Source organism: Mytilus trossulus, chromosome 11 (genome assembly GCF_036588685.1).
Source record: "Mytilus trossulus isolate FHL-02 chromosome 11, PNRI_Mtr1.1.1.hap1, whole genome shotgun sequence".
NCBI classification, from domain to species: Eukaryota; Metazoa; Mollusca; class Bivalvia; order Mytilida; family Mytilidae; genus Mytilus; species Mytilus trossulus.
In genome coordinates, this window is record NC_086383.1 from 1,463,633 (window position 1) to 1,603,444 (window position 139,812).

Sequence of the window (139,812 nt, forward strand, 5' to 3'; positions counted from 1 at the left end):
GACGGTTTCGTGCACCGACCAACTGTTCACAAATCAAAGACAAAAGAACGAAAGCATATCGTAAAACGCCGCAATATTTGTTTAATTGTCTTAGTACTCAGTTAAATTGGTCAATAACTGCAACTTTAAACATGCCATGCATGAATGGCGTATGCTATAACAATCGGTAAAACAAGTACGCATGTCAAAAGTGAAACATACATGAATCAAGTGCATTTACTTACAAAGACGGAGAACACGATTAAAAATGTCATTTTACCAAAACTTTCCAATCAATAAAATTCAAAAATTGTAAATGATACACAGCTACTTTAGCATAGGTACTATTAATGTACCAAAAATCTTTAGTACTGGAAAACTACTTTTAACATTCAGTACTATTTTGTTACTCTAAAATTATTGTAATATTTAGGTAGACGATTAAAAATGTCATTTTACCAAAACTTTCCAATCCGTAAATTCAAACATTGTAAATGATAAGAGAGAAAATTGGACGACGTCACACAATAATTTCACAAATCACAAAGGAAAATCCCAGCGTATTATCGAAAACAAAAGTTGCACCCGTTTGATCAAATCGTATTGAGGCAAATTTAATTTCTGATTAAGAAGCCATTCGCCTATTCATTACAGAAGATCTGGCTATAAACCTTGTTCATAAAGTCCGCAAAACATCACACAAATAGCATGCTTTTGTGACACAGGTAATAATACACGACATCCAGGTAAATACACGTTACTGGGGAAGAACAAATATACCGTTTAATAAACTTGGCGTACCGACGATATATGTTCAGCTACACCATAATGTGTGACAATTAAACTTGAGAATACAATACATGTATTTGCTAACCAATATATTTTTCATTCAATCACCGACGAAAACATATTCGAAATTTTCGTTTTAATAGCAGATTCCTTTTGGTAATTTGTTGAATACCAACTCGCGGAGAAGGACTCACAACAGTACTTAACATGTTTTTTTTCTCATAAACCACTGCATTCGACATTGCATCATTCTTGAACCTAGAATCAATGGGAATCAGCCCTGAAGAACTACATCAAGGGAATGAAGACTAATTGACGATATTTCCGGGCTTGCATGTCCTATCATGATTTCCTTGATATGAGAAAGCTTTAAAAGCAAGAGTTCCAAACGGGGAAGATGAGATCATCCCTTCGTAAAATTCACGTACCCCAACACGAGTTGGTTGACCGTTATGGAATAACCGTTTCACAGATGATATCATATATGTTCCTTATATCGTTACTACAATCCCTTTCCATTTTCAAGAATGTGAACTACTATTTCCGGGGTTTGTAATATAATGAACACCACGACGGGCGACACGTGTGGTGCAGTATCTGCTTATCTTTCCGGAGCACATGATATCTTCCCCAGTGTTTGGTGGTGTTCTTGTTGCTCAGTCTTTATATTAATCAGCTGTCTATGATGTGTCTTGTGTACTATAATTTGTCTGTTTGTCTTTCTCTTTTTTAGCCACGGTGGTGTCTGTTTATTTTCGATCCATGAGTTTAACTGTTTCTCTGGCATCTTTCGTCCCTCCCCCGAGGACGTACCAGAACACATTGAATTTCAAGGCGGTCAATATATTGCTTAGTTACCATGGAAACAAAAACACGATCAAACTCTGACAAAACGAAAAACCAATTCTATAAGTAGAAGGCTGAACAGGGAACCAGGTATCACAAAGAACCAATAACATAACGGATGTATTGCAAGACTTATGTGTAGGCATATAATGATAAGACAATACATTATATGCAGCACCATCCTTTTTTCTCAGCGAAACTTTACTCAAACATATACAGACTATTGCATATTGTCATGAATTGAAGTAATGAAGTACACAACACCGAATTATTAGGAATTAATGCGTTTGAATTTACACAATGATTAGAAATATTTCGCAAAATATGAATTTCTCAGAACATGCAGAACAGCCGAAAAAACAGAAATCGCTTAAAGAGACATTTGATAGTACTCTTCTTATATATAGATAACGCGTTATGCCTCTTTGTGTTCAATCATAATCACTTTTTCTCCAGAATTTGTGGCGCAAAAACTACGAATGGGATTATATATAACCAGCAAAGTTACGCGACACATTGATTGAAATCATAGAAAACATTCAACAGTGTACTGAAATTCCAAGACGATATTCTACCGGTACCCAAAATGATACCAATCTATATACTATACAAGAATTTTTTGATGCCAGTCTGAAAGCTTACGACTCTGTCCTTTTTTTTGCCACAAAAATGAACCAAAATTCATTAAAGCGTAGATCAAAGTAGTTCCTTTTTAACGTTTAACGTTGTTGCACTTCGAATTAACGGTGGCTGTAATAGAAACGATACTTTCAAATCATATTCTATCGACTTTTACCATCATTAGCAATTTAGAATTATAGTGGGACAAATAGTATTCAATGGGCTCGTGTCGAAAATAAAATAAAAAAAGTTATTGCAAACAGAGTAGCAGAAACAAGTAAATTAACAAGACATAGCCCAGCAGACATACTTACAAGCGGAATAACGGCAACAAAGAATACAAAAACTTTGTCATGAAGTCATGGCCTGTCACGTATAGACAATACCAGAAACGTCTGGTACGGATACTTGAGGATACCTTGTTCATGTTGTTATTGTCTACACAGACCAATAACCTTGTTATCCATCAATAATCACTTAAGTATTCAATGGCCGGAATTCTTGACTTAGTAAAATTAGGCTGATTGTCAAGAAAATATTACAAACGACAGCATATGTTTATTGCTTTATTAAAATTTTAGATTGTAAAAGAAAACGTTTTGGTCAATGTAGTGTGAAAGAAATACAGAATTCCACACTTTACTGCTGGTGACCCAAGACCACAATTAATGACCCCGCTTTTCGTTGTTCACGAATATAGTTCCCTTTATTTATAGTGTATTTTTTCTTTATTTTTTTTCTTTCCCTTTCTCATTCATTTCTTAGCTTTTCTTGGGTGGAAATGAAAGAAAAGAGCTGAAATAAACTTTTGGAAGTTTTATTTTTACTGATTTTAATAAGGAAAGAGTGATTAGGCCAGGTGCTAAAAGGTTATATTTACACTTTTCGGAACATCTCTTGACTTGCCTATGGGGGTATGGATGTGTATTGGCCAAATTTGTATGATGTAATGAAGCAATTTTTCTGAAAATTGCATATATTTTTTTATTTGTACTGTACATTACACACACAAAAAATTAGACAAAAAGAATAGGCAAAATTTTGTTAATGGAAAAAAACGTTATAAAGAAATTATAGAGGAATTAAGTGTGGTCTCGGGCCTGGTGGACTATCAGTCCCCGAGGGTATAGCTGAACTTGGCTGAAGGACGCCTCCGGGTGCGGGAATTTCTCGTTACATTGAAAACCTGTTGGTGACCTTCTGCTTTTGTTTTTTCTATGGTCGGGTTGTTGTCTCTTTGATACATTCCCCATTTCCATTCTCAATTTTATGTTTTTTTTCTTTTTACATCACCGGTTCGATACCTCTGCTTGTGGACTATCAGTCCCCGAGGGTATCATCAGCCCAGTAGCCAACACTTCGGTACTGACATGATTTCACAAACCTTTCTAAAATTGTCCGTTTATAAATTTTGAAATTATTAGCAAACTAAGGTTTCAACTCCCTCAGACAAATTTACTTTAGATGAATTTGGCTATCAATTTTAGTTTTTTTTTGTCATATAGCTCTTCAACGGTTTCGGTTCTTACACTCGGATTTCAAATGTTTGGCTTTGATCGTTCCTGATGAAGGTAAATAAAGAAAAGCGCTTCGAACGCGTTGTTTTTTTTTTGTTTTTTTTTTAACTAATTGGCCATGCCAAGTTTGATACTATCTTGAGGAATACGACATGGATATACACGAATATTCTTTATTTAAATGCAACAAATATTTCTTATAAATTTGATTGCAGGCGTCTTAGATTTTCTCTATATGAGGATATCGATGAGGGCCCTTTATTTCTGCATTTTTATTTTTTTATGTAAATTTTCTCGTTTTTATATGTTTTCGGAAATTATGCCCTATTTTTTATATTCTTAAGTACCCCAATATTCCCTTTTCTTTTTAAATTTTCCATTGTTGTTCTCTTTCAGTTATTTTTGTTCCTTTTCTGCACTTATTCTCTATTCTTTAAGACCCTGTTAAACCTCCTTTATTTATATTCTGTGAAATGTTATAAATATTATGCTGTCACATAATCATTTGTGAATACACAAAAAAACCAAATAAATATGATTTTTAGCAACATTTTTTTTACAATTGAACTGTGTAGAATAGATCGTCAGTGTTGTATCGTGAGATCCACATCACTCGAAAACCAGTATATAGAAATGTTTTGTAATGTATAATGTACTATAAGCATTGTCATTATTATCAGTTTTTGCTAAGAACGTTTTTCGATTTTCAACTAGATTTTGCAGTGCATTTTAGAAATGTTTTCCGTGATATTGTATAGTTTGCAGACTATAATTTGTTTACCAAAATATGTAAAATGTATATAAATTGATAGGGGACTGACACATGCAGTATTTGCTATGTCGATGTATAAAATACATTGATTCATTTTTCTACATTACAACCGACAATAAATCAGCTTCACTTAAACCAAAAATGAAGAACTGGATCTTCCATCACTGTATTGGATACCTAAACTACATAAGTGTCCTTACAAACAGCGGTATATTGCTGGGTCTTCCAAGTGCTCCACAAAACCTCTTTCTAAATTATTAACATCTATTTTATCAGCAATCAAAGACGGGCTTCAAAGTTATTGTGAAACTGCCTATTCTAGAGGTGGCGTGAATCAGATGTGGATACTTAAAAATTCCAAAGATCTTTTAGAGTACATACAATCTAACTCTCTTTCATCTTGTAACAGTATTAAAACATTTGACTTCTCTACTCTTTACACAAGTATTCCACATTCCAAACTTAAAGACAAATTAAAAGAGTTGGTATTACTTTGCTTCATAAAAAAGAATGGCCAACGTAGATACAAGTATCTTGTCTTAGGGAGGGATAAATCCTACTTTGTAAAGAATCACTCTGATTCAAACAAAAAATTCTCTGAAACCGATATTATCAAGATGATTGATTTCTTGATTGACAACATATTTGTAACGTTAGGAGGACGTGTTTTTCAACAGACTGTCGGCATCCCAATGGGAACAAACTGTGCCCCTCTACTTGCTGACTTGTTTCTTTATTATTATGAGGCTGACTTCATGCAGGAACTTCTTAGGAAGAAAGATAAGAAGTTAGCAATATCCTTTAACTCTACTTTCCGCTATATAGATGACGTTCTTTCACTAAACAATTCAAAATTTGGTGACTATGTGGAACGCATCTATCCCATCGAATTGGAGATAAAGGATACTACAGATACAGTTAAGTCAGCTTCATATCTTGACTTACATCTATAAATTGACAATGAGGGTCGGTTGAAGACAAAACTTTACGACAAAAGAGATGATTTCAGCTTTCCAATTGTGAACTTTCCATTTCTAAGTAGCAACATTCCAGCAGCACCTGCATACGGGGTATATATCTCTCAATTGATACGATATTCCCGTGCTTGCATTTCCTATCATGATTTTCTTGATAGAGGGTTACTGCTCACAAGGAAGCTATTAAATCAAGAGTTCCAAATGGTGAAGTTGAAATCATCCCTTCGTAAATTTTACGGACGCCATCACGAGTTGGTTGACCGTTATGGAATAACCATTTCACAAATGATATCGGATATGTTCCTTACGTCGTAACTACAATCACCTTCCCTTTCATGAATTTGACCTACCGAATTAGACTATTTACCGGATTTGTAATCACATAAGCAACACGACGGGTGCCGCATGTGGAGCAGGATCTGATTACCCTTTCGGAGCACCTGAGATCACCCCTAGTTTTTGGTGGGGTTCGTGTTGTTTATTCTTTAGTTTTCTATGTTGTGTCATGTGTACTATTGTTTTTCTGTTTGTCTTTTTCATTTTTAGCCATGGCGTTGTCAGTTTGTTTTAGATTTATGAGTTTGACTGTCCCTTTGGTATCTTTCGTCCCTCTTTTAAGTTAGATTTATCTACTCCTTTTGTATATTAATATCCGTAGTCAAGGGGTTGATCACACTATTAAAACCAAATAATGTATACGAGACTTTTAAATTTTGTTTTGCATTAACACGATATAGTTGAAAATAACTGCTTGAAAATTATAAACCTTTCTGCAAGTTATTCAGCACAACAGACATGCACGTGCAGAATATATACATTCAACAAGTTGTGCACATGAATGTGTTTGTATCATGAAAATGCTGCATATGCATAATAGAATTGACAGTTAAAAGCAACAAACAACAAGCAACCTCTCATCAATATTCATAAAGGTCAACATTGAATGAGTTCGAGAAAATAAATGAAATAATGTTTATATTTTTATTAAAAAAATCTGTTACTTTATATTTTTCTGATCATCATAACCGGTTTTGAAATGGTACCACCCCAGTAAGGTTTGTATTTTGTACGAGAGAGGTCACAATAGAGACATTTATTATACCACCAGCTTCCGGCGGTTAGGACAGCACAGTTTCTCTGATCTATGTCGTTGTCCTGGTCTACTGTGCTAAATTTCATACCATTATGATGTCTAAATTCATCGCCTAAAACGAGATTATACATATGTCAACAAGAACACTTGAAACAATTTATAGTTTTTTCAATGAGAACTATGTTCGTTAATGGACAATAATGAATGAAAACTTAAAAAAAACTTACTTTCTTAATATGTATCAGAAGTGCTCGAAAAACATATTTATTACGGATAAATTAAAGACGAAGTTTAAGTGAATTGATAATACTTAAATACGTACAAACTATGAGTTCATTATGCAGAATTTCTGTGAAATAGAAAAGTAGATCTTAAAATTTCCTTGAAAGTGCTATGACAACTTAAGTATTAAAAACAGTTTTGTGACTAAAAAAAAAAATCATGAAAACCTATTAAGAGATTATGTGCATAATTGATATTGCATTTGTAAATATGTGATGTAAGTAATTGACAGATTACTATTTTAAATTAGAATGAATATTTCAGCTGTGAAATTTTATTTTGTTGTTCACATTGTAGAAAACGTGACAAAGACATTTTACTATATATTATTTGTAACTGTAGTTACATTTCTTTTTTTTTACTAACCCATGTTATGAACTCATCAACGATACCAGGCTGATAATTTTACAATACAACTCGTTTAAACATGAATTCAATAACAATCAGCAATAATCGGGTTAATCCTCTACTCTACTTCTATATGAATATAGGGAATCGGACGAGTTGTAATGAATGATACAATAACAATAAAAGAAAAACTATGTCACCTGCAGTTCCAGAATAATCACCAACAGTAAGATTGTATTTCGAAGCAGCATTTCCTATAACAAATGTTTTATACACAGCATATTTTGTGTTGTTTCTAGAGTCAAACATGTCCACTCGTAATTCGTACTTCCCACTGGAGGTCAACATGTGTGTGTATTTGTTGCCTAAACAAGAAGAAATAATAATAACAAAATAAGTTTTTGGTAAAAATTGATAATATGTTGTTTTAATATAAGGAACTCCTTATTAACCCCTGTATTTTTCTCACTATCCTTAATAAGTCTTTCCTTTACGGGTAGACTTTTTATATACATAAATTAATTGGTACAAGAAAAGCAAAATGAGTATGTTAAATTTGATGTATGCCTTTTTGTGATTCTTCGTTACATTTGTTGTTTTATATTGATATTAAGATGATAACACAATATTGACTGCTGTACCCCTATTTTTGACATTTTTACTCTTTGAGTATGTTTGTTTTGTTCATACATCGTTGACAATGTAATGGAATTTGATGCGACTGTCATACAAGTGAGAGGTTTAGCTAGCTATAAAATCAGGTTCAATCCACCATTTTCTACATTAGAAAATGCCTGTACCAAGTCAGGAATATGACAGTTGTTATCCATTCGTTTGATGTGTTTGGACTTTTGATTTTACCTTTTGATTTTGGATTTTCCTTTTTGAATTTTCCTCGGAGTTCGGTATTTTTGTGTTTTTACTTTTTTCCTAATTACAGAAATCTTTCAGACTAAGAATACAACTCACCAAACCAGTATTCGCCATTAATATCACCAAATCCATTTTCGCATTCAACCCATGTACGTTTAAAACTAACAGATCCTCCGAACCGTTTTAACATAACCTAGAAAAAAGACAATATGATAGATAGACAATAATTAAACAATGGCTTTTACAATATCTCATCTGTATCATAGACATCAATGTACTGTAAACCAAAAAAAACCAACAATATTTCGAGGTCTTATGATTGCGAATAATTCGACTGGTTGAGTATCGCAATACTATGATATATAATACAAATATCAATATGCATTCATACTTTCTGGAAAAGGCAATACTTGAGCTAGCATGTTTGTCAATTCTTAAAAATTGCAATAAGAAATGCACGTATTTTTTTTGTATACACTTTATTATGTAATTTTTGTAGATGCTCAGATGGCACGACGTAATACTGATAAGGGGTTGGATAAAACCTTGCAACTGTGACTGATATCGATGACTTCAAACCGACAGGGAGTTTGATTAAGACTTTATATTCTGCCTGATAACGATATCATCATGGATGACTGATGCACCACAATTGAATTGTATTGTATTTCATATACAATTAGAATTGATAATGAAAATGGGGAACGTGTCAAAGAGACAGCAACCCGAAAAAATAACAGATTAACTTGCTTTTATTACAAAGTCTAACTATAACTGATAATATTACGGATTGACATTTGTGTAAGACAGTTTTAATGTATTGTTTCCTTTGTAGATATTGTTCATGTTGTTAGATGGTATTTTTTTTCTCTGTAAATAACTATGTTCACATTGAAGGAAATTACGCAAGATACTGTCATTAATTGAAGTAGTAATAGAATTGAGAAGCGGAAGGTCACCAACAGGTTTCAATGTTACGAAAATGTCAGAAGATGTAACCAAAGAAAATAAACAAAATGACAATTATACATAAATAACAACATACTCCTAGCAGTTAACTGACATGCCACCTCCAGACTTCAATTAAAATGATTGAAAGATAATGATTTAATCATATGAATATCAGGCACTATCCTTCCCGTTAGGGATTTAGTATCATACCATCATAACATATATGAGAAGAATATGGAACGCCGGAACTGTCTTATAGTGTTAATATTTAATGTGTTTTGTCGCTTTGCCTTTACGTCCTGTCATTTCTTCTTTATGTTATGTGCAGATGCCTTTACGTCCTGTCATTTCTTCTTTATGTTATGTGCAGATGCCTTTATATCCTGACACGGCATCTCTGTGTTATGTCAAATTAGTAATTCGTTTGGTCAAACAATTGTATGATATGTCATTGCTAAACTTTGTTGTGTAAAATATGCATAACATTATGCTGTAACTACTATATATTCTGTGAATACTTCGGAACTTTATGATCAACCACCTTTACATTCTCTCATATTTTATCTATGTTGTGTCTATTCTTCTTTTACGCAAGTCAGTTAATAATTGCGTCCTGTCTCAAGTGTTATTGTTATGTCAAATGGTCTAAACGTTTTGTTTTTATTCACCTTTGTTCTATGTAAATCTCATGATATTATAGTCTTTGGACGTTTTGTTGTGTTTATACATATGTATCTCCAGTGAAAAACATAATACATCATGGTATAATTCATATGCGTTTTGCAGTACAGTTGATACTCTCTGTGAGCATTCATTACGTCATGTGCAAATGCCTTTTACATTTTGTGCAAACAACTTATACGTTTTGGACAAACCTCGTTTACCTTATCTGCAAACCTCGTTCACCCTATGTGCAAACATCGTTTTCTTATGTGCAAGCACCTATAACGTTATGTGCAAATACCTATTAAGTTATGTATAAAAGCTACATCGTTATGTGCAAACACTATTACGTTATGCGCAAATACCGTTTACAATATGTGCAAACACCGATTACTCTATGTGCAAATGCCTATTACATTATGTCCAAAAATCAATTACGTTAGGTGCAAACACCTATTACGTTATGGCCAAACCAACCACCAATTACGTTATGTGCAAACACCTATTACGTTATGGTAAACGCTTTTTTGACACAGATTAAAACAAAACGCATCAGTGATATACACTTTGAAAATTAAGAAAACTGTAAGTTTTAGCTTTCTAAAAAGCTCTGAACTAATTCGCTGTATTCTGTTTCAAGCTAATATCCATTGGATGCTGAAAGTGAACTGAAGGTAATATGTGAGCATTGGGTTGTTGATTTAGTATTGGAAATGTATTATTTTTATATATTGATTGATATAAAAATGTTTTATAAATATTTAGATTTTTGTTCTACTTAAAGAGTGTGCGTTATACATCCATTCTTTTTATATTTTGTTCACTTTACTTGTTGAAAATTCAAATATTTACAAATATATACACACGATTCTCGAGATGTGTCTCTCTGGAGGTGTGCCTAAATTGACGTAATGGCGTCTTATTCTGTTACGCCATGCAAATCTGCACAGTTTCATAGTGTCCCATCTCCATTTTCGAAACTACTTTAACGAAAACAGTTAAAAAATACGGACAAATGATGTCATCAGGTGAGAAAATGGTATAGCTAGTTTAATGCTATTTTTTTGTAATTAATTAATTTCAAAGGCAAAATCGATCAAACACAAAAACAAAAAAGATCCTACATTTTTTAATTTGGTGAATATAATGTCACGCGTTATTTTTTACAAAAACGTTGCGTCCAGTCGAAATAAACGAAAACGATGACTAGTTTTTCACTTTATAGTCGACAATCAAAGTCTTATATAGACATGTTATTTTTCTTATATTTTCAAAATATCTATATTTATCTCCATTGCATTCGTACTCTCCGAGAAAACAATGTTTGAAAATTGGTGACTAGATGTCGCACGCATCAAATTTCTTACGGAGGCAACCTGACGTCGTTTTGAAAAGCCAAAGCAGCAAAAAACGCAGTGCCATAAAAACACACAGACCAAGCGCACAACTTAGTCGATTGTCGGTGCATATATTGTTCTACATATATAGAGAGATACTTTTTAAACTACGATTTGATTTATCTATATGTTACTGATTTTTCTGATTATTTGTTTATCATTCTATGATATTGATAAGTGTTGCCCTCAACCCGGAACAGATTGAATGTTTTATTTTTACTCGCAAATTTTAAATTAAGTGCAGCACTTGCAAGTTTAAATGAGTAAAACTTGGGTGCGTAATTGAACGAGCATTTTTGTTTTGCGTTTCTATCTTACAGCACTAAAGAGTCTTCTTTAAAATTAACGGACGAAGAATGTTTCAGATGATGCTCTCAATGTTTCTTTGAAACGATACGAATATATTACTGTAAAAACTAAGAAAAAACTTACACTTGTCAGAAAATACACTAAACCGGGTAACATGTTAAAGTACTTTAGAGAACTTTAAGAAAAATTCGCTGGACATCAGACGGAGTAGAACGTTTGCCGGATACTTCATGTATTATCACTTAATATTATCGGTTCAGTATAAGTCACGAAATTGTTTTTGAATGTTACTAAACCGACATTAGTTTCCGACACGAATATGAAATTTTTATTCGAAATTATTCTTCGAAACTTCGTGAAAAGGACATTAGGACGCAGCCGGGGGCTTTTTCAAGTAGACATTCATTTTTTTCGCGGGAACGAAATAATACAATCTGCGGTAGATTTTTTTAAATATTGCGGAAAACATTTGAACGACACTAAGGCCGTGTTCACACCAAACGCCGTGTACAGTAAACATGTTTACATTTGGTTTAATGAACTGTACACTAGTTTCACATAAGATTTGTCCACATCGATACACCTTGTTTAGTTACCTACATACATAAGATTTGTTCACACTTGTAAACTATATGTCATTTAAATGTTCATTACGTAGAAACCGAATTCAAACTTTCAAACAACTTTTCTAGCAGTAAGGGAACGACCATTTGACTATTTGACTTAAAAAAAAAGGGGGATGGATTTTTCCACAATTTGATTAAAAAAAAATTGGGTCATACAGTGATTAGAATGAAAAAATATTCTGAATCCAAAATTTCCCCATACATTATAGTGTTAAATATTGAATTGCTATCATCGAAATAAATATTAACTTTCGTGCGAGAAAAAATTCGGACTCAAACCCCCCCCCCCCCTCTTTGTTTTTAAAGTAAAGTGGTTGCTCCTTTAAGAAAGTAATTCTGGATGATTTGCAGTAGTTTAAAGATGTCTCGACTACGCATTAAAAAAAAGGCTGCATCAGCTTGCTTATAGACAGAGAAAAAGAATTGCGATTTAAAGGATCAGTACATGTCTATCTTTTCTGTTTGTTTCAAATGATATTTTTTCTACAAGGTTTTCTTTGGCAAAAGAAGAGGGTGATATTTTTTTTTTTATTTCTAATTGTATTTTAACGGATCAGAGATTCTACACAAACAAACAAGTAACCTCACCCTTTTTCAGTATTGCATTAATGAGTGAATCGTTGTTTGAAAAAATACCAGTGGCAAATATTTCTGTCAAGTGTGTACGTCCAGTCGATATGGGAAGCACAGGCACTTGTTTCTGTCAATATATGGTTTACTATCCATACCAGTACAAAAAAAAACATTTTGTACTGGTATGGATAGTAAACCATATATTGACAGAAACAAGTGCCTGTGATGGGAAGACCTTTTCTAATAAATTATGTGTTCGGCAAAGATGATGGATGAGTCTTGATAAGGGGCTAATAAGGCTACGTAAAGTGTTTTATAACAAATAAATATATCAAGTTTAGACAAATATTTCTGTAAAGAACTTTATTAATAAGTGTTATAAGTATCATTTTTTTCTTTTTTTACGTATAAATGGAAAATTTACAGTTCGGAATGCCTAGTTTTGTGTACACTGAACCTACACAAGGTCTACATCGACTATCGACTGCATGTAGGCAAAACATGATTTAAACTACATGTAAACATTGAGTTTTATCAATGGGAACGTAATTATGTTTAGTTTATGTGTGAGTTGCACTAACATATTAAACACCGAGTTTAGGTCAATGTGAACACGGCCTAAGTTACTGTATTGTAAGCGCCGAATTGGGAGTATAGATCGTGACACAATATCTTTTAAATCGTTCCTAATATTTAAAGTCTCTATCAAGTTTTTTCTTCTTCTTTGAATGATGCTTATTTGACAGTTACGTATCTGTTATGTTATTCTTGTGAAAACTATTTGGTTGTTACTTACAAAGACTGCATAAATAATTCCATTTGAAGTATAAAGCCCCCATACCGACAATTATCGAGAACAACTGAAGCCGTAATTGGGGGTCCCGCAGAAGATGTGGTATGATTGCCAATGAGACAATTAACTCTCCACAAGAGACCAAAATAACACAGACATTAACAATTATAGGTCACCGTGCGGACTTCAACAATGAGTAAAGCCCATGCTGCATAGTCAGCTATAAAAGGACCCGCAATGACAATGTAAAACAATTCAAACGGGAAAACTAAGAGCCGTATTTTATTTAAAATGAACGAAATACAAATATGTAACACATAAACAACCGACAACAACTGAATTACGGGCTCCTGACTACATGGACTAGGGACAGGCACATACATCCATAGTGTGGCGGGGTTAAACATGTTAGCGGGATCCCAACCCTCCCCTAACTAGACAGGTACATTAACTTTACTTTTCTAGAAGTATTTTTGTAGCGTCTAAACCATGAAAAACGTCAGATTTTAGCGAAAACGTATGTTACGCTTATAGGCACGAGCATCGCTCGTAACGTCTATATATTGCAGATTAGAAATGCAAGTAAAAACGTATTAATGATTGATATTATATTTTTTTTTATTTCAGTGGGTATTTTTTTGCATAATAAAACGACCATGAATTAATAACATTTGATCTGAAATGTAATACACACAGTTAATTTTCCGGCATTTGATGTCCTCAGAAGAGAACAGTCTGTAAATATTTATCTCATTTAAGCCAATAGTTGTTGCTGAATTTCAGCCACATCATGAAGCAACCAAACATAATTTATAAGTGAAAAGTAATTATTTCAAGATGGCGTGTATATCGACTGAAACTAAAAGCTCTACCCTGTTATTCGAAGCAAAAAAAGCTACTTGTAAAAAACAAAATACAACCTCATTTCTTTACGGAAAATGTGAACGGAAAATAAGTTGATATAAAAAAAGAAGACGTGGTTTGACTGCCAATGAGACTACTTTCCACAAGAGACCAAAATGACACAGGAATTTACAATTTTAGGTCACCGTACGGCCTTCAACATTGAGCAAAGCCCATACCACATAGTCAACAATAAAAGGCCCCGAAAAGAATATGTAAAACAATTCAAACGAGAGCACTAACGACTTTATTTATGTAATGTTCTTTTTCATCTGCACAAAGCGGGTCATTTCATAGGTCGCCATATCTTGCATATGTTCCGGACCATATGAGTATTTGGACCATACGCGTATGGTCATGACCATATGCGTATACTCATATGGTCCGACCATACGCGTATGGTCCGACCGTACGCGTATGGTCGGACCATATGAGTATTATACTCGTTTGGTTATTAACGGGCCGGACCATATGAGTATTTGGACCATATAGGTATTTTTTCAAATGTACAATAGAAATAATTTTACATTTCAAAAGCTACGTAAACATTAAATATTGATGCCACAGTTGATCTTAGTTGTCGATCATCGGTAATTGTATTTGTGTATGCTTTTGTATACTTAGAATGACATTCACATCGTACAATACATTTAGCCTTTCTGCGATTGCTTGTTTTGGCTGTGTGCAGTGATATCGACTCGGACAATTCCGATGTGTCTACGGTGTTTTTAAGAAACTCTAGATCGTATAGATCTCCAATATCGTAAAATGAGTATCACAGATCAAATTAAATAAAGGCAGAAGCTTTTTCATGGCTCTTAAATGCTATTTTACGGGTCTTATAATTAAGATTAAAATAGGAAGTATAGAAATAAAGAATAGAAAAAAATAAAGAAACATACACTTTTAATATTTTACTTATTTAAAATGTCTTAAAAAAATATCATGATCTTTAAAAAATATCACGATCCTTGCCGGTGATGTCACCTACTTTAAACAATAAAATTCCTTTTACAATATGTTCATTTGATTTTGACATCCTCTTATAATTGTACTTACAAATAGTAAGTAATATTAACTGAGTGTGTGAAACTGGTTATTTTTATAAGTTTTTTTTAATATAATAACAAAATGACATTTTAGTGACGTAACAACCAAAAGGGTCACACCTAATGAAGAGTTTCAAAGTATACTTGTTGATTACCCCGACCATACGCGTACGGTCCGACCATACGCGTATGGTCGGACCATATGAGTATATACCCATATGGTCATGACCATACGCGTATGGTCCAGATACTCATATGGTCCGGCACACATACATAATTATAACGTTTGGGTTTGGAAGGCGCCAAATTACATTTATGAATTAAAGACTTTTGACAACGTCAACGCATTATATATGCGTCTATTTAGATTATATTGACTGAGGACGAAGATATTTTCTCGCCACCTCCTATCTTGTATTTTTTTTAATTAGCAGGGAGTTTTGGCTAAACTGAGTGCCGAGCCTCCTCTTAATCAGACTGCTTATAGAACCAACTAACTCAGCTCCATCATTTTCAAAAATTCTGGTTCCGCCACTGGTTATTGATTGAGAAATCAAAAAGAGAAAAAAAATAGGGTTTTTTTTAACATAAATTAATGATATGAAATTTTCGTTTAACTCGTTAAAAACACACATTTGTAAATAAAGTAAAAACATCTTTAATATTTATACACACGTACAGAAAAGTGCGTTACCGCATGCGGAGGAATATCTCAAGAACGTTTGCGATATCCCATGCAGAGTTATCTGTCTTTTCTCCCCCTCTCTGCGTGGGACATTGAATGTTTTGCTGGAAAATATGAATGCCCACTCAAATTCAATCTATTAGAAAAATGGAAATATTACAGAAGAGTGTCCATCATGCACTTGCACAGCACTATAATTAATATAGTGCAATAGAATGATACACAAATGGATGAAAATTATATATACATGTAACTGTAATTTACAAATATTGTATAACAAAAAAACAGAGTTTACTAATTTGTATCACTTCTACGATGAGGGAGAATTTATCATCCACGCACAGAAAAAATAAATGTCTGTACTTTAACGTCACTTTCAGGTAACGAGATGTGATTTTGTTTTCTGGGACAAGTGCTTGTGACCGTTCACAAGAACTTGCGGTCATCCGATTTTCAGTATTTCAGTACTTTGATTCATATTTTTAACATAAAGATGTTCTCAAATGGTAATAAAACATAACAAGGGTTTTATATTTTTTACAAATGTCTTATTGTCCTTATATTATCTTGATTCATTTTTAGAACTCAAATCTTATCAATGACATACTGCACATTTTTGATTTTGAAGCTGGGAGTTAGCTGGCAATTGTTTCATGGTGCTTTAAACGGATGAACAAGAGGGTTCCGAAATTCCAATAATACAAAACATGACAAGTGAACTTTCTTAATTTATAATCAGTAGCATGACAAAAACAGAAGAATTTTAGCCTTCCTTTTCGTGTTAAAGTCTGTCACAGTTTTCTTTTCGTTAAATTGGTGATTTTTGTTTAAAGAATACTAAATATGTTACGTCGATTTCAAGGCAAACAAGATTGCAGCAATTCAAGATTGTTTCCGCACTTTGAGGATAATTTGGATTGAATCATATGAACTTCATGCCTCGCTAGCTATTTATAAAAAAAAAAAAAACGTCTCGCTTTAACAGTAGCCGAGAAAAGGGGGACCAATATATTTAAAAATTCGTAAGGGTTCAGCGGAACCCAGTGTCTCGACTACTTTTACTGTTAATAGCAGGCTCAACAAAAATGAGGAAAAAAGTCTATAAAAATACTCCTTTTGATACGATCTTTGATTGTAAGAATCTCTGTCCACGTTTGGTAAAAATACAGGCTAGTTTATGAATCTAATAAATGTTTAAAAAAAATGAACTTCAGACTGGAATTCCATTCATAAGTAAAACACAGATACAAAATCTGAACAAAATTTTCTTCTAGATACTAGCTTTTGATCACAAACCAGCTTCTATCCAAGTTTGGTACAAATCCAAAAGAGTATAAGAAAGTTATTAAAATTCTAAAATTATTACATTATAACCACAGAGTGAATATGTTGTTTCACAGAGTGAATGTAATATTTTCTGGCAGAAAATCTTAGTTCATTTATAATAAGTAAAATACGGAAAAAGGGAATTTTATTTTTTACAAATTTTAATTCTGGATAGTACATGTAGCTTATGATCATAAACAAGCTTCTGTCCAAGTTTGGTAGAAATCCAGTATAGTTTAAGAAAGTTATTACAATTTCAAAAACTGTAACCACAGAGTGAATATTTGTGGACGCCGCCCCGACGACGATGACGACACCGACGACGACGGAATGTAGGATCGCTATGTCTCGCTTTTTCGACTAAAGTGGAAGGCTCGACAAAAATGGCAATATTTAACGGAAACTGTCAAAACATAGATTGATAACATTTAGATCCAATAGAATGTATTTGTATGAAATTTTATATTTTTTAAAATAAGATTTGTCAGAATAATGATGTGCAGGCTAGCAAAGTCCTTTTATGAACATTTGGCTTAATTGTGTATTTTGCTATATTTATCGAACCATTAGCGTTCATAACTAAATGCATCGAAGCTTACCGTTTATACCGTATATCCAGTAATACTATTCATTCCGTTCGGAAAATAAGTTTATGTTTCTAATTTATACGACGATATTCGTTGAAATATTGAACAAAAAAATATATTCATCTCAAGAAGTGTGGAATAATGTATTGATTTTAAATGTACTTTGTCGGTAAACGTAAAATTTATTTGTACGAGCTTTATAAACAGGACGAAAGGCGAGGCTTGCCGAATTTTCTCCATTTTTCGCAGCGAGAACTAATACATTTTTTATTTATGACAATGTATATATATTGTTTACAGTTTACACCTGGTATTTGAGAATAGGTTGTTAAATCTTAACCATTGTCTCTGATTTTTTACAACTATTTTACAACTATTGAAACGCGGATTCGAAGAAAACTCCAAAATAATACGGATAAATGAAAGTCATTATCTGGAGTTTCAAGTTGCGGGATTTAATTTCGAGTATGACCAGAAAGAAATCCATATTACCGATTGATCAACATGCAAGCGGGTAGCAGGAACATTTATTGTATTTGTACAAACAAAGCAAAAAAATGTTGTTTACCTGTTATTTGTATACAATAACTATGGGTTTTTGTTAAAGGCCATAAGGGGATCTATTGTTATTGATTTCTTTGTCAGTTTGATCTTTTGTGGAGAATTTTCTCATTGGCATGCATACCACATCTTTTTTATAGATAGTCAGTATTTTCTGAAATTCAAAGGGAAATTATGTTATGATGACCATTTTAGCAACGAAATTATTTATTCATTCTTATAGACAACAAATGAAACTATATACACATCACTTATAAAACAAAGAATAGAAGAAAACAATAACAATTTACTAGATAATGTTTTGTTTTTTTGTATCGTTCTTGATGACACGATTCGAAAAGTTACTGGACCAAATACGGATATGTGAAAGTCATTATCTGGAGTTTCAAGTTGCGGGATTTAATTTCGAGTATGGCCAGTGAAGGTGAAAAAAGGCTGATAACCCTTTCATCCTGAATAATATGTGTAAGCGTATTTTTTTTGGATTACTGGATAAGGTAGTTTTTAATATGAAAAAAATAGGGGTTATTTTTTAGAGAAAATGCAGCTTTTTGTTACACCCGTCTACCTGCCTGATCCAAAATCGGATCAAATTTTTCCAACATCCCTGTGAGTTTAAAAAAAAATTGTCAGATAAAGGGGCGGGTCACCTGACCACCCCTTTTCAGGACATCCACCTTTTCAACACGCCTTGTCAGGGACGGAGGAAATAATAAGTCTTAGGAAGGTTATTCAGAATAATATTCACAACTGTTAAAGGAAATGAACGAAAATAAAATCTTAAACATTTTGTAGGATTCCTTAGTTGCTACGTGAATCGTGGGAGACGTCATTACATTTGTAGCATTAATCTAGTACATATGAAAACCATACTGGAAGGGTAGTAAAAAATCATCCTGGTCTCTTGTGTAGAGTTGTCACATTGTCATTCGTACCACTTCTTCTATTTTATATCGTTTTGTTCCTTTCAGTTGCCCCTCTTGGAAACTTAGAGTCGTGTCTGTATATTTGTTAGAATTTTCCACAAGTAAAGTGAACACATTTTCAAATAAAATTAAGTATGGAAATGGGGAATGTGTCAACGAGACAACAACCCGACCATAGAAAAAACAACAGCATGGATGCATAATGCACACTTTTAAAGTGGAGCAAAATAATTTCCCATTAAACTAGATACATTGTATGTATATAGCAGTTTTACATCAATCAATATAATTATAAAAATCGACAGTTTGTAAGAAAGATAAAAAAAATAATTTTCTTCATTTTCAAAATGCATATCACTGAACCGGTTATCACTGATGCGTTTTGTTTTTAAATCTGTGTCAAAAAAGCGTTTACCATAACGTAATAGGTGTTTGCACATAACGTAATAGGTATTCGGACATAACGTAATAGGTGTTTGCACATAACGTAATAGATGTTTGGTTTGGACATAATGTAATGGGCATTTGCACATAACTTCCATGGTGTTTGCACATAATGTAAGCGGTATTTGCACATAATGTAAGCGCTATTTGCACATAAAGTAATAGTGTTTGCACATAATGATGTAGTTTTTATACATAACTTAATAGGTATTTGCACATAACGTAATAGGTGTTTGCACATAAGGTAAACGATGTTTGCACATAGGGTGAACGATGTATGCACATAAGGTAAACGAGGTTTGCACAAAACGTATTAGTTGTTTACACATAATGTAAAAGGCATTTGCACATGACGTAATGAATGCTCACAGAGAGTATCAACTGTACGGCAAAACGCATATGAATTATACCATGATGTTTTATGTTTTTCACTGGATATACATATGTATAAACGCAATATAACGCCAAAAGACTATAATATCATGAGATTTACATAGAACAAAGGTGAATCAAACAAAACGTCTAGAACATTTGACATAGCAATAACATTTGATACAGGACGAAATTATTAACTGACTCACGTAAAAGAAGAAAAGACACACCATAGATAAAATATGAGAGAATGTAAAGGTGGTTGATCATAAAGTTCCGAAGTATTCACAGAATATATAGTAGTTACAGCATAATGTAATGTATATTTTACACAACAAAGTTTAGCAATGACATATCATATAATTGTTTGACCAAACGAATTACTAATATGACATAACACAGAGATGCCGTGTCAGGATATAAAGGCATCTGCACATAACATAAAAAAGAAATGACAGGACGTAACGGCAAAGCGACAAAACACATTAAATATTTACACTATAAGACAGTTCCGGCGTTCCATAGAAGAACATAACCCGAGTCATCAGGTTTTGATATTAAGCAATACATATCTACAAGAGCATTCGATTTTTAACTATGTTGTTGCATCACTAGTTAAAAAAGAAATTTTTCAAGATTCTTTAAAGCTGCGGGATTAAAATAGAATTTAATTCAAAGTTGATAAAGTAAGTCATACCGTCCATCCACCCCCGTCTGTTGTCATATCACAGTACGCCTGGATTGGATTATCTCCCCCTGGATAAATATTGTAAATACCATCATTCAGTTTTTTGTCTGTTTTCTTCTTTAACTCTGTACAGTCTTTGTACTTTGCAATTGGTGGTGAAGATACGCCTATAAATATAACATTTGCCAGTATCATTGTTTTAAAAACATCTCTAAGTTTATTAAAAGTAAGGATGCGCGCTTCTAGCACTTCACAAGTTATTGGTATTGTTATAGTTAAAATTTCCTTAGATTTTTACTAGACATGCTTGACATTTCTAATTTTGATCTGAAACTGGGATTTTTTTTAATATTTCAAACAAAAATACCAATTTATGTTTCAAATTGCTCTTAACGTCCTTATGACATATATGGTTTCAATTTCCATGTAAATTGTTATCAAAGGTACCAGGATTATATTTGTTTAAGACTACGAGGAATCAATATGAAAGTAATTTCTTCCAGCTTTTGAAATAAGTGAAATATCATTGTACCTAACAAACCTTTAGACATAGAAACTTAATATATTTTGATATGAGATATCTTGGTTATCAGTCACTACTTGTATATAACATATAAGGCGGAATTGACACTTTTCAAGTCGGAAGAAGCAAATTATCTCTCTCCTTTCAAGCAGAAGTGCAAAGAATTCATACATTTTCCCGTTTGAATGGTTTTACACTAGTAATTTATGGGCCCTTTATAGCTTGTTGTTCGGTGTGAGCCAAGGCTCCGTGTTGAAGGCCGTACTTTAACCTATAATGGTTTACTTTTTAAATTGTTTTTTTGGATGGAGAGTTGTCTCATTGGCACTCACACCACATCTTCTTATATCTATATATGACACCGGAAATTATTTTTTTTTACGATTTGTAAACATTATGAAAATATGTGCATTTAGGGATAAAAAGACATTTAATAATACTCATAAATATTGTGTTAAACAGCGACGTTATGCTTTTCTGAGTATGCCAATAGGTTTAGACTCGGAGCTCGTCAGCAAAAATTGGAAACCGGTCTTCAGATGTGTCCAATGAAATACGATACTCAACTTTAATTGTTAACCCCATTGAACATCGCTGTTTATGGTTCCTGCTTACCGTTTGCCTAGAATGTCTGTCTATACCTTAATATTTATGGTGTGTACTGACAAACCTGTGAATCTTGGATATTTTTTTGGCACAACATGACCAAGAGAAAAAGACCCATGCAAATACAGCATATTCATTTTAGAAAAATTAAGAACAACAAAGTCCTATTAATGTTTTAACATTCTGAAAACAAAGTATGTAAATTCTTTTTATCTATGGTATGCTATGCAATTAAACTATTTAAAATGCACATGTGTGTACTTCTATTACATTTGTGGCTGACAGCAATTATAGCAAAACGGTTCACATGAACATGAGAACATTTAATTGTCAATACTTGTTCAATCTGATCATATTTTGAAACATCACAGTTAACAATGGTTAACAACAATTGTTTATTAATCATATTCAATGAGGCAGTCTATTAATATAAGATAGTATAACTGTAACACTAAGGGTATTAGGAAATAGAAGCAACTGTAAATTACCGTTTTCTAATTGCATTTTATTATCAAAGCTGCCCATGAAAGCGCTATTGTTGTTTCTTATTAAATCAAATAAAAAAAAAGTAATTACCTTCTAGTTCTTGCTCTTTCAACACGTCATTTATTTCTTGCAGGGTTAAATTCCGAATAAAGTTTATGGTCGTGTTTTCCTCCAATAAAGACTTAAAAATACCTTGCATTTCTTTTTCCATAGAATTTTGAATAATATTCCTCATTAGTGTTTGTATGTAACTTTTAATTTTCCTGTTAATAGTTTTAGTGTCTAGCATGGCTACCAGGGGAGCTCCGTCGTCGCTTATCAACGGAATAGATAATGGATCTGGATTTTCTTTTTCTCCGGTATCATGGGTATCTGAACTTAATGCTGCTACATATCCATGTAATTCACCATGTAAGAATAAACAATAAACAACTAACGTAAATATTGTGTTCAATTGCCAACAGTGCGTCATCTTTACAAACCAAATTTCAAATGTATTACTATGTAAATGTTATTGTTTAAAGGCTGGCCTGAGTATTGTGTTCATTGCATAATACTGATAACTCTTATGGCTCAAAGATTAAGAAACCTGTTCGATATAACAAAAAAGTTAAAAGTAATTGGCTTGCGTTAATCACATGATACAAATAGGAGACATTTGGAGACATTTCGATTTAATTTTTTAGTAATTGAATTATGATAAACAAACGATAACGATTCCTCTGTCAGACACGATATTTTCTAATCATATTTATATTGTAGTCTTTCTATCGTTATGTAAATTATCAGCATGATAGACGTAGAACTTCAATTATACAGACATTAACAAATTGTAATACTAACCAAAGTAAATGATCACCTGTAGTTTGTTAAACATTCGAAAAATTTGTCATGCATATTAAAGATATCCTTTTTTTTAAATCCTTTGGTTGAATAAAATGTCGACCAGATCAAGAGACGGAATAGAAATCATAGAATGATTTTATTTACAGAGCCATAATTTGTATAAAAGAGGAACGAAAGATACCAAAGGGACAGTCAAACTCATAAATCTAAAACAAACTGACAACGCCATGGCTAAAAATGAAAAAAGACAAACAGAAAAACAATAGTACACATGACACAACATAGAAAACTAAAGAATAAACAACACGAACCCCACCAAAAACTAGGGGTGATCTCAGGTGCTCCGGAAGGGTAAGTACTTACTGGTCTTCAACGGTATAAACCACAAATTCTTTCGATACTGGAATGATTCAATGAGCAGGTGATTTATTTATGTTTAATACTTTTGTCTGTTTAAGAAGTGAAAAAAAAAATCTGTTTTGCTATGCAAAATTATATCACGTGCATTCCTGATATAAATCCGATGCATCGTGGAGGGTAAATTTCTCGGCCTTTACAAAAGAAACAATGAAAAAAAATATAATGTCAACACAGACAAAGTAGTCATCAAAAATTTGTTATATATCTATAAATAAAGGTCACAGTAGTATACCGCTGTTCAAAACTCGTAAATTCATGGACAAAAAACAGGATTGGGGTATCAAATAAAACTTATGGAAAAGCATTATAAATAAAAGGAGAACAACGACACAACATAAAATGAAATACACACTAACGGACTAAGCATTAGACAAAATCCGATGACAATAACAAATATAACATCAAAACCGAATACATGAATTCGGGATAGAAAAGAACCCTGACATGTCTTAAAGTAATGTGCATTTTCACTCAAATATAAGAGAAAATAAACGACACAACTTAAACACAACGTTAAAATGTTGTACACACAGAAACAAACTATAATATATAAATGGCCATATTCCTAACTTGGTACAATACATATAAAAAAGATAAATGTTGGGTTAAACCTGGTTTTGTGGCATGCCAAACCTCGCACTTTAATTGCAATGTTAAATATAACATTAAAATGACAATATAATATTACAGGACTTCAATACAAATATATAGGAGAAATTCAATACGCCAGAAACGCGCCTCGTCAACAAAAGACTTATCAGTGACGCCCAGATATATAAGTTCGAAAGTCAAAACGAGTACAAAGTTGTACAGCACTGATGATCAAAAGTTCAGAAAGGTTGTGTCAAATACGGCTTTTCTGCTCGGGATCAGAACATCCTTATTATTTAGAACCATTTATGCTGTTGCAAACAGTAAATTTATCAAATTAATATAAATGATATACTTGATAAAACTGAAGTATTAACTAATTACTGAAGAAAACAAAACCCGGATACATTACATAAATCAACACAAACATAGACACACCCGACTAAGTCAAGTACTCAAAAAGTGAAAAAAGTGACGTCACATACGAAGTGGTGAAAAGGCACAAAAGTTACGTCACATTTGAAATTTTGAAACATTTTAATAAGATAATATTACATATTACATTTAATAACAATGCACATTGCAATATTTATTAATGGAAAACTGATGTAATTAACTATATTATATAGCTATGTCCGTTTTGTTTTGAATCCAACTTCAAACGCAAAACATTGTACAGATTACGTTGAACAAAATCAAATCTAATAAATGATTAATTTTCTTTACCATAACACATGCATATAATAGCAAAGACGACAACACATTTGACAAAATCCGATGAGAATTACAAATATAACATCAAACTTAATACATGAATTGGGGATAGAGAAGTACCGTAACACGTCTTATATTAATGCGAATTCACACTGAGAAAAACAGTCACAATCGGGAATCAGTCACGTTCGGTAATTAAGAGATAAGACGACGTAATGATAAACCACAATCTACTATGTGACATCAAAACATCAACACCAAATACATGAATTTGAGATAGAAAGGTACCGTGACGCGTCTTATAGAAAATAAATGTGAATTCACACTCAAATATAAGAGAAAACAAACGACATAACGTTAAAATGTAACACACACAGAAACGAACTATAGCATAACAATGGCCATATTCCTGACTTGGTACAGGACATTTTTAAAGAAAAAAATGGTGGGTTGAGTCTGGTTTTGTGGTATACCTCGCAAAACAGTCACAATCTGGGATCAGTCACGTTCAGTTATTAAAAGATTAGACGATGTAATGACAAACCACAATCTAATATGTGGTAAAAATGTTCTTAGCTAGTTTTGTCAACGACACATCGTATGGATCCACCAGTTCATGATGGTGTCCATAAAATTTACGGAGTGTCCTCCTCATAAGTTTGTTGGAGCAGTTCGTAAGGAGCACACTCCAGTATATGAAGTCCGTATAGTGTTAACAAGCACAAGAATAACGTTCCAATTGTTATATGTATACACCATACGAAGGGGCAGAGGGTCTGTTACTGCTAAAAAATGGGAAATAAATCTTTCTACTTATCTTGTTAAATTATCATAAAACTAGTACAGTTAAATGATAAAAATACCGACTCCAAGTAAAACGCATACTACTGGGCTTAGAAAATTATAATTTACACTATAACATTATAATATATGGTTTCAAGAGCGCCATTATTTGTTTACATTTTAGCGTCATTTTTTTTACTTAATGGTACTCAAAATAGAATCCGGCTTCTGATTGGATGATATAGGAATGGAATTACTTTAAATCGAAAGCTTATTGAATAAAATTTAGAAAATGCAGAAAATAATATTGACATTTAAAATGTTTAGAAAATATCTTCCATTTCTGCACGTCAGAGCCATTTAATATGTCTTTTTCATAAAGGTTAAGAAAAAAGACGATATGTTCAACTGAATTAAGGCAATTTTCTCCGAATGACCATATATATATATATATTGCGACATGTGCAACACTGGAATTGCTAGTAACAGAAACTGCTACCCGTTTCCCCTTAGTTCGTGTAGCCTTCAAGGAAAAAAATAAGGAACATCAGTTGTATTAAGCACATGGAAAATGCATTACGAATAATTGCGCTCTTGCAACTGTATTGTTAATGCAAATAATAGATTTCAATATAAAGTTAGGAGGTAGTGTTTTACTTATTCAACCTTTCATTTTGAAGCATCATAAATTAAAGCTATTACTTGTTTTCATGGTATCTTAGTAATGATAGAGGAATATTGAAAATGAATACAAGGATATGAAATGAAGATAAGATTATGCAGCTGCTAATATATCATCTTTTCTGCTACCATGGTAAACATTTCTGTGAACTTGGTCAATATCTTATTTCCAAAATTATGCAAAAGTAATTCATCAAATTTACAATATATTTTTTTTTAATCAATACAGACGACGCATATCATGGTAACAAACAAATACTTAGGAGATCGGGAAATAGGAGGAGTTATGTGCTATGCATGCACCACTCTCCGACTGAATTCATATTCAAATTCCTGGAAAAGTCCACAATCAACACTACTACAATTGAGACAATTTTTCTGGTCTTTAAAGATCAGAGATGGTAAACCAAATCGCTAATTAGTTGCGACACATATGTACTGTATCGGTCTTTTGTTCGTTATTAAATAGTGACTGCAAAATTTTGTAGTGACGAGAACATACAGTATCCCCCACAGGGTTTCCCATGGGTCAATTATTTTTTCGCCTCCTCTTTCGCCAAAACAATATATTTTTCGCCAAGAAACATAAATATATTTTTATAAAATTAACCTTTTTTTCTTCCTCCCCCTACCTTAAATAAGATGATTTTGCCCCATTGTGTCTATGATTAATTTTCTCGAACTTATTTTAGAGTCTACATTTTAATGTAAAGGGAAAAATATTCATTGTATTTTAAACATCTTTTTTAAATGAGGGTGCCACTATACTTTTAATAATAAAGAAGATATAAGTCCTGAAATATAACACAGTTAATGGACATGTTTTGATCATATAATACCATTATAGTTCGTAGTACGGAACGTTTCTGTAAAACAAAAATACTGATGTGCCCTTTTTGTACCTAAAGAAGTGGTTTTTACAACAAAACTAAAGCTTTTATCACATGAAATTGATCCCTCATTTTATGTGTAGTCATTACATTGAAGGGTTACTCTCATTCGAGGGGTTGTTCCCAACCTTTTGGATAAACTTCTTCATAACGACAGTTTTCGTTTCTTGACCATCGTAAATGAAAAGGTTGAGACGTAAAACTATGCACGTGTGTCACTCAAACGACTTTAATGTAGTCTCCCTAATCAATAACCTATATTAAGTCAAACGATAATTGCTGTTTTAAATCGTACTTTTTTTTTGCTTTTGAAAATCTTTCGTCACAACAACAGCTTAATTTTATAAACTATCTTTAAAGGCAGATGAGACGTCAACAGTTTGCTTCCAACACGTGCGTCGCAAAGTGGTAAATAAATTATGTATGTGAAAATAAGCGGAAGCCATTTAACCATATCATTTTGTCAAACAATTCAATCAACACCTTTATCAATAAGTCCTTTGTTGTCGGTAGGTATAAAATGCGATCATCTGATTATTGATTTTCTGTCCAGATCTTAATGAGGTCAAGGTGAATTCCGAGTATTTTCTGATCGGGTAATGTCCAAGAAACTCGAAAAAAGTATTAAACAAGATGGAGGAAAATTAATTATTATAAATATATCTGTCGCCAAATTCTTTCGCAAATGACGAATTTTAATCAACACAATTATTATTTTTTCGCAAATTGCGAAAATGGCGGCAATCAGCGGAAACCCTGATCCCTCACAACTACAAAATGTATGTCGGTTTTAGAGATAAGTAGCACACACCTACGATGTCCGTATAGTGTGAACATGTTCAAATGCAAATTCTTCGCTTAAAAATATATTAAGCGATGTTAACGATTGAATAGTTAAATTATTGCGTGTGTCATAAATGCGTCCATACGTGCCAATAGAGACGACATAATAAAGATGGGAATAAGATTCTAGTTTTTAAGTATCCTTAATATCTAGTCTCATTGGATATTTAATAAACGATGTGCAATCACTCAGTGAAATCTGAGTTATTGAGTGACGGATTAGCATACATTTATATGAATTTTAATTGATAGCATTTTTTAGTATGAGAGTAAGCCAAAATTGACACCAATAAAAATACAGACTGTCTTTTGAATTAAATCACTCAATATGTTTCGATTAAAGTCCGGTATTTGTTGTTTTGTTTGGAATAACCGTTTCCTTTTATGAATGCATCACCACCAAGCGAATTTACACTCAGTTGAATAGTCAAAATCTAGGAAAGGACACAATTGATGAAATGACAGAGTTGACAAATCTTTTTGTATACATGTGTATCAAGATAAAAGTGTACAATCATGTCGCCAGAGAGTTCGGACAAAGACACCTCAATTCGCCGTTTCAGAATCTAAAGGACTATGAGTTATTTCATTCTTGTCACACCAAAATGAAATTACGTTACGTCACCATTGGTTGAATTTACATTGTTTTGTATGTTTTTGACGAATTACAACGTTTTTGGTGTACGCTTTTTAAAATATTTCCCAGAATACATTAGATTCCAAAACGGCAATTACACTTTTAGGACGATACTGACATTGACCGAGTATTACAGTTAAATCTTGCAGCGTGAGATATACCTTCAATATAAATAAGTTAAATTGTCAAGGAAAGTGATTGAACTTGATGGACTTTAAATATATACTCTTCTGTGTTATACTTCCAAATGAAATTTATAAACTAAAAAATCGGTCTGCTCTCGAAACATTACGGACGTGTAAAAGGAATTTATGATTCGAAATGTCCTTTTTAAGGCGAAGTGTACGTAATTAAACTTCACAATGGATTTTTTTTAAATTTCACATACGAATTCTGCTTGTAAAATTACACCAGAAAATGAAACAAAAAAAGGGGGTAACCGTTTTCGTTTTTGAGATACGAGCAGTTGAAGTTAACTACACGATACACCAAAATTACAAAGGATATATAGGGAAAATCATCAAAATTAGCAGATATTTTTACATTATAAAGATTTTTTATTTTGTTGGACAATAGATTTTTTTCTAAAATTGACATACGATTTAAAAATGAAAGACGAATCCATCGGTGCAAAGAAAGTTCTTAGCAACCGTATTAGTTTTTACGCTACTCTCTGTCGAAGTTTAGTTTTTGGCCGGAACATTGAAATTATCTGGCGACGTCATTGTCTGCAGTAACGTCGCCACAACTTCTACGTCGAAACTCTATTATACCGTACAATGCCGTAGCAATGGCGTTCATGTGTATTACCCATCTTCCTATGTTTTACAAATGATCTTACGCTATAATTTGATAAGGAAATAAACTAACTAATTTTAAAGAATATTTCTGTCGCAAAAGAAAATGCAAGTTTGTAAATTAATTTACCGCAAATGAAAGAAATTTGCCGTAGACTCTAATTTCATCTTTTCTATATTAGAGTGATTTCCGAACCCTTTTCAATGCTGGCATGGATTGTTTAATTCTTTTATGAATCAAATATCGAGTTTGAATTTGTCCCGATTAACACAGTGTTGATCGGCTTCAATACTAAGATCGGGTATACACCTCGTTTTCAGTCTTACTTCTGTATGTTTGTATTTAAACAAGTAGACCTATTTTCTGCATATTTTCATGTTCGTCATTTCTGCATGTTGTTAATCTGAGGATTTGCACACATATAGTCTACATCATAAACCTATTTCATTAGTCATGTTTACACACATGCTAAAGACGCATCTCTGCCAAAACATATTTTATTTTACAAAATTTCCCTTTTCTTCAACTAAATGAAAAAGAGTGATGTAATGTTTGCTGAATGAAGTTTCAGTAACATAAGACAATATGTGTTTGTTCCATGCATTATTTGTTAAAAATCCACATTAAAGGATTTAAATTGATTGATTGATTGTTGGTTGCTTAACGTCCAGTGGCAAATATATCATGCATGTTCAGGACGAGAACAAGTTAATAATAAATACAATAGGAAGTTTTGTTCATAACAAAGGCCATCCGGGATGATGGTCTGGGAAATTTGGAGTGCCACTAGAAAATGAGAGTATACATGTATATTGGATAGGGACAGAAATTTTGCCGCGTGCAACAGTCCACATATTCAACCCTTAAATTATAGTTGTTGCAATGGTTTTTAACGGTCATAGAATGTGGCACTCTCTTTACACGAGGCATCGGATTTAGCGTTCCCATTGTGACTGGACGTGACTGCGAACTTAATAAATCCTGCACAGCCAAACGGACGCTCCTCTTCGGCAAATGTTTTACTGCCGGTCGGGAGAAGACCAAGCGACCATATTTCGTTTCCCCAGTCACCCTTGGGATAACACGGATTTAAACAATAAGCATAATGCATACTATGGGTCTTCAACTATTTTAGTTCTTATACATCCGTGGCTATAAAATGTTCTGCCTTTAGTGTCCCTTATCTAGGTTAATCCAGAAAAGTGCTTCATTTCATTTTATCTTCAGAATTTTTTAGACCGCAATGAGGTTAAAAAGAAGGACTCGCTTATATATACATTTTAAAAAAAATAGAAAAGATCGGAGTATTTTGTATAACTACCAGTCGCAGATATTTCATACATGTATATTCAAAATGAAAACCTTACACCTTATGTGATTCATTTGAGATCGACGTACATGTACCTAGTCAGTGCAATAACGACCGTAACATACCCATGCAGTGTTATGAAATAAAACTTGTGTAGGGAATGCTTTAAATAGCGATGAATATAGAGTAACGCTTTAAATTAACTGGTGTAAAATTAATTATATAAGAATGCGACCTTATGAGAATTATCATGTTCGATGCTTTAAAAATTTACCTAATAAAATGTTACAAGAATTTACCTAGCAAAGTGCCGTACGAATATAGCATCTGCATAATGCAAATGCACGGCTTTCCTATTTATTTCATATAAAACAATAAGGATATGTGGTATGACATCCAATGAGTCAACTACCCGCCACTGGTTTAATGAAGTCGATGTAAGCAATAACTATTAACAACCAAACTCTTTTCAACAATTAAAGGGACAAAAACATAATGTGTAGGCCACAAAAACCCCGATATGAAAAATGCAAAAAAACTTCCAACGAGAAAATCAACAGCCTCATTCATGAAAAAAGTAGTTACGAAAAACAAATACCATGTTGTGAAGTAAAAGACTTGAACCAAAGTGAATAACAACCAGTACACTATCAGTCCAATAATACAAATATTTGGAGTTTGAAATGATTTATATTCAACGATTTTTATCGGATACATTTTTTTTTGGGGGGGGGGGGGGGGGGGGTCAATGTTGAAAATAAGAAAAGTAATATCCTATAAAAAAAAATGTTGAATGTAAATGATATGAAACTCCAAATTCTTACATTATTGGACAAGTAATCGGCAGATCCTTACGGGAGTTGGACCCCCCTTTTGGGGCCGATCAATGCATTTTAATGGGGACATAAAGTTGGAACCCACCCCTTTGTCCTGGGTTGGGCCCCCCTTTTTTAATGGCTGGATCCGCCACTGCTAGTACACCACGGGCTTCTCAATTCTTGTATTATGATCTATTATTATGAACTAAGCGAAAGCATAGAGCTGACTGAGTGCGAGATCTTCCTGGATAATCATTGAGGTCGTTTATATGCATTCCTTGCAGTAGACTTCCGTTAAATTAAAAAAAAATCTTCAAAATGCTATCGAAATGTATAAAAAGTCTGATCTTATTTCACCTCTCATTCCACTAAACATTAAATTACAGTTACAAGTGCCGCAAACTTTCCGGGCCTCTTTTCTTTAACCGTAATGATATTTTCTACTCATTCATAATCTTGAATTGAGACCTATTAGGAATAACACGTTACTCAGTCAAAATTACATTTTTTTCTCCAATTTGAAATGATGCACACAGGCACAATAAAAGAAAACAAATTTTGCTATCTCTTCGGAATTGGAAATTGAAAAAGAAGAAATGACGTGTTATATTTTTACCATACATAAAGCATGTGTATTTGTACTTTCAATTTCAATTTGGTTATACATCTAGATTCAGTTTTCCAATAAATTACGGACGGAATACAAACCACCTGTTTATTTTCTGCACATGTATAAAAAGTTGAAAACTGGAAGTTGAATGACATAGTTTTTACTCATTCTAAGATAAATGTTTAGAGTGATCACTTTTTAGTTTACTATGAGTATATTTTGGGGCCTTATTTGTTAACTTGCGTCTTTGTTCTTCCGACTTGTAAGTGTTGCCCTAGACTAGTCGTCAAATTATATTCTCTTGGTATCGTGTTATTTTCTAAATTGATATAAAACATGTCCTAAAATTTTCATTAGCACAAAATACGAACATTCCAACGTTTTTTTAATCTAATAATTAATTTCACATGTCATTCATTAATTGTTCGGTAATCTAAGGCTGCACGAAACAATAGAATGCTTTGATTTCTAAATGGAGTAATTCAGATAATTTCTCATGATTAGGGTTTTTAAGACAGCACGGGCGTGCTTGTTGGATTTATGATAGACCTCACGAAGTATTTTCTCTTTCGTGTGTCCTTTCTTGGAGTAAGGGAGATAACTTGCATAACTACCGTCGAACGTTATTAATCCCGTATTCCGCTAGGGGCGTGCAATTACGTACACTTTGCCTTAATGTAATACCAAGATATTGTACAAAAGAGGGACGAAATATACCAAAGGGACAGTCAAACTCATCTTTTAATTCATAAATTGAAATTGAACTAAAAACGCCGTTAAAAAAAGAAAGAGACTAACGGACAAACAGACAACCAACAGTTACAAAACACAACTGTGAAAAAACCCACAGAAAACTAAGTTGATCTCATATGCTCCGGAAAATTAGCATGTTGAGGTATAAATATATAGATGTATGTGTTTTCTTTGACAATTTAGTTGGTTTTGCATAAAAAAAGGCTTTTATATAATTTCTGGTATTAACCATTCTTAGGCTCAGATAAAAGATGTTTGAATAGAAAGAACAGTTTATACCATCACGTCATGCTCTTAATCTTGCAACTAAACAACATACAATCCTCTAGAATAAGTCTGTATGTCAATAGCAAAAGGAGTGAAACAAATGATGTGGTATGATTGCAAATGAGACGAAAATCAACCAAAGTACATATGAAGTGAATATAATTATAGAAACCGTACAACAATGAGAAAAACCATAATGCACAGTCTAGTATTATTTTTTCTTCGAGTAAGTTGGTATTCTATTTGTTGCTGCGATGGTTAAGATTTCTTTCACTTTGCGTTTATTGTTACGAAATATGGATGCTGAAAGTAGGGATAATGGTACGTGCATGTAGCTTTGGTTTATGCCGATCGTATGTTTAAGCCGTACAAAATTATATTAATTTATTTAGTAATTGATGTTTTTGTTTGTTTTGAATTGTATATTTTACAATATTGTCAGTAATGTTTATAATCTTTTAAAACGGTTTGGTATGTTAGTTTGTTCAACAAAATAGTCCAACCATATCAAACAAAAAATTAAGTGCATGGAAGCTAAACAATTTAGTGTAAAGAATAAATCGAATATATGTTTTCACTTTTATTTTGAAGATCTTGGAATTTATATTTTTCGGATCATCATAATTGGTTTCGATATGACACTGCCCCAGTACGGTTTGACATCAGTACGACTAAGGTCACACGTGGAACAATGAAAATACCACCAGGATCCTGAGTTGTAGTCTGCACAATTGGTTTTAAATGTGTCGTTGTCCTGGTCCACAGTTGTAAATTTCATGCCGTTGTGACTTTGTAATCTATCACCTAAAACGGCAAATGAGATTTAAATTACCAAAAGGAATATAAATAGTATATTCATTAACTAACAGCATTATTTAATACGTAGTTTCTAACTTTGTCATATTTATATATCAAACAGTGGCTGGCTGATATATTGAGATTATAATATGTCATTTTAGATATCCAACCCCTCACCAGCCCTAGGTCATGATATCAGTTCGAGAGCCCCAAAAATGAAATGATATGTTCTTTTTATCATATTATCCAGCTGAAGACATATAGACAAAATCTTTTTTGAAAACTTTGAATAAATGCACTTGTTGTAATACTTGTTTTGCATTTAATAGCTTTTCCTGATACCTAATAATTAATCTTCTCCAACTTTGTCATATTTCCACATAAAGACGAACCATTCAGACTATTGAGGTGTATTTTTAGAATTTGCCGAATGATGTTGAAATGTCATGCAAAAACGTTGCAAAAGAGAATGTGACAATAATCAGAAGCAGTTGATATAAAATGAAAGCGGTTGATATAAACCAGCAATCTCCAGCGCAGAGTTCATATCCGTTTCAAAACTGTTCTTAAAATTACCTCAAAGTATTGAACGTAACGGATATGATCTTTGCGCCGAAGATTGAAACAGAAGCAGTTGATACCATAAGTCATATATATCACGGATTAAGCAATTCTTCAAATGCAATAAAGAGATATATGAACAAATTAATGAGTTATAGTAAGATAAAATTATACCAATTTTTTTCTATGAATAAAGTCATCAGAGAAAAGCCTTAGTTTTTCCAAAGTTCGAAGTTTTGTTAACAGTTCATTTATAATTATGAACAAACCAATGATAACTGAAGTCGGTACAGAAGTAGCTATACATAGTGACTACTGGGCTGGTGATACCCCTGGGGAATTGAAACTCTTAGTGGCATCGACCCAGTTGTTGTAAATAGACTCGTCATATATATTAAACAGGTCAAATAAAGTACGAATGTGAAGAGCATTGAGGACCGAAAATTCCTACAAGATTTACCAAATACAGCTTAGGTAATCTATTCCAGTACAAACTTAGTATTTTCAAAATTATAAGTGTTGTTAAAGTCATAAGAAACGCGTGACCGGTGAAAAATAATGTTCTTCCTATTATTGAACCAATGCATACAAACATCATAAACTTAGTCTTCTGTGCACGAATTAATCAATTTTTTTCGTTTAAATTTCGTATAAGCGTCATTTTGTTTTCAATCGGTCAGTGTTGTGAAAATATGGCAGGTAATTAAAGCTCGTGTTTTGAAGCCGAAGTTTAACGATTGTCACCTGTTTGTCAACAACCGACAAAAAGTCAACAAAAAGCAAGGAAATTGAGCACGTGTTTAACATGTAAATTCAGAAAATAGTTTGTTTTCAGAACATGCATGCGTATTGTGATCACCAAATCTTTACGAGATAGGTCACACTGAGGTCACTTTGCATACGGAAAATATGTCGGGGGAATTGCTTCCTGGAAGGAAGCTATTCAATTAAAGTAAACTTCTTCTAAATATGAATACATTAAAGAATTTTCTTCAGCAAAAAGGATATGGACAGAAGTTGTATAATGAAAACTCTCCATTGAGTAAGAAAAAAACATATGCATTATTTTTTTTGATTTGAGGTTTATTTTGATTTTAACAGTTAATTTATAATCATGAACATATCAATGATAACTCTAGTCAATATATATGTGCTCACTATAAGTAAATGATAAATATTGTATATATTATCCATCCGAAAGAGTTATCAATTATATTTGTGTAACTAGGTACAAATTGAATACATTATGTAAATTTACTTCGCTATTCCAAATTAATCACGATCACATCAAGTTCTGTTTGTAATTTCTGATTGATATTTGTTACCAGTTTTCGGTAATGTACATAAAACGCCGCACGGGAAGTTGATGCCACAGCTGGTTGATTTGTTACACCCTAAACATGCTAAAGGACTTCTGTACTCTCCATAAACATAATTGATAGTCTTTGTAAATTAAGTGTTCATAACATCATACAATTAGTATAAATGTAGGCATCAGTAGCATACCGCTGTTCAAAAGTCATTAATTGATTAAGAGCAAACGAATCCAGTTAACAAACTTAAACCGATGGTAATTCATTAACTATAAGAAGAAATAAACGAATCAACAGAAACACTAGAATGCATAAAAAACAAACAACAATCCAACATACATAGAAACCAACTATAAGAAAACAACTACAATACTCTAAGCATTTATTTGTTTAGCAATCGACGCGTCTATATCGTTTTGGATTATTTTATTTGTAATGCTCTTCAGCTGCGTTATTGAATTCTCTTTACTTTGAAACAATTAAATTCAATTCATGCAATAGACATCATACATTTTAGAATCATAAAGATCGAGCGCCAGTCTAGGAAATACATCATTCTAACCAAATAGTTTGTTGTCGTTTTGATTATTATATACTTTTCCTCCGTGCACAGGCTAGCCTCATTCATAACCTTCAAACGGATAGAGCTGATATTTGCCCCAAGAGCTTTTTCATTGATTAGTTTTGCTTTGTGTCATATAGATTATAATCTTTTACAGTATTAGAAACTAATATACTAGAATGAAACACAGAATAAAACATGGTAAAACTTATGAATACTTATGGAAGAAAACAAACTCCCTCGTTTTCCATACCAAAATCACTTTAAACATAAAAACTGCGAAATTTTTATACTACGAAGCACTGTGATCATTTTTAGAAAGGTTGGAAAATGAAGGCGAAACATAACAAAGGGCATTTCCGACTCATAAGTCAATAATAAACTGACAACGGTAAACAACGAAAATAACGATCAACCAACAGTATGAAAAACACAACTCGGAAAACGTAAGAGTGAGCAATACCACAAAACCAAGCACAGGGAATATATTAGGTGATTCCAGAAGGGTAAGCAGAAATTACTCCTCTTGTGGCACCTATCGTGTTGCCCACATAAGCATAAACCTGGTGATGAGTCTAATTCAAGTAGCCATACGCGGGGAAAAGTGGACAGTATTGTAATTATGAAAACGTTTTCATTATCTGCTGAAGGACCAATACCATTTGAATTAGCTCACCTGCATTTCCGGAGTAATCGCCAACTGTAAGTTTGTATTTTGATTCAGAGTCTCCGACAACAAATGTTTTATACACAGCGTATACTGTTTTGTTGTTTTTGTCCACCATGTCCACTCTCAACTCGTACTTCCCACTGGAGGTCAACAAATGGATGTAATTGTTGCCTGTATAAAAAACAAAATGTATATCAAAATTACATGAAGAATATGAATTCATCACGAATATAAAAATAGCATTTTTAATATGTATTAATCACTTACTACATGCATAAGTTTCTAATGCCTTCTACCCTTCTTAGTCTGATTACTCATTTTCGTCGATAGTTAAATTAAAACAAAACTTACCGAACCAGAAGTCTCCATTGATATCACCAAATCCATTTTCGCATTCCTTCCAATTACGTTTAAAACCAACAGATCCAATATACCGTTTTAACATAACCTGATAAAAAGGCAATTTGATAGCGAATTATTTCACATATCGAAATAAACAGTTCATTAAATTGTCTTTATCATTTCGGTCAAATTTGTTTCGTCTATAATCACCTTTGTTCAAAACGAACGTTATTATTTGTTCAAGCTTGTAGAAAGTTATATTTTACACCCAGTCATTATTACTGTATTAATCAAAGTTCTAAATCAAGCAGAAGTATTATGAAGATGGTCCTTTTTTCGTTATATGTATGTCGTAACAATGGTAAAAAAACCCGTGAGATGAATTCATTTTATAACTTGTACAGCAAATAATTTTTATGCCTCAGGCTGATAAATGAATTCCTACCGTCCATCCACCCCCGTCTGTGGTCATATCACAGTACGCCTGAACAGGATTATCTCCCCATGGATAAATATTGTAAGCACCATCATCTAGTGTTTTCTTTGTTTTCTTCTTTAACTCTGTACAGTCTTTGTACTTTGCAATTGGTAAACATATTCCTGTAAAAATATCGAGCATCGATTTGTTTATTGCAATATTATCTGTTGCATTGTAACTTAGAATGAACTGTCTTTCTACTTCTATTTTTGAAGATTACGCTAATATTGTGAAAGCCCTCTGGGATTTTATCATGTCTATGCATTATTCTTAGTATTTGAAACAAAATTAAAAACAAAGTTACTCAATTTTCTATTGTATTTTTTCATATTTTGTACATTTTGAAATATTTTCTTCCATTACATAACATTACTGAAACATAAAAGACAACCTTTTCGATCCAATATCTTTCAAATGCCTATATTGCATACCACAAGGACTTATTTAAACACAAAATAATGATAGCTAGTATAAATAATAATTGTTTTTTTTACGGCAATAGAACAACAACTTTACAACACGATGATTTGTCTAAAAGTCAAACTAAGGTCTTGCACAATTTGAAATAACCTTTAGTGTCCTGTTTTAGTAGGCCAAATATTCTCCGAGTTTCCCTCTCTTCTTTTGATTCTAAAAAAATACCAAGAATAAGTCAGCTCTCATAAGATAAGTCACATATGGAAATAAAATCCGATAATAAATAGAAATTAAGTAAATCAATATTTAAAGACTATTTCATTCTATATATACGTCTAAAAGAGTCATCAAATCACATTTTACTTGCTTGTGTTTGAATGTTTAGAATGTTTTAATATCTGTAAATTTAACTACAAGGTGCATTTGAAGAACTCGTCATGTTGTTCCACATCAAAATTTAAAAATATTATTACGTTTCCTATCATTAATACTAAATGCAAATTTCTTTTGAGTCAGATTTTCAAGAGTAAATATCACCTCAGTATTTTTTGAAATAAAACCCGGATTTGTATATAGAGATTTAAAAATAAATTCGTAAATACAAAACAGCAATCATCATACTTTAAATATGTGTAGTATACTAATATAAGGGAATAGAAGGAATGAAAGAGAAAACGGATGTCGGGAATGAAATTACGACAATGTCTAGACGAGTAAAGGTATTTTCTCGCACCAGATACTTGTATCTCGTGAAAATTAAATTCAAAGCCAGAGGCAGAACAACGAAAGGATGTGGAGCTAGTATTATCATCTGGCTATAAGATAGAACCAGGCTTTATATAGACGTCGTTTTAAATGCTAAAGTTAACACTCATCAACGTCCCGCCAGAATGGGAGCTGTAACGGATATTTAAATAGGCAAAATGCCTTGTTCTAAAGCTTTAATACAAACTTTGATTTTCATAAAACATATAAAGGTTCCATCCTTCATCCAGGTGACTTGAAAGATCATTATTACTACATTAATTTTCAAATCCCACTTGTCCTCAATTTGCTTGACATGTTTTCTATTGTGCTTCAAGCAAACAGCAATGCATCAATACATTACGAAAACAAAGTCTGGTAAAACTTTCGTATTTTTATTAGTTTGAATTACATGATTTAAATTCTGTAGAAAAATTGACAGACATTAGACTGATCTTGAGTTCTAAGGTCGTTGTGTTCTTTTTGTGGATTACCCTGAAAAAGAACCGATCGCAGATAGAAGTGAAGAATACTGAAGTCTGTATGATATCCATTATCATTTTCAAACGGAAACAATGATGAGATTTGAATTGCGAATTGTTACGTTTGATGCAGATAAGTTGTTCTATTCCATTATTATTTGGAATACCTACACAGTATATAAATGATAAAAATCTGTAACAGAAATACCTTGAATGATCCACTTTATTTCTTTTTTGAGTTTTGCATTTAATTTAACCACATCTTTGTATACCTCAATATCTAAAACATAATCAAAATGGTGATTGCTATTACAAATTCATTGAAATGACAATCATACATTAAAATTAGTGGTATAGAATTCAGACTGCTAACCATTCTATAGTTGACTTTTTAAAAAAAGAAAAAATCAACGGTTAAAATTGATAAAATTAAGTCACATATATTCAGGAACTGTTAAACCAGTCATTAATTTAAAAAAAACATAAATATACCTTGCAGTTATGCCAGTGCCCATGATTCGTGTTAAAGAGGAAACTTTAACTAAATATATGACAAAAAAACAACATATTTTCAGTAGCAAACTAACATAAAAGGTCATATATAGTTAAAAAAATGTGCATTTCGACAGCAAATGTCTTCACGTCTTGTCTAATGTCCATGAAAGGGTGTGCACACAAACACTATTGGGCAATGACCGAGAAGAAATCATATTGCTATAAGTATTTAAATGTAGAGTTGGAAATACTTTTTTCTATTTAATGTAATATTATGTAAATCAATTCAATTAATACGATTTCCTGAAACTTATTTAAGACATGTTTGTTTACAATAATACTTTAAATCAAACTGTAAACAGTAAAAAACATATATAATGCATTTCTTCAGCATTTGATATTAAATTTCAAAAATTTTGAAGAGGTTCTCAACGTTCATAACATAAGATAAAATTTATTACATACTGTCTAGAATATTCTGGGTATCCTTTTTCAGCTCTTTTATAGTTTGGTGTCGGTTACTATCGATGCATATATCTAAGCAACAGTAAAAAATGTAAATGTTTATCAGTGTAAACAACAGTTTCATGAGAACATTAAAAGCTTTGTGTATCTAATTATCATTTGCTTATTGTTGGGGTAGTACTCTTGATACTATTGTAGTTGTTTGTAATATGCTTTTAAATTTTGAAAGATATTCAACAATTTTGATCATCAGTTACTAATATGCATTATATGAATGAGATATGAAAGCATACATAAAAAATGAAACAGTGTCAAAATCATATATCTAAATGGAAAAAAAATGCTATTACCCACTCTTTAGTTATAGAACAACGAAAAAAATACCCCCAAAATATGATAATAATGGGATATCACTAAAGTGCGTTATGTATATAGACAATTAAAAGTCGTTTACAGTCCCTTACCTTGTAACTCCTGCATCATTTTGTCGACTCTCACATCATCCTCCGAGGACTCACGGTCATTTCGAACACCTGAAATATTACTCACTTTTTAAAGATATATTTTAACCATAAAAACGCCTAATTTTTTTTCCGATTGATTTTTGAACGCTATTTCGCCCAACATTCCGCGCGTGTTGTATTAGACATTTAAACAAAACACATGGTGCAGGACTCTTCAGAAACACATACTATATTTGTAATTTGTGAACATGCAGTTTTCCAACATGCAAATTTAGAAGTGATTTAAAAAATGCGCTGACCTTCCATTGCAGAAATGAGAGGCTCTGCAACAATTTCGAAAGTTGAATACATATATTTATATTGAGCCGATTTAATTCAAAGATAACTCAAAACTCATGTTTCACATGACATATTATGATGTAAATATGATTACATAAAAAAAAAATATGTAAAATTTAACATTTAAATGACACATATTTGAAGCCTTGTAAAACATTCAAAATTAACTTTCAAGCATTTGTAATAAACAAATGCACAAAGACACAGTTTAGCAAACAAATGATAAGTAAATAGAACTAAAAACATTTAAAGAACAAACCATAACAATGAGCAACACAATATTTTTGAAACAATCGATAACAAATATAAGACTCCCTATCTCTGAAAAAACACCTTTGTAGGCAGTAAATAAGATGCAAAAAAAAAACAACGTCTAAGAAAACATTTACGATTGAGTATGTTTGCCAAATTTTATTATGTAACCATCTTCATTCCTATAACATCGCCATTATTTCCCCTTTGTACGTAACTTTACAAGTATTTTTGACACGTATTTGAAGGCTTGTAAAATATCAAAATTATCTTTCAACATTTTGTAAATCATAAATGCTTATATTTTCAGTTTAGCAAAAGTTGTATTAGAAAGATTCAAAGAAAAACTTTTTAAAAGCACTGAACCATAACATGGCAATATGAATAGAATATTTTAAAACAACCACTAACAAGTATTAGTCCCTAACTCAGAGAAAAACGCCTTTCAAGGCAGTAAATAAGATGAAAAAACGTGTAAGAAAACATTAACGAATAAGTTTTAATTTTTTTTTATTACGTAACCTTCTTCATTCTTTCAACATCTCTTTTATTTCCCTTATTTCCATTTTGTTTCTAAACTTTTTAAGTAATTTGACAATGTATGTACATAAGGCTCAGTTTTGATTGCTTAAAGACGTAAATTAAACTAAAACAGTCTGATTATTCTACACCAAAGTCACAAGAGGAAATAATAGTTTGAAATATATAATATATCATTTTAAGCTTTTTGTTAAAATGTGCAGATAAATCGCCATCAAATATTATTCCATATAACAACTAATAGTCTATGAATGATTTAGTTATCATTAAAGTAGTTTCAGATTAATGTGAAATACATGAAATATATCAATTTACAAAACCCCACTAAATTTAGAAAGTTGAGCATGCACAAATTATTGAGATTCTTTAACAATCGATGATAAATCGGAATTGAATATTGCGAGTTTAGGAAATAACTTATCAAATTTTTAAGGTTTTATACTTTCGAGAAAATGTTCTTATCCAAGTTGTCTACGTACGCATTTCAACAATCAATTTCTATTTATAACTTATTTCTATAAATAACTTTATAGATCGGTTAGACCAGGTAGAACATATTTTAACACATTGTGACATTTATTTCTAAATTGATCAACGAGTAAAACAAATAATTAAAAAATGGCAGACGATTCTACGACTTGTAAATTATATGTTCCTGTATCAAATCTAACATAATTTCATTCAAATACAAACACGCTGTACGATTTAAAAAAAATCCCCCTAAATATATTTCTTACTCATCAAATTTGACAATTATGACAATGGACTAGAGCAGAAAGATACCAAAAAGGCTAAACACGGTTTTGATTATAAGACTTGTATCGATCTTAGCATGTTCAAGTTTTAGTTTTCCTTTGTTTTGAATAGTTTAAGCGTCGTTTATTTTATAAACATACATGTACAGTTTTTTTTGTTATCTCATTGGCAAAAATACCACACCTTTTTTTATAAGTAGGTGAATTGGTACGGCATGAAACGGACGTAATCCATAAATAACATTTTATATTACCTCTGACCATAGGCACATCTTTTGAACAGCATACGACCATTCCGGAATTTAACAAGACCAACCAAAGAAAGATTTGGTACATTATGGAAACGTTTCACATGTAATACCACAGATAGACTAGACGCATATGGCAAGTGGTTAGTGTTTAGTCTAAGTTTAATTATCAGACTTAATTACAGTTTCGCGTGATAGAAACAGTCCCTGTTGATTCACATATACACCAGATGGTGTAAAGTTTATTTGTTTAAGGTACGTTTGGAATTAAATTTAAGAGTTGGTTTAGTCTAGTAAAATTAAACCGAATTCATTATGTTCATAATGTTCTCAAACCTAATAGCATTGTTTCTGTCCTCGATCCTAATTAGTTTTTATTCTACACCTCTATTCATCGTATGTCTGTCTAAATAACTCACATTTCTGTATAAATTATTATTATGTCATCGATCCCAATTAGTCTTTTTATTTCTGATAAAACTTTCTTGTTGCAATTTTTGCCGCAATTTAACAATCAATTTCTATAAATAACTTGTCTCGATAATTTTTACAAATAGATCGGCTAGACCAGGTGAAACATATTTTTAGCACATTGTGACCTTAATATTTTCATTCCAAAATAATGAACTAGTATTTAAACTTATTGATGTAACAATTATTAAAATAACGAACAAAAGGTTTAATATAATCATCATACAAATTCACAAAAACCGACAAATATATAAACAATAACTATCATAAACTGAAAAATTACAAAGTACTTGCTTTTGTTTTAAAATATATATTAAAACGAGAAAACTGTCCTGTATGTATATTAAGTACTCTTCAAATTTGAAAATAGTATCAGTGTTTACGACTTGTTACACGATATAGTTCTTTTTTAAACTTAAAACAAATTTTATTCAAATACAAAAAATCTGTTCTATTTTGAAAATTCACCACCTAATTATATTTTGTATTTACGAACATGCTTAAAAATCTTTTTGTTAATAATAATTGTATTAATCTAAGCATTTTTACATTTTATTTTTCCTGTGTTGAGGTTAATTGGGAATAATTGAGATTAATTGAGATTAATTGAGATTAATTGCTTTATAACCATGTAGATGTTCCGGACCATATGAGTATTTGGACCATACGCGTATGGTCATGACCATATGCGTATACTCATATGGTCCGACCATATGAGTATAACACTCGTTTGGTTATTAACAGGCCGGACCATATGAGTATTTGGACCATATAGGTATATATATTTTTTCAAATTACATTATAAACGTTTCAATAATACAAAAAACTTGATCTAAAAAAACAGTGATGGTTTAAAACATGACATTTTTAAAAATTTTATAATCCAAAAAAACTACGTAAAAATTTGACATTGATTCCATAGTTGGTTTTCATCGCTAGTTACATTCGTGCATTTAGGTTTGGATGACATTCACTTCCACACGGTATCATAGCATTTTTGCATTTGCAAGAAATTTGTGCACGATCTTTTTCATTTACACATTTTGTTTGCGAGTGAAAAACAAGCCTTTTTTTACAGCTGCGTTCAGTGATACCGAGGTCTTTGGCAATTCTGATGTCTACGGTGTTTTTAAGAAGCTCTAGATCTCAAATATCGTAAAATGACTGCAATACACCATCTTCACAACACAACTCAAATAAACTAATAGTATGCTACTTTCCAGTGACTTCTTATGTAACAGTTCATTAAGAAAATTTTGGAATTTAATTTTTTAGTCGACATATTGCCATTTACTCGTAATAACACATCGTTAATGACCATCGGTATAGAATGTGTTTACTTTAAATTTGACAATTTAGTCAAATTAAGTAACTATGTGAAACTTCTTATTTTTATTTAGCTTATCTTTTTATTATAATATAATGATAAAATTACCTATATGATACCGTATTTTGAATGAACGGTCATACCATATGAAGAGTTTAGAAGTATTAAAAGTAAACTGTAACAGAGTGTTAAATACCCCGACCATATGAGTATTTACCCATATGGTCATGACCATACGCGTATGGTCCAAATACTCATATGGTCCGGAACATAGATATAGAACTGATCTGATTTCGGACGAAAATAACGTAGTTAACAATTAAAATTTAATTACATTTTTATTGCATCTTTCTTACCTCTGACCATACGAGCGATTTGGAATTCAGTAAAACCACCCAAAGAAAGATTTTGTACATATGTTTTTCTTTCTCAGGTAAAACTGTTCTATGCGGCTCGACAAACCATTTCATAATTCAACATTGTTTATTGGCTGAAAAAAGCCTATATTATGTTTTTGAAACCCGTGCTAGCCAAAACTTTTTTTTTCTTCTCTAAAACTAAGTCATATGAAACGAGTGACCGGTGAAAAATAATGTTATTCCAATGCTTGAACCAATGGATACAAACATCATAAACTTAGTCTTTTGTATTAATAACCTGCCATATAGTCACAACAATACTGACCGATTGCAAAAAATTGACGATTATTCGAAATTTATGCGAAAAAAATGATTTGTTTACAGAAAGTCACTTCTAGTCTTTAGTGATCAGTAAATGTATTTATATTATAAAATATATGGATTCAAATAGCTACCTTCAATTTTTTTAGGTCACTTCCGGTTGTCCTTTTTCAAGCTCATATTCCACCTGACCTTTTGTACATGTACAAGGTCATATGGCTTTATTATGAACTTAGTTGAAGTTATAATAAAAAAACTTTAAATTAAGACATTTCAGGGACAATAACTCCTTTCAAATGCCATTTAATTGTATTAGACCATATGTAACATATCTTCATTACAATTAAGCCAACAGTTTGCACTTGTTCTTAGATGTTTATCTTTAAAAGTGTCGGAGAAAATCTCAAAACGAGGAAAGTCAAAATTTAGAACTTGACCTTTACCTTTGACCTTGACCTAATTGTCTTAGTTAGCACCTATAGGTCTGAAATAAAAACACTCCTTATGTTAATTAATAGTTGATGAGTTGAAAACACATACAGACAAATTTATTTTGTAAAGGTAGATAACTGCTATAAAATTTCATCGAATCGCTTCGATCCAAATTAGCCAAAAATTCCTGAGAATGTAACAAACAATTTGTTAAAAGAATTCTTTTTATGTAAGGGAGGAATGCACTCTGATGATAAACAGTGAATAGGGAGATAACTCTTACAATGAAAATGGTTCGGCTTAGCAGGGTGAAATTTAAAAGCGCATAAACTATACGAAACAATAAAAGAAATATTTAAGCGACATATTGCAAAATAAACATTTATCGCAAGAACCAAATTTGGCGGAAGAAAAAAATAATAATAATCAGAACAAATACAATAGGTCTTTCCACAGAAAAGTGGAAAGACCTAATAAAAGAAACTTCTTCTAAAGATGAACAAATAAAAGAATTTTCTTCAGAATAAAGTATATATACATAAGTTCTATGATGAAAAATATCCATTGAGTTATAAAAAACATTTGCATCAATTTTTTTAATTTGATGTTTCTTATGACTTTAAGGACCGGTTTAAAAAAACCGACGTCCCATTCATCAATCAGCGTAATCTGAAAAAAATGATGACTCATCATCGGTCTGTGTGCAAAATCGCAATTTTAATTGAGGTCAATGCAAAAACAGTGTAGGGCGGCACCCCATTTTTACCTTAAAAGCTAAAAGGAAAAACATGCAACCTTATTGCAAAAGAAAAACATCCAATCACCCTTTAGAATTTCTAGGCCCATGCGTTGGTGAAGGCACTAATACAGAAATTGAACAATATATATACAGAATGAACGGTTCAAAAACCCGTTGCTTCCCTTCATCAATCACTATTCTCCAAAAAGAATGATGACTCATCATCGGTGAGTGTATAAAATCGTAATTTTTAGTTGAGGCCGACGCAAAGAAAGGGGTTAGCCGTACACCATTTTTATCTTAAAAGTTAAAAGAAAACAATACAGCCTTATTATTCTGTGAGTTGGTGAAGGCAATAATACAGAAATTGAGCAATACATATTCATACGTATACTCGTACGGTCCGACCAAATGAGTATACGCGTACGGTCCAGCTGATGTTTTTGGATCATATATAGGTTAAAATCAAACAAATATTTATCAAAATCATTATTTTTAGTGATACAAATTGATTTTATTACATGTATATGGATAAATAATTTAGCGAACAGTAAAATTTAATATGTGTTTATTTTTATATCCGTGATTCCTAATTTGGTACTCAAGGTGACGCTGACTTCCACAAAGAACGTCATATTCTTTTTACAGTACCATAAATTGTTCATGCACGTTGCTTTGCATTTTTTTTTGTAAAGTTCCTAAATATTCTTAAATGATTTTCCTTCCACTCTAGGTTTACTTCCGATAATTTCAATTTCAATTAGCATATTTGGCTTCAATTTAGGAATTACTGACATGCTAAATAAAGGATATTAAGAGATTAAATAAACGTGATTTTTGAAATAGTTATGACATTATTTTGTTTTATTTCAATTTCTATTGAATTTCTTACATTAATTTGAGATTTCAGTAATGTTGATCTGCTATATACATTTGTATCTGATAAACATGACCAACTTCTTAATATTAGTCCGACCGTAAGCGTATTTTGAACATATACGCATACGGTCCAGACCGTACGAGTACGGTTCAAATACTCACACGGTCTGGAACATATATACAGAATGTATTTGCTACTTTAACTTACATATTAGTCGTGCTACCACCTGTAAATACGGCTGAATTGGTTCCCTCATAATGCATTTATTGTTCCTAGCCAAACATAGAACTGGGGATGCTGGTTACTGTGTATATATGACTTCCGTGCGTCAGTCTGTAACAACTTTTAACTAAGCATTTATCATGTTTATTTATGTGAACAAAATATTCCTCAATTCTTCTTGCTGTTTCCTGACCTTTGTTTATTTTCGTAGATATGGTCATACATAAAATGTTTAACCTAACTTATTTTTATAAAAACTATAACTGCCAGAATTCTTATATTAAGTTACAAGCTTCATGAATTTCTTACCTGTCCATACGAGGCTTTGAATAAAAAAATCATGGCCATCGGATGCATTTTGATTGAGGATCGAAGACAATCTCTGACATTGCTTCTGACTAATAACAGTTAGGGTATCACATGCCCTGTAGTCAGTACTGTTTGTGCTGACATAAATCGTCATTGATATGGTTATATTTATAAATCTACTGTTTACAAATTTTTTATGTTTTGAAATACTAAGGCTTTTCTACCTCAGGCATAGATTACCTTAGCTGTATTTGGCAAAACTTTAGGAATTTTGGTCCTGAATGCTCATCAACTTTATTTTTTAATTTATTTGGCCTTTTAAATTTATGAATATAACCATATCATTGATAAATCATGGCAACACACAAGTGCTGCTGATACCTTCGGGGAAATGCATCTCCACCAGCAGTTGCATCGACTAAGTGGTACAGACCCCTGATCTGCGACCACTAACATTGAGTTGACGTTCGCACCCCTTCATGTTCGCCCCTTTTCACTTTCGCCGCCTACATGTTCGCACCCAAAGTCCGTTCGCACCCTACATGTTCGCGCCCAATTTTAATTGCTTTTGTGTTTAATAACTTCGTAATCAAGTTTTGCAAAGTAGTATTCTTATAATTATTATTGTTTTCATTGCATCAAAATAAAGTGGGACAGTATTTTGTTTGTATTGAATAAATCTTAATCATGTTTTGGATAGTGTGTTGTAAAAAAAGTAATATTCCTTTCTATATAAAGTGGGATTCTGTCAACGTTTTATTTTGTGTTTAATAATTCTAACATGTTTTGGTTAGTGTATTGCTATAACTTTGTTTCATTGACTTGTTTCAAAATGACGTGAGATTCTGACTACATTTGTTTGTGTGTGTTGAATAAAGTTTATCATGTTTTGGTTTTAATAGTGCATTGCTACATTTTATTATTTTATTGTTTCAGATCAAAGGGATGAAGCTGTTAAAATCAATTATTTTTGGTGTTTTTGATGTAAAATCTTCAATCTTTCACTCATACCAAGCCATAAATTCATTCAGTATTTACACGAAAGCAATTAAAATCATCAATCATCATTTTCCAATTATTCAACTGGAATTTGAATTAAAATTGGGCGCGAACGTGTAGAGTGTGAACGGACCTTGGGTGCGAACGTGCGAGGTGCGAACGTGTAGGGTGCGAAAGTATATTGGGCGCGAACGGACCTGATACCTGAGTACATATTGTTTGTATCCTTTTCATTTGTAAATTAAGATGTCGTACCTTTTCATTTTTAAAGGTATATATACTTTGTTTAAAAGTATGTATGCCTTTAAATAATGAAAAGGTACGACATCTTCATGTAATCTGCATTCACAGTATTGGTTATTTGTTGTTAAATTGTGAATGGATTAAGGAAAAAAAAACTTACATCTTAAAGTTGACAACGAAGGTCAGTTGAAAACAGACCAATACGTCAAAAGAGATAATTTCTGTTTGCCGGCTGTTTATTCTCAATTTCTATTAAACTACATTCACGCAGCACCTGAATACAGATAACATTTCTCCCAGTTGAAACGATATTCCGAAGCTATTGAACCAAGAGTTCCAAGTGGGGAAGTTGATATCATTTATTTGTAAATTTTACGAACTCCATCACGACCGTTATGGGATATCTGTTTGCCACATTAAGATGGAGTGTTGTCTCATTAGCACTCACACCACGTCTTCCTATATCTATGATCCGATTGAACAACTATTCCATCTTCTTTTCCCCGAGTTGGACCTACCAAATAAGACTTACATCGGGTTTGTATTTACATGAGCAACATGACAGATTCCACGTGTGGAGCAGTATCTGCTTACTCTTCCGGAGCCCATGTAATTATCCCGTTTTTTGCGAATTCATGATGCTCAGTTTTGAGTTTTCTATTTTGTATTTTGTGGTATGTTGTTTGTTTGTCTGCTTTCTTTTTAAGTTTAAGTTTTCAGTTAGTTTTCGACTTATAAGCTATAATGTCCCTTTAGTATCGTTCGCCTCTTTTCTCTTAATAATTGTACAGGTTTAGCAACACACATTGTTTTGTTGTGTTTGATGGTTTTCAGAATTAACTTTACAGAATGTACGGCTTATGATTGGACGATACATGATTGCAATTACTTGTAATCGAAAGCTTATCCAATTAGATTTTAAAAGGCAGAAAATATAATTCACATTTTACAAAGTATAAAAAATATCTGCCATTTCTGCACCTCGGAGCCACTAAAAATATGCCTTTGTAGTAAAGCGAAACAAATAAAAGAGTTCTTTCAATTGCATTGAATTTAAAGTTAATCTTTGCTGCATGCCCATATATAGGGTTTAGTTTGTAATGCAACACTGGCATTTCTACAAACAGGAACTGCTACCCGTTTTTCCGTACAGTTTTGTAGTTTGTGTAGTCTTCAAGAACAAGAAATAAGGACCACTAGTGGTTTTGAGGTTCATGAAATGCATTACAAATTATTACGTTTTTGTAACCATATAGTTAATGCACATACATGTAAAAGATTTCAATACGGAGGGTAGTGTTAACCTATCAACCTTTCATTGTGTAGCATGGTAAGTTTAAAGCAATCACTAGTTTTAAATGATATCATAGTTTTGATTGAGGAACTTAGAAAATGAATACGAGGATATAAAGATGAGGTCATGCAGCTGCTAATACATCTTCTTTTCTGCTACCATAGTTAATATTTATATCATCATAGTCAATATCTTATTTCCAAAATTATGCAAAAGTAATTCATTAAAATTTTCAATATAATTTTCGAATGGATCAAAACGACACATCAATGTAACAAACAAAAACAGAGGAAATCGGGAAATGGACACCGAGACAATTAATATTGAAACATAACATGGAAAAAGTACACAATCAACACAACTACAGATAAATAAATTTCTCATATCTAAAGATGTGAGACGATGAAAACTTGACGCTAGTGAGTTGCGACACATCTGTATTGTATCGGTCTACCTATTCGTTATAGTGACCGCAAAATCTTTTTAGTGACGAGAACCTACGTTTTTCCTCATTACAATATCGGCTTTTGTATAAGCTGAACACTAATACTAACGATGTCCGTAAAGTGTGAACATGCCCGAACGCAACGTCCTCACTGAAATATATGTATTAGGAGGTGTTACTGCTAGGAAATTGGAAGTTGATTGCTAAAGAGTTAAATCATTACGTGTGTCATAAATGCGTCCAGATGGGGAGGAAATTCTAGTTTTAAAGTATCCTTAATATCTAGTGTTCTTGGATATATTAATTTTGATATGCAAGCACTAACGGAAATGTAAGTTATTGAGTGAAACATTATCATCAATATTCTGAAGGTGAATTGAAAGAACGTCTTAACATGTACGTAGACCAGAAGAGGTGCACAATTGATTCCCATGAAAATATAAACTGTCTTGGAATTAAATCCCACAAACTCATCAAAATGTTGTCGATTAAAACTTCAGTTTTTCTTTATAAATAACCATTTTCTGCTTTAAATACATCACGACCAAGCAATTTTAAAATCAGAGAAATCGTCAGAATTCGGGAAATGACACAAACGGTGAAATGACAGCTTTGACGAATCTTTTGGTATATAAAGATAAAAGTGCAAAATCATGTTTCCAGAGAGTTCAGACACCTCGTATCAATTCAACTGTAAGAACGATAATGGACATTCCAGTTAAATCTTGCAGCATATAAATAAGTGAATTTGTAAAGGATAGTGATTCAGATTCGCTATAATGAACTTAAAATATATACCCTGATGTGTATTATATCCAAATGAAATTTATAAACTATAAAACAAATCGTATGCTCTCAATATATCACTGACATATAATAGGAATTATTTCTCCGAATGTCCTTATCGATGCAATTTTCAGTTTATTTTCGATTCATGAATTTGAATGTTTCGTTAATCTATTGTTAATCCACAGCTATATATTTTATTCCTAGTTTTTTTTTATAAAGATACATACATGTGTTTTCCCTTGCAATAAAATGAAAGTGGTTTCACGTGCTGTCAGTGTATATGATAAGTATTCAGATGTGGAAAATTCCTGGACGTAAGTTAACAATGCACACAAGTGACAATTCATTGGTATGCGCACTGCTGGCGTGACTCTGCGCAGAATAGCTGTTCAATTTTGGACTGGATACAGTGTCATATCGAGTTTATTAGAGTACCATATAAAAAATGGGACCGCTGATTAGCGCTAACGTTCTATTATGGTACGTAAACTATCTGCAAGAGATGACAGAGCTCTCTCCCAGCCAGCTCGTCGCATTCCGTTAACTAATGGTTGCCCCTAATGCGACACACGAGGAATACATGGTCGCGTGAATCTACGAACTGTTTACCGCAGACTAAATTGTGCCCATTTACATGCACGTATAAAAGTGGCACGAAAGATACCGAAGGGACAGTCAAACTCATAAATATAAAACAAACTGACAACACCATGGCTAAAAATGAAAAAAAGACAAACAGAAAAACAATAGTACACATGACACAACATAGAACACTAAAGAATAAACAACACGAACCTCACTAAAAACTAGGGGTGATCTCAGGTGCTCTGGAAGGGTAAGCAGATCCTGCTCCACATGTGGCAACCGTCGTGTTGTTTATGTGACAACAAATCCGGTAAATAGTCTAATTCGGTAGGTCACATCCATGAAAGGGAAGGGGATGGTAGTTACGACGTAAGGAACATATCCGATATCATTTGTGAAACGGTTATTCCATAACGGTCAACCAACTCGTGATGGCGTCCGTGAAATTTACGAAGATATGATTTCAAATTCACCATTTGGAACTCTACGTTTAATAGCTGCCTTGTGAGCAGTAACCCTCTATCAAGAAAATCATGATAGGAAATGCAAGCACGGGAATATCGTATCAATTTGGAGATATATACCCCGTGCAGGTGCTGCTGGAATGTTGTTACTTAGAAATGGAAAGTTCACAATTGGAAAGCTTATATTTTCTCTTTTGTCGTAAAGTTTTGTTTTCAACCGACCCTCATTGTCAATTTCTAGATGTTAGTCAAGATATGAAGCCGACTTAACTGTATCTGTAGTATCCTTTATCTTCAATTCGATGGGATATATGCGTTCCATATAGTCACCAAATTTTGAATTGTTTAGTAAAAGAACGTCATCTATATAGCGGAAAGTAGAGTTAAAGGATATTGCTAACTTCTTATGTTTCTTCCTAAGAAGTTCCTGCATGAAGTCAGCCTCATAATAAAAAAGAAACAAGTCGGCAAGTAGAAGGGGCACAGTTTGTTCCTATTGGGATGTCCACAGTCTGTTGAAAAACTAGTCCTCCGAACGTAACAAATATGTTGTCAATCAAGAAATCAAGGATCTTGATAATATCGGTTTCAGAGAATTTTTTGTTTAAATCAGAGTGATTCTTTACAAAGTAGGATTTGTCCCTCCCAAAGACAAGATACTTGTATCTACGTTGGCTATTCTTTTTTATGAAGCAAAGTTATACCAACTCTTTCAATTTGTCTTTTAGTGGGGAAAGTGGAATACTTGTGTAAAGAGTAAAAAAGTCAAATGTTTTAATACTGTAACAAGATGAAAGAGAGTTCGATTGTATGTACTCTAAAAGATCTTTGGAATTTTTAAGTATCCACATCTGATTCATGCCACGTCTAGAATAAGCAGTTTCACAATAACTTTAAAGCCCGTCGTTGATTGCTGATAAAATAGATGTTAATAATTTAGAAAAAAAAGGTTTCGTGGTGCACTTGGAAGACCCAGCAATATACCGTTGTTTGTAAGGAGACTTATGTAGTTAAGGTATCCAATACAGTGATGGAAGATCCAGTTCTTCATCTTTGGTTGAAATATAAAAAAAACCCAACATGTATAACCAATCAAAAGACCATTGTTGACTCAAATGTATCATAAAGATCAACATCAGTGATCCTGTGGTCACCAACATTTGACTCTGAGACAGTGGCGTCGAGTCCATTGGTCTAACGATAGCAGATTCCTTCTACATCATATTGATTGGCGCATGCGTGTATGGCGTCCTCGGAATGAATAGTGCAAAAAGTGAACAGCACATTCTTGGAACTTCATTGTTTGGTGACTGAGGTTGACAGTCTTGTGATGCTTTTTTTTCGACACAAACATGTACCGTTATGTTCTGGCCTGGACTATGACGGGTCAGTAAATCACAGGATACCATGGATATCGTTGTGCCACATTTTGACAATCCCAATCTTGCAACTCGACCAACATTCATGACCGATAATGCAAGGCCCAACAGAGTTTTTTTTAAATTTGTTTTAGATTTGTTTTAGATAATTTACGTTAGGAAGCAATTGACACTATTCCCTGGCCAGCCATGTCACCGGATATGAATCCCATTAAAAATGTCTGGGATGATATAAGTAGAAAAAAACAAAACAGGGTTCCAGCTTATCAGAATTTTCATGAATTACGAACAACCTTGACTAAATAATGGCAAAGAATTCTTTTTAGAACATTGCACCGCTTAGTTCATGGCATGCGACGACGTCTTGATGATCTTTTCCGGAAGTGAAGAGGATACACTCACTAATGACCAAAATTGAACTCGAATGTAAACACAAATTGTCACTCTTGTTTTTGAAAAAAAATGTGTGTACGGTGAAATGTAAATTTGTTAAAAACTTAAGAATAAGTTGAAACGTAATCTTGTTTTTTATTTTGGTCATTTTTTAATCATTTGCCAAAAATGTAGAAATCGAAAATCCAATCATGAAAACTGTAAAAAAAATGCAATACAAATTTTGTAATTTAAAAAAAAAAATAAGGATTTTCGTATCCAGGCATAGATTTACTTAGCCGTATTTGGCACAGCTTTTGTGAATTTCAGATCCTCAATGGTCTTCAACTTTGTAATTGTTAACCTTTGAAAAAAATGAGCGTCACTGATGAGTTATGTGTAGACGAAACGCTCGTCTGGTGCACTAAATTCTAACCCTGCTACCTTTGATAATTATCTAATAAAAACGCGAATTAAGTTCATTGCATCGACATTTTGATTAATTAAGTATTCGGAAAAAAACGATTGTGAAAAATTATCAGGTGTTGCTGAAGTTTTGGCAGGTGTATGAAATTTTATTGTAAAAAGATGAATGAGTGGCTGTTTAACGTCTAGTGCCAAGTGAAATGCATATTTAGAACAATAATATGTTGATATATTAGAAAAACGGGAATCTACTAAACAGTCACTCTGAGTAGGATTTTTAACGTGTTAGTAGATAAGATAAATGTCCACATGGACGACAAGACACACTAAATTGAAATATCATTCAATATCTGGGACGACGAGTCGGAGATATAACTTCTATCTAAATGAAGAGTGCCCAGTCAAGCCATAGGTTTGGCAAGCCGAATAAATGTATGTCTCCAGTCTTCCAAATAAGTCCTTCTCTTGCAAATAAGCAATATGCGACATCAACTATACAAAAAGATATTACCTATAATTGTACACACCAGAGACCAGGGAAACAGAAAAAAAAACAATTGTAGGTTAATTTATGACCTTCAACATGGACGCCTTGTTAGAAGTACCTCGTAAGCTCGGGAACTAAAACGTTAACATAGCTTTTTTCATTTTTAACCATGGCGTTGTCAGTTATTTTCGATTTATGAGTTCGACTGCTCCTCTTGTATTTCTCGCCTCTCTTTTAAATGTGAATAAAAAAAGTAGGAGTTATGCGACGTGCATGTAGCTTCGGTTAAAGCCTATCGTATGTTTAAGTTGTACAACGTTATTCTACTTTTATGTAGAAATAAGATGTTTTGGTTTGTTTTGACATGTTTGAATTGCATACTTTCTCATATTGTCAGTTACTTTTGTAATCGTTTAAAACGGTTTAGTTTGCTGGTATGTTATACAAGATAGTGCAACCATATAAAACAAAACGTAAACTGTATGGAAGTTAAACATTTCAGAAAAAAATAAAAAAATGAACGATGTGTACACTTTTATTATCCTTAGCATGTATTCTATACTTTTCGGATCATCATAACTGATTTCGATATACTATTGGACCCCCAGTAAGGTTTGTGAACAGTACGACTGAGGTCACAACTTGAACAAGCATAATACCACCAGGATCCTGTTTGTCCAACTGCACAATTGGAGCTAGATGTGTCATTGTCCTGGTCCACGGTTGTAAATTTCATCCCGTTGTGAGCTTTTAAACTATCACCTACAACAACAAATGAGATTTAAGTTATCAAAAGGAATATAACATTATGTAAATAACACATAGCTGAGAGGACGATAGAGCAGATTGTTACCCTGAGAAAATATTGTCAACCTAGTCGAATCAATTATACTGAATTTTCTATTATTATTGTATTATGCCTTATGAAGTCTTGTACACAACAATCATATGCATGCAATAAGGCGTACACTTGGTCAAAGCGTAAATATGAAGGGTGAAGAGTATTTGAAATGTTGTAGCGTAAATTATCTCCTTCGTATTAACCACTTCAAATGCGGGATTTTGACATGAAGTATAATAAAATAAATGCATAAACTATAAGCAATATTACTAACTAGTACTTAAACTGGTCCTATTTATATATACGACAGTGACTGGTTAGTATCTATATTACATATCTGACATTTCAAACGTGATAGCTGTAAAAGCCTGTCTTCCGGCTGTTTTAATTCAATTTATTATGTTCTTAAATAGTTACTCCGATTAAGATTGCGGTTATTTTATAATCTGTTTGTAATTTTTAACTTATCTTTGGAAAAGGCGCATTTAAATACATATTAAAATTGTCATAACATCACAGTAGTTCTTTCACATGGTACAGCTAAATCGATGGACAATTATTGTAATTTTATTTGATAAAAATTGTAGTTCATCCTTTTCTTATCCTTAAACCTACAAATATGAAATGTTTTGATAATAAACTAATTTAGTGTTCGGTGTATAGTTGGATATATTAATATGAATTATCTAGACGAAGACACTTGATTGTGTTATCAAAGTGAATCCCGGTTATATATGTCAGTCACGCTTAGCCAGAGGTTCTTGAATGTTTAAAACATATCAGTCCACAGGAATTTTTTTTTACCTACTGCAATGATCAGTCAGCCAGTTTTTATAATATACTAAAATTGAGCATGGGAAGAGGAGAAACAGCTAATATGAAATCAAAAGTCATTGATTTTATCCGGATCTATCCAACTATTTCTAACACCCACGTGAAGCATGATACTGCAAGACCACCGAAGGTTAACTTTTTAAAATTTTCTTACAAATAAACTTTAACTTTGACAAACAGTAGAATGTTTGCATATGCATGTATATGTAAAACAAGAAAACGTGCAACACTGCAACAAACAGCAACCATTGAATTACAGGCTCGTGACCAGGGATAACACACAGAATATGAATAATAGACATATTTTCAAGCGAGATAAACATTCTTTACGTCGATGTCACTTCCAGTTGAGTTTTCTCCTAAGGGTACCAACGGCACATTTGTCAGAACTTTTGTGTTCTGATGAAATGTGAAGGTTACGTAATTTTTATCGGACATAAGTCTATTTATTCATTTTACCCCGACGCATAGAACGCTAAACATTATTTGAAATCTGATTCGTAATGCTCGTCAGTTGCTTTATTGAATCCCCCTATACATGAAACGGTTTTATTTATTTAAGGTGGTAAACAAGTTTCCAAATTAAAGATATTGCCCTGTCGTCCTTATCTTGGATATAGACTATTCCTTTGTCTATCCATAACCCCCTGATGCTTACAGAAGCTTTTGTTTTTGTGTTAACAATATATTGATTATAAAATATTATATACAGTGTAGCCTAATTCACAATCATCAAATGGATATCGCTGATATTCGCTTCACGAACTCGAGTGTGTTTATTTCATATAAATAATAATACTTTACAGTATCGGAAACCAAAAAATTAGTATAAAAAAAATTATTTGAAAAATGAAAAAAAAATATAAATACTATTAAATAAAAAGACCCTCCCCTTAAACTATCTGCTGTAAAACCAATAACAATTAAAATATATCACCTGCATTTCCAGTGTAACCACCAACTGTAAGTTGGTATTTTGATGCAGCGTCTCCTACGATGAATGATTTATACACAGCATATTTTTTGTTGTTCTTTGAGTTCAAAATGTCCACCCTCAACTCGTACTTCCCACTGGAGGTCAACATATTGGTGTATTTGTTGCCTGTATAATACACAGTAATTATATCAGATGTATAATAGATTATGAATTCTTTCAGCTCCTACTCAGACTTTGTAAAACGTCATCAGTGTCTAAGTAGAAAGTTGATGAACCAGGGGTATGTCAAAGAACGTCTCGTCCTTATTCTAAAAAAGTTCATCGGAAGGTACCAAGACCTTGTTGATAAATATTCCGTATCAACTTCTCAAATAATACACGATGGTCTTGATGTATAGATGTTGTGTATCATCTTAACAACATGTTTTATTGTTCTTTTATTTGTTTTTGTTCTATTATTAAGATTATTTTTACTGTTGAATGGTTTTATGTGATATCCATTTGACGTGGCTCGGTACTTATACATCTCGTCAATGTGTTTGTATTGGCTTTCATTTTTTGGTGATTTGTTTTGTATATGTGACTCTTTGTATTTCTTTTGTGCTTATAACGTGACTCTGTACTTTAAAAGATCCCGTCAGTATGATATTTGTCTATAATATGTCATTATGATATATTTCTATTATGAATTACTATATACGTTGAACCACAAACGTCAAAATCAATCAATGGTGTAGTGGATCCGGAATTAACAATTTTTGGATTCTCATAAATTCTATGTATAACTTTTGGACTAGTTTGAATCTCGGTCTATTTCTGTAATTTATTCTTACATACTTTTGATTTTTTAACCCTGTATGCGTACATTGCCTATGTAAATTTAAAAATTGTTTGTATGCACATTGAACGACAAATTTATGTGACGTATATAATTTTTCTGACGTCAGACAAGTAAATCAATCCATGTGTTCGTAGATAGTAGATGTTTTTGTGTCCTGTTAAATTGTTCCTTTTAAAAGTTTTGGATTCTCATAAATTCTATGTATAACTTTTGGACTAGTTTGAATCTCGGTCTATTTCGGTAATTATTCTTACATACTTTTGATTTTTTAACCCTGTATGCGTACATTGCCTATGTAAATTTTAAAATTGTTTGTATGTACATTGAACGACAAATTTATGTGACGTATATAATTTTTCTGACGTCAGACACTCAAATCAATCCATGTGTTCGTAGACAGTAGATGTTTTTGTGTCTTGTTAAATTGTTCCTTTTAAAATTGTTATACGATGATGACTGATGTCCCCATATTTTGACTATTTTATTTATTGTGACTGTTTATTTAACGCATCATGTAAATGTAGCGGAATTTGACGAGACTGTTATTAAAGTGAGAGGGTTAGCGCTATAGAACCAGGTTTAATCCACCATTTTCTACATTTGAAAATGCCTGTACCAAGTCAGGAATATGACAGTTCTTGTCCTTTCGTTTTTTATGCTTTTTGGTTTTTGATTTTGCCATGTGATTATGGACTTTCCAAATTGATTTTCCTCTGAGTTCAGTATTTTTTTGATTTTACTTTTTACGAGTATAAAAAAAAAATTCATGTTTGTGTGTTAATCACTTACTATGCATGCTCCCCTATCCCGACTAGTCCGTTAACTCATTTACTTCGATATTTAAAACAAGAACATATCTCACCGAACCAGAAGTCGCCATTGATATCACCAAATCCATTTTCGCATTCCTTCCATGTACGTTTAAAACTAACAGATCCACCATACCGTTTAAACATAACCTGTTTTAAACATGTTAAAGATACAATGTGAGAACAAATTATATGACATATTTAAATCCCAAGTTTCTTGTATTGTCTCTTTATGTTTCCTCCTAAAACATCTATGTTGAAATATTTTTTTTGTTTTCAGGCTTGTATAAAATTATATTGCAGATACCATTGATGTTAGCATAAATCAAAATTCTTAATCAAGCGAAAGTAGTATAAAGATGATCCGTTTTTCGATAAACGTATGCCATATCAGTTATACAAAAGTAAAAAAAAAACTGTGCAGTTAATTGCTTTTAAGATCTGTAGCTTTTATCATGTTTATGTCTCATGTTCATAAAGTAAATAATACCGTCCATCCTCCCCCGTCTGTGGTCATGTCACAGTACGCCTGAACAGGATTATCTCCCCCTGGATAAATCTTGTAAACACCATCATTCAGTTTTTTCTTTGATTTCATTTTTAACTCTGTACAGTCTTTGTACTTTGCAATTGGTGGAGAACATATTCCTGTAAAAATAACGTGCATCGATTTGTTTATTACAAACATATCTTTCAAATTATGACATGTAAGTTAAGTATGTGTTCTACTACTACTTTTGAACTTTACAATAATCATGGTATAATTGTTAAACACTCTGGCATTTTTCATTGCTACAGCGATATTTCTAAGTCATCGAGACATGTTTAGAATGCAAGATGTTATTCAATTCTTATTATCATTTATACATTGTTTTGGTACATTTTGAACTTATTGATATACATAAACATAAACCATCCCTTTACGTCAAATTCTTTCAAATGCTTAAATTATACACCACCAAGCAGGATACTCGATTTTTCATGCGAATTAGACAATAACTAAACAATACGATAATAAATCTAATTGTCAATATAAAGTGTTAAACAAATAAAAATCACCCTTTGTGTCCTGTTTGAGTAAGTTAAATATTCTCCTAGTTTCTTTTTCTCCTTTTGATTCTAAAACCATACAAAGAATAAGTTATATCTCATATAATAATTTATTAAAGATTTGGAAATAGAAACCGACAATCAACAGAACATATGTAAATCAAAACAGTTTTATGCTTTTGTAATTTACAATAGCAATCAGTAAACGGGATAATTGAGCTGTTAAATTAATAACCACGAATATATTTTTGTTTAAACAGAACAAATTTATAAGTGATTCAATACGGTACAATTGACTGGTTAACGTTTTAGGTTTCAGTATTCGGTCCTTTCGACGGTTAACCAGTTAATCGGAAAAAACGTTGACAACACTAATTATTTCAAAAGGTGATGATAAGCAAACAACGATGCATCAATATATGACAAAAAAAGTCATTTTTTTTCTTATTTATCTGATTTAGTTACATGATTGGTGTTCTTCGGACACATTGGCAAACGTTACACTGATCTGTTTATTTCTTTAGCAATATGGTTGTTGTGTTATTCTGGCGGATTACCATAAAAAGAATGGAATGAAGATAGATAAAAAAATCTGAAGCCTGTAGTATATCCATAACCATAGAAAAAGGGCGGCCAGATTCAGATTTGAATAGTCAATGGTTACTTTTGATGCAGATAGGTTTGTATCACCTTTAAGTTTGGTCTATTACATTATAATGTGGAATACATCCACAGTATATAAATTATTAAAATTATTAACATAAATACCTTGAATGATCCATTTTATTTCTTTTCTGAGTTTTGTATTTAATTTCACCACATCTTTGTATACTTCAATATCTTTAAGATAATTAAAAGCTAATTACTATTACAAATTTCTTGTAAAATTCTTTAATAAATTAAAATGAAGGGTATATATTTTTCAGCTGCCTGTGATTCGTTGAAGAGGAAACTAAATATATGACCAAACAAAACATAATTAAGTAGCAAATTAACAGACGCCTATATCTAATTAGATTATATGAACTACACCAGATGCGCATTTCGTCCAATTTCACGAAAAAATGTGTACACAATCGTATTGCTATAAGTATTTCAGAGTAGACTGTGAAATAATATTTTCATATACAGTAATATTCTGCAAATCAGTTCATTTATTACAATTTCCTTAAATTTAATCAAGACATGTTTGTTTACAATATAAAAAAAAGATGTGGTATGAATGCCAATGAGACAACTTTCCACAAGAGACAACTATAGGTCATCGTATGGCCTTCAACAATGAGCAAAGCCCATATCCCATAGTCAGCTATAAAAGGCCCTGAAATTAATGTAAAACAATTCATATAGTTATGTTACTTAAATTCAAACAATAAAAACACACATACTACATTTCTTAAGAGTTTTATCTCAAATACATGATTTTTTTATCAGGATATCCAGTTTCTTAACATAAGATAGAGATAACTACATGAGCTACGTACTGTTTAAAATAGTCTGTGTATCCTTTTTCATCTCTTTTACATTGTGGTGTTGACTGGCATGAATGCACGTTTCTAAGCAACAATAGAAAATATTTGTAACAACAGATGTTTGTATATAAACAAAAGCCATATATTAGTTAGAAGGTTTTTAGATCATTACCGTGTTGTTTGGGTAGTACAGACCTTCTTAAATTCAAACTGACCATTATTCCGTGCGTTCATCGTGTATCGTGCGTGTTGCGTGCGTGTATTGTGTGTGTACCAATCGTGTGTTCATCATTCCTCGTTCCCTGTATTTTCAGTGTAACGTGCGTGCATCGTGTATTTTTAATCGTGTATCGTGCGTGTATCGTGCGCTCATCAATCATTCATTCTCAATCGTGTATCGTGCGTTTATCAATCATTCAATTCTTAACCGTGTATCGTGCGTTCGTCAATCGTGTATAATGGTGTATATCAGATAATGTGCATTTGTCAAACGTTCATACATTGCGGTTTTTATAGGATAGTCGGTTATAAGGCTCACCAAAGCTTATATTTTTTCTCACGGTTAAAGTATATATAAATTTGTTCCGACTTTAAATAAAACTTCCAGTCATACTTACTTTCTTGTGAACACTTAATAAACATCATCGTACATAACGGTCATACAGATTCATGATTTTTTTGTGTAAATATTTTATTATCTGTAAATATTTCGAGGTTATTCAGTGAATCTTGGCTGGGACTACACATTTTGATATAATGATACATGTTGTACGTACAAACAATAACATAATATTGGCATTTCTACGACAGAAGAGTTAAAATTTTAATTTCTATTCCACTGAGTGAAATGGCTTAAAAATATACTGTTGGCCAACTGTTATTTGTTAAAAATAGTCTGTCAATTAAAAACAAAAGTGCTTTAGCAAAATTTCGATGCGGAGTAGCTCCACTAAAAAAGTGAAACTGGAAAGTATGAAAGAAAAGAAGTCCAAGAGATGACATGTGTTGTAGCTCTACAAGTGAAGATGAACTTAATGTCATTCTAAATTTCCCGTTATATGTAGTTTTAAGACAAATATTATACATTTTAATGAACATTTTAACCTATCATTATCAGATGGCGAAAGTTTTATATTTTTATATAAAAACGGCAATGTTGATGCTTTTGTCGCCAAAACACCAACAATATTTTTTATTTAAAAGAAACTATACAAATCCTTGGTTGAACTATGCTAGATTATAGTTCTTCGCTTATATTTGGCCAATTCATATGCTACTAAGATATTTTCAAATATTTAAGTTTTGATAAATACCATTATAAATATTGTGTCTTAGTTTCTGATGGTCACATGCACGTAATGTTATTCCATTGAGAAAATACAATATACAAGATTTTCGGGTAAATGTGGATTGCGGATTAAAATGTTAAAAGTCAAACTTGAATTAACAAATTAAACTGAGGTGAATTAACCTGAAGATGTATATCCTCTTCAAAAGTGTTTGAAATCTCTGTTCTGAATTTCATTTAAACTAAGTTAAATATGTTTTGTGGAAGATTGAATAAAAATAAACGTTATATGAAGTCATTATTTAATTTTTATTTAAACAAATATAAGATCAGGCAAATACAGCATGTATCATCATATTCCTTAAGAAGGATTTTTAATTGAGGAATTTTTCAAACTTGAAATTTAATTTACAAGTTAAGATATAATCTTGGTCTTTTTTTTATAAAATAGTTTTAAATATGGTATTATCATAACAAGTCTTTAACATGGAACACTTTCACGGATTCATTTTTCATTGTGTTCAGTTCATGGTTGCCTATCAATGAAACGTTTTTTAATGTATGTCTAAAAGATTATTATCCGAAAAAAATAATTCACAATAGTATGTTGTAAACTAGGTTGGTCCCATCCGTAAAATATTCAGTATGCCTTCGGAATATACAAATATTAACATGATTCAGGTATTGTCAAGAATTTCAATAACGGCCGGGAAACAGACTACATGTAGTTGTTAACCTTCTATGATTATTAAAGAATGACGGATGTTTTTTTCTTCAGTACGTCTAAACACTGCTAAGAAGTGCTTAGTGCTACTAAGGACTAGAAGGAGTGCTGCTATATGTATTATTTTGATATATCATGTTAAAGAATGATATTTAATGCATACATTTCAAAATTTTACAGTAAAATATTTGTAAATAAACGAAATATTCAACATTATTTAGACACGCGCCGGTTTTTCTTTGATATGCCGAAAACCAATGAACCAATTGACACGTGCCAAATAACATAGCAACTGATTAAACAATCACGAGCTTTTTATTTTAAGTAATTTAAAACAATTGTATCGAAAATATTTATGCTTCAAATATTTATAATTAAATGTGTTGTTCTTATTTAAAATGATAAAAAGGACAAATAATTTTGCTGTTGTTTATTTCTTTCCAAACCAAATTGTTTGCCATATGAGCACGACTTTGATGTGCGTTAACTTATAAGTAAGAGTGTGGTCAGCTTGTTAACATGTTTATTTAAGATATACGAAGACAAAAGGAATATATATATATTTATAAGTGTTTTGTTTTTATTTTAATTCCAACAAAGATGCGTGCATATACAAATGGTTTCAATAAAAAACCGTTAATTCCAGACGTACGTTCGCTGTACATTTGTATAATTTTTACGGGTGTATAAAAAAAAGGGTAGTGCGCCCGTATGTCAGAAGGAAATCTGATTTGTATGTTTTTTGTCGAGTCTTCGACTTTAGTCGAAAAAGCGAGACTAAGCGATCCTACATTATATCGGCATCGGCGGCGGAGGCTTTTACAAATTATTACTCTGTGGTTAAAGTTTTTGAAATTGTAATAACCGTTTCTTAAACTATCTTGGATTTCTACAAAACTATGACAGAAGCTCATTTATGATCATAAGATAGTATCAAGAAGTTTTTAAACATTTATTAGATTCATAAACTGTTCAAGGTTTTTACCAAACTTGGTAATAAGTTTCTTCCAATGAAAAGATAGTATCAACAGGAATATTTTATTGATTTATTTCCTAATTTTTGTCGAGCCTGCGATTAACAGAAAGAATTGGCGAGAAACTGGGTTCCGCGGAACCCTTACGATTTTTTTTAACAAATTGTCTGTTTAACATATTGTATGAGATAATTTATGAAATAATGACTGTGGTATGTTCATTACTCACTGTTGAAGGCCGTGGTTGACTTATGGTGAAAACTTCTGTGTCATTTTATTTCTTGCGATGAGTTGTCTCATCCCCAATCATACCACATCTTTTTCCTGTTATCAAAACTTCAACACGTTCTTTCAAAAACTTAAAGAACGATTGTACGATTGTGAATTACCTCGTAACCAGCTTCTACATGTTTATTTGTGGACAAGTATCATTTGCGAATCTATAAAACACGTATTCAAAATGGCGACTAACTGGCAACCACAAAGTATACCTGAATTTGTGAAAACGCTCCACGAACAAGTCAAACTGACGACGGACGACGACGAAGTAATACCATTATACGAACGCAAAATGTGTATGCGGTCTTTTAAATACCGACATTATATATATTGCTCTGTTGACAAATTTATTATTTACATGAAATATTTACAAAATACACTTGAGAAAATACTTCTTTGTTCTGAATTTTTCATTATATATAGTATCAAACCTTAATCGATCAACGTTTACAGAACAGATAGGAGGATCCCGGTGTAATCAGACCAGACAGAAGCTAGTGAACAATAGCTAGCGAACTATAAGCCACCGAACAATAAACGACAAAACCACCATACAAGCATCTATAGTCAACACAATTAGAAAGAGTTCCCATCGCCGGTCGGGGAATATGAAGGCTCAAAGAATGAGCAAGTGACATGTCTGACTCTGAACAGTTAGTAAACGGACTATCGACATCGACCGCTTGTTCTTGATATTTTAAAACTGCATGCATATACGTATACGTTTATGATAGTGATGAGCTTTTGTGTCTGACGAAAACTAAATTCCTGCATGGTTATATCTTGCCATAGGTTTATATTGGTTTGGTAGGTGATCAATCAAAATCGTTATTTAAAAATCCTGTTTGTGAAATGTAGATTCACTTTAATACTGAAATTTCGGTTATATCTTTCACAAGTTTATAACACGGAGAAGCTTTGAAGGTACATCACTCCCATTTTGGGTGTAAACCATCGATGTTTACAGCAATATCAAAGAATAAGATGATGATGGTAGAAAGAAGTATGGGCGTCAAGTGGCAAATATTACATGCATATCGGACCATGAGTTGTCAATCTGTTATAAAAGATTTTCAATACAAACATATTGAGAAGGAATGTTTACATGCTATACTCGTACTAAAGTATGAAGGGGTTCTTGTTTCGTTCACCTTAGACACATCTTTGACGATATTTAAAAAAAGACAGAACTAATTTAATGTCAATTTCCCTATTTTTTAATATAACTATAAGTCTTTTATATGGCAAGAATACCCCTATTTAGCAGTTTAGCAGTTTATTCTTTTTTTCTGTTATTGAATACCAAGAAAGAAAATAAATCCCGTGATGATCATGACAAATTCCTTCCTTTGTTCGAGAACAATCTTATTGAAATAGAAATCTGTGATTTTACTATGTCCATAACTTCGAGGAACCAAAGCAAGTTCAATATCGACCTGTATTTAATTCAAAATGGTTCTCTTTTTCTTCTTTTGGTATACAGTAGTCCATCGATATCCCATGATAACATACTGTTGTCATTCGAGGACTTTGTCCTTACAAAACTTTAAACCCAAATTAAACAAAATGTATGTTTCTTTGGTATTAGTGTTAGATAAATAATGATGCTTTTAATATTGTTTTCACTTTTTTTTAAACATGTTTAATAGTTTTTAGCATCAATCAATTTATTAAATAACTGACGGCTGATAAAAAAAAGAAATTCTATAAACCACTCTTTAGTCATGGGTATTAACGGGAGAATAAAACAACACACGATCAATAAAATGCGTAATGTACCAGGACAAAAATAACATGTCCATTAAAGCCTTACCTTGTAGCTCCTGCATTATTTTGTCGACTCTCACATCATCATCCGAGGACTCACGTTCATTTCGAACATCTAAAACATATATTTAGTTTGTGATACACTTGAAAGAGATGTTTTACCCCCCAAAAATGCCTGTATTTTCTGTTTGACCTTTGAAGTCTATTTTGCCTAGCATTCCGCATATGTTGTAATTAACATTTAAACGTAACATATGGTTCGGAACTCATTTAAAAAATTCACTGACCTTCCATAGCAGAAAAAGTTAAGAAAATAGAATAAATTTATATTAATTTTATGTCGTAGATAACTCATAGTACATGTTTAACATGATGTTCAATAATGTAAATATGATAATATAAAACATAGTATAATCTGATAATATAAAAAAAGAAGATGTGGTATGATTTCCAATTAGACAACTCACCACAAGAGACCAAAAATGCACAGAAATACAAATATAGGTCACCGTATGACATTCAAGAATGAGCAAAGCCCATACCGCATACTCAGCTATGAAAGGTTCAAAAATAACACTGTAAAACAATTCAAACGAGAAAACTTACGGCCGTATTTATATAAAAAATGATCTTAAAACAAATAAGTAACAAATAAACAAATGACAACCACTGAATTACAGGCTCCTGACTTGGGACAGGCACATACATACATAAACACGGGATAAAACATGTAAGTGAGATCTTAACACAGTTAACCCGCTCTCTAACTTTGGACAGTGGTATAACACTACAACATAAGAACGATCTATAAAAATCAGTTGAAAAAGGATTACCCCATCAGATGGACAAAAGTACAAGTGAACGTGACCGGGTTCCTGTACATCCCAACAATAAAAAGACACAAGGAACAGATATGAGAGTATTCGCATTTAACTGACAGCCAGTTCAAAGCCACTAACAACTAATAAAAAAGTTTATCTAAGACTAAACTTTCAGTCCGTACACATCCAATATGCAATGGATTAAGTGTAAAGACGTCATAAACAGTCAGAGAAAAGAATGACATGTTGCAATACCAAGAAACAGTTATTGTAGATCAATGAATGTGAAAATGTATTTAACATTATGGAAATTTTTAGTTTGCTTTAAATTTACCCAAAGCAAAATCAATATATATAACCATAAAAACATTATGCAATAATATTATTACAGTGTTAATTGTTTTAATTGGTAAACTTAAAGAATTAGTTTCTTTAAAAGGAATGATACGTTTACTAGGATCATTTCTAAATTTCCCGGCACGGTTTACAAAATTTCCGTAAAAATGAGGAAGTGCTATTTCGTTTGAAATAAGTTTTCTACAGATAAACATTTATTTGACACATAGTGGAAGGCTAGTAGAATATAAAAATAACAATCTCTAATCGTTTTTCATAAGCAGATGCACATATTTAAAGTTTAGCACTGATTAAGCAAGAACAACAGAACACTTTTTAAAAGCAAACAACCATGATAACTTGACTTCACGAGTAACAGCAGATAGTTTCGAAACAACCACTATCAAATATCAATTTCTACCTAAGAAACCACTATCAAATATTAGTTCCTACTTAAAAAAACAACCTTTGGAAGGCAGTGGTGAACATGAAACAAAATGTCTAAACATGTACATATAAATGTCTGAGTTTGGTTTTGGCAAATGTTATTCATTTTTATTAATCTCCCTTTGTTTCAATTATTTCTAGCTGATCTTTGTAATATTTTACAATGTTCATTATTCTTGGTTTTGATTGATTAAAACAAGTAAAGGAAGATCAAGGTCCGAACATACTACTTCCCAATAGGAGGTAAATAACTCGATAAATCATTCTAGAATCAATAATTTATCAATACAAAACAACCAGTATTGAGAGTTCATGAAGGATCGCTTACAAATAGCAAAATTTCACGGACTACTTTTTAATTTTGATAAACCTTTCTTTTTGCAATTTTATCCGTAATTTTAAACGTAATTTCTATTAATAACTTGTCTCTATAAATAACTTTATAGACTGGCTAGACCAGTTAAAACATATATTAAGCACATTGTGACCTTAATCTTTTCATTCCAAAATGGTGAACTAGTATTAAAATAAATTAATGTAAGAATTATCAAAATAAATTATTGTAAGAATTATCAAAAAAAAATATTGTAAGAATAATTAAAATAAATTAATGTAAGAAATATTAAAATAAATTAATGTAAGAACTATAAAAATAAATTAATGTAAGAATTATCAAAATAAATTATTGTAAGAATAAATAAAAAAAATTAATGTAAGAACTATTAAAATAAATCCATGTTACAATTATCAAAATAACGAACATACAATTTAATATAATCGTCATACGAATGAACAAAACCGACAAAGATATAAATAAGAACTATCATTATCTGTAAAATGACTTTTTCAAGTACAAATGTACTTGCTAACCTTTTCAAAGACATCAAAAAGAGAAAGCTGTTCTGTATTTATCAAAAGTACTCTTCAAATTTGAAAATAGTATAGGATTTTACTTCACGACTTATCACAATATATATTTCTGTATTAATTTTAAAACAAATTTTATTTAAACACAAAAAATCAGTACTATTTTGAAAAATCACCACTTAATAATATTTCGTATTTACGAAATTTGACAGTTGACATGCTAAATTTTTTGTTTGTTAATAAGCATACTGTATTGATAGACTTGAAATAATACGGGACGAAAATAGCGTATTTAACAATTAAAATGTAATAACACTTTTATTGCATCTTTCTTACCTCTGACCATCGTCACATCTTTTGAGCAACATACAGGCGATCTAAAATTCAATAAAACCATCCAAAGAAATATTTTGTACATGATGGAAAATTTTCACATGTAACACCACGAACTGGATTCGTTTAGCGAGTGAATATAATAGATCGCATGATTGATATCCCTTCATAATTACAGTATGGCGTGTTGGAAAAAGTCTCTGTCGTTGAATATGGAACATATGGTGCACGTTTTATTTTGTTATTCCGTACTTTTGGAAAGATCACCATTCGCGATTTGGTCTACGTAAATGTTTTGTAAACTTTTATTTACATGTTTGCTCTGATATTCTGTTATTACAATACATTGATTAAATTAAATTTTTGGGATATTCTTCGGCACGGATAGAAGCTAACAATCCACAACATAGATACAATTGTGGCAGATACTACAAGTGAGAGAGAGAGAGAGGCATCGGATGAGAGATACAAACTAAAGGAAGAGGGACGAAAGATACCAAAGGGACAGTCAAACTCGTAAATCTAAAACAAACTGACAACGCCATGGCTAATAATGAAAAAGACAAACAGAAAAACAATAGTACACATGACACAACATAGAAAACTAAAGAATAAACAACACGAACCCCACCAAAAACTCGTAAATCTAAAACAAACTGACAACGCCATGGCTAAAAATGAAAAAAGACAAACAGAAAAACAATAGTACACATGACACAACATAGAAAACTAAAGAATAAACAACACGAACCCCACCAAAAACTAGGGGTGATCTCAGGTGCTCCGGAAGGGTAAGCAGATCCTGCTCCACATGTGGCACACGTCGTGTTGCTTATGTGATTACAAATACGTTAAATAGTCTAATTCGGTAGGTCAAATTCATGAAAGGGAAGGGGATTGTAGTTACGACGTAAGGAACATATCCGATATCATTTGTGAAACGGTTATTCGATAACGTTCAACCAACTCGTGATGGTGTCCGTAAAATTTACGACATACTATGTTATTTAGTAGGCGATGTTACTTGTCGAGGGCCATATGTTTTTTTTTCTCTCAGGCAAAATTGTTCTATTAGGCACGACAAACCATTTTATAATTCCACATTGTTAATTTGGTGAAAAAAACATATGCTAAAAACATTTTTTACTTCAAACTGAAGGACCGGTTAAAAAACCCGTACGTTCCTTTCATCAATCATTATAATCCAGAAGAATGATGACTCATCATCGGTGCGTGTGTTAAAAAATTCAATTTTTAATAAAGGTCGATACAAGATAGTGGTGGGCTTCACCCGATTTCACCTCTAAAGTTAAAAGGAAAATAATGCAGCCTTATTCAAGTTATTGCGAAAGAAAAACATCAAAACACTCACCCTTTAGAATTTCTAATTGGGTTGGTGAAGACAATAAGACAGAAATTGAACAGTATATATACAGAATATATTTGCTACTTTAACTTAGATATTAAACGTGCTACCACCTGTCAAGTACTGGGTATACTGGTTACTGTGTAACTATGATTATCCGTGCTTCAGTCTGCAACAACTTTTTTTATCAAGCAACTATTCTTCACAACAACAAAAAACCTCCTTAATTCCTACTTCCTGATTCCCAACCTCTGTTTTTTTTCGTAATTTTTATATGAACTACAACAGGCAGAAATCCTATACTAATCAACAAGCTTTGTGCATTTCTTAAATGCCGATTCAAAACTTTTAATGAATATATTATGGCCATGAAACGGATTCATTTTGATTGAGGACTGAAGCCAATCTCTGACATTGATTCTGACTTGGAACTATCACATGCTGCATGATAAGACTATTTCAACAACGATTGTATTTGTTTGATATAGACACAAAATTACAAGTTACTCATTAAATGTTGGTTTTTCAACAATTGCATGACCTCATCATTTCCGATACCAAGATTTATGAGCAAATACTTGAAAAACTCTTGCCCAAGTCATAATTTAAAGTGGAATAGCATTATGCAAATGTTGATTAATACAAAATGCACACTAAACCATGTTCATGTGCATTCACTGAAATTGTTTTTCCATTCAAGCATATTTAATTTTTAACTGTAAACATATCTTAAATATGTTTATGTTTCCATAAAAATATGAACATAATATAATATATTTATTTATTAACTATTTGCACCCAAAAACTGTTTAAAAGAAGAATGTTACAATTTAATGCAAAAAGGAAGTTATATAGACCCTGATTTGCAATGCATTGTGGGAAACAGTTGCTTACTACCCAAATTTAATCATATGATAATAATGTAATCCCATGATTAGTAAATACAATTAATTAAGAAAGTTGAACAACGCATTTAATCATTGTGTTTGCTAATCATGCGATTAACTGTGAACGACTTATCAAAATTAGTCATATGATTAGTTTAATCACAAGTTGAAGAACAGACCCCTGATGTGCGACCGCTAACATTGAGTTGACGAAAGACGTCATCTACTCAAAAATTGCGTTACATACCATATTGGTGTGTTTATCTCATTTTTCATTTCTCAATAACGATGTTGTACCTAATAATTTTTTCAAAGACATACATACTTTAAGACAAAGTATATGTAGACTGTGTAGCAGAGTGATTTTTCATGCTTCATAAATTATGTAATTTGCACTTTTGAAATCATTGATTTATATTAAAAATCTACTTATCAAATTCTTATTGAGTCTTTAGTTTAATTATTTCACTCTTGCAAAGTATTTTTACTAAAGGATATTTATCCTTTATGACTTGATTTAGTATATAATTTGCGTATTGAGTAATGTTACTCATACATATTCATGGGGGTTGGAATTGAACTCTTGTTTTGATTGGTTCTTAGTTATTGGCGGTTAAATTGAGTTTTCCTTTGTGTACCTTGGGTAGAATTCACCTGGACACTGGTCAGTGAAAGACGTCCATTATTTACTCAGACTATTATAGCAGAAACCCATATTTACAGATTGTGTATTTATTATATTCAGCTTGACAGTTTTCTAGACATGACTAGTAAGTTGCACTTTCTTCTTTATTAACATTTTGACACGAATTAATAGATTTGGTTAACTTTCCTATTTTCGAGTAAATACTCTTCAGATTGCATGTTTATAACATCGGAATGAAAGATTTGAATGAGCGTATTTTTGGTAAAGAAGCTAGGTCATATTTTTATAAAGTAATGTAATATTTGCCGCTGATCATAGCGTAATTATGTAATGTATAGAGATATCGTAATAACAGTATTTTACGAATACTGCATGTAGAAAAATAGCGGCATGTATGTTAAGTTACAGTATATTGTAAAAAGAAGAACGAGTTACATGTCCGCGTGATGCTATTTTTATATGGACGAATTGATTACAATTGTCATGTGATTAGTATTTTATATAATTACGAAGAGTCCGTTCTTATTATTGTATTTTGGTTTTCAGGACTCTGATACATGTAGATTACTTCTTTGTACTTTGTGCCAAGTTCCTTATTTACTAGAGAACTCACTCCACAAGTGGTAAGCGCATAATTTGTAGTTTTTGTATTCTTTTATACTATAGAAATGATAGTTTTTCAGGGATTATTTCCATTGGCGATTTGCGCGTTTTTAGCAAATCAGTGGTAGAATGTATATGTCGGTATTCAGACATAGTAAATGCTTTTTAAATGAACATTGTAATATTTATTAAGTTGAATTGTAAACTTTCATGTACTTGCGAGAAGTAATTTTAAGATACATGTAATTATATTTGATTGTAAACAAAATGAAACTGATTACCGTTATATTTAAATGTCGGTCAGGGAAACCGGTTTGTTAAAGTACATGTGACATGTGATGTATATTTCACTACACGATTGAATGAATGAACATTCCATAGTAAATGTGTATTTACTGTTTATAGTAACACTATTATTTTAGGAATCGTTTGAACTGTATCTAAATTGTCTGTGATATTATATGTGTATAATATATTCTTTATGTTACATGAACTATCATTAATGTTTATAATCTTGTTATTTCAGAGTTTTTATTCTCTGGTAATAAAACCATCCGAACCTTAGAAAGTCTTTCGTTTATTTCATTATACCGGAAGAGACCCCTTTCACAACTGCATGCACAGTTTTGGTTATTTGTTGTTAAATTGTAAATGGATTTAGAAAAAAAAGATCAGCATCTTACTTTTTATGCAAATCCTAACTTACATCTTCAAGTTGAAAATGAGGGTCGGGCGAAAACGAAACATTATGAAAAAAGGGAAAATATTTGTTTGCCGGCTTTTAACTTTCAATTTCTATGAAACAACATTCATCCAGCACCTCCATACAGAGAATATTTCTCCAAGTTGAAAAGATATGCAAAAGCTATTGAAACAAGAGTTGCAAGCGGTGAAGTTAAACTCATTTATATGTGAATTTTACGGTCGCCATTACGAATTGGTTGACCGTTATGGAATATCTGTTTGCCACTAGACGATGGCTGTGTTTCAATTGAACTAAAATTCCGACTTCTTCTCCCCGAGTTGGACCTACCAAATTAGACTTATATCGGGTTTGTATTAACATAAGCACCACGACAGATTCCACGTGTGAAGCAGGATCTGCTTTCCCTTCCAGAGCTTATGTAATCATCCCGGTTTTTTGCGGATTTATGATGCTCAGTTTAAAGTTTTCTATTTTGTATTTTGTGTAATGTTGTTGATTTGTCTGCTTTCTTCTGAAGTTTAAGTTTTCAGTTAGTTTTCGACTTATTAGCTATAATGTCCCTTTAGTATCGTTCGCCTCTCTTCTCTCAATAATTGTACAGGTTTAGCAACACTCATTGTGTTTTTTGAATTATCAATGATTTTATGAATAATTAGGTTCGACATTTTGAATAATGTGACTTCCAGCATCACTGAAGAGACATTCCTTGTTGTATTTGGTAATGGAAAATTAGTATCCTTAAAGTTATTATAATTGAATCGAAAACTTGTATCTGTAGCTTTTAAACATTTAGGAAGAAATGGGGACATAATCCGTTTAATACATCCAGAAATGTATAGAATACACCAACGACATCACTGGTAATGGAAAACTACGATTCAGCAGTAAAACGAATTTACACCACGACGTTTGCATTGTCATTTTCACTTCCCCACCGACTTACTGATTTCCATAAACATAATTAGTTAGGTTCCCCTGTATACATATTTTTTTTATTAAACCTGATGAAAATGAATAATGCAATATCGTGTCATTTTGAAACAAAGTTAATGGGACAGCTTATAATAAAACTGCTCTTCAACCTCGTTATTTATTTGGCGTATTATTTCTTTTGATTCAAGCGTTACTGATTAATCTTTTGCAAACGAATAAACTCATTAAATATACCAGGACTGAAATTGTATATCTACGCCAGATGCGCGTTTCGTCTATAAAAGACTCATCTGTAATGCACGAATAAAAAAATGTTAAAAAGGCCAAATGAAGTACGAAGTTGAAGAGCATTGAGAATAAAATTCTCCTTAAATTTTTGGTCAAATACAACTAAGGTAATCGATTTCGATAGGCATGTCTGGTGTACAAAATTTCGTACAAAAATTTTAAAAGAAATCTAAAGATAAGTTTTCTTCTTTTTGCATAAGCATACATTATAATTTATTTTTAACTTAAAGTAAGTTGTCGTTCAGCATCTTATACTCTTATTGAACACCGGGTTTATAACTTTTTGGGGTTGGAGTGTCACTGATGAGTCTTTTGTAGACGACACGTGCGTCTAGCGTAATATACAAAATTTAGTCCTGGTATCTATGATGAGTTTAGTTAATAGATATCGACATACAGTCCTCCCTTGACTTCTTCAGTTAAATCCTTGTCAAAAAGTAGCATCCATACTCTATCCATAAAATTTAGAATGGAAATGAGGAATGTGTCAAAGAGACAACAACCCGATCAAATAAAAAAAACAACAGCAGAAGGTCACCAACAGGTCTTCAATGTAGCGAGAAACTCCCGCATCTGGCGTCCTTCAGCTGGCCCCTAAACAAATATATACTAGTTCAGTGATAATAAACGCCATACTAATTTCCAAATTGTACACAAGAGACTAAAATTAGAATAATACAAGACTAACAAAGGCCAGAGGCTCCTGACTTGGGACAGGCGCAAAAATGCGGCGGGGTTTAACATGTTTGTGAGATCTCAACCCTCCCCCTGTACCTCTAACCAATGTAGAAAAGTAAACGCATAACAATACGCACATTAAAATTCAGTTCAAGAGAAGTCCGAGTCTGATGTCAGAAGATGTAACCAAAGAAAATAAACAAAATGACAATAATACATAAATAACAACAGACTACTAGCAGTTAACTGACATGCCAGCTCCAGACTTCAATTAAACTGACTGAAGATTATGATTTCATCATATGAACATCAGGCACAATCCTTCCCGTTAGAGGTTTAGTATCATACCATCATAACATATATAAGAAGAACATAACCCGTGTCATGCCAACAACTGTTTTTAGAATAAATGTGTTTAGTTCCGAGTTCCGACGCAGAACTTATCAGTGACTCAATATTAACGCCAAAATATGCAATCTTTAATGACTTGACAACAGTATCGTAATTATATCCCTTCTTAATAAGTCCATTCAAAAGTTTTGTCAGTTTCTGAGGTGAATACTGACACCTTTATGCTTTATAATATTTCCATAAAAAATTGGATGTGAAATACCTGAACGTATAAGAAGTTTATTTACATCATCTTTCGTGGAAGTCTACAAATGATCTGCCCGAACCAACATAAGTTTATTATTTTTTTCGGTTGCAGTCCATACCTTCCTTTCTTAATTTCTGCTGTCTCACCTTGAAGAACCTATGCATTGTATAAGTTTCTAATTTGTTCGGCTGAATATGCATCAAATAATTGCCACTGGAGAAAAAAAAACACGTAATCAATCATCAGCATTTATATTGGTACACATTTAATAAGGGTTGAAAACAAGAATAATAATAATATACGTTTATTATTAGGTTCTTTGATTTTATAATTTTCGAATCATCAAAACTGGTTTCGAAACTACTGTTCTCCAGTACGGTTTCTCATCAGAACGAGTGAGATCACAACTTGAACACTTGTTATACCACCATGATCCTTTGTTATTGTCTGCACAATTGGAATAGAAGTGGTCGTTGTCCTGGTCAATTGTGGTAAATCTCATACCGTTGTGACTACTAAACCGATCACCTAAAACGAGGAATGTTTTTTTTATCGATAATAAATCATAGAACATAATACGTGCATTAACTATATAAAGCAACATCTATCATGTTTTTTTCTCAGTTTTCTCCTATTTATATATCAAACAATAGCCAACAATAGTTGGTATATATATATATATAATATCATCCCTCGACCCATATCAGCAACTCGACTCCGTCTCGGGCTGATATGGGGGTCTCGGGATGATACCCAGGCTGATATGGAAAAGGCCATGTTTTAATCGCTTTATCATACACTTCCGACAATAGTTTTATGTAAGGCAAATAAACAAATGTAATAACTAAAACAGTCAAACACTTTCTAAAGAAGTTAAATTATGAATCAAATATACCATAATTGTCCATCAACAGCATCACTCCCTCCATATATATGTATGGTAAAATTTCCTATAGAGGCATTTTGAAACATTGAATATTTGGAAAAGTGTTATGATCATTATTACTCCATGTTTTGTGTACTATAAAATGATTCTTAATTGTCAATGGCATTTGTCAGCAAGTACTTAACCATCCCCACAAAAGTTTCCGTAAATTTTGACGTCGTCATAAAAATATCTGACGTCACAGTGGAGAAGTAAACAATCGATACCAGAAACACCGGAAGTAATTTGCTCGAGAAACACTGTTATGGGTTTTTGCACGAGACGCCCCTGATATGGGTTATCAGCCCGGGTGGGAAATTATGGCTTGTGTACTTGCGCTCATTACTCATATGCAAAAGCTATCATATCAATTTTAAGTATATGATAAATATATCTATTGTATATCTGACTCATGACATTGGTCAGGCAGTAATAAGTGAACATATTTTCACCTTTTTTTTCATCAATTCTTAAATAGTTGAAATTGGTATTGACATGGATAATTGAGGGTTAAATTTTTGCAATATCTATATTTATCAGTTGCAAAACAGCTTCATCTGATGATATTGTTTTAATGTTTGTTTTAGTCAGCCATTCCTTTTATTTATTTTTTTCCTTGCAGTTCGTCAAAGTTCGTACATGTCCTAAACAACTAGTTTTGTTTTGTTTAGAAAAAGGCTTTGAACAGCGGTATACTACTGTTGCCTTTATTTCTTATCATATTCCGAAGTACTAAAATTCCCTTGACATTAAGTACCAAGAAAAGAGGAAGCGTTCATATATCACATAATGTTAGGCTATCTGTAGAAAAGTGTTTTCACAACTTTAGGATTTTTTCAAAAACATGCAATTCCTGACTTGTTACGTCATCTTTCAAATACTGTAGATACGTGCATTTATCATAATGTTTTTTTTTTTAAATTGACAAAATTTTGAGATTATTATTTTCGAATTTAGAAATATCTACCTGCATATGAATTAACTAGACATCGAATTGAGTTCAAATAATTGCGATACTTCTCCGGTCGATTTGTTCGCATTTTCTTGACAGAAATTGGATTCGAGGGTTTCTGATGAAGGGCAACATTTTAGTAAAGAGAAATTCTCATCAATTATATTCGCGCCTCCGGTTTCAGAAGTTTCTCGCTACATTGAAGACTCATTGGTGGCATTCATCGGCTGTTGTCTGCTCTATGGTCGTGTTTAGTCGCTTTGACACATTCCCCATTTCCTTTCTCATTTTTACTTTTTTGATAGACATAATTATGACAAAAAGACATTTGATATATTCAATGAGTAATTAACCATGACAATTATAACCATTAACAAAATCCTATAAACTAAATAACAATTAATAAAAGATAAAATACAAAACCTGCATTTCCAGAGTAGTCACCAACAGTTAGTTTGTATTTCGAAGCAGCATTTCCTATAACAAAGGTTTTATACACAGCATATATGTTGTTGTTGTTTGTATCTATCATGTTCACTCTCAACTCGTACTTCCCACTGGAGGTCAACATGTGGGTGTATTTGTTTCCTTAATATGAAGAAAAAAAAATATATTACATTCTTCAAATATTTTATTTTTTATTTGATATAAAACATTTTTAACATAATTGGTTATAAGCCCTTATATGCATACTTTTCTCATTATATATCTCAGAACATAATATTTTTTTTTATCGATGAACAACTTACCTAACCAGAATTCGCCATGTATATCACCAAATCCGTTTTCGCATTCCACCCAGGTACGTTTAAAACTAACAGATCCACCAAACCGTTTTAACATAACCTAAAACAAGGAAATATAAAATTAATAGAGAACAATTATACAAGGCTTTACAATATCACACCCATATCAGCCTTATACACCAATATTCTATAAACTTAAAAATTATAGCGATTTTTGTAATTTCGAATAATGCGAAAGGGTGAGTAATGCAATGATGAAAACACGCAAAACATTTGAAATACACAGTGATCCAATGAGACTGCTTCACTGATTATTTTGGTTGAAGATTTCGTTGTTAAAATTTTCCATTTTATATACACTTCGTTATATACCTTATGTGTATTTTCACGTGATGTGATGTCATAAAGATTGACGTCATACAGATTGGGAGGTTTGATTAAGTCTTTGTGATCGAAACTGATATTGGATATCATCACGAATGACTGATGCATAACGATTGAATTGTATTGTATTACACATATACATTGTGTATTTGTGTTTAGTATAAAGTATATATTAACTTATACATATACGAGTTGACTCTTAATAACACTATTTCAATATTATATTGGTTTTTTTTGTAGAATACTCTTAGGTGGATTTTATTTTTCCTAATTAAAATTATTATATTTTCCCGGTAGTTGAATAATTTTGAAGTAACACAATGTTCGTTTTTAAACACATTCAATATCAAACAATACATATACAAATTATCATTAATTTTTGATAAAATTATTAGCACGATAGTAAATCTGGCATCAAAGTAAAATGAAGTAACGCATACCGTCCAACCTCCCCCATCTGTGGTCATATCGCAGTACGCATGAACAGGTTTAGCGACCTCTGGATAAATCGTGTAAACACCATCATCCAGTTTTTTCTTTGTTTGTCTCTGTAACTCTGTACAATCTTTGTACTGTACATCTTGTGTTAAAGATATGCCTGTAAAATTAACATTCGTAGTTTGGTTTTTCTCACAAATATTTATAGTATTTATGAATTTGCACTTCTAGCGATTTCAAAATTATCTGTAAACAAAATCGTACATTTGCGAATTATTTCCACCTCTGTGTTTGACATACAATGTAAGTGATAAAAAAATGAATCCCATAATCTTCAAAAATACAGCCTGAAGTTATTTTAATCAGAGTTCTTGGTTTATCAGTAGAACTATGAGGTCAAGGGCAAAGTCATTTTCAAATTAAGATGTGTGCCTGTTATTGCTTTTTCTTAGAATCCGCTATAAATAATGACATAAATCATCCTTAAGGGTACATCGAAAAATCGACTGGATAACCTCGCTCGTCAATCAAGATAACAACCAGGACTTAAATAGAACCTGCGTGTGAAAAGCAATTTTTGGTTTATATCTCTGAAATATTGAAGAGCAAATCTGATATAATTAAAAGGTTCATTAGATAATGTGCCCTAAAAAAACGCTGTTAGGTTGCTGTTCCCTGAACTGGTAATTTTAAGGAAATATTGCAGTTTTTGATATTTATCTTACAAATTATATAAAGATATCAACTGTAAACAACAATCATGTTCAGCAAATTACGATCTATAAATAAGCTAATATGACTAATATTTTTAATTGACCACTAAAAGAGTTATTTCCCTTGATAATAAACTTTTCGTAGATCTTTGTCATCTTTTACAAACATATTTAAAAAAATAAGGGGTAGTAATTCATTAAACAATTTCACTTGCATTTCGTTTTCCCATTGTGCTTGATTTCTTTACAAACATTTATTTTACTTTGCTAGAAGATACTAACAAGAAAATTGTTACTGGTGCAAGACAATTGGTACCGTTTATTTTATTACTACCACTGAGTCGATGCCTCTGCTGGTGGACTGTTAGTCCCCGAGGGTATCACCAGCCCAGAAGCAGTACTTCGGTACTGGCATGAAAATACGGATTTTTTGTGTTATTAAAATTTGCTGTTACAAACTATTAGAAATTATTATAAATTAAGGAATGTATCTCCCTCATGCAAAGCTCTGATTCCTTTCAAAGATTTGGCTATACTTTTTGAACCTTTTGGATTATAGCTCTTCATCTTTATCAGCTTCATATCTTGACTTACATCTAGAAATTGACAATGAGGGTCGGTTGAAGACAAAACTTTACGACAAAAGAGATGATTTCAGCTTTCCAATTGTGAACTTTCCATTTCTAAGTAGCAACATTCCAGCAGCACCTGCATACGGGGTATATATCTCTCAATCGATACGATATTCCCGTGCTTGCATTTCCTATCATGATTTTCTTGATAGAGGGTTACTGCTCACAAGGAAGCTATTAAATCAAGAGTTCCAAATGGTGAAGTTGAAATCATCCCTTCGTTAATTTTACGGACGCCATCACGAGTTGGTTGACCGTTATGGAATAACCGTTTCACAAATGATATCGGATATGTTCCTTACGTCGTAACTACAATCCCCTTCCCTTTCATGAATTTGACCTACCGAATTAGACTATTTACCGGATTTGTAATCACATAAGCAACACGACGGGTGCCGCATGTGGAGCAGGTTCTGCTTACCCTTCCGGAGCACCTGAGATCACCCCTAGTTTTTGGTGGGGTTCGTGTTGTTTATTCTTTAGTTTTCTATGTTGTGTCATGTGTACTATTGTTTTTCTGTTTGTCTTTTTTCATTTGTAGCCATGGCGTTGTCAGTTTGTTTTAGATTTATGAGTTTGACTGTCCCTTTGGTATCTTTCGTCCCTCTTTTATATAAGCTTTGGATTTCAAATATTTTGGCCACGAGCATGGCTGAAGAGACATGTATTGTCGCAATGCGCATCTGGTGCAAGAAAATTGGTACCGTTTATTTTATTAATAACAAGCATTGGAACTAAATTGAAAAATGACTTTATCTCAGTTTCTTTTTAGTGGACTAAAATAAGAAAACATCCTAGGTCTTTATCATAGCGGTTCATGAGTTAATTTCATTAATCCCTCATATATGCTTTTGTTTGTTTCCGCAAGTCCTTTTCTATTTTCAAATATAAAAAAAAAGTAAATACCTTCTTTGCCTTGCTCTTTCAAAACGTCTTTAATTTCCTGCAGAGTTATATTTCTGATGAAGTCTATGGTCGAGTTCTCTTCGAATGATGTTTTAAAAATTCCTTGTATTTGTTCTCGTATAGAACTTTGAATCATATCCCTCATTATTGTACTTTTGTCTAAAATAAGAGAGATAATTTACAAATTACGGTTTGAAAATGTAACTTTTGGTCTCGTGTAAATGCTTTATTTTATACTGATACAAAATATATATGTTTTATTCAAAGTTTTGCTAAAATAACTTTGATACATCTTCTAAGTCAGTTAATTCATACTTATTCCAAAACATATAAGGTTTCTGCAGTGTATTACTATAAAAAAAAAACAAAAAAAAAAAAACGCACTTTCAGTTCCAAATGATAGGTTGATGTATGCCTTATTGAAACAAAAAAACATACAAATGGTGTCTATGTACTTTGTGATTATAAAATTGCAAACAATGCTACTTTTGGTTTACTCAAGGTCTCTTTCGGTTGATTTTTGGAAGGTCATATGACATCCAACTTTTTTTTATAAAGAACGTGCGTTTATTTGTAGAAGAATGAAAATAAAACTAATCAACCATAATTTATAAATTAAGGGGTCGTTACTCATATAAAATTTCAGTGCGTCGCATTTGACTGAAATTAACATTTCGTTCTCTTAATAAACTATTTTACATCAGTTCTGTTGTATCAACTTTGTTTTTACCTTTAGAGATGATACTCACAAGCAAGGAAATAGATTAAAAATATGACTTGATCTCATCTTCATTTTGTAGAGTAGAGTCCTCAAATAAGATAGGTCTTCATTTTTTGTAGTTAATATGTTAATACAATACTCCTTAATGTCAAATACAAAAGAGGAAATAACTGTTATATGGGCTTGTAGTATAGCTTCATTCAATATATATTAAACATATGACACAAGGTTAAATCATGCTGAACCTATTTACAAGCATCCGCAGAAGACATTGTTTTAAATCATTTATTTTAACAAATAAGTCTTTCACCGAAACAAAGTATGCTATAAATATGACGGTAAACGGGATTCTATAAGTTTGAAGTCTTCCCGACAGTACGATGTACGAGGTATAAGTTTACCAATATAGTGTGAGTAAATGCTTGGTAGTGTAGGGTAATGGATGCAAGGTTGGTGTTCTTTGTGACAGCTTATTGTCACAACTTCCGTTTCCGTGAGTTTTTTATTTTTGTTTTCAAATATAAGAATATTGTACATACCTTCTAGTTATTGCTCTTTCAAAACGTCATTTATTTCCTGTTGGGTTATATTTCGGACGAAGTCTATTGTCGAGTTCCCTTCCAATGATGTCTTAAAAATACCTTGCATCTGTTCTCGTATAGAACTTTGGATCATATTCCTCATAAGTGTTCTAATGTAGACTTTCATTTGTCTATTAATAGTATTCGTATCTAACATGGCAACCAGTGGTACTCCTTTGTCGTTTATCAACGGCATAGACAATGGATTTTCATTCCCCCTATCTTTGGTGTCTGATCCGAAAGCAGTTACAAATACACAGAAAGCAACTACTAGTATCATTGAATTAAATGTCCAATAGTTCTCCATTACAACTAACGACTTTCAAAATATTTTCTTCTGAGTTTCATCCGAACAATTAAATAACACAATAAAATAACTGCACTATCTTCACTATATATATCAAAACATTTGCAGTCTCTATATATACCGGATAAACAGATGCGTATTACATTTATTATGTCATTGCACTCTTTGAACGATTTATGTATGAAATGATAGTACACAAAGGATACTGCTTCAAGTTATAACAAAATCTCGTTGATTTTTTTAGCAGTATGTTACATAATAAATTGAAAGTGATGCTTTATTATGTAGATAAAGAGCTCTTGTAATGACGTACGATTTTGAGTGTATCTGTCAAATTACAATTGATGACTGTACAGTCATACTTATGTTTAGTTAATACGAAAAACGCGTTATCTTGTAACAATGGAATTCCCTTTCAATCTCCAGTAATAAAAATGATGAATAAATCGTCGTTATAGACCATTCCTTATAATAGTGAAGTCAAAAGAATAATTTGAACTAGCGAAGAAAGTGTTTACCTTGTGTTCATCGCATTCGTTACAAAAAAAAAATCATAGACAAAATCATCTTTTGTCTCAATTATACGGTATCTATTTGTCACTATTTAATTAATTGATGTGTTCAACTCATACACTCATAAAATGAAAGTCGTAAAGACCGAATATCGTTTCATTTGAGACTTTTGAGGTCAAAGATCAAGGTCAATTTATGTTTTTAATTTTGCCTTTTTTCTGTTTAAATCTCCTCTCAAACATAAAACTTAGTTACAAAAGAGATAATTCAAAATGCGACCATGGGATGTTGGAAGGAAGAAATAATACATTTGGTCTAAAGCCACTTGATGACACTTTTTAGAATTAATGGTTCCTGAAATGGTCCATATACATAATATGAGGAAGGCGCTTCCTTAAATGCCAGCTTTATACTATAGACAATGTCCTATGTATTGATGGTTGTTTGTTGATTAACGTCCAGTGGCAAATATTTCATGCATGTTCAGAACGAATGTCGAAGGCTACATTAACGTATTGTTTATGTCTAAAATAAAGATCAGATGGAAAATGTTTAGGGAACAAACATAGAACTTGAAAAAGCATGAGGGTTTATGCTATTTTTCCTGAAAAAAATTCTGATTTCAAAATTGATGATTAAAAAATCTGTTCAAGCATAGGACAAACAAAATATTTTGAATCCAGATCTTTACCAAAAATGATTTTATCTTTCAGATATGCAAAATAAATTTTACTTTTATATATCTAAAAACATAAAAACTTCCCAAACCGAACATGTCAGTCTGTACACATTATTTGTTTAGGTGATTGACTGTTATGATAAACCTTAATACTAGTTTTAAATTTTGACTAAATAATTTTAATTGATATCGCTAAAGGGTTTCGGTAATAAAAATCTGACTCGAATAAAAACCATTTGTATTTCTGATCATCTCTCGTTTATGAGTCATGCACTATTAAATTCAGAGTCGGTTTTATGGTTTTATGTCATTTCTTGCATATATTTGTTTTTGTTACATGTACATGATGTAGCTTACTTTACAAGTTCTTATATGACAGCAAAATAAAATTTAGAATGGAAATGGGAAATACAAGCATGTCAAAAATTTGCTTTCGAGTAATGCTTAATCATGTCATAGTTGTTTTCAAGAAGACACGTTTGGTTTTAGACAATAATTTGAGTATAAGATAATGGATCTCCATGAAATTTCACTAGGAGGTTCAATACTCAAAAGAAAAATTAGAATAGATTTTGAGGTTATGGTACAACATTATTGGGGGTATTTTTTTTGTTAATTTTGGGTTTTTCTTCCAAAAATTACCTTATTTACATTGATTATACTTATCTAGTATATATATTGATGCAACAAATACTGATTTGAAAGAAGATGCACTTAAAATAGGGTGTTTTAAATATTTTATCTGTAATTTGTGTATTTTTCCTATGATATGTACTTCTTGATAATGTCGCTGTGAGAATTGACATGCGCCAGTGCGAGGCAAAAGGATCTTCTTTCCCTTTAATTCCAACTATTGCACATGATTTTTTTTTTCTAACAAAAACACATGAGTGGTAAATAAAACATTTGTTATTGATTGACACTTTCAGCAATAAAAATTTAGTTTAGCCTGTTTAAATGTTTCACTGATTGTATGAAAATTATAACAGAAACTGTACAAAACTCTTGATAAAATTGCATTATCTGCAGTATTATTGATAACTTTCCTCAAGATATATTCACAAGGACATAGAACTAACATATTGCATTGAAATTGAAAGGGGGTTCCAGGGGGTCAGAACCCCCTTTTTTTACCAATCAATGCATTTGAATGGGGACATATAGTAGTTGGACCCTCTCCTCCTTCTCCTGGGTAGGGAACCCCCCTTTTTAAAAATGGCTGGATCCGCCCCTGTAGTGTCCATGCTATTCTGATCTGAGTTTTTATTCATACATACATGTATACTGGCATGGCTGGTGCTGTTTCAAGTTGTCTTCTTTTTCGGTTTCTTCAGAAGTATTTGTTTAACCTGTTCGGTCACTATAAAGTGTTAGAATTCTTATTTAGACGCAACACATAAATAGTGACCAAAAAGGTACTGCTTTCACATGAGGAGAAGCTAGAAAAAAAAATTAAATGTACACATTTTCAATATTTTTGTAGGACTTACTATCATATGAAATTAAGAAGATATGTAGTTAGAGACTTCTGCTGAATAGAAATATGTGGATTCACCTGATACCTGTTTTCAAATTGGTCCATATTGAAGTTTAATAGGCGAGTGACATTTAAAAAAAAAGACGCTTAGTTAGTGACTTTAATGCACCCACATAACACATAGCTGCATTTTTTATATGTTATAGTATAATATCTGAACTTCCTGTTTTGGTCGGTCGTAAAAAAATCGTACGATGCAATTTTTGTAAAAAATGAATTAAAACGAGAAATAATTCCAAATTGAAAAATGACCAACAGTGTTGAAGCGTGACAAAATTAACTTGTAGCTTTATTTTCTGTTGTCACAATGCAAACATTATGTACGTTTAACATGTCAATGTATAAAAAAATACTTTTCAAAAATAAAAGTAGTAATTTTAGCGAAAAAATATTTATTTTGTAACAATTTTGAATTTTTTTTATAAAAAATAGTGTCAATTTTCATTTTCTTTTTCATTTCTTAGATATTTTCGGCTCGAAACCAAAATTAATGATGTTCGTATTATTCAAGAGTTCATTACTTGTTTAAAACATATCATTATCACTGTATGATTATTCTGGACTTTTTACTTTTTTTATACACTCCCCCTTTTCAATAAAATTTCCGAAATCGCTTTCTCTGTTAATTTCCCTCAAGTTAATGGACCTAAACTCTTCAAAAAAGACCACAAAGGCAATTTTTTTGGTACTTATATGATGCAAAGTATAAAAAAATAAATTAAAAGAACCATAGAAGCTAAAATGTCAACGTTTTTTTCTTGGAAGAAAACCAATATCTTACTGTTCTTAGTCAATTTGCACTTACAAAAAGCAGAGATTATGAATAACTATTGAAAAATACTTCTTTCTCAATTAGATCAATGCACATTTTAGTTATGCAACTAGAAGTTAGCAAAAATGTGTCAAATCTGATATTTTTACCATGTACTTGAACGTGAGATATGTCCACCTTTTAAATTTCCTACCGTTTTAACTATCGCATGCGGTAGACTTATCGATGATGCAAATTTGGTCAGTATTTTAGAAGAGACATAGCGTATGTGCTAGGGCCACGTCAAGAACCTGTATGTTGACATACTATAAATACTTTAAAAGAGGGACGAAAGATACCAAAGGGACAGTCAATATATGGGGATATCTATTCATTCAGTTGACAATTTTGAATTCTTCGAAGATATTTGAAATATAATAAATGTTCTACCTCAGGGGGTATATATAACCTAAGCTGTATTTTAAATAGGATTACGTGTTTTTTAATATTCTTCGAAGTTTTACTTGGTTCGATCGTCACCGACGAGTCTTAAGACGACGAAACACGTGTCTAACGTAAACTAGCGATCATATGCCTAATATCTTTCAAAATGATTTGTTATTCATTATTGTTGTCGTTAGTTGCTTTTTATGATTTCTGCTTTTGTTTGTAGTTTTGAGCATGAATCAAGCTTTTGGGTATCTATTTAAAATTGTTAAAGAGCCTTTATAGCTTATACGGTGTTAGCTATAGCTTCTTGTTTTAGGCCATACGATAAGCTATAGTTGTTGACCTCAAAGCATTTAGTCTCTAGTATACAGAGATCATAGTGTCCTTTTAATCATACTTTTCCAAGGTACTGTGCTTATAATATTATATCATCAGGCTTCTTATTCTAAATACGGATTAACAATTTAAGAGGAGTAGTGTCAGAGGGTCGACGATGATCTGACACTTCGTTGTATTGTAAACACGGGACAATTGTGTGCTGCTTACGAGTTCTATAACCAGTGTGAATTATTGTTGGCGATGCACCTATTTATTGTGCATGTATAGTTTCTTTTATTAAATATATGTATCTTTACCAGCAGTTCATCATGCTCTTACAAGTTATATAGCTCATCATCTATCTGTGTTTCTAAGAAAACTCTCTTTTAACGCTTTCGAAATCATAAATAGATAGCGGGTCTATCACAAGTTAAACAAAATTCATATTGACATTTAGATCGGTGCTGAAAGAAAACTCTAAAGTGTCCGAAACCAAAAGTACGTAATATGCATAAGTTTAATCAAGACGATTTGAGCAAGCTACATAATATCAGACTTCAAACCAAAAAGATAGCCATCGTGTCACGCCTACCACCAAGTGCATCATCAGTCAAACTACATGTTCTGAAAGCTGGCAAACAAAGTCATGGCGTCATAAAAAACTAATACGGCAGTAGATTTACCTAAGTATGAGTACGGATGACAAAAGTGGTCTTAATACGTCATACTTTCTTCAGCATTTAATAAATTTGTTCTTGTGAAGGAAAAATATATATGCATTAGGGAACTTGTACATGTACTGAAATCATTGTAAACATCTGTTACATAGAATTATGTCAGTAACAGCGAAGTATCAAAAATTGTTCCAGTAAAGCAAAAGCTTCACAGGCTCAGTTTTAAAATATGAATTTCGACTGTCTTATATTGTTAAAAATCACAAAATAGAAAATTGCATTATTTGTAATAAATTAGATTTATTTCGTTTCTTTTAAAGAAATAGATTATTCACAGAAAATCCTCCAGAATGACAAAAAAAATATATATAGGTTTAGCCAAACTATATCCCGCAAATTCATATAAGTTGATAAAAATCTATATGTATCTAAGTTTTGAATACTGGTAAGACATTAATGCTTTCATTTTTAACTGCAAAACTTTTGACTGCACAAACGTGAGGGAAAATAAATGCAGTCGTAACAAAAAAAAACACGTAAAGAAATTAAAGTGTTTGTAAAGTATATTATCCCAAGTGTCAAAACAAGTTTCACCGTGGGACCTAAGTTTAGTTTGTAAATCATCGCATTCTTATTTTGCATTTGGGGTCAGTTTCACAACAAATTTTACGACTTAAGCTGGTCGCAAGTCATGAATAGTTCAGTTTACTTGCGATAAATCTTGTCTTCAGTTTTTTTTGTAAAACCGACTTCTGAATCTGAAGTTTGTTAAATATAAAAAAAGAAGATTTGGTATGATTGCCAATGAGACAGCTGTCCATAAGAGACCCAAATGACACAGACATTAACATCTGCAGGTCACCGTATGGCCTTCAACAATGAGCAAAACCCATACCGAATAGTCGGCTATAAAAGGCCCTTGACAATGTAAAAACCTTAGTTTTGCAGGCTATATATGTCGCGGACAGGACTCCATTATGATTGAATCCATATCATAGTGACCTGATTTTAGTTTATGACCATCCCCTATTATATGATGTATATGCATACTTAGTTTGGAAAACCCTGGTTCAAAGGTTCAAAATATATTGACCGGACACAAACCAGACAAGAACGAATCAAGCTATGTTTGAAAACTTGACGGCTAAAATGTCAATTCCACTGTAAAAATGAACTGATTTAATTTATGAAGAACCACGTGCCATCCCATAATACATCTCTGAAAAAAAGTGTGTTTAACATCAGTTATAGATTTCAAGGCAATGCATTTTCTAATTGAAATCATTGGTTTTTGGATCAACAGTATATATGTTTACATGTTTAAGCTACCTGATTTAATTCGTTATGGGCCGCAACAAGTGGGGACTGACGGATGGACAGACTTAAAATGTGATTCACATAACCTTTTAAACTTTGCGTGTGGTTGTATTAAACATGTAAGATATAGTGATTTCCGATCTTGACACGGTTTGTAGGATGTTTACAAACAAGAGACTATTGTCACTATTGAGGTGACAAAGACGTCTACTTTTTACTCTCTTTATTGCGTTGTTTTCTCTCCCTTTTACTCGTCCAACTTACAAATATTTCATCATTTTCTTTTATTTTGCATGGCACACCATCAATTATAGCAAATATTAGCACATGTAAGATCAAATATTTGTTATTATACGTCGTTTTTGTAGAAAGTACCGTTTTACCTATAGCAGAGTGAAAACGTCAAAATGACGTCAATTATCGCCAAACCATGAACAATATGCAACTTAGAATCAGAGAGACGTTATCATAGTATCGTGTAAAGTAAAACTTTAATTAGCTATATTACCAGCTGCTTCAAATAAACAACAATACTACAAAAGTGTTTTCCTTTCAATTTTGATTGAATGACCTTTGACCCTAATTTAAAAAACAATTGCACCATATTTCATTTTTACGACCGGGAAAAATGGAATCACATTTTCCCCTTTCGAATGATATATAATATAGCTGTGTGTTAGATAGGTGCATTAAAAACATTTTTTTTGGTCTGAATGTCACTCGCCTATAAAGGATCCAAAATCAAAATATGTTTGATTTCAACTGAAATAAAAAAAAAATGGTGTTTTTTTATATGCTTAATATACATCTGTGGTCCTATCAGGCTATGCGTGGCAAAACATTTTATTGCCTGTAGTTTTGTACTGGTTTTTTTGGTCATTAAAATAAATTTGTAGTTCTGTTGTGAAGTTGCTGACATGAGAATATCCAAATTGCACCTAAATTGTCACCAACTTTTTTTTATTTACCAGACAAAAGTTTATTCTTTGCTTATTTTGTAGACTTTCCTTGTTTACAATATAGTTACACCAATTTAATTTTGAGTCCATGTAGAGTTATTGAAAAAAAGGTTTGAAATTACATCCAAACACTCCATCATGATGATACTGTAATGAGGTCATTTCCCAAATTCCATACATCATTACATGTATGGTTAATTTCAAATCCTTAAAACTGGGATATAAACAGATTTTGTTTTATTTCTTCAAATATTTCTAACAATTTGACATTATTCCATGCTTTAACTATTACTTTTAGAAGAAAAGGATACTGTTAACAAATTTAATTTGCTCATTATAAAAAGATGATAATAAGATAACTCCACATGGTGAAAGAAAGTTTTTTTGACTAAAAAGGTGCAATTTGGTTACTGAGTACAATTTTGGTACTGTGATGTTATATAACCATAAGTGTGTATTTCTAAATATAAATATAGGTTGAAATTTAATGTGAACCTGATAGTGATATAGTGATAAAGTACTTGGTAGAGTGATTTTTTTCATCTGACAGGTTTAAACTGGTGCATAAATTATGCTGGTGACTAGTCTGCTGCAGCTAGATGTACCCCACACACTTCCAAGTTACATGCCCTGTATATACCTATCAAAGTCATGGTATTCTCATTGGTTATCATAACTCCATCTTCCTATAAAATTCAATTTTGGACAATATGGGAGCATACCATATATACAGTAGTCAGTTCTAAATGTACTAGTCAGACTCAAGTCTCCTTTTATGATTAAAATAAGAGAGAGAAAACATTACAGTTTCCATCTCCTGTGACTGTATAAGGTGTGACATAATCAATGAAAAGATTTGTTGAGAGTTTGCCAAAGGAAGTACAGAGTAAGAAGATTGTGAATTATTTGAATATTCTTTTATGTTTAAATCTTTTGTTAAGTTTAAAATTAGTCTGTGGGCTACCATAGGATCCAGAGGGGGGACGGTTCCCCCTTTTCATGGGAAAACAATGTTGACTATAAAGGGAATCACTGAAACATGACTAGAGCGCCACGTCAGCAGGCCCTCCTTTAGTCCAAATAATTATGTCGTAGGAAGGCGTCCCAGAAAAAAAATTAAAATAGCCTTGCCAGACGTTATAATTATTTGGACTAGCCCTCCTTATGAAAAATGCTGGATTCGTCATTGACTACATATATAACAGTGATCACATTCAACGGTATAATTATCTTTTCCCTTGATGTGGGGATAATGCGGCAGATGAACATAAGTATTCATGGACAACCAGTGCACCGGAGTTTACCCCCATGCCGCATGAGCATAACAAAAAATCCGAAATGTATTGCTTGCAGAAGTTTTTTCTGTGTTCCCATGCCTGGACGGAACGTTTACGCTAAATATGTTATCGTTTACTATGATTTTGTGACTTTTAAATGAAGTACATGTGATTATTTAGGTTATTTGTTTTGACCTCACTGATAATGGAATGTTGAAGCAGACGAAACATGGCGTCAGATGTTGTTGTCCTAACTTCAGTAATTTCCGTGTTACAATAAAATTTAAATAAGCCACACAAGTTACCAAACTTTTTGAATTCTTGTTTTATCAATCAAATAAAAAATAATGTCGTAGTTAACATCGAAATTATTCCAATCTGTTCCGTTTATTCAAGATCGCGTTAAAACGTTAAATTTGACCGCCATTAAAAAAAAAAAATCGTACGAGATTTTACGAGAGTGACGAAACTTTTCAGATGGGTCGTGTAAAAAGAGTTATCGTTCTTTATTTCAAAACGATGCTTCTACCATAAGTGCCAGTAAAAGCTGGCATATTATTTGACTTTTACTTCATGCAGGTACATGATTAAGGTATGCGTGTTCTGCAAATGGTTAATTGGCACTGTATAATCTTGGCAAACATCAACTTGGGGTACCTTTAAGCATCTTTCCAGTGAACAAAGAACTTAGAAATCATATATTTCTATTGAAAGACTATGCCATTAGCTCTTGTATATGTAAACCGGAAGTAGCTTATCATTTCCATGTTTTGAAAGAAAAGTAAATGTAAACCATGCGTTGGCTATAGCTAATAAGTGCAAAGCAAATTACAACATCAAATTAGATGTGACATTTGTAACCTAAAAGTATCGAATATTTTCCTTTCTTCAAGCGAAAATTGTTAGAATCAGAATTAATGTGAGGAATCCTATCTTGAAATCATCGGAGTAAATCTTTTGTTTTCAAGACAGAAAATCAGATGTGGAATTGACTTTCAACTGGTATTGTACCGATAAGAATGAATGTTCTGAAGATTTTTTTTTACAATAGTTAATTAAAATCGACTTTCAATATCTTGGTTTTGTTTGTTGTAAAACATAGCTTTCGCGTAATTTTCGAGGAAAACGTAATGTTGTCGTGTCGTTCATGTCTGTTCTTTTCGATTTCGATTTATTTTGACTTGTCCTTTGTATATTCATATTTTGATAATGTATATATAACAGCAAGAGTTGCTATTGAAAATCGATTATACCATTACATATTACAATAATTTGTTAGCCACATATACATAGAGACGTCTTTCGGACATTATCGTGTTTTGTAATGGTTGAGAATGAAACTATGTAGAAAGACACATGCACAAACACAACTACCGAATTACACTGTAAATTATAAAAACCCTGAAAAACTCAAACTCACTGGTACATCAATCAAATAAACGGAAGGAAATTAACTGCCATATTCCGGATTTTGTAATGACATTTTCAGAAAGAAACGATGGATTTACTGAAAACGAATTGTCCCACTGTTTTAAAAATTGCCTATACTTTTGCCAATAGAAGTTGTAATATAGCTTTGGCCTCAAATGCGGCTGATTGTTTGTTAAAGTATGAGTACATAATCAAGCATTAATACTCCGACAAACATGAATCATATATATAAGAGCAAAACCTTGACGGCTCGGAGTAAGAATTATCTCAAGGTGACATTTCGCTCAAAACTGACATGTTGACATGCTGTGTATGTCAGTTAAGTAAAGGGCAAACATTATTATAACTCAGATAACTTATTTGCTTTAATTAACAACCGATATGTGTTGTTTTGTTTTCATTTCAAGTATAGCTTTGTTAAAAGGTTATTAATCGCATCAATAGAACACTTAATATGTAACTATCTAATTAGATCTATGATTATGATTATTAATATGATTGTGAAATCAATTGAACGACCAATTGATAATTTAGAATTGGAGATCTGTTGGCCAACTTACCTTTATTTACTTTTATTTATTAAATATTACGTTTAATTACGTAGATATGATTGACCATCCAGCTTTAAACAATTAGAAAACCCTTACGGAGTATTTAGCTATAAAAGACACATCCGAGAAAAATGGAAGCAATTCAAATGAAAAAACTGAAAGCCCGTTTTTTTTAAAATTCCAATTTACAAAAAACTATTTAGCCAGGCTTGTGCGAACGGCAGTCGTTTATATACAGTCTCTTGTGACAGGCAAAACCGAATATTTTATAGTATCCAATAAGAAGCGTTGACAATGATCTTTTGTCCACTTAACTTTACAGAAGATCTTATGTTATGTGTATTGAATTAATCGTTTGACTTTATTTGATTTTGTTCCCTCACTTTGAACCGGTAATCTCAAAGCGTAAATCGACTATGAACACAATTATCAATAATCAGTTATTGGGAAATGTTAGATCTTATAAACGACTTATCATAAACCATTTAGCATCTAAATCGATTCGTTTCCTTCATTATTTGTGTTTTGGAATAATGAGTAATTTTTAGACGATTTGCAAATGTAAATAAGAGATATGTGACGTTTATAAATGCCGCTTAACTGTGACGAATATTCTGGATTTTTTTTATGTTTCCGTCTTCCTTTCCTAAGAAATTGTTGTAAATAACGACAAAAAAATATACGAAATTGTAAGCTACGACATGTTGTGTACTAAAACGTTTTGTCAAAGTGATACGGTGTCTTTAAATATGAGTTGTCACCCCTAGAGTGTTGCTGATATAACTAATAAACCATATATAAGTAAAAACCTGGTGCACTTTGCGTTGAGGAGTATATTGGATAACTAGGTTTAAAATAATTATTTTACCTCCACAACTTATTCTGGCTGAGTCTTTTATTTTTGCCTGAAGATGTCGTAAAGACATTTCTTCTATGACACCAAACAATAAATGCAATTTAAAAACTGGCATTGTTTAAATGAAAACTTCCAATAAGAACTTATTTCGGCCTAAAATTCGAAATCGATCAGATACAGATTTTTGACATTTTCCAAACAATTAAGTGCCTCTCCCAGTCGATTTAATCAGTGTAGCAAAATAATATATGCTATGTTTGATCATTAAATACACCATGAATTAATTTAGATATATAGACTGAACAGAAATGCAATCATTTCCATTTCGGACAAATGCTCATCATAGATACCTAGATAAAATTTGATATTTACACCAGACGCGCGTTTCGTCTACAAAAGACTCACCAGTAACGCTCGAGTCAAAAAATATTCAGAAAGCGAAAAAGGAGACGAAGTTGTAGAGCATTGAGCATTGAGGACCAAAAATTCTTATTTTTTTTTTCTAAATCCAGCAAAGATAGTATATTCCTGGGGTAGAAAATTCTTAGTTTTTCAAAGTTTTGTTAACGGTTAATTTATAATTATGAACATATCAATGATAACTTATGTCGACACAGAAGTGCTGACGACTGGGCTGGTAAAACCCTCGGGAAAATAAATCTCTACTAGCAGTGGCATCGAGCCATTTAAGACAAAAGAACGTCTTTAAATGAGCGCAGTTGCAAAAATTGATATATTTAAGATTTTGCATGAAAAAATATGCTAGTACTTGATGGATGTCAAATAGGTTATATGCTGATGTAACTCATAAACCATATATAAGAAGAAACATGGGGTTCTTTGCGTTGAGATTATTGCGATAAAGACCTTAACATTGTATTTTTGATTACTGGGTTTTAAATCATTGAATACAATTTGGAAACTGACTACCTCAGGCATAGATTACCTTAGCAGTATTTGGCAAGCTTTCAGGAATTTTACTGCTTTTATCGTGAAAGAAGTGTTCAGTCGCAACATAAAATATGCGATGGTTAATCATTAAATATACCATGGATTAATTTAAATATAAAAACCGAACAAACATGCAGCCATTTCCATTTTAGACAAAACACTCTTTAGTTAAAAGTGCAATTGCTAAATTTGATAGGTTCAAGTTTTTTGCATGAAAAATATATGCTAGTACATGATGGATGTCCATTGTTTTGTCAAAAATCACATATTCATGTAACAACCGTATTCTACTTTGTTATAAAAAGATAAAAGTAACTTTTTAACTACTTTGTTCAAAATCCATATTTTGGGGCCAGAAGGGGGTCTTACCTGGCCTACTACTTTCTTTTTTCCAAGTTGCTCATAATGTCATCAGGACGTTGTAAATGCTATGACTTATATAATCTAAAGACTCATTCTCAAAGGTATCTTCCTTGTGGAATCAATTAAAGTCGCTAGTAAACCATAACTTATGGACATCGTATCTTTTGATAAAAAAAAGAGACATCGTATCTTTTGATTTGTGTTTCTTAGTCAACCAAACAAATGTGATAACGTAATGTCCAAAATTAGATTTTTGCTTATTTTAACTTCGTTTGAGAAATTTAAGATATCAACAGAATACTTTACTTATTGTTAATTGCCACATGGCGTAATCTGTTCAATTGGTCAATGCAAGACGGAGACTTCATATGATATTAATTCCAACTCTGTATTTGACATAAGCTATATTTATATACAAGATCAAAGAGTAACGTCATGATTTTTTTTTCGGTTTTCTTTTGGAAAATTTGTAAAATGATGACGGTAAACTGTTTAATGCGCAATGTTGTAAGTGAAAAACAAATTTAAATATGGAACCGTCAATTTAATAGGAATTTACTAACACAAAGGTTAGTTAACATGATTAATAAGTGTATGGAGTTTAACTCTTTGACCATGTATATATATATATAGTAGAACATATGGTTTATTAAGTTGATGTCCCGCCTTAATGATCTTTAAGTCAATGTCAATTATCGTTTGATTTCTTTTTAAATCTATGATATAACTTCATACATGTACATTGAAAAGCAATATGGTGTTTTGCATCAATGTAGTCCTATGACTTGTCTTACCTTGAGACATATTAGAGGAAGGCAGATATAATGGACATTTGTCTATAATATATATATATATATATTATATTGGATAGTTAGTTATTATTTTGTTATATTATTAATTCGTATATTTTAACACATTTGATTCGTTTAGGGATAGTCACATGTTAAACTATATTTTCGAAGGTAGAGAGAAAGTGGCGGTTAGCAAAAAGCATATTGCACAGAGCATATCATGCATATTGCACGGTTATTTGTAGAATATTTAAAACCCGATTTACTTTGTGACGTCATGTAATGAATTTCAGGAAATCGTAAAACGTTTGGAAACAAATGAAATCTGTAATCGATTATTTGACGGAAAAAGTCTTCGAAGACATAAGATGTCAAACAAAAAAAAACAAAAAACAAAAAAACTAATATATGTTGTCAAGGAGACAATATGATCTTTCAAACAGAATCAAATGACGATTTATATTCAAATACGCATATTGATAAAGGGTCTGAAATTAATAATATAACAAATAAAGCCTTTTGTGCATGTGCCTGTCCCAAGTCAGGAGCCTGTAATTCAGTGGTTGTCGTTTGTTTATGTCTTTCATGTTTGTTTTTCGTTCATTTGTTTACATAAAAAAGGCCGTTAGTTTTCTCGTTTGAATGGTTTTACATTGTCTTATCGGGGCCTTTTATAGCTGACTATGCAGTATAGGCTTTGCTCATTGTTGAAGGCCGTACGGTGACCTATAGTTGTTAATGTTTGTGTCATTTTGGTCTTTTGTGAATAGATGTCTCATTGGCAATCATACCACATCTTCTTTTTTTATATTTGTATGAAGTCAATACAGGATATATCGACCCAAAGAAGTATATCGACCTCGGACTTCGTCCTCAGTCAATATACCTCCTTCAGGTCAATATATCCTTGTATTGATCTCATACAAAGGCTATATTTGTATAATATGTCACAACAAATATGTACACTCAACACTACATCTCACCAGGATCGTCTGAAGTGGATTTCAAATATCCAATTATAAAAAGACATTGATTGTTTTAGAAATCTTCAATGTAGTCTTATGACTTGTCTTAACTCGAGAAAAAATTGTAGGTGGATATTTGTGGATAGACAATTGTCTGTTTGTGTAGACTATATATTAACTCTAAATGATTTTCTATATTAGATTTTTGTCATCGACGTATATCCCACATTTTTGAAAAAAAAACTTTCGTGAAAGAATCCCATGTTCATAAAAGATTGAAATGTACAACAGTGAAATTGATTTTCAATTTTTACCTTTTTTGCAAAACCTAATATTTCAGAAGAAATTCAGTAACTGCATTTTGTGTAATCCTTCGGTGTAATTGGTGTAAAACTGTCGCTTATTCATTGTATTTTCTGTTCTGCTCGATTAACATATATGTTGACTTGTTACTTTGTATAATATTTAATAGCACCAACGTGATGTATGATATGTTTGATACTGATATCATTTACAGGCCTTCAATATAACTACAATTTGGCTTTTGCAAATACCACCAGCTTATACTTAAATCAAATGATAAATTAATATCATGCGAAAAATTAATCGATCATTGCAGAAAGTATTATCAAAAAACAATAGAGATCTGGTTTCATTGCCAATTATTATCTAAAAACAATAAAGATCTGGTTTCATTGCCAATTATTATCTAAAAACAATAGAGATATGGTTTCATTGCTAATTATTATCTTAAAACAATAGAGATCTGGTTTCATAGCCAATTATTATTTAAAACCAAAAGAGATCTGGTTTCATTGCCAATTATTATTTAAAAACAATAGAGATCTGGTTTCATTGCCAATTATTATTTAAAAATAATACAGATCTGGTTTAATTGCCAATGAACCATCTCTCCACCAGAATTAAATTGCAGATATATGTCATCTTCCAGTCTTAAACTATAAATCAAACCACACTGTATAGGTAGCTATTAAAGACAGTAAAAGTGGCAAGAATTCAAACAAAGAAATAAAGACTTATTTTTTTTACAAAAAATAACAAAAAAATAATATGCAAGACTGAAACCAAACACAACCACTTATTTACAGTTTTCAATCTTATAAAAGACAAAACCTGAGTTGTGGGAGCCTTCAGTGAGTAGCTATAATAAAGATTGACATATGTGTTATATACTGAGTGCCAATGAAAAGGCTTTTGTTTTTCAAAAAGATCTTATGATTTTAATTTTATTTATATGAGAACTTTGTACAGTTGGTTTAAAATGACCTTTAAGACAATTGACGACAACTTTACGGTTGAGTGATTTTTGGAACAAATGCGAAGTACGGATTATTCAGAACGGACATAAACCGAGTTCACCGCTTTTCAACATACGCATCATTTTCACGATTTTGTCATTTAAAGCTTGGCTAATGTCATGAATTTTCCCGTCCTTATTTTGAGGAAACTGCAATAAACATCTGAGTAAATCCCAGGACTGTCTGACAACCAGCAACATGCAGTTTTGGGCATGATCACATTAAGCCTTTCACTGCATACAATTCCGAGAAGACTGAAGTTGTAGCCTCTACAATAACCTAAATCATCCACGAATTCAACCAAAATGAATCATTTAATGATAAAGGACATCTCGGGTACAAAAAGCAAGAAACGCTCAGCCAGACCGATATTTGGTCTTAAACATATTCGATGACTCTGATATGGGTGTACAAAGGTCACGAGAGTTCAATGGTGGTCACAGTAGATCCTTTGGAGCAATTTAAGTAAAGCACCATTTGCGCAAAAATTGTTAAAGAGCACCAAAGTCTTTCCTTAGTGACATCTAAACGGCCGTAAGACGTAAATATCGAATTCTGTGGACCAAAAATCATTCATTGTGTACCAAAAACCGTCGGTGGCGGTTACATAGACATTTGGCACCCATCTTGGCCAAAAGTCATGTGTTTTGTCCGATTTTGGTCCGACCGAGCAAATTTTGCATCAGGTTAGACATGGTTTAGACGATGAAAACCACCACCAATATCATAAAGTCAGATTGAGTTTGATATGCGGAACAAGTGGAACAACATTCCTCGAGATCACATTTAACATCAGGGATGATTAATTCCACGGCGCTGTCGAGATTGCGCTGCACAACGGTGTTGTAACATGTTTTGTTAGGACTGTAAGTTGATGATTAGACATTGAATGTTTCGTTTACCTATAGCGTCTAAAAGATGACAATGAAACATGTTTGTTTGATATCGATCTATTGTTAGGTTTGTTAATTTTCAAAAACAATTTATTTTGAAAGATTATCATTTCTAATATAAATTTTATTTGTGAAAAACCAAGTGTTGCGTTTTCATTGGCACTCAGTATATGTCCTGTTTTATATATGCTCAAATGTTATGAAGCGTTTCCTGTATCAAATTTATCGTTTGTCTTTATTTGTTATGTTTTTTTACTCGCTTATGAGACAGTAACCCACTGCACGCTTAAAGCTAAAATCGATTATGAATACAATCATCAATAATCTGTTATTGGAAGTGTTTGTCCCTAAGACTTCCCTTAAAAACATGTGAAGGTTCATCGTAACAGAATTCAGCTTCTAAAACTCATTAACTTCTGCATAATTTGTATTAAGGGATAGAGTACTATTTATAAAAATTGACGCTTTTTATTATGGATTTAATGGTAACAATTTATGTTTAACTGGTAAAGTATATACATGGATATTTTCCAACGTGATATATAAAATAATCGATTGCAACACTTTAAGCACAGTACTGTTCTACCAATGTTAGTGCATAAATATATTTTATATGTTTTGAAATAAATATCTCGAAAGCGTTGTGTGCGACTGAATAGCGTTGTTACAAATAACTATAGATATCAGCCATGAATGTGATGACTGACCTCATCCAATCCAAAATGGTGTTGCATGCCATATTTGTCTTGAATATTGTCGGGAGTATTTTAATCTAAATGGTTGTATTATTTTGTAAATGAAGCAATAATACAGTATGTGAAAGGGGGTTATGTTTTTAAGCGAAGTATATCCTTAGTATTATTGGTTTTCGTTAAGAAACTGCTCGTATGGTCATATTAATTCGAACTGCAGCGAAGTAGGGATAAATAAAATGATCTATCAAGTCAGGAATATGACAGTTGTTACCCATTCGTTTGATGTGTTTGGACTTTTGATTTTGCCTTTTGATTTTTGATTTTCCTTTTTGAATTTTCCTCGGAGTTCGGTATTTTTGTGTTTTTACTTTTTTCAATCTATTATTAGACATATGATCCCCGTTTAAAAAATCATCTTTAGAGTGGATTGAAAGTAGCAGCGATTTAATCACTTATGATTGCCAAGTTGACTCATTTGTCATTGTGATTGACACACCAATGCAAAGCGGTTCTTAAACAATATAATGACTTCAGTACCCCGTATAATGTTTTTAAACGGAATGAATATTATTTAGAAAGCAATAAGTTTTCATTGCAATGTTCACTTCCCGTGAAATCGAAATGTAATGTGATGAAAGTGGATTACAGCAGTTTTTAAATGCATTCTATACAGCCATACATCGTTATCCCATGTAACAAACGGTTCCCAGGAAAAAATCGATGAACTCTTAAACATTTTGAAAATAATAAATAATTAAAAGAATAATAGCTTAAAGAAGATTTTTAAAAAACAATTGTTGTTCACAATTTGAGAACCAAATGATTGACGGGGATACAGAAAAACAGCCCTTCTGGAAGGATTCCAGTTCCTGCAGTAAAACCCTTGTCAAAGTTGAACATCCATTCTCTCTGCACGATTACAAACTAGTGCAACAGCTATTGTGGAGTCCCTATCCAACAAACACTTATTTTTTAGTTGCAGTAAAGGTGCCCAATATTTCAGTTGACCATCCTTGTAGAACTTACATATGGTATAAGTTGTTAATGTGTTAATTGGTGTTCCGAATAAGCATAACACAATTCCGACTAAATAATAAGCAAGCAACACGCGCTTAATCATCAGCATTTATGTGGGAAACCATTGAATAAGTGTGAAAACAAAAATGAAATTTTACATTTTTATTTAAATGATTAATGGCTTTATATTTTTCTGATCATCATAACTGCTTTCGATACTGTACCAGCCCAGTACAGGTTACCATTAGTACGACTTAGGTCACAAGCGGAACATTTATAATACCACCAGGATCCTCCGTTGTTCACTGCACAGTTGATTTTGTCGTATGTGTCGTTGTCCTGGTCAATAGTTGTAAATTTCTTACCATTGTGATATTTTAGCCGATCACCTAATAAGAGTAATAAGTTTTTATTAATTTAGAGTAATAAAATATAATACGCGCATTTGCCAACTGCTAATTAAGTCCTTATTTTATTTCTATTTATATGTTCAACGACAGCCGGTCGATATTATATATTAAAAACAAATAGATTACAGGATGTGAGAATATATTGTCAACCGAGGCTAAGCCAATTATGACTTCGTCTTCATTACAAAGTTCGAGTCATAAAAAACATAGGAGAAGCAAAATATTTTAAAGGAATGATTGTAATAACTTTTCTTGCGTTTATTTGTACTGTATTACTGTCAAGTAAAGTTGTCGTTTTAGCAGTATTTGTGCTATGCTCATATAGGCGGGAGATTTTGCAAACCTTAAAACTAGGTTAAATCCACAATGTTATCTGAAAATATCCTGTAATATCAGGAATTTTGTTTTATTCAAATAGTCCGTTCCATATATGTTGACATTTGTTTTTGTTGCAATTCAGTGTTTCCGTTGTTCAGTTGTTTTCTTTTATACTAGTAGTTGGTGTGTTTCCCTCGGTTTTAGTTTGAAGCCCGGATTTGTTTTCACTTAGTCTATTTATGACTTGTTGAACAGCGGTATGCTACTGTTGCCTTTACTTTTACCATTATTAGTTGAAAACATATAATATCAGCTTGATGTATATGATTTATATGCAAAACATTAATAGACCAATCTATTTTTTATTTAATTTGGCAAAAAATTACCAATTTTAGACCAAGCACAATCATGAATCGTGCACGATTTTTTTGATAATCTATAGACATAAATAATTCATGTCCGTTAAAGGGTAACTTTTCAATGTAGTATGGGAGCTTCATCATTGAAATTTTACTGTGTTCTGAAACATTGCAACCTTAAATATCCGGTAGGTTTGATCTTATTTTGAAACAAATCGAATGAGTATGAAAGTCATTCATCCAAAATTGACAAAATTGCGATGTTCATTATTGCGATCGTAGATAATTCTTAATACACATGTGTGAATCAGACATTAAAATGCGAATATTGATACCATTTTTATCAAGTTGCACCATTCGAAGCAATAATAATGAATTAAAAGCAAGTGGGCTTCAGGGTTCCTTATGAGGTCAACAAGAAAAGTAATTCGGACGGAAAATATTAGTATAGAGAATTATTCATTCATGTTCTCATAGGCATAATTGTGACATTAAGACATTTAATACATTCAACATGACAACTATATTCTTTAACAAAATCCGATCAATAATAAAACAAATAATAAATGATTAAATTCATCACCTGCATTTCCAGAGTAGTCACCAACAGTTAGTTTGTACTTCGATGCAGCGTCTCCGACAACAAAGGTTTTATATACTGCGTATGTCTTCTGGCTGCCTGGGTCAACCATGTCTACTCTCAGCTCATACTTTTCACTAGATGTCAACATATTGGTGTATTTGTTGCCTACATATAAAAAACGTTAATTTTAAAATTTTATATTTCGTTGTGACATTTTTAGAAGAAAATGTTTAATATGATTGCTCATTAGCCATAATTTCCTGTCTCAACGAAATTATCACTCTTTTCGATATTTAAACTAGTAATAAAACTAACAAAACCAGAATTCGGCATGTATATCACCAAATCCATTTTCGCATTCAATCCATCTACGTTTAAAACTAACTGATCCATTATTTCGTTTTAACATAACCTGGAAGAAAATAAGATACACGGATAATAATTGTACAATGATTTCAACACCATCCGTATCAACCCAAGAAATCAACATGCTGTAAATCCAGACATAATGGCTACCAGCAATGCATCTGGATGAGCATCGCAATAATAAGAATTCGCAATAGGAAAGCTATAACATATATCAACATGCAGATTTTCCTGAAAAAGGCAAACAATTCAAGCGCTTGTTTGTCTATACTTCACATACTGCAATAATAAATACGCAAAGTAATTTCTGAATTAATAGTAATCCAAAGATTTCTACTTTAGTGATTTATTGGTTGAAGATTGATACGGTGTGTGATATTGGAAAACTCATGTTATGTACATTTCATTTCATACATTATGTTCATTTTGTAACGTGACATGATGTGACAAAGATAGTCGTCAAACTGATTAGGGAGAAGGTTGAAAAAGTCTTTATGCTCATGATTGATAAAGATTACATATTGGATGACTGATACACGACGCCTGATTAGTTTTGAATTACACATCTATCATTTATATTGTATTTACTACAAAGTGTATACTAATATATAATATAAAGCTTGGCAATTTTTAACAGCTTTTCAATATTTTGTTTTTTTCTGTGTAAACAAAAATAATAATTTGATCCGCTAATAGAAAAAAATTAATTGATGATACTATCATTACTGTTATTTGTAAATGCATGTCAATATCAAGCAATACATTCATATATAAAAGAGAATCCATGTATGACTAAATTAATACCACGAAAGGTAAATATGGCAAAGAAATTTAAACCCAAGGAAATTAAAGTAACACATACCGTCCATCCTCCCCCATCTGTGGTCATGTCGCAGTACGCCTGAACAGGATTATCTCCCCCTGGATATATACTGTAAACACCATCATCTAGTTTTTTCTTTGTTTGTCTCTGTATCTCTGTACAGTCTTTATACTTTGCAAGTGGTGGTGAAGATATGCCTGTAAACATATCTCTTTATTTATAATATTTAAGGGTATGCGTGTTTTACACTATATGTTTGGTAATTGTTTTAAACCCCTCTGTTTTTTGCCCAAGTAATGCTCATTTCTACCTGAAACTGATTTTCTGAAAATTCAAAAAAGCTATCGAAAACAGAATTCCTCATCATATCCTCAAGACGTTCTTTTAAATTTTGACGTAAATGATACAGAGAATCAATAAAAGAATTATTTCTACTTCTGTATTGTTTTTTATAAGTGATTTATTGCTGTATCGCATCAAATAACATTAAAAGAAACAAATACATCATACCGTTTTAACATAACTTGGTAAAAAAGAAATTATAAATATTTGATAATATTTGAATATGATGTGATACACAGAGAGACCAAATACATTTTGTTGTGAGATCTTTGGTTCATCAGTAGAAATTGTAGGTCAAGGGAAAAGCCATGTTATAAATTTAGATTTGTAAGTGCGTTCTGTTTTCACAAGTAAGCATTGTCAATAATGAAAAATGAAATACATTAGTAATATTGTTAGCTGCGACATGTCGTATGTATAGGAAGATGTGGTATGAGTGCCAATGAGACAACTCTTCATCCAAATAATAATTTATGAAAGAAAACAATTATAGGTAAAAGTTCGGCCTTCAAAACGGAGCCTTGGCTCACACCGAATAACGAGCTATAAAGGGCCCCAAAATATCATGTGTAAAACCTTTCATTCGTATACGAAAGCGAATAATCAAAAGGGTACGATGGTATTAAAACATAATTTTAAGATGTTATGAAAAATGCTTTTTTGACTTTTTGAAAGAAATACATATTAATGATGAAATTAACACTTGAGGTTAATCAAAAGAATACCACAGTTGGTCCGAGACCACAATTGTCGTCCCTTGATTTTCGTTGTTCACGAATATAGTCCCTAGTGTTAGCAGTGGGTTACTTGCCATTAATTTTTATATCCCTTCCAAATTTATTTCTCCATGTTTAATGCCTCAAATTGTAAGTAGGGGGGGGGGGGGGGAGTGAAATTACACTGTAAAAAAATTTGGGTCCAGAATTTTAAAGGAAAGTAGTGATTTGGTCCAGGTGAAAAAAGGTGGCAAAATAGCACTTCGGAAGCTGTCAAAAGATTTCAAGACGCCCTAAAGATAAAATTGTCCATATTTTGAGTTAGAGACGATGAAGTTTTCTATAATTTTGATATAAATTGTCCCAAAAGTAGTACAACACACTGTGAAAATTTCATTGAGAAAGCGCAGGTGGGATTTTTTTAATTTTCATTTATGTTCTAAAAGAAATGCACTACGAATTAATTGTGTTCTCGGACCAGTTGATGATTTGAGAATTTACACGAAACTTGATGAACAAATAAGTCATATAATAAGCACGAGTGCCTTCCAACTCTTACTGGATTTGATACTTATCAATCAGAATTAAATAAAAGTCTTCTAATAGGAATTCACGACTTTGATATTTATGTTGTTATAAATAACATACACCGACATAGTCCTCCTGACTGGAAAAGGTGAGATAGACCGCTAGACGATTTAGATATAAGAAAATACTGTATTCATATTTGCGAAATTTATTTTCGCGATATTTTCTCATTCGCCAAAAAAATCGAAAAATTAACTAGACTATTTGTATATGTTTTGATTGAAAGTGTAAGATAACACTTATTAGGTAATGACTCCCCTCTTGAGTTTGTATTATGATACATCTCGTTTAAAATTTACATCACGATTAAAGGGTGTGTTTTTGAGAACATTATACGATGACTTTAAATTGAGGTGAAGGTCACAGATAAATTTCACGTTCTAGAGATTTGTCTATGTTGATATTGATACCAGTATGAAGCCATACCCGTCGGAAATCTAGTGACACAATATTATCTCCCATTTTAAACTTGAAACTAAGTCTTTCATTCTTTGTTTTATTTTAGCAAGGACTCTATTAAGTATAAATTCACGGGAAAACGTTCTTGTGAATATAAAAGATAAAAATAAGATTAAATATGATAATACACTACTATTCAGAGTACACTGAAAAAGAGTCAATTCAAGCCAGGACTATTTTTAAACATAATCAAAAGAATTTAATTTAAAGTTATATGCAAGTGTGAAGTCTTTTCCTTGAAGAAAGAATATGATTTTAACGGGAATCTAGAAGAATAAATGATATGTAAATGTATCAAATTACTTTTTACATACAGCTTTTGTTTCCGGAAATGGTTTATTTTTCTTTTCTAACATGTTAAAATAATAGAATATTGTAATTACCTTCTTGACCTTGATGTTTCGTAATCGTTGCGTCATTTATCTCCTGCAGTGTGATATTTCTGATAAATTCAATGGTCGAGTTCTCTTCCAATGCTGTCTTAAAAATACCTTGCATTTGTTCTTGTATAGTCCTTTGAATCATATCTTTCATAAGTGTTCTTATGTAAACTTTCATTTTTCTATTAATTGATTTCGTATCTAGCATGGCCACCAGTGGTGCTCCTTTGTCGTTTATCAACGGTATAGACAATGGGTCTTCATTCCCTATATAGTTGGTTCCTAATCCTAAGGCAGTAACAAATAAACAGTAAGCAACTACTAGTATCAAAGAATTCCATTTCAAATAACACTCCATTACTTCTAGCGAGTTTTGGAATGTTTTCCTCTAGGTGTCTGTCAGTCAAATGAATAACATAATAAAGTTACTGCACTCTCGTCACTTCATATTTCAAAACAAACACATTTGAAGTATGTTAAACGGATGTTTATAAGTATATACCGGATAAATAGATGCATATTACCTTAATTATGTCATTACACGGATTTATATGTGAAATAATAGTAAACAAGGGGTACTGCTTCATCTGATAACAAAATCTCATGGATGTTTTTTTAACAGTATGATACATAATAAACTGACGGTAATGCTTTATTATGTAGATAAAGAGCTCCTGCAATGCCGTATGATTTCGATTGAATCTGTCAAAATCACAATTGATGACTGTGCAGTCATACTTATGTTTAGTTAATACCAGTAACGCGTTATCTTGTTACAAAATGCTTATGGAATTCCAGTAGTTACAAGAATAAATAAATCGTCGTGAGAGAAGATTCCTTATAACAATGATGGCTAAATCGAAAAAAAAATTATAAGATTTATCTTCCCTTAAGCCCCATTCCCACTAGACCACGATAGCACCACGCTCACCGTGATCTAAAATAAAGTCAGATCTTGGCGAGGCCGTGGTATGAGCGGCATAAAGATATTACTTTTCGTTGCTTTCATGGTGCTACTACGTCCTCACTACGCTTCTACAACGATCCCGCTACGATTATACCACGTTCTCACCGAGCTCATTCTGCGAACTCACTATGTGTATCAAGATCTTTCTGCGCTCATCACGTTCTAACTACGACCATATCACGATGAATCCGATTGCATCACGATCTTACCACGCTTCTACTGCGATCATAGCACGTTCTTACCACTATTATACTACGTTCATTCCGCGATCTTACAACGTCATCAGCAATAACGTCAACATCGTGTTTCATTTCAATACAGTTCCATTCCATCTATTTCTGATTAATATGTAGATTTTTTGGATATAATCAGACTAAGTCAGTCAAGCCACCAGAATCCACTAGAACACATGGGCGTGGTGGTAGGGGTTGGTGTAGAGGCAGAGGGAGCTCTGATAGTAACGAATCCTGATCAAGCAGAGATGTCGGACCGACCAATCCAACCTAAATTATAACCTATTGCTGGTCCATAAAGCTCAAATGTCGATAATTTAGTGTACGATAGCAGAGATGACACAGATGTGTCATTGATATAGGAAGATGTGGTATGAACCTATATAATTTCAATGAAAAAGATGAGCATGCCGCTGTGATAAAACTGGTTTTATACCAGATATCGATGTAAATGGCATAGCTGCCTATCACTTTTATTTTATTTTCATAAATTTTATAATGAAAATTGAATTTTCAACCTCTTCCCATTTACTTTGCTTTAATAATTATTTTATGATTGATAATCAGAATTTTTATATTGAATAAGTTGTATTTATTTGCTTCCAGGGTACATCTTTTATCAGCCTTATCCCTGCCAAAGATAGAACAAGTTCGTTTGTATTCAGGACACTATAGTGATTTCCAAGTTATACTTTCTTAATCTATTTACATTCAGAGAAAGTAGATGTTGTAGCAGTTTTACATAAAATATTAAATGAATCTTCTCTTTCTTATGCCCAATAGCAATATGCGATATCAAATATAAAAAAAGAGATTTCGTATGATATCAATGAACAAAGTATCCTTCAGAAACAGAGAAAGGAAAATAAAATAACTATTTGCCACCGTATGGCCTTCAAAAAGAGGATCGAAAGATACCAGAGGGACAGTAAAACTCGTAGATCAAAAACAAACTGACAACGCCATGGCTAAAAATGAAAAGACTAACAGACAAATTATACATGTTAAGGAACACATGACACAACATAGAAAACTAAAGACTAGGCAACACAACACTCAGGACAATGTAGCGACAAATCCTCACTCTAAAACACTGACTTTCAGTAATCGAATTTACTATCAAGACGAACAAGAACGATACACTGTTTACTCTTTTGTGGCAACCGTACGGCGTTCAACAACGCAAAGGACCATTATATACAGTTTTGCATTTTCTTTCTTGGAGTTTTGTTGTAGTTCGATGGTGCATATGTCATATACTTTGCATTTACTATTGGTAACTATGGATTAGAACTGCAAAATTAGACTCCTTTTTAGGTCGTTTGTTTGGTCTTTTATACTGTTCAATATTTTCAGTACCCTTTGTTTTGCTTTTAAAACTATTTGTATGCTGATAAAAATTATAAAAAAAAAAAAAAAAAAAAGTCCAACCAGACAAAACTAAAGAAATAAAGGCAACAGTAGTATACCGATGTTCGAAATTCATAAATCGATTGAGAAAAAACAAAACAAATCCGGGTAACAAACTAAAACTGAGGGAAACACATCAAATATAAGAGGAGAACTACGACACAACAGAAACACAACATTAAAATGTAACACACACAGAAACGAACTTTAATATAACAGTTGCCATTTTGATGACTTGGTACAGGACTTTCTAATAAAAACAAATGGTGAGTTTAATCTGGTTTTGTGACATGACAAATCTCCCTCTCGTAAAGCAATGTTAAATATAACATTAAAATTACAACATCACACGATAGGACTACAATACAAATAAATGGGATAACATGTAGGACAGAGAAACACACGATAGCTAACAAAAGATACAAGGTTTAAAATGTAATACGTCAGACGCGCGTTTCGTCCACACAAGACTTACCAGTGACGATCTAATAAAAAACTTAACATAAACTGTATGGAACTAATCATTTTACCAAAAAGAATACATGACACATTTACTAAATTTTATCATCGTAAATATAGCTCAACATCCAGACTTTTAATACGTTCAAGTATTTCACATCCATTTTTTTATGGAAATATTCTTTACAAAGCACAAAAATGCCAGTATTCACCCCAGAAACTAACAAAACCTTTAAAATAGACTTATTAAGAAGGGATATAGTGACGATACTGTTTTCAGGTCATTGAAGATTGCGTATTTTGGCGTTAATATCGATTCACTTATAGGGTCTTTGAATCGGAACTAAACACATTTATTCAAAAACCAATTGTTGGCATGACACGGGTTTTGTTCTCCTCATACAGTTGGGTGCAGACCAAGCATTACATGTAGACGGGCCGAAAAAGTTAACGCGGCGTTTACTCGCGTGCACTTCATGTTAACGCTGCGTTAACTGTGCGTTAACTCTGAAATTGCAGTAGACATTAAAAGTAAACGGGCGTTTACCTCCGCGTTAACGCAAAAACGGCGCGTCTTCTAATTTTAAAGAGTAAACGGGCGTTTACTTTCCCGTTTACCTCCGCGTTAACGTGGGAAAATGCGCGTCTTCTATTTTCGTAATAAATAAACGCGCGTTTACTGTTTGTAGTAAACGCCCGTTAACGCAGATTGTCATCGTAACCTGGATACACTGACCTTAAATATGAAATGATAACGAACATCAAACTTAATTGACCAACTAGTCATTTTCGCTTGACATATTGACGATTACGGTTATTTAAAAATGTCACACATTTGTATTTAATTGAACAATAATTATAGTAAATTTCTTGTTCTTCGCAATTAATAGTTTAAGTATGTTTATTCAAATACATGTAATTTAATCCTCACCAAAATCAAAGTTTTCTCATCTTAGACAGACTGATTCGTAAAACAAAATTATTTGATATCATTAACAAAAACTGACAATATTTACCCTTTAACAAGTAATCTTATTCTATATAGAAGTAATTCAGTTATATTTTTATGCCATAAATGACCATATAACACATAATTGACAGCAATGTTTGTACCAGCCTCACGGCCATGACCTCTTTTTATTTAAAATATTGAATAGTAAGCAAAATTAAATAGTTTTCATACATCAGACTAACTCGCAATACATAATTATCTGTTGGAAACAACCAAAACTGACCATATAAGCAATTTGTTATGTAAATCTATATAGTCCACATAGTAAATGAGTTATATTTTGATATAAAGATTGATTGTATAATAAAAAAGGAAGCAATATTAGAATATTATGACTACAAAATTTTATTTGCATCAATTTACAGTGCCAGCATGTCCTTTTTGTATTCAAAATATTGAATAGTAAACAAAATTCAATAGTTTTCATATCTCAGACTGACTCATATAATAAAATTATTTGTCCGTAACAACCAAAACTGACCATAATAAGCATTTTATTATGTAAAACTATATAGCCACATAGTAAATGAGTTATATTTTGATATAACGATTGATTGTATAATAAAAAAGGAAGCAATATTTGAATATTATGACATAAAAATTTTGTTTGCATCAATTAAGAGTGGCAGCATGTCCTTTTTTATTCAAAATATTGAATCCGAAGCAAAATTCAATAGTTTTCTTACCTTAGACTGACTCATATAATAAAATTTATGTCCGCAACACTCAAAACTGACCATATAAGCATTTCTTTATGTAAATCTATATAGCTGCATAGTAAATGAGTTATATTTTCATGTAAGGATTTATTGTTTAATTAAAAAGATAGCAGTATTTGAATATTATGACTAAAAATTTTTACTTGCATCCGTTTAGAGTTTTAGCATGTCTTTTTTTTTATTCAATATATTGAATCGTAAACAAATTTCAGTAGTTTTCATACCTCAGACTGACTCATATTATAAAATTATTTGTCCGCAACACTCAAAACTCACCATAATAGCATTTTATTATGTAAATCTATATAGCTGCATAGTAAATGAGTTATATTTTCATGTAAGGATTGATTGTATAATAAGAAAGGTACTTATATTAGAATATTATGACTACAAAATTATGTTTGCATCAATTTACAGTGCCAGCATGTCCTTTTTGTATTCAAAATATTGAATCGTAAACAAAATTCAATAGTTTTCATATCTCAGACTGACTCATATAATACAATTATTTGTCTGCAACAACCAAAAACTGACCATATAAGCGTTTTATTATATAAGTCTATATAGCCATATGATAAATGAGTTATAGTTTCATGTAAGGATTGATTGTATTATATAAAAGGTAGCAATATTTGAATATTATGACTACAAAAAATTGGTTCGCATCAATTAAGAGTGCAAGCATGTACTTTTTTATACAAATTAATGAATCGTAAACAAATTTAAGTAGTTTTCATACCTCAGACTGACTCATATTATAAATCTATTTGTTTCGCAACAACCAAAACTGACCATATTAGCATTTTATTTTGTAAATCTATATAGTCACATAGTAAATGAGTTATATTTTCATGTAAGGATTGATTGTACTATATAAAAGGTAGCAATATTTAAATATTATGACTACAAAAAAAATGGTTTGCATCAATTAAGAGTGCCAGCATGAACTTTTTTATACAAATTATTGAATCGTAAACCAATTTAAGTAGTTTTCATACCTCAGCCTGACTCATATTATAAATCTATTTGTTTCGCAACAACCAAAACTGACCATTATGTAAATCTATATAGCCACATAGTAAATGAGTTTTATTTTCATGTAAGGATTGATTGTACTATATAAAAGGTAGCAATATTTGAATACTATGACTAAAAAAAATTGGTTCGCATCAATTTAGAGTGCCAGCATGTACTTTTTTATACAAATTATTGAATCGTTAACCAATTTAAGTAGTTTTCATACCTCAGACTGACTCATATTATAAAATTAGTTGTCCGCATCAACCAAAACTGACCATATAAGCACTTTATTATGTAAATCTATATAGTGGCATAGTAAAAGAGTTGTATTTTCATGTAAAGATTGATTGTATAAATTTAACGGTAGCAGTATTGGAACAGTATGAATACAAAAATTGGTTCGCATCAATTTAGAGTGCCACAATGTAATTTTTTTATTCCAAATATTGAATCGTAAACAAAATTCAGTAGTTTTCATACCTAATACTGACTCGTATTATAAATCTATTTGTTTCGCAACAACCAAAACTGACTGTATTAGCATTTTATTATGTAAATCTATATAGTCACATAGTAAATGAGTTATATTTTCATGTAAGGATTGATTGTATTATATAAAAGGTAGCAATATTTGAATACTAATTAAAAAAAATTGGTTCGCATCAATTTAGAATGCCAGCATGTACTTTTTTATACAAATTATTGAATTGTAAACCAATTTAAGTAGTTTTCATACCTCAGACTGACTTGTATTATAAAATTATTTGTCCACATCAACCAAAACTGACAATATAAGCTTTTTATTATGTAAATCTATATAGTGGCATAGTAAAAGAGTTGTATTTTCATGTAAAGATTGATTGTATAAATTAAACGGTAGCAATATTGGAACAGTATGAATAAAAAAAATGGTTCGCATCAATTTAGAGTGCCACAATGTATTTTTTTTATTCAAAATATTGAATCGTAAACAAAATTCAGTAGTTTTCATACCTCAGACTGATTCATATAATAAAATTATTTGTCCCCAACAACCATAACTGACCATATTAGCACTTTTAGTAAATGAGTTATATTTTTTATTTAATGATTGATTGTATTATATAAAACTGAAAGGTAGCAATTTTTGATTAGCTATGACAAAAAAAAATTGTTGGCATCAATCATGTCAATAGCAAAGATCGTGCGCTACGTCACTAATTGGTAATGAATATGTATATATCTGTCACGTGGTCGATGCTCATGCAAACAATCAACAATAATAATGGCTTCTACACGAGATTTTATAAAAATTGATCTGACTGCTGAAGATATTCCAGGGGCTAAACTTGACATAAATAAATTAGAAGATTATAGCAATATGCAGCTTAAACGATGGTTAGAATGCAGAGGTATTAAATCATCAGGAAACCGAACTGAACTACTTAAAAGGTGAGTGACCTCAATAACAACGCCTATTTCTTTTGTCATTTGACAAACCACTTTACCTGAGCCAATGACAGTTTATGATTGATTCACCGGGTGACAAACGTTTTTGTGTATCAAATTTCATTGGAGGACTAATAATATTGACAAGAAGTTTTACGCCCATTATAATTTTATTTACAAATGTTTTTTTTCCCGAATGAAGTGAGCTATTTTAAGCCGAGCTATCAATAGAATATTTGTTTTCTATCTTTGACATGTTTGATATAAATAAAACGGTTCAAATTGTAAATTATTTGTTTTCAGATGCAATGATGTAATCAATTCCGGCAGGGTAGATCAAATTGATATCAACATTGATCAAGGGAAGTGGTACGATATAAAACTTGGAAAGGTCAAACCAGAAAGTGTAAAAAAAAATCAACCTGCTATCCCACCAGTATTAGGATGGAAAACTTTTCCGTCTAGACCCATACCGGTCAATTTTAATTATGGGCACATATACCATTATTTACTGGAGAGCGTTGTCCTTTTAGGAGAAGACGGGAAGCAGGAGGATACGGACTTGTCACACATGACTTCCAAGCCTCTCACAAAAGGAGAACAATATGTCAAAAGTGGAAGTGTGACAAATATAATGGACAATTCAAAGGGTTCAGACTTATATTTTATAAAGGGGAAAGTTGATGCATCTATGAGAAAAGAGCACAGAATTGTGCACATAACATTGTCATCAATTAGTGGAGCTGTATTAGATGCAAGTTGTACCTGTCCAGCATCTTGCCTAGGACGATGCAACCATGTAGCAGCACTGCTGTTAATGTTGAATAAGCACTGTAAAGAATCAGGCTATGATGCAACTGCGTGTACAAGTAAGCCATGTGAATGGAACCAGGGGAAAAAATCAAACAAGAATCCTTCAAAAATAACAGAAGCAGCATATTCATACTATAAATCTAGACCAACAAAGCTGAGCACTTTTGATCCTAGGCCACAGAACCAAAGAAACATTAGCAAAGAGACAAAAAATTCTTTTATAATGGAAATGCAATATAATTCTTTAAGAACTAGCAAGCCCTCTATGTGGGGAACCTTGCTCTCCTCTCAATATGAAGATTATAGTTTAGAAGAAGAACGAGTAGATCAGCTTGAAAGTTTATTTTGGATCATGTTTGATAATCTACGTGATGAAGGTAAACAGTACCCTACAGCTGCCTACATGATACCAAATACTGAACAACAATCAGAATCTGATACTTGGAAATCCAATAGATGGTTCCGGATCACTGCCTCAACATCAAAACAAGCAAGCAATCTTGGAAATATCTTAAACACTGAAACCCAGTATTGTGATTCTACCAAACGCAAACTATTCAACTTTATTTCATATAACATCTGGGCTTTACATACATTTTCTACACCAGACACTGTATATGGTATTGAAAGTGAAGAGCAAGCCAGAGCTGATTATTTAAAATATATGGCAGGAAAAATACAAGATTTCAGAGTCATAAAAACAGGCTTCTGGATAAATAAACTATGGCCAGAAATAGGATGTTCACCTGATGGTCTTGTTTTTGATCCAGAAGAAAATATGAAATATGGTTTACTTGAATTAAAATGTCCAAAACTATTTCGCAAAGTGGCACCTTCTGATTTATTTATGGCTCTGAAAGATAAAAAAATATTGAATAGCGAGTTATATTCAGCGTGTTTCTCTCGCCCAACCTCTGAGAATGCTTCTTTGGAACTTAAAACTCACCATGCATACTATTATCAAATTCAACTCCAGCTTGCAGTTACAGGACTTGAATGGTGTGACTTTGTGTTATGGTCATCTCTTGGTAAGCCAAATGTAGAGAGAATAAGACGAGACCAGCAGCTTATAACTAGTATGATAGGAAATATAACAACCCTTTGGCGACGAGTTATTGCCCCTGAGCTGTTTGAAATGAGGGTTCCTAGGAAACTGTTTCCTATTATTTTAAAAGACATTAATACACCAGTAATACTTCAAGTCAATAAATAGATTATTTATGTTATATTATATATTTTATATGGATACACTCATGCACATGTAAAAAGTGTTCAATGTATTTTTATCATTTAACTAAAGGTTCTTGAAAGTTAACTAGGCTACTTGCAACAAATACTAATTGATTGGCAATTGGAGACAATGACAAAGGTATATTTCCACTCAATAACTTAAATTTTTTCACACGTTCTATGACACGTTCAACATGTATACGAGCTTTGGCTATTCGTCTTGTAGTTAACTCTTCTTGAGCAGTAAACTTTGTTCTTTTTCCTAGAAATGGTGGTATATTCAAGAAGGCTTGGCGTTTGAGAAGCAGGTCCTTTATTGTAAATCCCCTATCTGCAAGAACCAAATCACCTGGGTTGATATAGTCTAAAAAACCACTTTGCTCAATAATTGCTCGGTCACTTATTGAGCCCTCAAATAAGTCTGAGACATAAACAATTGATCCGTTAGGTGCTATACCAATCAAACATTTATAGGTATGATGGTTCTTGTACGAGGAATATAAATTGCCTTGTCTCTTGAAATCTCTTGGCATTTGTACAAAGAATTCAGTGCAATCTATTGTGCAACGTATATTTTTAAAAGTTTTAAATACTTTTGGTAATCCAACTTTAAAATGCTGTCGTTCTGGAAACATGTCATGTCTCAACTCATTAAAATGACAATACAGTAGCTGAATCCATGTTGTAAAAACTATGCTAACTGTAGAAGATGCAATTCCGAAAAAGTGTGAAATAGTATCGATGCTGTAACCCCTTCTTAGTCTTACTAAAGTCAGAAATAACTCATCTTTTGGTTCAAGTTTTCTGTTTCCTTTCCTTGAACTTTCTTTTGCATCATTTTTCCCATCCCAGTATGTTAAATTGTAAACACTAGTGCCAAGAAAGTTAAATAGAATGCAAAACTGAGCATATGTTAATCCTGTGAATAATTTCATTTTAACATCATTGTCTTTAATTGCCTTTAATGATAGGGTGGTGTCATTTTGTTCATTTGGCTGATCATTCTGTCTACTTTCACAATTTCGCATTTGGTTTTTTAAAATCATGTTTTCAATTTTGGCGTTTAAAACTTCTTTTTCGTATATTGTTTGCACTTCTTTGTCATTTGTCTGTACATCAACAGTTTGTGACGATGCATCTGTAACAGGGCAAAGTACTAGCAATGATGTTTCCTGAAATATAATATTCTACATTTGTATATATAATTAATTTACAAAATTGTACATGTATATGAAAAAAAATATTTCTACTATTTTATATGCCATGTATGCTTTATTTAATAACTGATTTTCCTGTAATAATTGTTGTTAACTGGAATTGAAACAATAATATAAGGAGAAGCACTAATTTGCACATGTAGATATTAACATGTAATATATTACAATGTATCAGTATGTAACTAATTTAAAACAAAATTCTAGCCACAAGTGTGTGCAGAGGAGAGATTTTACCATTTCTAAGATTACGTGCACTATTGTAATAAACATTTTAAATAAATCAAACTTAATTCATGAATTATTTTGAGTTTTTCAGGGATTGTGTTTCAATGATTTTTTTCTGTCAACTGGCTCAATAAAACATCTAAATACTTACATGTACATGTGTTGTCTCAGGAAAGTTATTTAAATCATTGGACAGGTCAAGTAAACCTTCAGCAGCAGATTTAATATCCTTCTTTGAAATTTTTATTGGCTTTCTCCTTGGTGTAGGCGCTTTCCTTTTGCGTTCAAACCTTTCAACCTGTGTAGAATACAAAGATCTAGAGTGTAAATATATTTTTGGTTTAAATTCAATTTAAACAATAAACAGGAAAAGTATCATTCACTGTTATGAATAAGCTAAATTTGCAGTGAATAGCTTAATCTGAATTAATTTTGAGTGAATCTTATAATTTCAAAAGCTTTCCATATAAAAAGAACATGTATGTTGAAGAAAAGGGGGATGTAAAACTAACCTGTTCATCTGTGTGTAAAAGTGCTGGGATTGGATCAGGATTTTCAGCCGTAGGACCACTTTCTCCTACAAAATGCTTGCTGCATATATATGTGGAACGTTTGATTTTATCCACGTTGAAATCATTACCGGGTCGACCACAAGCTTTGATCCATTTTAGACAGGTTTCCCTACGAGTCGTCGGTTTAGGGAAAGGGATAAAAAACACATCTTTCATTTCTTCTCGATGTCTGTACCTAGTATCACTATTACATGTTCCATAGCAACAATGTTTATTTCCTTCAGATTTTGATTGCTGCGGTAATTCATCCATTTAATTAGTCGGAAAGAAGAAAAATATATCAATGAAATTTGCCTCATGCAAAGCGTTGTTTACAATGGCTTGCATGACATCCGGGAACTTTACCTGTGATGTCATTCTAAAAATAGCTTTGTAATCTATTATTAGTTCAACCGATCTTTGCTATTTAGAGTTCTACCATGTGTTTTTTTTTATTCAAAATATTGAATTGAAACAAATTTCAGTAGTTTTCATACGACTGACTCGTATTATAAAATTATTTGTCGGGAACAACCAACACAGACCATATTAGCACTCTATATAGCTGAATAGTAAATCAGTTATAAATCCATGCAAAGGATCGCAATATTTGAACATTTAAATTGACGGAATGGTACAAATGACGTACATACTTATGTTACACTTTATAAATACCCCTGTACAATTTACGTTTGATAATTTGTCAAAACAGAAGCTGAAATCATGTTAATCCAAGACTAACGAGGGGAATTTCGATTAAAAATTATGTATTAAATGCACCGAGTTATAGTTAGCAGAGACATATAATACAAGAGATTGGCAACTCGGCGAAATCCCGTGTTTTTACTCGGCCATATTTAAATCTCGCGAGATGTCTGTGGTTAATAGAGTCTTTATCAAAGTATTAAAGGTACTCGAAGAAATAGTGAAGTTGAAGCATGAATTAACTGTTTCAGTGTTAAATTGAACATAATTAATTGAATAATTTTAGTTCATACGTAATTATGAATTTCAATGTCATTTTAATTTTGATTATTTGTATTATTGAAAAAGAGACATTATTTGATATTGTATTAAAAATACGATATTAAATAATTAATACGTAATAAATTGTATGTCTTGTATCAGAGTTAATTTTATTTGATTGTTTCATAATGGGTTTCTATTAAATATACACCTGTCTCGGAGACATAATGTCACAGTGTGACATGTATATTCGGCTTGAATTATCCGATGGTCAGGTAAATCACAACCTGTTAAAATGAGTTTTATTTGACACCTGGTACACACGAAGTAGTTACACCACAGGTGTACACACTCCTTCCGAGAATATTATTTACAAATCATAAAATTAAATAATGTGTAGAAAAAAAAAACTTAATTTGTTTGATAAATATCGTTTATCATGATCGACTTTGTCTTATATTTATAATTTGTATAGATCATTAAAAAATGATTACTTTCTGGGTTCATTATTAATTTGGCTTGTATTGGGTTGATGATCGTCTGTAAATTGTTTTCTAATTGTGTTTTTCGAAACATTATGAGCTTGCATTCAGTTGTTTTTATGATTGTCGGTAAATTTATGGTTTCTCCTTTTCACGGATTGTGTATTTAGTTAGGACTTACATTTAATGATCATTTAATAGAAAATTGCAATATAAGTCTCACTTTTGACCTCGAATATAAAGGGATTAACCATATTGTAAGCGTTATGTACATGTTTCCCTTCTTTTTTTTTTCTTTTAGACTAGTTAAAATCTCCTTTTAATTTTGAAACAGACATGGACATGTGTGAATAGTTAACCAACATTTTAACTTGATTGTTAGTTAAAAACCTTTTTTTTTTATTTAATAGAAACTGCACGAAAATGTGTCTTCCTTTGTTGTTGATCAGGCTGATTTAATTGATGCTTGCTTAACGTCCAGTGGCAAATATTTCATTTTTTTGTTGTTGATCAGGTTTGTTTTAATTGCTTAACGTCCAGTGGCAAATATTTCATATTTTTTTTACATATTGATGTGCGAGTGTATGACATTCATTTTTTTCTGTACAGTATTAGTAATATAATGTTTAACTCTCCACAAGAAACCAAATGATACAGACATCAACATTTTAAGGTGACCAAAAGGCTCTAAGCAACGTGTAAAATTCATATTGCACTGTCAACTATACAAGGTCTATTTAAGAAAAAGGTTAAACACATCAAACAAGAAAACTCACTGTCTTATTTATGAACAAAATATGAGAGAACAAAAACAATTCCAGGTATAAATTATATTTTTATTATCAAACATTTATTCATAATGTTACTGTCAATGATAACTGAGAGTTTTATGATCATTTCCCTGCAACTGATCTGGTACAGTTCAACAATGCAAATTTCGGTATCTGTACAGCTAAGGATATATACATGTATCAGCGATGGTAACTTGTAATTAATTGCATACAGTGAAAGGGAGATGGCAAGATTCTTCATCTTTATTGTGTGCCTCATTCACTGCAAATATCTCAATTTCTTGTGCAATCAGTTGCTCTGTGCCTTTCACTGGTGCTAGAAAAAGAAACAGCATGACAATCAAATTTAAGCGTTCATATTTTTCATTCTCTTTCCATCTTCAGTGTGGATTGAAACTGGAACAGATGTCTCCTCCATACTGGTACCAACAGCTGTTCATGGTCGAGGATTACTCTCTTTTTAACTCCATTTGTTATTTTCTACATCTTTTCCTCTTTGGCATTCTAAATTAAAAAAAAAGATAGAGTTGAATAGACTATTTGTCTTACTTGTAAACTTTACTTCCTACATGTATGTCATACAACATTCTGCCGGTTTTTATTATGCTAAATCAGAGACATATATTGTATTATATGTCTCTGGCTAAATCTATTTTAAATTTCATTTTGTCATGTATAGACCTTTCAAGCTTGCTAAATTGTCAATTGTTAAACGTGGTACCGTGAACATACAATGTAAGTTGCTGACATCAACATTAACTTTATTTAGTCTCTGCTTCTACATATTTTGTAGGTCTCATGAGGGTCTAGAAGGGGTTTACAAAAGCATATATAACGGACTGAAAGTCACAGGACATAAAGTCACAAATTTAGTAGAACAAAAAGTCACAAGACAAAAAAAATCCCAAATAATCTTTTGATAATTGTTTGTATATATAAGAGAAATATCTTTAAGACATATATTCATATTAAAGTTACGAAATGTGTTATTATATTTGAAAAATGAAGATTTATTAAATTTGATAATACAAAAGAAAGACTTATTGGCACCATGAAGCCATTTAAGTGCCAAACCAGTTTGACATTTTGTTTTTTTGTAACAATTATTTGATCATCTTTGATATGTTGTGATAATTTTTGTATACAAAGTTGGTTTGTATACAATAGTTCAAGAATAGAAATAATTGTTTTTTGTTCACGGAAAATAAATAAATCAGAAAAAAATAATTGTGACTTTTTGTCCTGTGACTTTCTGGCACTGTCCTTCATTTATACAAAAAGAGTATCGGAATAACTGCATATTTGAAATCAGAGAAGTAAGGACAAGAGGAAACATCTTATCAAAATATCAAGATTGGAGAATGATGGGGTGCTAAAATAAATAAAGAATAGAGAATGATTGGGAAAATTTACAAAGAAAAGAGAAATAAATTGGGAATGTCTACATGTCCATGGTAATACAAATATATGCCCCGCTGATCTTATTTTAACAAGAAAACATTTGGAATAAATACAGGCTCATTAAAATGCATATTTATTCTATAATTTCTAAGTTTTATGAAAAAAGGTAAGTCCCGCATAGCCGGGTTTGGGTATCAATGTGAACAAAATAAATCACCTTTGATGGTATTTTATGAAATCACTATTTAATTAAAGTATACGAAAATAGTATCATTTTAACAAGATAACAATCGGAAAAAGACTAACACTATGGAATTGCATGTATGATCGTAAATTTCTAAGTTTTATGAAAAAAAGGTAGTTCTCGCATAGCTGGATTTGAGTATTAATGTGAAAAATAAATAAATCACCTTTGATTGTTTTTTATGAAAACACTATTTGATCAAAATAAACGAAAATAGTATCATTTTAATGGGATAATAATCGGGAGTAGAATAACACTATAAAATTGTATATATAATCGTAGATTTGAAAGTTTTATGAAAAAAAGAAATGGTGGGTCACTACGGTTCTACATCAATATAGAGGTGAAGCTGGATGGACCGAATTTAAATTGGTATGCATTTGATTATTATTATTACCTCAGCACATTATAGTATAAACAAAATGGTAGAACTAGTAAGATGTATCTTATGAATATACTTACATGCTTCAGCTGTGAAAACAATCGACATAAATGAGAAAACAAATCTTTAAGCGTATCGTCTCTCTTAACAACAATGACGGAATTTTCATCTCGATCCTCCTTCATCCCAGGACACATCATAATCCCAAGCACTTCCGGTGGCCAAGTGATTTCATTGGCCATTATATAGACTCTACTAGAGTTGCCAATCTCTTGTATTATATGTCTCTGTAGTTAGGAATTCGAAGAGACAATTAAAAATGGGGAAAGAAACAACGTAAACCATGATGTTTATATCCCATCATATAAAAATATGTTTCCAATGTCTCGGATAACCTTTCTTTCCGTATCGATATTTGAACATGTAACTTTTGAAAAGAAAATATAGAAAATCTGCTAATAAGTAAAAATGATGGACTTAATGGAACTGATTGTGTGTGATTGAATAAAATTAATACATGTATTCGAATTAAAAGAGTTTTTTAATTGTTCTGGTTTAAAACACATATTCGTAAAATACAAAGACTAAAGGTCGTATTTATAAAATAAATGAACAAATGAACTTGAAGTTTATTTCTAAATTTAGCCAATCAGTTAACGCGCAAAGTAAACGCGCGTTTACTTTCAAGTGCACGTAAAAATACACTTTTAAAATCTGTAGTAAACGCCCGTTTACTTTTAAGTGCACGTAAAAATAAATTTTACAAATTCTGAAGTAAACGCCCGTTTACTACTGACTAAACGGACACAAAGTAAACGCCCGTTTACTCGGGTAGACATTAGAAATTTCCATTTCGACCGCGTTAACGTAATTATAGTAAACGGGCGTTTACTAGTAAACGGGAAATTTGAAGTTAACTAACGAAATATGTGCACGCGGCGTTAACTTGCGTTTACTTTATGTAATGCTTGGTCTGCACCCAACTGTATATGATATGATTGTTTGATACTTAACCCCTAACGGGAAGGATTATGCCTCATATTCATTATGATAAAATCATAATCTTTTAATCAGTTTAATTGAAGTCTGGAGCAGGCATGTCAGTTAACTGCTAGTAGTCTGTTGTTATTTATGTATAATTGTCATTTTGTTTATTTTCCTTGGTTACATCTTCTGACATCAGACTCGGATTTCTCTTGAACTGAATTATAAATGTGCGTATTGTTATGCGTTTACTTATCTACATTGGCTAGAGGTATAGGGGTAGGGTTGGGATCTCATAAACATGTTTAACCCCGTCGCCTCTTTGCGCCTGTCCACAGTCAGGAGCTTCTGGCCTTTGTTAGTCTTGTAATTTTTTAATTTTAGTTCCTAGTGTACAATTTGGAAATTAGTATGGCGTGCATTATCACTAAACTAGTATATATTTGTTAAGGGGCCAGCTGAAGGACGCCTCTGAGTGCGAGAATTTCTCGCTACATTGAAGACCTGTTGGTGACCTTCTGCTGTTGTTTTTTCTATGGTCGGGTTGTTGTCTCTTTGACACATTCCCTTAATTCCATTCTCAATTTTATGGAATATATGTCTTAACTTTTATTATAAAGATTTTTGACCTCATATTTTGCGGATCATCACAACTGGTTTCGATGTGTTATTCCCCTAATACGGTTTGTCAATGGAACGACTGAAATCACAACTGGAACAATGAAAATACCACCAGGATCCTTTTTGTTCGATTGCACATTTGGTTTTAAAATTGTCGTTGACAACGCCATGGCAATAACATTCGAAAAGACCATATGACAAATAACAGCATACAAACTACAACATAAATACTAAAGACTGAGCAACAAGAACTCCGACAAACAACTGGGGATGATATCAGGTAGTATGCAGATCCTGCTCCACATTGGCAGCTATCTCATTTGATCTCAAATCACATTTTCTTATTTATATGATTAACATATAAACTATTTTAAGAAGCCGTTTAAGGGAATAACATAAGCGGTACCATTTCGCATTTCGACAATCAACGTCTTTCAGTAATGCTCGATGCTGAAATATTTGTAAATCCAAAGAAAAATGTTTTGAACATGTTGAACGGTTCTAAAATAGAATAACTAAAATAGTTCGTGGATAGTTTTACTGATAGCTTCTGTTCTTCAGGTATAAGTAGAACTTTTCCCGAAACTGTTCTACAAGAGTGTTCCTGACATATTTGATGAGAGGTGAGAACTGATCCTAACTGTAGTTTATCTGCATTTCCAGAATAGCCAGCAACAGTAAGTTTGCATTTTGAAGTAGCATCTCCGACAACAAATGTTTTATACATTGCGTACATTTTGCTGTTATTTGCATATATCATGTCTACTCTCAACTCGTACTTCCCACTGGAGGTCAACATGTGGATGTATTTATTGCCTTAATTTGAAACAAACATAAATATTACATTCAATTTAACCTTCTTTTTAAACGACAACATGTATTAGTTCTACCTTTCGACTGTCGATATATTTATCATCTTTGATATGCAAACTGAAAACTACTTACCAAACCAGAAGTCGCCATGTATATCACCAAATCCGTCTTCGCATTCTACCCATCTACGGTAAAAACTTACAAATCCACCATAGCGTTTCAACATTACCTGAGCAAATGTCGAAACGAAAATGATTATTGATACGTCAATACTTGTTTGTAACTTCATTAACTATTTATCTTAAATTCAATGTACTTATAAGTTGTCTGTTTGACGTAATTAAATTTTAATTAACGTTAATAGTTTACAACTGTCGAAGTTGAGCAACGGATATATTGAATATCCGATTTTCATAATGTTAATACCGCATTAAATTTATACAACAGCAAAAGACCAAGTGATAATTATATGTGACAATCAAAAGATGTGAGGCAGATTGCTTTCAAGTCAAAGAATAATAAAGAAACTTATACCATCCATCATCCCCCGTCTGTGGTCATGTCGCAGTACGCATGAACAGATTGAATTCCCCCAGGATAAATCTGGTAACACCATCCTTCAGTTTTTCTTTTGTATAGCTCTTTAAATCTGTACAGTAATTTGGTCGTAGACAAATGCCTGTTAAAAAAGTGGCGTTTTGTTGCTTTGACTGAGCCGAAAGTCGCAGCATGCAAGACATAAGGATAACTATCTTTAAGTTTCAGAAGGGAGAATACCTGAATGATTCGTATTTTTTTCCAGATACCTTACAATACGAAGTTTCTGTTTGTAATATGTATACTGTCCTTGACCTCATTTTTATGGTTCATTGGTGAATGTAAGGTTTTTGTGTTTTGGTCTGTCTCTTCAAGTTTTTTAAGCAAAAGGTCAACTATATATAGTGAAATGTATTTAAGTACAATCGTTTTCTTAATTCAATGTGAAGTAAAACTGGATCGACATTGCAATTTGTACACACTTGTTTATCTGGAACAAGTCTTTGAGTTTGTCTAAGGATATTTTTTTCTATTTTTCCGGTAAAGTTTCTTGTGCTGAGGATATGTTTGTAAATATTGTAAACACGATAATAATAGCTAATTTCGAACACATTTTTTTTAATTCTAGTTATTTTTATACATTTGAAAACAAATAGTTGTCAACATATTGGATATGATATACAAATTTTAAAGATAAAAATTATAATCTTGCAAATGCAACAACCAAGACATATTTTGCACTTATATTCGAATTTCAATTTTTCATCAGTTCTGGCTCGTCGAGCTAATCCGTAAAAGTCCGATCCATCTGAAAATTGTTCAGTACTATATCAGTTCGGCGCTTGGCTATGGATACCAGTTAGAAAATTGAAAATGAAACGAAGATGAAAATGTGTATTAATTTCAAAAATTAAGGCAATGATAAGGTCTAAATAGTCATTGAAATATTTTTTTTCAATAGAAAATATATTTTTATCACCAGTTTGTTGTTTTATTCTATTTCAAATAGTAAGTGTCAATTCCGTAACACTAACAACGGAATACTAATCTTAAATGTAAATACCTCGAATTATCCATTTTAGTTCTTTTCTGAGTTTTGTATCTAATGTCATTGACTCTTTGTATACTTCAACATCTGAAAAATAAAATGTTGATTATGATAATATAATTTTGGAGTCGAAGGCACGAAAACATAGCCCAAATCTTAAGAAATAGTTATCCAAGGTACCAGGATGCTAATCTAATATATTTTATACTCCAGACTCGCATTTCGTCTACATAAGACCCATCAGTGATGCTCAGATCAAAACACTTAAAAAGTTTTGTAAACAAGACATTTATAAAAAAAAACACCAAATAATTGATATTCATGTCAACACAGAAGTGCTAAATTCTGTGCTGGTGAAACCATTTAGAAGGAAACGTTCACCATTAGATGTATCGACCCAGAGGTGTAAATATATGTATCACAGGTACCAGGATTATAAATTATAACGCCAGACGCGCGTTTCGTCTACAAAAGTCTCATTAGTGACACTCAGATCAAAACACTAATTTTAACCTTAATATAATTGAAAGTATTCATTGTCAATAATACACGATTTTATGGCATTTGCAACTTAATTTGAATGTGTTCAATTAAAGAATTTGGTGATATGCCTTCACAAGAGACACAAAAGGGGAAAAATGGTATTCAAAAGATCTCCTCTCAGTTTGCATGATATAGGATATGTTCCTTACGTCGTAGCTACAATCCCCTTCCCTTTCATGAATATGACCTACCGAATTAGACTATTTCCCGGATTTGTTATCACATAAGCAACACGACGGGTGCCACATGTGGAGCAGGATCTGCGTATCCTTCCGGAGCACCTGAGAACACCCCTAGTTTTTGGTGGGGTTCTTGTTGCTTATTCTTTAGTTTTCTATGTTGTGTCATGTGTACTATTGTTTGTCTGTTTGTCATTTTCCGTTTTTAGCCAGATCGTTGTCATTTTATTTTCGATGCATGCGTTTGACTGACCTTCTGGTATCTTTCGTCCCTCTTTTGCTTCTTTCGTCTGTTTTTGCAGCTTTTACCTCATATTAATGAATGCGAGGCAATTTCGAGACATAACAATGCAAAACAATTAGTAAGTACCAGTTTACCACTTATTTTGTAAATTACCGAGTCCTAATGGAGAATAGTATAAATAGAAATTATATCGCATATTCTCACTATCATACACCAACATCCATTAGAACACTAACCAAAATTTAAATATTTGTAAAAAAAACACCAAGAAGTTGTGATATGTTGGCCAATGAAACAGTTCAACATAACAGACATAAATCAAACAGAAATAAACAATTACAGGTCACAATAAGACCTTGAACAATCAACAAGGCCAATACCGCTTAGTCAACTTTAAAAAGGCCCAAAATTACAAACCATACAAGAATACATACGGCCTTCTTCAACTACACAATAATGAACGAAAAACACAACACTGTCACTGCAACAAACGACAACCACTGAATTACAAGCTCCTGACTTTGTACAGGTGCATATATAATGTGACAGGATAAAACTTGTTTGAAGGCGCCAACCCTTCACTAACTTTGGACAGTGGTGTCAAAGATCAACATAAGCACAAACTAAAAAAAATCAGTTAAAAGAGGCTTAACCCAACAGACGGATTTAAAAAAAATGCATCTAACAAAAACACAGAGTACATGTGGCCGTGCACGTCTTGTACATCCAATAAAAACCAAAGACAATTAAATACAGATCTGAGAGTAAAAAATGAAAAACCAAAAAGAACTGATTAAAAAAATCAAGCATATTTGTCTAAATTATCAATCAGTACGCGTCCAACATCTAATGGAGTTAGTGTAAAGACTTCACAGACAGTCAAAGAAAACCATGACCTGATGCAATGTCAAGATAAAGGTATTGGCAGAGTGTAGATATATGCATGTGCATGTGTATTTTCTACGCTATATACTACTATTACCCATGCTCAGTTGAAAGATCGACTTCACCATCTAATAAAACAGAGCTATTTCTATAAAAATGGGAATCGTAGATACAAACTTCTTGTTTTGGGATACAATAATTCATATTTTGTGAAGAATCACACTGAATCTTCCAAAAAAAATACTGCAGATGATATTATCAAAATGCTGGACTTTTTGATCGACAATATATTTGTTGACTTTGAAGATTTATATTTCAACAGACAGTCGGTATTCCAATGGGTACTAATTGTGCACCCCTTCTGGCTGATTTGTTTTTGTACTCGTATAAAGCAGAATTAATTCAGAACCTTCTAAAAGACAAAAAGAAAAAGCACCTTGCGAAGTTCTTTAATCTTACTTTCCGATATATTGATGATGTTCTATCATTGAATAACCCATTATTCAGCCAATACTTACACCTCAATATATCCCAGTGAACTTGAAGTTAAGAATACTACTGATACTAGAAGGACTGCTTCATACCTTGATCTTTTCCTCAATATTTACGTAGATGGACGTCTTCACACGAAAATCTATGATAAACGGGACGATTTCAACTTCCCAATTATCAATTTCCCATTTCTCAGCAGTAACATACCCTCTGCCCCTTCGTATGGTGTTTACATATCACAATTGATACGTTATTCACGTGCTTGTTCACACTATACGGACTTCATATACAGGAGTGTGCTCCTTACGCAGAAACTGCTCCAACAAAGTTATGAGGAGAACAGATTAAAATTGACACTCCGTAAATTTTATGGACAAAATCACGAATTGGTGGATCCATACGATGTGTCTTTAACCAAACTAGCTAAGGACATTTTAACCACATGGTAGATTGTGGTTTGTCATTATGTCGTCTAATCCTGTAATTACCAAAACGTGACTTATTCCCGATTGTGACTGTTTTGCTGAATGTGAATTCGCATTACTATAAGACGTGTTACGGTACTTGTCTATCCCAATTTCATGTATTTATTTTATATGTTTAATGTTATATTTTGTAATTCTCATCGGATTTCATCGGATTTTGTCAAATGTGTTGACGTCTTTTCTATTATATTTATGTGTTACGGAAAGAAAAATTAATCACTGCTTCATTTATTTAATTTAATTTTGTTCAACGTAATCTGTACGATAACTTGCGTTTGAAGTTGGATTCATAACAAACTGGACATATATATACATATATTATAGTTAATTGCTATTAATAAGTAATGCGATATGCATTGTGTTTAAATGTAATATCAGTATTTATTTCATATATAATCGTAAATCTATCATAAATCCATCTTACTTTTGAATTATAGTTTTTCATCTGTGACGTCATTTTTGCGATTTTTATGATTTATTGCGTTGAGGCCTGAGTCGTGTGTCTATTTTGTGTTGGTGTTAGCATTATGTATTCGGGTTTAGTTTTCTGTAATTAGTTAATACTTCAGTTTCATTATGTATATCTGTTTTATATTCATTTGATTACATTTACTGTTTGCAATTATAGCTTTAATTGTTCTAAATAATAAGGATGTTCTTATCCCAAGCATAAAAACATAGCCATATTTGACACAACCTTTTTCAACTTTTAATCTTCGTTGCTGTTCAACTTTGTACTTTTTTTCACTTTCGATCTTTTATATCTGGGCATCTTGTTTCGTCTAGCCTTGTGTGGACGAGGAGCGTTTTTGGCGTATTGAATTTTAAACCTGATACTTTTTGTTATCTTTTAATCATGTGTTTCTTTGTCTTATATGTTCACCTAGTATTAATTTGTATTGTAGTCCTGTTTTATTATGTTGTCATTTCATTGTTATATTTAACATTGTCATTAAAGTGCGAGGTTTGGCATGCGACAAAACCAGGTTCAACCCACCATTTTTTCCCTTTAAAAATGTCCTGAACCAAGTCAGGTCATTGTTATATTATTGTTCGTTTCTGTGTGTGTTACATTTTAGCGTTGCGTCGTTTGTTTTCTCTTATTTTTTAGTGTCAATTCACATTGCGATAATACGTGTGACGGTACTTGTCTATCCTAAATGTATGTATTTGGTTTTGATGTTATATTTGTTATTCTCTTGGGATTTTGTCTGATGCTTGGTCCGTTTCTGTGTGTGTTACATTTCAGTGCTGTGTCGTTGTTCTCTTATATTTAATGCGTTTCCCTCGGTTTTAATTTGTTGGCCCGATTTTGTTTTTTGTCCATGGAGTTATGAGTTTTGAACAGCGGTATACTACTGTTGTCTTTATTTATATTTTTCGATTTTTAATTTTCTTTGAATTAGTTTTACGTGCAAGCAATTTCTCTCAATAATCACAGGACAATCCATCTACGTATCTGTTATCTTAAATCAAATGATACATTGATATTCTATCAGGCGAAATATCAATCGATAAGGGAGTAATCGTTATTCTTAGAAAAAAATGTAGATATCTGGTTTCAATGCCAATGCGACACCTATATATCCAACAGAATCAAAACTAATTAGAATTAAACAGGTGTGTCATCTTCCAGCTTGAAACAATAAAATAAACCATAACGTATAGGTATCTTTAAAAGACAACCACTTGTTTGCAGTCTTCCATCTTGTAAAAGATAAAGCTGATTTTTTGGAGCCTTCAGTGAGTAGCCCTGATAACGATTTACACATGTTTTATGTCTTCTTTTATTTTTTACATATGCTCAAATGCTATCAAACGTTTCTTGAATCGGATTTTTTTTATGCACACATGATTTCCGCTCGTTTTGAACCGGTAATCCACTGCACGCTCAAAGTTAAATCGACCACAAATATATTGATCAATAATTAGTAATCTTAAATTTTGATAATCCTTATCTTGTCCCTTCGATTTCTCTTAGAAACTTGTAAAGGCTTATCGTAAAACAATTCAGCGTCACTTTTGGCTCTTTTTCTATTCTATTTTCATTAAGGAATAAGAGTACTATATTAAAATAATTATCATATAGTGAGTGTAAATTAAGGATTCGATGGTCACAAGTTATGTTTAACTGGTAAAGCAAATACCTTGATATTTTTTCACCGATATATCTAAAACTAACGGTTGGAACTCTTTAAACACAGTTCTGTTCTATGAATTGTAATGCAAAGCTTCAATATATAGATTTTAAAAATATATAGAAAGCGTTGTGTGCGATTGAGCAGCGTTGTTGCAAATCATTATGTCTATCAACAGTGAATTTGATGAATGACGTTATCGGATAAAAATTGGTGCTGCATACCATATTTGCATTGAATACTGTCGATTGTATTTCTGTCGGAATGTTTTTTTTTCATTAATTCAATGAAGAAATCCTACATAATCATTTATTTCGTAAAGAGATACATGTTTTTAGGCGAAGTATATGTTTATTGCTTTATATAATTGGTACGTTAAGAAATTGTCTATGCGATCTTAGGAATTTGAACTCCAGCTTACTATCAAAAACTGATATATGTAACATTGATACTGCCGGGGATAAATCGATTTAATAGTACTGCAATAGAGCCATTAATATGTAGACTACACATAACATCACCGGTAAAATTATCAATTTACCATTAACTGCAATTCGTAAGACTGTTGTCAAACAATTGGTATATTGAAAGTTGCAGCGATGTAATCACAAATGAATGCCAAGTTGACTCGTTTTTCCTTTACAAATCAAGGCAAAATTATTCTTAAACGGGCAAATTTGATTCAGTACCCCGTTTAATGTATTATGAGTATTATTTATAAAGCAATAACTTAACATTTTAAGGGGCATAGAAAAGTTGGTTCTAGAAATCGATATTTGAGATAATCAAATTGAATTGAATCATTTTAAACTACATTTTACACATTCAAAGATTTTTTTCTGAAGCAACAAAATGGTATCAAAATAAAGATCAATGAATTCTTAAAATATCCCAAAAACCTAAAACAATCCCATAACAAGATTATTGAAGAGAATAATTCTTATCCAAGGTTTAAAGTAAATAAATAAAGAAAACCGTCCGCACTTTTAAGAAACGATGCAGCAGCTATTTGAGGGGTATACATGTTGTCTTTTTTTTCAGCTACAGTCAAAATTTTCTGCCATTCATGCCATGTGTCCCTCAATGCTGAACTTACATATTGCATAATTTGTTAATGTGTTCGATTCCTGAATATGAATGAAGTAGTTGTCATGGGTTCAAAGCAAGCAACACACACAATCATCAGTATTTATATGGGGAAACATTAATAAAGTGTAAAAATAAATAATGTTTACGGTTTTATATATGGATCTTCGACCTTATACTTTTCTAATCATCATAACTGGTTTCGATATTGGTCCACCCCATTGCGGTTTGTAATCTGCAGGAGAAGCGAAACAATTCTTATACCACCAGGCTCCTCTGTAGTATTCAGCACAGTTGATTTGGTCGTGTTTGTCGTTGTCCTGGTCAAAAGTGGAAAATTTCAAACCGTTGTGATGTTTTAACTCATCACCTAAATAGAAAAATGATTTGTTATTATCAATAAAAAATAATATGTCTATCGGCAACATTTGAACTCCTTAGTTTTCTTTTGTTGTTATATCAAATGACATGGCGGGACGAGTATGTAGCTGAAAAAAATATATAATTTTAACGTTATTTAAGAAAAAAGTCTATATTCTGAAGGTGTCGCTATTGACAGTGGATTGTTTCCTTGTAAATATATTATGTACAATGTTCAATCTTGTAAACAACTAACTTGCACTTTAATTATTATTATAGGTGGCAATATGTATCGATCCTATGTTAAAGAATATATCATGTATAAGTGTCTGTCTCGCCTTTAAATACTTTTCACAAGATAGTAAATAATGTTCAACAGTTTCTAATTGAACACATTCACATTTTTATTTTATCATTTTGACGCAAATATTAGAAAAATTTGTATTTGGATAATTCAGAATTTAAAAAGCCATGCATAATTAAGTACTTTATTCATGTTTTTATTATCTTATTTATAATAATCAATTTCAAAGAAGCTTTATCTTAAACATGTTGATCTGTATAAGGCAGCCATTTTTTCCATTTTTTTTTTGCCTTGAAATCCGCAGAAAATGTGTTTAACAATGAAACAACATATCCGAAACGATGTAATTTTTATTATTTAAATGAGGTTGCTTGGCAACTTACGAACATATGTCAATTGTCCTGACTCGAAGCAAATCAGCATAATTGGGAGCTTTAATTCTTGCATTACGTTATATTGGACTATCTGTGAACTTCAATAAGACAAGTCATTTTAAAACAAATAAAAAGAGTGTGTTCGAGTTGTATGCATACTATATTAACTTAAATAATACATCAGTTGAACAATATATATTTTTTTTCATAAATGAGTGTGCAGTTATCAGCGTTTCTGTGCTAGAATGCTAAATAGTTGTCTGTAACCGTAACTGTTATGAAAAAATTAAAAAAAACTCCGAAGAGCTAAGTCGTTTCTACCTCCAGACAGTGAAAGTTTTAGACAGATTTGTCACACTTAAACAGATTTTGCTTTTCGGTTTTCAATGTGTTTCAACTTCGGAATTAATATAAATATTTTGATTCGAATGCAAATGGTGGGTTAGTCCATTCGTTTTTGATGTGTTTTGTCATGTGATTATGGACTTTCCGATTAGATTTTCCTCTGAGTTCAGTATTTTTTGTGATTTTCATTTTTAGGCTTATTAAATGATCGACCTGATAATGTTAAAGAGTTTTTTTTCATATTTAATTAAAGAAAATATCACAAAATCATTGTATATGTTCATAATGTAAATAGTTGATAATTGTTTTCACTGCCATATCGTTTCTCTATGTTCAAACTGAGAATATTGAAGCAGACATTTTCTCTATTATAATATTTATTTTATACATTTAAAGGAAAACAAAAACTGAAGATAGATATGTAAGAAACAGCTTTGAGTACTGTTTTAGCTGTTGCAGTTTAAAGTAATTGTGTATAAAATTTTAAAATTCGTGTTTATATTTATAGTAAAGTATCAACCATTTCATATCTGAGGTACATTGGATGACAGTTAAGTGTTTATATTTATAGCAAAGTATCAACCATTTCATATCTGAGGTTACAGTGTCTGATTCGATTGTATTCACTGTATACCGCCATCTTTGATTGAACAATATTAGTGCACAATCGCTCTAGTTATTTGCTTTCTGAAATTGATCTGCAATTTATGTTTGAAAGAGAAAATTAAGTGATTTATTGCGTTATTCATTATGTTTGAACAAATATAAGATATTTGTTTTTTATACCAATTTTTCAACTTAGACATTTAATGGACGATAACTCCAAAATATATATCTTTTTATACTATTATCAATAGTAAAATCTTTGTTTTTTACCTGTAGCAAGTATATTATAAAAAAATATTTTTCAATATTTTGTTTCAAAATTTTATCTCATAGATTTCTTTTTAATTACAAAAATGTGATATTTCATGAATTTATGCAATTTGTGTGTCTTATGTCAGAAAATGTTATACGTCACATAGATTTGTCGTTCAATGTACATACAAACAATTTTCAAATTTATATAGGCAACGTAGCATACAGGGTTACAAAATCAAAAGTATGTAAGAATAAATTACAGAAATAAACCGAGATTTAAAATATTCCAAAAGTTATATAAAAGTTATATATAAAAATGCCTAAAACCGTTCTAGGATAGAACTGATTCTGTCAGATTCTGTTTTTGACGGTTTCAGAAGAATTTTCTCAAGATTGTTTGAAATCGTTCTTCTTACCGATTTTAGGAGAAGTGAAATCTGACCCTTACTGTAGTTTACCTGCATTTCCATAGTAATCACCAACTGTAAGTTTATATTTTGAAGCAGCGTCTCCAACAACAAATGTTTTATAGACAGCATATATTTGTTTTGTTTTTGCATCTATCATGTCAACTCTCAACTCGAACTTCCTACTGGAGGTCAACATATGGGTGTATTTGTTGCCTAAATATGAAAAAAAAAATATGTACGTTTGTCTTTCTTGTAAAATGAACTTGATGTATTTATACAATTGATCACTAACCACCTGGTTTCCCCCTGACCTGTCATATTTTTCATCCCACTCCTTATAAAAATTAGGAAAATACGTACCAAACCAGAAATCACCATAGATATCCCCAAATCCATTTTCGGCTTCAACCCAGGTACGGTAAAAATTACCGGATCCATCATACCGTTTTAACAAAACCTGGTGAAAAGTCCAAACGAAAATGATAAATAATGTAATATTACGGAATGACATTTTTGGTATTCCATCATTATTGATGTTCAAATTTCAAGTTATATTTTTTTCCGTTTGACAAAAAATTAAATTCGGATTACGTATGGAATTACTGTAAGAACATAAGTAATTGAGCAATATCAAATACATTGTTTATCACATTTCAACATATTAATGCCACGACAATTATACAAAAGTACAAAAACAAAAAGCTTGCGTTAAATGCGTGTAGATTTTAAAAGATGTGTGGCAAATAACTTTCAACTCAAATGTTTATAAGAAGCCCATACCGTCCAGACTCTGCCGTCTGTGGTCATGTCGCAATACGCATACACATAATTAAATCCTCCTGGATAAATCTTGTAAACACCATCACTCAGTTTTTCCATTGTATTCTCTTTTAATTCTGTACAATCGTTTGGTCGTAAACAAACGGCTGTAAAAAAACATGGTGTCGTTTTATTGCCTTGCCTGTGACGACAGTCGCAGTATGCGAGACATAAGGATTACTATCTGGCAGCAACGGTGGAAACGGTGTAAAATATTTGTACAAATATTTATATTTCAGAAGGTAGAAGTCCTAGATGCTTCATACCTTGTTTGGTGATACAATATGTTACGAAGTGTCCATCTTTCATATGTTCATTGTCCTTGGTCTCATTTCCATGCTCTTGGGTCATTGGTGAATAAAGGAATGTTTGTCTTTAAGTGTTTATCAAGTCCTATAAGCAATTGGTCAGCTATATATGGTACATTGGATGATAATTAAGTGTACATATTAGTCAAGCATGTATCTCTTGACTTTGACCTCATTTTCATGATTCGTTGGTTAACATTAATATTTTGTTGTTTTTGTCTTTTTTCAAACGGTCAATTATATTTGATGTATAGCGTAATCGTTGGATGGAAACATCTGTCTGACCTTGAACAAATTATCAAACATTTTTAAAAATGCGAAGTTTATGTGATACTTGCAGTTAACCTTTTATCTAAGATAAATTGTCGGTAAACGAAACAAGACATTTCAGTGCGCGCACCCTCATTTATTTCAGACATATCTCTTTGGTAAATAATATCTATGAATATGGCCTTTTAACACTTTTCATTGTTTCCATAAAATATTTTGAGCAAATGTGATGTTGGTAAATATTCCAAACACTATCTGACTATATTCAAGAAGATTTCGTACCTTTTTATATATATTTATATATATTTTTTTATTGTTCGTAAATTTTGCCTAATATTCGAACATCTAGAATTCTTTTAAATTACAACCAACAACACATTTTTCGCATAAATTTGATGTTTGATACAGACATAACAGTCTTTTTTTAATTACCTTTTGTGTCTTGTTTGAGTATTTCTAATATTTTCATGGCTTCACTTTCTCCTTTTGATTCTAAAACCATACATAACAATAATAAGACCTTATATAATAAGCAAATAAACATGTTTTAATAAAAATCGACGATAAGTACATACTCAAATAAATAAAAATCAAATACATAGTTATTCCGTCTATGCGTCTACGAGGAAATGATAACTAATATACAACTTTCTTCTTTGGTTATTTTTCGTCATAGTTGATTCATTTTTTCAACTAAAGTCATATGACTAGTAAATAATGTTTATCCAATTCTTGAACCAATGCATGTATATATCATAAACGTAGTCTTCTGTGAACGGTTTTATCATTTTTTACGCAAATTTATCGTATAATCGTCAAAATAAAAGAGAGCCGTGGTGTAGTGGTTAGTGCATCGGACTACTAACACAAAGGCTCCTGGTTCGATTCCCGTCTGGAATGAAAATTTCAGGGACTTAATTTTCGGCTCTCCATTAGCGAGTATGGTCTTGAGGAAACGATGATAGTCCGTCAGAAGGGGGCGATAAATGACTGACCCGTGTTAAGAGAGAGCCATATATCTTGCACGTTAAAGACACCCTTGTAGATTTTGGAAAAGAGCAGGCTACAAGGCAGCATTCGCACCCGCAAAGTGGAAAAGGATTGATATAAGTTGCAAAACTTGTTTCCAAATCCACTTTTAAAAAATATGTTTTAACTAATCGTCAATTGTTTTTCTCTCTGCCTGTTATAATTTAACAAATATGGCAGCTCATAAAATGCTGTGTTTTGACTTAGAAGTTTACCGATTGTCACCTTATAAAAAAAAAATCAACCAAAAAGCATAAATATTGAGCACGTGTTTGCCATGTACCATCAGAAAATACTTTATTTCAGTGACAGATCCATGCGTATCGCGACCACCGGAATTTACGAGAGGGTCACGATATGGTCACTTTGCATACAGAAAATAAGTCGTCGACTTGCTTCCTGGAAGCAAGCAACTAAAAAAAGTAATCTTCTTCTTAAAGAATTTTTCTCAGAAAAAAAGTATATGTCCGTAAGTTAAATAATGAAAACTATTCTATTTGTTAAACAAAATATATGCATCATTTTTTTTTAAATTTGAGGTTTCATATGACTTTAAGCTGCTATTCGTACTACATGTGTTCGTCATGTGTTTTATCCATTTGACTTCGCACACAAGTATCTAACAACGTTGTGTTAAAAAGATCCTCGACAAATCGAACAAAGTACAATAAGAAACTCATCTTGTGCGTTTAAATGGCTTCCTTACCCACCCATGTAAATATATTTAAGATATTAAACAAAAGATGAAACTTTTAAACTACTGTTTGCTTTATGAATATACCAAACTAATTGCAAAACATGAATCAAGATGGGTAAGTTTGTCACGCGAGAGAACGTTCTAGTGATTCGTTCT

At 32.0% G+C, this 139,812-nt stretch overlaps 4 protein-coding genes across 5 annotated transcripts; all 4 read right to left on the minus strand.

Annotated features, from left to right (window-relative positions):
- Positions 1 to 6,503: 6,503 nt before the first annotated feature.
- On the minus strand, positions 6,504 to 23,037 carry LOC134691557 (fibrinogen-like protein A). Its single transcript, XM_063552121.1, has 5 exons — positions 22,656 to 23,037; positions 20,960 to 21,117; positions 8,194 to 8,290; positions 7,425 to 7,589; positions 6,504 to 6,706 (listed from the first exon to the last, which is right to left on the minus strand). The coding sequence occupies exons 1-5, from the start codon at positions 23,035 to 23,037 to the stop codon at positions 6,504 to 6,506; spliced, it is 1,005 nt and encodes a 334-aa protein (XP_063408191.1).
- An 11,050-nt stretch (positions 23,038 to 34,087) lies between these two features.
- Positions 34,088 to 83,169, minus strand: LOC134690626 (fibrinogen-like protein A). 2 transcript variants are annotated; one of them, XM_063550598.1, is made up of 9 exons: positions 83,015 to 83,169; positions 41,317 to 41,385; positions 40,853 to 40,924; positions 40,101 to 40,172; positions 38,820 to 38,879; positions 38,217 to 38,371; positions 37,781 to 37,877; positions 37,436 to 37,600; positions 34,088 to 34,329 (listed from the first exon to the last, which is right to left on the minus strand). In XM_063550598.1, the coding sequence occupies exons 1-9, from the start codon at positions 83,157 to 83,159 to the stop codon at positions 34,127 to 34,129; spliced, it is 1,038 nt and encodes a 345-aa protein (XP_063406668.1). In that variant the 5' UTR covers positions 83,160 to 83,169; the 3' UTR covers positions 34,088 to 34,126. The 2 variants fall into 2 exon arrangements, with proteins under 2 accessions (XP_063406668.1, XP_063406669.1); XM_063550599.1 differs by lacking the exon at positions 83,015 to 83,169 and adding an exon at positions 43,457 to 43,578.
- A 19,944-nt stretch (positions 83,170 to 103,113) lies between these two features.
- On the minus strand, positions 103,114 to 108,715 carry LOC134691558 (fibrinogen-like protein A). The gene is made up of 5 exons (XM_063552122.1): positions 108,278 to 108,715; positions 105,829 to 105,986; positions 104,916 to 105,012; positions 104,601 to 104,765; positions 103,114 to 103,319 (listed from the first exon to the last, which is right to left on the minus strand). The coding sequence occupies exons 1-5, from the start codon at positions 108,630 to 108,632 to the stop codon at positions 103,114 to 103,116; spliced, it is 981 nt and encodes a 326-aa protein (XP_063408192.1). The 5' UTR covers positions 108,633 to 108,715.
- Positions 108,716 to 117,390: 8,675 nt separating this feature from the next.
- Positions 117,391 to 119,975, minus strand: LOC134690627 (uncharacterized). The gene is made up of 3 exons (XM_063550600.1): positions 119,520 to 119,975; positions 119,159 to 119,305; positions 117,391 to 118,737 (listed from the first exon to the last, which is right to left on the minus strand). Exons 1-3 carry the CDS (start codon positions 119,829 to 119,831, stop codon positions 117,622 to 117,624), a joined length of 1,575 nt encoding a protein of 524 aa, XP_063406670.1. The 5' UTR covers positions 119,832 to 119,975; the 3' UTR covers positions 117,391 to 117,621.
- Between the last annotated feature and the right edge of the window lie 19,837 nt (positions 119,976 to 139,812).

Coding starts and splice junctions, on each gene's coding strand:
- LOC134691557 (XM_063552121.1), bottom strand. CDS start 23,037: ATGACGCACTGTTGGCAATTGAACACAATATTTACGTTAGTTGTTTAT. Junction 7,590..8,193: donor TAATGGCGAATACTGGTTTG/GTGAGTTGTATT, acceptor CTTCTTGTTTAG/GCAACAAATACACACACATG. Junction 6,707..7,424: donor TGATTATTCTGGAACTGCAG/GTGACATAGTTT, acceptor ATCTCGTTTTAG/GCGATGAATTTAGACATCAT.
- LOC134690626 (XM_063550598.1), bottom strand. CDS start 83,159: ATGAGGGATATGATTCAAAGTTCTATACGAGAACAAATACAAGGAATT. Junction 40,173..40,852: donor TACCCAGAATATTCTAGACA/GTATGTAATAAA, acceptor ATTATGTTTTAG/ATATTGAGGTATACAAAGAT. Junction 38,880..40,100: donor AATAAAGTGGATCATTCAAG/GTATTTCTGTTA, acceptor GTATTTTTTTAG/AATCAAAAGAAGAGAGGGAA.
- LOC134691558 (XM_063552122.1), bottom strand. CDS start 108,632: ATGGAGTGTTATTTGAAATGGAATTCTTTGATACTAGTAGTTGCTTAC. Junction 105,987..108,277: donor GAAACATCAAGGTCAAGAAG/GTAATTACAATA, acceptor ATATGTTTACAG/GCATATCTTCACCACCACTT. Junction 103,320..104,600: donor TGACTACTCTGGAAATGCAG/GTGATGAATTTA, acceptor TACTCTTATTAG/GTGATCGGCTAAAATATCAC.
- LOC134690627 (XM_063550600.1), bottom strand. CDS start 119,831: ATGGATGAATTACCGCAGCAATCAAAATCTGAAGGAAATAAACATTGT. Junction 119,306..119,519: donor TTTTACACACAGATGAACAG/GTTAGTTTTACA, acceptor TATTCTACACAG/GTTGAAAGGTTTGAACGCAA. Junction 118,738..119,158: donor CTGAGACAACACATGTACAT/GTAAGTATTTAG, acceptor ATTATATTTCAG/GAAACATCATTGCTAGTACT.